At 40.3% G+C, this 144,179-nt stretch overlaps 4 protein-coding genes across 5 annotated transcripts; all 4 read left to right on the top strand.

Moving 5' to 3' along the window:
* Positions 1-45,693: 45,693 nt before the first annotated feature.
* On the top strand, positions 45,694-47,009 carry foxl2l (forkhead box L2-like). The gene has a single exon (XM_012850438.3). It carries the CDS (start codon positions 45,769-45,771, stop codon positions 46,561-46,563), a length of 795 nt encoding a protein of 264 aa, XP_012705892.2. The 5' UTR covers positions 45,694-45,768; the 3' UTR covers positions 46,564-47,009.
* Positions 47,010-47,591: 582 nt separating this feature from the next.
* Positions 47,592-63,921, top strand: tmem201 (transmembrane protein 201). Its single transcript, XM_036136772.1, has 11 exons — positions 47,592-47,805; positions 50,029-50,149; positions 50,252-50,446; positions 50,547-50,726; positions 50,877-51,241; positions 51,335-51,535; positions 58,575-58,798; positions 59,408-59,470; positions 59,586-59,876; positions 60,050-60,178; positions 62,183-63,921. The coding sequence occupies exons 1-11, from the start codon at positions 47,696-47,698 to the stop codon at positions 62,278-62,280; spliced, it is 1,977 nt and encodes a 658-aa protein (XP_035992665.1). The 5' UTR covers positions 47,592-47,695; the 3' UTR covers positions 62,281-63,921.
* A 9,524-nt stretch (positions 63,922-73,445) lies between these two features.
* Positions 73,446-107,384, top strand: pik3cd (phosphatidylinositol-4,5-bisphosphate 3-kinase, catalytic subunit delta). Of its 2 annotated transcripts, none has more exons than XM_036136762.1 (23): positions 73,446-73,652; positions 74,294-74,469; positions 75,594-75,822; positions 77,132-77,364; positions 77,657-77,833; positions 82,120-82,275; positions 85,945-86,034; positions 86,947-87,168; positions 92,677-92,773; positions 93,597-93,727; positions 94,056-94,106; positions 94,204-94,371; positions 96,733-96,854; positions 96,947-97,090; positions 97,194-97,293; positions 97,377-97,543; positions 97,861-97,970; positions 99,134-99,212; positions 99,297-99,464; positions 102,833-102,956; positions 103,440-103,585; positions 103,675-103,807; positions 105,297-107,384. In XM_036136762.1, the coding sequence occupies exons 2-23, from the start codon at positions 74,329-74,331 to the stop codon at positions 105,432-105,434; spliced, it is 3,126 nt and encodes a 1,041-aa protein (XP_035992655.1). In that variant the 5' UTR covers positions 73,446-73,652; positions 74,294-74,328; the 3' UTR covers positions 105,435-107,384. The 2 variants fall into 2 exon arrangements, with proteins under 2 accessions (XP_035992655.1, XP_035992657.1); XM_036136764.1 differs by having other exon boundaries at positions 74,291-74,469.
* A 734-nt stretch (positions 107,385-108,118) lies between these two features.
* Positions 108,119-143,031, top strand: ctnnbip1 (catenin, beta interacting protein 1). Its single transcript, XM_012850441.3, has 4 exons — positions 108,119-108,258; positions 125,320-125,434; positions 128,607-128,697; positions 140,412-143,031. Exons 2-4 carry the CDS (start codon positions 125,339-125,341, stop codon positions 140,468-140,470), a joined length of 246 nt encoding a protein of 81 aa, XP_012705895.1. The 5' UTR covers positions 108,119-108,258; positions 125,320-125,338; the 3' UTR covers positions 140,471-143,031.
* Positions 143,032-144,179: the final 1,148 nt, after the last annotated feature.

Genomic DNA, 144,179 nt, shown 5'->3' with positions numbered 1-144,179 from the left:
AGGCGTAATAATGTTCACTGCAGCTTCTCCAGACCCTGTCATGCCTGTCACAGGAGCTCAGAGCGAACCTGCTCTCATCTGTGAACAGAGCAGGGCGACAGGGCTGAACTCAGGCGTCCTCTGACAAATGCCAGTTGAGCACCTCGGTCCCAGGCAGTGAGGACAGGGCCTACTAGAGGACCTCGAGCCCTGAGGAAGTCTGTTTCTAATGGGCTGGTCATAGACATTCACGCCAGTGGCCCGCCGGAGGTCAGTGTGTAGGACGGCAACAGTACATATTGATGTGCCATCCTGGTGGAGATGGACAGCCTGAACAACCTCAATAGGGTCCAGGTAGCGACACTTAGCGACACCAGTAGAGACACTTAGCCTGATCAGCTACTGAAATACAGTAAAAAATTACAGTTGAAAAAGGCGAAAGGGGAAAAATGTCCATGGCCTCCACTTGCAACACCATTCCTGTTTTTTCCCCCGATTAGTTCACCTGTTGTTAATTTCATTTACACCAAAACAGTCGACACTGATGACCCCCCCCCCCCCCCCCCCCCCCCCCCCCCCCCCTCACTGAACTGAGTCCTTTTAGAAAGCTCCTATCGTAGCCCAGAAATTCCTACCAAGGTATCTTGGCTTCAGAGTGATTCAGATCGCTGCTAAGAGCGATTCTGAATAAGGAGACAACAGAAATGTGTGATGCTGTCTTTTAAGAGCTGTGATTGGTTGATAGTACAAAAAAACACACAAATTCCCTCATAGTGATCAAAGGACAGACATTAACAAATTAAACTGGATTAAGAAATGTGTAACATAATGATGAAACTTAACAAAATTAAATAATTGTCACACAGCATTAAAATGTGTGAGAGCACCTTACTTGCATCCTCATCATTATTTTGATTTGCTTGTTATGTTCACTCACCATACTGGTCGTTTTACTACTTCTTGTATTTGTTATTAATGTACGCACTGGTCAGCATTTTATTGGGATTGCCTGCTTGTGTAAAGGCAAAATTATCAACATAAAATTGAGAAAAAAAATATGGGGAGAAAATGAGAGGCGCAGCACCCCTGTACGCACAGCTCTGGGAGGACAATAAAGGCATGTTGAATGGGAAATCGGTCCCTGGATCACGGTGCAAATAGGCGGACTTTGAAGCACAAATCAATGCACCTTTTTCTCTGTGCTTTTACGCACCAGCCTGGAAAGTGAGAAGCGCTCTGTGCAGCAATCAGAAGCCACAGAGGAAAAGCCATCACACAAGCGAACTTCTCGATGACCATTTAGGCTACTGACATCATGTACGAAAATACTTTATCACCTCTTTTATCTTGTCTAAAGTGTGTAATTTTGTATTTTCTGTGACTTTTTCCATTTCTTCTAAAATTTTTATTATTGAGAGCATTTCTGTAATATAAAAAAAATCTTATGTACTATATTCTTTGTATATTTCTCCACTTTTTATTCATGATTATTCAACATTTTTTTAATTAATTTATCCTTGATAAAATGACATTATTAGAGCCGCACCTTTGACCCATCGGGCCGCTGAAACTAATTAATCTCCCCCTCCGGGGATGATTAAGTTTATCTTATCAACATATTAATAATTGTATGATTGTTAAATAAGTTTATGTGCTCATTTCCTCCAGTGTTTAGGTGGTGGATCAGCCAAGCAGCTCTTTCTGTTTCCACCATCTTCCCTGTTTAAGGCACTCACTAAAAGTCCTCCTCACTACTACTAACATTTTTCCACTTTAGGAGCTCTCTTAAGGCTGAGGGTGCTTTGTGAATAACTTTTAACTTGCTTAGGTAAAATTCAAGAAAAATCATACAATTCTGGAAAGATTTTTGCTAAAATGGCGTCACAAAGAGTTACTTTTGGTCTCAGGATTCTTTGTCATTACAAGCACTGAAGTTTTACTGACGTGATATTATACTGTTTAAAAGCACTAAAGCATCAAGATTAAGAAGAACTTGAGACAATTGTCATTGTGTGGCACAACAATTTTTACCCCGACAACCCAAAGCCACATGAGAATAAAAACAAATAACACACATTCAGTAAGAATAAAACTGTCACGACTCTTTTGACCTTGGAGTTCAGTTTGGTCTGAGTCGTGTCGTCAGTTTTTTTGTGTTTAGTTGTAGGTTGCGTTAATCCTCGTGTTTGCCCATAGCTGCTCTACATCCAGCTGTGTATGCTTCCTTGTTTTTTGAAAACAAGGAAGCATCACCTCGTGTCCCGCAGGTTCTTTTCCTCTTTACCCCTCCTTCTGTCAGCTTAGGTTTCTGCAGATCTGTTGGCCTTGTTCACCGTCAAACATCCAATTTGACATTATCTCACCTGACTCCTGCCTGTGTTTTGGGTCTAAATATGACAAAAACAGTTTAAAGTTAAACTTTGCTGCAAAATTTGCAACAATAGAGTGCAATTATTGACTTTATGTTATTCCACATGAACATTTGAGCATAATTAGTTTTTTTGTTTTATTATTTTACCTTACATGTTCACTGGGAACCAAATTCCATATTGAGCAAATTAAAGGCATTGGGGGTTGAGGGGTGGCATTTGTTTCTACAGATTTGGTTTGAGGTTAATGCTATTGCTGTCTTTTCATCTCGACAATAACTTGCCGTGTTTTCAGTTATAAATTGTTTAATTGTGAAGTTTTATACATTTCTGCAAACATTTTCCTTTAAATGGTACCCAGCAGTTTCATATCTGGACCCTATCGGGGTCAGTTGCAACCACTCAGTTAAAAGTTTGAACATTTACAGAAATGCCTTGGATTTGTGAGAATAGAAGAATGTTTTGTACAATAAATGCTGCTATATAATTTGTTACTCAGATGTGACTAATCTCTTAAATTGTTCAGCCTTAACTTTCACGTTCCACAATTTGAAATATAAATGAGCATGATTTAACATTTGACCAAAACCTTTAAAGTAAGCTTTTCACAACAATTTTGCTGCATAAAATGGCCGAGATGATAAAAAGCTATCTGGACATGCATACATCAGTCACTTTTGCTGTTTGTTGGTGTCTTTAACTGGTGCTTCAGATAGCTGTGCATCACTCTGCCTGCTGGAAAACCTGCTGTAGACAAAAGCATTCCAGTGTGGAGACAACCAGAGCTTCCGCTCCGTGAAAATGCACCACAACAAGCTCTCTCTGCTTGAAGGTGTCTCTTTCGACCTTATGCCAGACAGCCGACTGAAAATGCCAGGAATGCTAGACTGCCACTCGATAGGAGACCATGTTCGACTTATTGGCTACCGGTGCGCAAAGCCAGGGGGGGACAATGTCCGAGATGAGTTCCCACACAATGGGAACAAGACATTTATGACTTTTCGGTCAGGGCAAAAAATGAGAAGTTCACACCCAGGACACTTGGGGCTCTTGTACTCCCTTGGACACACTAGGAGAGAAGCCGCTCTCAGCTGAGACCTCTCACATTTTTGGGCTGTGTCTGGAATCCAGAAGAAAAGGTCTGCCCTGCGTCCAACCAGGCTGTCCTGTTTGAGGTGATTTAAATTGGCCGTTATTACATTTCTCAGCCGTTGTCTCTTAAACTGGTATGCCAGCCTGACAATGCTTTTAATTATTTGGAGGTTTTTTGTTGTTGCCCATGTTCATTACACAGGAGCCAGCGACAGTCTGGCCTGCTATTTTACTGGCGTGTTAAAAAAAGGCCAATCAGAGCTGGAATGATGAGATGTTTTTTTTTTTTTTTAAGTGGACGGAGGCAGATGTAGACAGGGTCTTGCAAAGTATTGATACCGCTAAACTTTTGTCACGTTACACCCACAAAACTCTCATGTGCTTTATTATTTTTATTTTTTTTATGCTAGACCAACAACAAAGTACATTGCAACTCTGAGGCAGAAATTCTATAAAATGCCTGCAAATTAAAATCTGAAAAGTGTGGCTAGAGTTTGTATTCTAACTTTTACGCTATATATCGATTTCATGTGGCCACTTTACAAAGCTTGTGATAAACTATCAATGGTGTGTGCCCCTTCCTAAAAATAAAGGCAATCATCCTGTCACTCTTCCATTAAGAGTAGATGTTCACTAATGTTCTTTAAGAAACACACTGGATTTATATTGAAAATACATGTGGACTCCATTCACTGATTCAATGACTTGCAAAGTATATTGGCTGCACTGAATTTTTATTTAGGGGTATCGGATTTGATGTGGTCCATTGCAAACACACGGCAAATATTTCAGGTTCGTTTTGTTTCACTATACCCAACATATTCTCTCCAAAATTGTTTCCATGTATGCCAAAACCATCATACCTAACCAGAAATACTCATAGATGTTCTTATTTTCACCCTTTAAATGTGTATTGTAGTGATTAAAGCATTCTGGGATTACCAAATGAGTTTCTCGGCCTTTTATCACATTTTTCTACTGTCCATTATGTCCACCCTGCCCACCCCCATTTAATTAATGCAAATCGGTATATTTAACATACATAAAATATATCTACATGCAGTGGAAAATAATTATGCATACAATTTTAAAGGGATTCTGACACTGGAGAGTGAAAAAAGACACAAATTGAGTCAATTGTACAAAAATGCTCTGTTGACTTTGAAAGGCATATTGAAGACATGAGAAACATGAAAACAATGAAATTCCCCTTAAAGTACACATGTATCCAGTGAGGGCATTAGCGACTATTTTAAATGACGTTGAAAGTGTTTACTCAAGATCTAGGACTGTATTGTTTCCTGAAATATAAATTTATTTTCTGACATATAAATTTGTTTTCCAAAATGCAAACTGTTTTTTCTGAAATGTACATTTGTTTCAAAACTTTTGAAAGTGCTTTATGCGTTGTTAAATTGTTTTCTGACATGTAAATTTGTTTCAGATTCAGACACCGTACCGTGTTACAAATGAAATTATCTTCGCAAAAGACAATTCTCACACATATTGTTTCATTAATCTATTCTCTGGGTCCTGTTTTGTTTTTTTTTTGTTTTTTTTGTAAAACTGGCACTGTTGTAAAGAGACAAACTCCCTGTTTGCGCCATGCAGCCTTCAGACCTGGAGGGCCACCTACTGGTGATTTAGTGTAAAAACAGTTGCTCAGTTGGTAAAGATGGGTTCAGGTTTTATGCCATAGAGTAAGTAACATTTGTGCTCTTATCTATTTTAGGAAAACATAAAATTGGGATGCAAGCATGTCTGTGTAAAAACGATTAGAGCAACATGTGCACAGTGTTTCCCATCAAACTGGTTCAAAACTTCTTTTTATATTCTTCTCTTCTAAAAAAAAAGAAATGCAATTACTTGTCCTCGGTTATCTGAGGTATTCCCAGGTTTTAGTGCCACTTAAAAGCAGAGGGACATCTCCTGGGTCTCACATCTCCTCACTGATATCCTTTGTCCTCTTCAACAGACCCGCTGCTATTTGAACCCGTTTCCAGACCTTTCCCAATTAGACCCACCTTCCACTTTGAGGTTTACTTACTCCAAGGCGAGGGAGAAAACAAAGTCTTTTAACAAGCGGGCCCCCTTCTTCTTGTTCACATGGGGAAGTTTACCCACATCTGTCTCAGCACCTAACCCCTGGAAGAGAGGGGGTCAGTGCCAAGGCCGGAGGTCACCACTTGTCCCATTGTGAGCTAGAACCAACATGAACCCCGGACCCAATGCGGCGGTCAGCGGGACGCGGTGCCCGGTTTGGTTTTTTTTTAGGACCACGGATGTGTGAACTGAACAGGACTTGTGCTTTCAAACGGAAGCGTTTGAAAAGGGACCCTTCAGGTTTCTTAACGAAGTAAAGAACAAATATCTGTCCTGCTTTGTCGCTTCTTTTCTGCGCCGTCAATGGCCTGAGCACAAAACAAGGGGGGAGAAAAAAATGGAGCCGCGGCTGGAGAATTCGCAGGTGTGCAAAGATGCGTGTGAAGTTACAGGAAGGAGGAAAAAGTTTACTCAAGGGGGAGGTCTGTGTGAGAACGGATCTAGTTAGGAGCGTCACAACAGGTCTGACAAAAACAGAGGTCGGGTCAGGCCGGTCTCGCAGCGCTGACCCAGCAGTGTTCGCCCCAAATTATATAATAAGGGGGGGGAAAAAAAAACAGCTGTCGGGTTCCATTCCCCTGCTACCGCCGCTTTCTCTCGCTAGATTTCTTTCACTCTTATCAGCAAGCCACCGTCCATAATTGACCTGATTCCCAGATTTCTGTTCCTTTGACCACCCCTGCCGCAGCATAAAAGTGGGCAGCATAGGTGGCAGAAGACTGGCCCGGCCGAGGGAACAAGCAAGGTGAAAGAAAGTATTCTTCTAACGTCTTGAAAGAAAAAAAAAAAAAAAAAAAAAGAAAATCAGCATAATGACCATGCTTCCCTGCCACATATTCACGCGAGGAGACCTCCTCCCACACCCATCCACATCCAAAATCTTGATTAACCTCCCTGCTCACTCCTTCTTTCCCACCCACTCACATTCTCACACACACACACGGACACAAAGTGGCTCGGAGGCCCCCTGACAGATGGGGAGAGGGGTTTCAGGGGGTTCCTTCTGAACAAATGGCACCCTGGTTTAGTGTGGTGTTGTCAGGGTTTGAATTGATCCCCAGGACTACAGAGACTTCTCTCTGCCAGCGTGTTACAATGGCAACAAGTGTGTGGAGCTGGGAGCAAGCTTGTACAGGCATGGGACCCATACCTCATGAATGATAGCTTAGCAAATGGCCCTCCTTTCACCGGCTTTCATTGTAGGGCCATCTCTTCTTTTTCTTTCATGGCCTACTCAAAAAACCTCGCCCAGCTTTGTTAGTTTTATTGGGTTTGATTGGTTTGGGATTCAGAAACGTGTTGGTTTTTGTCCGATTTTGTGTGTGTGAACTCTGGGGCACGAAGGAGGAGAATCTGTCGGTGGTGGCGTTTTGACGGGTGCCTATGTTTTATTTTTTTTTGTGGGTAGTTGGTGGTGGTGGGGGGGTTGTTAAATTGATGGGCGCCGTGGTCTCACGGTACGGTCCGAGGAATGATGTAAAGCTATCTGTCAGCGGTCAAAGCCCGTGAATGTGATTCAGTTTTATATGAATAGCGCTTCCTGGGAGGTCGGGAGTCCTTTCCACTCAATGAGTTAAATGCCATGTGTGCAATTTTCACAGCGTTTCCATAAATAAATTCAGATGCGCGGCAGCGAGACTTTCACACCGTTATAACACGATTAGATGTCCTCCCGTCAGCTCAGACCGACATGAACTGGGCCAAGGCTGAAATTGGTACCCAGTTAACCAGCGCTAGTTGATACGGGCAACCAGGATGGCATTAGGAAGGGAAGGGCACAAGCATCAGATCAAAAAAAATAAAAAAAATACAGCTTAATTGTCAGTTGCATATATATACACAGTGCAGGACACATTGTATATATATGATGCACCTCGTCCTACTGACACCCTCTTCCTATTATTACTGATTCTGAGCCGACGTGACACGTGAATTTCTCCAGTGTGAGATCAATAAAACCGATCTTATCTTATCTCATCTACAAGCTTTCTATTGGTTTTGTGCATGTGGAGCTAACGGAGTTAGCCGCTCACTAGCTGCTGAGAATGGAGACACTATGTTTGTTTGTTTTTTAGCTTTGTGCAGGACTACGTTGCATTTAATCTCTCCTCAGAATTTAGATAATTTTCTGCATATTTTTTGGTTGTGGAACAGTAGAAGGAGGGGCTTGGCCTGGGTGCCATATTTTTGCCTCCACAGTTAGCTCATTATCAGCCAATTTCTTAGCTCTTGATAAATATTGACCAGTTTATCGATGTAATGAGGTCTTGTCTCATCAAAACCTAAAATGTGACTGAAAATGTGACCTCTCTGCTGACCCTGGGCGGCAGCTTACAGCTCAGGAACAGCCGTGCCTCTGGTAGATAACAGCGGCATCATCCCTGCAGGCTCATTTCGTCACTGTCACTGCTCCTCCGGCTGGTTAATGTTTCACTGCTCCTCTGTGTTTTTGCTCCTCGGCTTGCAGGAGGGGGAGGGGGGTATCGGCAAAAGGAGGGTTGGTTAATGACAAAAAGGAAAATGGAAGCCGACCGATTGATAGGTAAACAAGTGGTGTCGACAGAGAAGGGACGATTGGAGGATCAGGATCTTTTTATCTCCCACAATGTGACATCTCCATCTATCATACCTCATTAGAAGGTGACTGGGCTGACTGGCTGCCTGCCATACAGTCTCTAACCTTTACCAAAGATGCAGCATTTTTATTTATAGCTTGCATTTAATTTTTCCTCATGTTGACACAGATGTCAATGTATTTTACTGGTATTTTTTTGTGACAGACCTTCACAAACTGGATTACATTTGTGACAACAAAGGAACAATTAGAATATATGTAAATATTGAAAGTATAAAGCAATTGAATCACAATCAGCCTTCCTATTGTTTTTCAAAGTAGATAAGTAATGTTTAAAAGCACATTTTAGCATAAAAAACTCTTTGTCTCATCTAAAAACAAGAGGTGACTTCCATGTTTGGATGATGAAAGAATAATCTGGATTCACAGCATAAGGTTCACTGTAGTTGTGCACTAGTCTGGTACTGTTTTCATGATTTAAAAAATATATATTTTAAGTGGATTGTGTAAAATAGATGTGTGATGACCCAATGGTAACAGGGAAAACTGATTTAGTGAGGTTCTTTAATAATAACGTAATAATACATTTTATTTAGAAGCGCTTTTCAAAACACTCAGGGTCACTTTACAAATGAAGTATGATAATACAATTATACAGCAAATAAAACATTGTCAATAAAAGTTAAATCACAGAGAATAAACAATCTCAAAACAAAGAGGTGTGTTTTGAGTCTGGATTTAAACAGGTGTAGAGTGTCAATATTACGGATGTCTGATGGGAGAGAATTCCAGTTTGGCAGCAGAGCGACATTTGTAGAAATGTTTTTTCTACAAAGATCATCGTTGCAGGAGATGTGGATCAGTCGTGGGAAGTAAACAGAAAAGTACAGCAAAAGCAATATGTTGGTAAAAAAAGTTGCTTTGTGCAGGATTATGAAACAAATTAAATCCTATATTTAAGGTAAGCAACGACCCTTACCTGAGAAAGGACACAACACAGTTCAAGCTGTGGCTGTAGTTTGTGACCTCAAAGATGAGGTCACAAACTGAGGTTTTTACTCTTTATGCGTAAAAAAAAAAAAAATACAACTGCTGATGTGCCCAAATCGTGTTAGATTATTAACTTCTCTCTCCAAGTGGTCATTTCACATGTTTAGCTACAATAAATGACTTCAGCTGTGATTTTTTTTTTTTTTTTTCATTTCTGATTCAAATAAATGACGGAGCGATTGGCTGCAGTTGTAGTTTAATGGCAGGCTTAGCTTTTAGGGCCAGAGAACGTATTGTTGTGGGTACGCTAACTGCACATCTGGCGTTTGGATGGTGTTACAGATGTTTTACTACTATGTCACCACAGTGGAGTTAAACCATCTGGATTGCAACATGGTGTTATTTTAGGGAGGAAAATTAGACTTTCCAATCGAGCCGTGGAGGGTTTCCTAATTTAAAATAGCTTGTTTTAGTCACACGATTGGTGGAAGGTGCTAATGGATGCCTGTGTACATCAGAATATTGGAGAAACATAATGCTATAAAGGGTAACCAGATTAGTTTTGTATCCGGATTAGGCTATAAAACAATTTCCAAAGCTTTACAAATCCTACAGAGCATTCTGCAATCCATCATCTGAAAATGGCTGGAAATTTAAAGTAAGGAAAACAGCCAGGAGGTTCATGGTAACTCTGGAGGAGCTGCAGAGACCTAAAGCTCAGCTGGGAGAATCAGTGAAAAAGACAAATATTAGTCATGTACCCCACAAATCTGTCCTTTCAGCAGCAAGAAGAATGTCATCACTAAAAAAATATAAAAAATAAATCCACTTTCTTTTTCTCGCCTACGTATAAAATGTAGGGGAAACGGCAAACGTGGAAGAAGGTGCTCTGGACCATCTCCATGGTGAAGCATAATGGCAGCAACATGCAGAAGGGATGCTTTTATTCAGCAGGAACAGGGAAGCTGGTCAGAGATGATGGAAAATGGATGTGGTTAAATGCAGGGCAACATTGGAAGAAGACCTGTTGGAGGCTTCAGAAGAGTTGAAACTGGTGTAGAGGTTCACCTTCCAGCAAGATGACCACCTTAAACATGCAGCCATGGCTAAAATCAAAGGGTTTATATCTACTTTAGAAAGACCCAATCAAAGTCAGGATCTCTGAGAATCTGTGGCAAGACTTTTTCGAGTAAGAAAATTTGTTTTAATCCAACCTGACAGAGTTACTAGAGTTTATATTATTTTCTTTAAAAAGGATGGCCCAAAATTTGATTGTGTAAAACCATTAATCAGGTCGAGACGCTCTGAAAAACTCACAACTTTAATGGCTTCTAAAGGTGGTTCTAGTATTGACCCAGGGGCAGAATACAGACTTTTATTTGCAAAACAAAAAAAGTCTCTCTTTTGATCAATAATATAAATCTCAGTTAAAATTAACAGAAGTTTAACGTTATAACTTCACAAAATGTGAAAATGTCCAATATGCAAGAATACCTCTCCAAGGCAATGAAAGCATCTTTATTTAGAAAGATCCTCCTTTCCTCCTTGTCAATCCTTTTCAAACTTGCCTGTCATTTAAGATGAAATCCAAGACGTGAAATGTTGTTGCTTCTTTGCAAAATCTCCCTAATATAGTTTATATACTAAATAAAGTAGGACTGTTGAGTGAATGTCCAAATTAAAACCCTTTCGCTGGATCCTAACAACGGCAGTGCGTACAGCCTTTATTGCAGGCTGTTTGAATTTAAACAAGTAGTTTCTCCAAGATGAATCTCTGTTTAACTCATCTGAAAGAGTTTGTTGTTAAAAGTTACAGATGTTCAGAGGTGAAACTTACAGGTCTCCTATTCCTGCAAGAAAGGACATTTTGTCTATGCTGCTAATTATGCATAAGGTTTTGGGTAAGAATTTGGCTGCACCGAGCTGTATTTAAAAGATAGATTAAGAAGACATAGTTAGCATAGTTAGTCCTAAAGTTTGTGGAACGTATCTGGCTCAGAAAAACTTAGTGTCCATCTCACAGGTGTAGATGTTGCCTCCCGGTCTTGTGTCATAGAAAAAAATACGATTTACATGCAACGATTGTCTTTAAAAAAACGAGCCGCATCCAGGCCTTTAGTTGGCGTCAGAGAACAAGAGTTCCCGTCTCATACAGAACCAGGTATTACCGCAACTTGCTCCCCTTTATTCACGTCTGGGGTGCACGACAATGGCAAGTACACTGCAATATGTTTGAATCGTTGGGGTGGAGTGGGTGTATCAAGAAAACACAGAGGGGGAACAGGCAACTGAAAAGGCCTTTGAATGAGAATCAATTAATTTTCATTTACCTCCATTAGCGCTGGGCAAGGATTTGCATTTGAGAACCTTTTACCAAACTGGCAGTGGGCTTTTTTTTTTTTTTTTTAGCTGAGGGAGAGGACCACATTAAGCTAATGATGGTAGGGGGGCAGACGGAGAAACAAAGCGCAGAATGCGTGGGAGGGCTGGCCGGGCCATCCTTTTCTCTCATTAGCAGCTCAGCACTGAGCTCCTGTCACAGCGCGAGCCCTCACAGGCCGGTCATTAACCGCTCCCTGGCCATGTGAAAATACCCAGAAAGTTGTGAAAATTTGCCTTCATAACATATGAGCGGGCAAATTGTAATTTTCAGGTACTGTTTGCTGTGGTCAGGGTGCAACGTGGCATGGTTTACTTTGATTACAGATGCTACGTTTTCACGGCCATGATTGTTTTTTAACAAAGAGCATGTATGGATTTATTTCTCAGAAATGTAGACTTTTTAAATATGTATAAACACAAAGAGCAAAGTTAACATTTAATGTTAACATGCAAAATCGGTTATAGTTTTAGAGTAGAGTCTGGGAAATAAAAGGATTTAAGGAGGGAATTTTAGATTTTACAGATTTTGAAAATTTTTCAAAACTTACGGTCTGATTTGTTGGGAATTGAAATATCTCGGGCACAATGCAAAAGGGCGCTAATGTAGATAAACCAACCTTATGTAAATAAATAAAATAAAACAGAAAATCCCAGATCAAACTAGACACGGATTTTTAAAATCACAGATTTCACCTTTCAGTTACAGTATCTATTAAAAACGCTAAATGTTGATGAAAAATTAACCCTTTGTCACGTTCGCCGGGTGTTTGTTTATTGATTCCGTTTTTATATTCTTGGTATTGTGCATCATTCAGTTTTGTATCCTTTAGTGTTTATTCTTATTAGTTAATAGATTATATTAGTTCATTGTATCTTGTTTGTGTTAGACGTCTCCGTCTGCCAGTCTCCAGTTTCCCTCTTCATGTCACTCCCCTGTTGCTTGTCTCGTTGATTACTTTCACCTGCCCTCCAGTCTTCCTCTCTGTTCTTCCCTCTCGATTCAAACTACTGGTTCCTTTCCCTTGTTGTCGGATCCTTCGTTGTGCCGCCCTCTTTTTGGTTCCCTGTTTATCATTCTTTGTAAGTTCGTTGAATTTTTCTTTCAACTTTATCGTCATCATGTCGGCTCCAGGTTCCTGTTCACCCTTCAATCCAGCAGCCACAACTTCACAAATCATGACATACCCTCGGCTGTAATTATGGCTATTTTTGTCCATTTTGCCTAACTCTATTCCTCTTATTCAGACCCTAACATCTTCTAGTATCCATGGTACAATATTTTGAAAGTAAGGCTCGATTTTGAATGTTTGCAGGTGAAATTTAAAGTATTGTTGCAAACCATTAGAGCAGAGGCCTATTTCACAAAAGCCGAATTTGGAAATCCAGGATAAGCTCTAAAACTAGGCTTGAACTAGCGTGATCAAAGCATCTCAATTTTACCTGTTTCACAAAGCCCAATTCAGGCTCAGGAAACGCAACTAAGTCAAGCCAGGTTTAAGTAACCCAGCTAAATGCGCGTCCCCAGCTGTCTACAAAAGACCATGAGGTCGATCCCAGATTCCCTGACGCTACAATGGATGTTTTGCGCAATGTTTTCATAGAGCCTTATGAGGAACTGAATCACATCAGTCTCAAGAAAGGAAACACTGCTGCTATTATAAAGGAAAACACATTTGTTTGGAGCCATTTATATTGCAAAAAAAAGTAAATTTTCTCTGATCTATCGGATTCTGACTCTAGAGGGCGCTGTTTCGCTGACCCATAACTCCTGAAGCAGTAGAGAGGGATGAAACTTTTTCCTTTTAGCAGCCTTTGCAAAACAATGTTCCCGTCATATCAGATTTTAATAGTGGCATTAATCATTAATACAAACATTGTCTGCATTAAAACTTTAAGCATCGACTCTAAAACAAGAAGTTAATGTGGGATATCTGTGTATATCAGAATAGTGGAGAAAAATAATGCAGAAGTGGTAACCAGTTTGAACCAGTATTAGGTTAAAACAATTTCCAAAGCTTTACAAATATTACAGAACATAATCCATCATCTGAAAATGGCTGGGAAATTAAAACAAGTAATACAGCCTTTCTGTCAAACTCAGAACAACATCAGTCTTCAAAAACACAGTTGAACAGTAACAATGCTACATGGATAATAATAAAGTTAACAAATGTTTAGGCTACCATCATAATTTTAAAATAATTATAGTAATTGACTGAATATTAATCATGTATTAAAGGCGTTTGAATGCAGGCTGATTAAAAAACTCTCAGACAAGGGAACAGAATCACTGACAAAACAAATTAATTGGTTTCTGATCAGTGTGACCAGTGACTGAACAGATAGGGCACCAGGATGAACTAAACCTGCCTGTTAGCTGGTCCAGAGCAGGCTTTTGTGAAACCAAGTCAAAGCTTAATTCAGCCAGGATATCTGGAAAATCCTGGCTTAAGCCTCTATCCTGGTTTTGTGAAATAGGCCTCTGATATGGATCAGACTGACTGGATGTGTAGATTTACAACCTGGATTTGGAATTATACAATTCTTATATGAAAAATATATCTGTTCATAAGTGATAAGTGGATATCTAAAACATGATCATGGAGCTACACAGGCTGGACAAGACAATTAACTGGATTATGGACAACATTTACTGGATATGGACTTGACTGACTAAGATTGATATTTGTATGAGTGACAATCAGTAGACAAAAATAATATGGTCACATGGAATTATCACTAGATGGTGAGGGAAATGTGAAACATATATTGTTGAAAGCTGTTTTTAATAACTGTTGGACCCCAGGAAAAACAGTGAAAGCATGACTGCACTAATGGGGATCCTATCAATAAAAAAATTTAGTAAAATAAAAACACTATGAAAAAATTGCTACCCTCTTGAGTCATTAAGGCCCCTTCCTGACAGAGATGAGATTAGGTGTATTCAGAAAGGTAATTTGTCACTTAGGCTGTGCGTCCGCCTGGATGCAGCTTTTTTGGGAGACCATAAACAACTATTTTTGAAACCGGGTCCCAGAGTGGATACATTTCAAAACGCTGGTTTCATTTTGGACAGATACATCAGTATCATGTGTACATGATTTATTTTTTAAAACCAGCCTTGTAAATGTAAGATTTCCCAAAACACCGACTTTACCACATTATTAGCTTTTGTGTGGCAGCCAGGTGAGAAATTGTACTACCCCATTGAGTCATTAAGGACAAAAATGTCAATTTTAACAAACTGCTATACACAGTAAGATAAATACTTTTTGTTTTTGGAGGTAAATCACTCCCACAAATCCCTAGATACAGCTAAGCACACTGTTGAGGGCCTTGAGGCCTTACACGGCTACTGCATAGTAGAGGTTCTCAGTTTTACACAGAGGGACAGTGGATTAATTTAAAAGGCAATTTAAATCATTTTTTATAGTCATTATTTTATAGCTTTGTCACAATTTTAAATCTATACCCTGTTCTTGAATGATTATGCATTTTATGAATACTAATATGTTTGCAATTATAATCCACATGTGTGAAATAGTTCTGTCATGATCTTTGGGTGTTTGTGTTGATTTTATGCTCCAGGATCCTGCCATCTTTTTTTATTCTCCAGAGCCAGTATTAATAAGTAAATGTCACTCACCTATGTTGGAGGCAATTTCCCTTGGTTCCCAGTTGTATTTAATATCCAGGTTTTTTGTTCCTCGCTTGTCATGTTGTCTGTTTTCCATCCCTGTTCCTGAGTTTGGTGTGATTCAGTTTCATTGTCTCCAATGCTGCCGCTTTGGTCCTTCACCATAAACAATGACAAGTTCAGTGTTTTGATGAGGAGTCTGGGATTTCATGTGAAAATAGCTCCATCCTTGATGTTGCTTAGGGAGGGTTTGTCAATCAAGGGTTTGACATCTGGGAAACTGGATCTCTGATATCTTGGCTCGTTTATTTTGAATTTCCTACGGTGTAACATAAGGAAGCAGAATGCTTGAGGTGTTGCGAGGCTTAACCTGTCATAACATCATCTAAGCTTTCGCAAATTGTTAAAAGGCTTAATAATCTTAGTGTAAACACACAACTTAGTTTGAATAAAGGAAACAATAAAATAGCAAAGTATATCCTTACTTTGGTATTAGGAGATTGCTATTTACAGGGGGGCGGGGTGTGATGTGTCTCCATTATATTTAAAGAGATAACACCAAAAGAGTTGCTCTCAGACGCTCCTCAGAACAGGGGCAAGAAGGGTGATGTGAGAGTAAATTAACGAGGAATTCAGACCAGAGCATTGCAGTTCCACCTTATATAGACCACAACTAAATTATTTCAATATGAAAAGAAAGAATTGTGAATTTAGATATATCTTCCACGTGTTTGCTGGGTCTCCTACACGCAGCAAAGCCATTGAGACTGGTTTAGTCTTTTTTTCTGCAAATAATGCTTAGTTTGTACCAGTCCCCCATACAGGTTTTGCTCGTCCAGAGTTACCATGGGCCTCTTGACTTCTCCTCTGATTTCCACTTTCCTCACTCAGTTTGTCAGTTTAGTTGACAGCATTGTCTTGGTATTTTTTACAGTTTTCTATATGCTTTCTATTTAGATGAATGGGTCAAAGCTCTGTGATTTACTATCCGCAACTTCCTCCCTGACCTGTCTGCAGTGTTTCTTGGTCTGTTTGTTCACAAATGTTCTCTAACAAACCCGTGAGGCCTTCATAGAACGGCTGGATTTACGGCGAGATAAAATCACACAGATAAAGTCTGCTAACCAATTAGTTGATTTATAAAGAGCTATATGAGCAAAAGTGGGCTTAATATAATTGCTAAACACTTTTCAGAATTGTATTTGTAATAATTGTTGAAAATCACATGTAGTTTTGTTCAACTTAACCCCTCTTCACTGCTTTTCGGTTGATTTATTTTACAAACACAATCATTTGATGTTTGTGGTTGTAATGTGACAAATGTGGAAAAGTTCAGTCTGCTTTTTATGCTTTCCTAAATCTTCTCTTTGAATATTGAGGAGGATCAAGTCACATCAGGATTTGAAATGAGGGTCTGACGGCTGATTTTAAGCACAGACTTGCCTCCACGCGCAGGGAGGGGCCGAGACAGTATGAAATTGAGCGGAAATTATGAGCAGAAAAGAGGATGAAAGGCAGGGTGGGAGCAGGGAGCAGACAGGGTCACAGATGTGACATTACATGAACAAAAGGAGTGGCTGGGCGTGAATGTGTGCAGACATCCCAAGCAAAGCTGTCCCCCAGCTGTTTACTTCACCTGTCTATTAAAAGGGAGACATTTCATGGTGAACACTGAGGAAGGGACATTTTTACTGGCCCTACAAGGATGAGGCCTTAAAGGAGTTTGAGTTTTACACAAAAGGTGTATAAATCACCGCTCCACGGTCTTACTGATGGATCAGAGCTTACATAATTATTGGTAACAAGAGTGATTTAATCTGCAAATTGTTTACAATAGGATGACAACTATTAAATACTGAGGAAAATTTTGGAGTCCTGCACAGGAACATGATGCAAGCCTCCCAGACAGATACTGATGTATCTGTCCTGTACTCGAGCAGCTCCAATTTAAAACAAACCACTAAAGAGGAGGAGAGGAATCAGATGGCTTAATTGTTCCTCGACAATTAGACCATCACTCAAGCAAACACAGAGAAAGCTGGAAAAAGTAGAAAAGGCAGCAGGCGGGTAAAGAATGGGATAAGAGCGGAGGGCTCTAAAACACCCACTGTGCGAGAGGGAGAGCAAGGAGAGGGTCTTTTGCCATTGAGGACCCGCCAGGGCAAAAAAAAAGGAGCAGAAAGCAGTTGACAATACTGTACAATGCTGTTCTGCACCATTAAGTGGCACGGAGGGCAGGGCTGGGACAATAGGCTTTCTGTCTCTAAAAAATAAAGGCCAGCAGCCCCAGAGGAGTCCTCCCATTCAGCCCATATGGCTGCAGCAGTCACAGGATGCTGTACTCCCTGTGGCCGCATGCTCAGCATCTGGACGCAGGAGGTCGCTCCTCCGTGAGCGCTCAAGCAATAGGGAGGATTACTGGATCTCCAGAGTAACAGCAATACGGTGGGGTGTGGGAAAGCAATCAAGGTATTAGGAATAGGAAGTACATCTGGATAGTTTTTTATTGGATTGGAAATAGCAAAAAATCAGGATTGACGTCTGGGGAAGATAATATACCCCCATTTAATTATGCGGTGGTTAATAAAGTTAACATGAAGGAAGCCTCTAGTAACCCAACAAATACTTTTCACAACGTTTATAGCACAGAAACAAGTCCAACACGTCTTTGGTCTATTTGTGAGGACTAAAATCCAGAACAGATGTCAGTTTTGTAACTCTTTTGTAAATTTAGAACAACAGAGAGCCTACATCATTCCAAAATTATTTCTATTTGTTTCTGCTGTTCCCTCATGCCCATTTTGGATAAATTGAACATAATAATACGACAGAACAGAGGGCCCTGTAGAGGATAGTGAGGGCAGTCAAGAAGATCCTTAAGGTGTCCCAAACCTAAGTCACAGATGTGTTTCAGAGCTGCTAGAGGACCAGGGCTCTGAGCGTAGTTAGAAACTTGTCAAAGAACCGTCTGAACTCCTGCGATTAGCCAAACAGTGCCACAACACCAGAAGCAGAGCCGATAGACTGTTACACAGCTTTCTGCTAACGGGTGGTGCATACTAGCCAGCAAGTGAAAACATTGTTCTCAGAAGGTTTTGAAGCAGGAAAAAAAACGTTGCAGAGTCAACATTCTGCAACTTGTAAATCACAGCTACGACCCAATGACAATATTACTTGTGTTACTCACCTCGGGATGGTGGATGCTTGAAGCTAAAAGAGCAACTTATTTTTATGGAAAATCCATATCAGGGGTCTCATTTGTAAAGCTTGCTTACACACAAAACGGGGCCTGAAACGTGAGTACACCACTTTCCGCGCAAACGTTGGGATCTATAGAAAAAAAAAAAAACTTGACGAGAAAATGTTCGGTCCTCACGGCAGCTCTGACCCAGGCGAGCACTCATTTAGAGATGAGGGAAATTGGCAACACAGATGGTAAAGTGGTGAACTGCAGCCAAACTGCGTGATGATTCCTCGCCAATATTCAGCTTCACCCCATATCAGACTTTAATCATGGATCGACTAGATCATAAGAGTTCAAAACCCTACTGTTGTTCAAGCTCGCGCTGGTGACACGTAAGTATACATATGGACCTTTCAAATAAATAAAAAAATGCCCATGAGCCATCTTAAATAAAAGTCAACATTTTATCGAGGTTTTCTACACATTCCTCTCCCCGATGATCACCAGGGTGACATCTTCCACAGATTAAAAGGTTATTGTGACAAAGTAGGCTGCATTTACTTTGATTGCTGTAAACAGTCAAACACACTCATGCGTTATGCTTTTAGTATGGATTCTACACAACATTTTAGAAATGAGACCCCAGACCACTTTGGGGCACGAAATGATAATTGAAATTTCACTCCTAGATTATTACCAAAAAACTATTTGAATTAAAAGATGTCGTCACAGAACAATCACACACAGTCTACAGCTATTCAGGATGAAATTGTGCATACAGCATTAAAGCCACTCTTCAATCATTTGTCAGGACAAAATCTCCTATTTCATCACATTTATACCCAGATAACGCAAATCTTTCTATACGTCTCCATAATGACGGCAGGAAACGTAGTTGCTTATAAGAGCCGATGTCACAAGTGAATTTCTCCATTGTGAGATCAATAAAGTTCTATCTAACCTAATCTAATCTAAACAGTATGACAGAAGTTGAAAGGTTGTTGTGGACCATGTACGGCGTTTCATAGAAGCAGTGTGCCTGCAAGTGTTGACAAGATGTCCAAATTTCTAAGATTTCAGTGCCAAGGATCATTTGTGGGATGAGTTCGACAAACAAAGCCAATCCATGGAATCCCCACCTCACATGCATCCTGACTTAAATGAAAAGGATTCACTGCCAACATATTGGTGGCAAACACCACACCTTAAAGAGTTTGGTGTCCAAATCTCTACAGGTCAGAGCAGAAAAGTGAGACCAACACACAATTTGGCAGGTAGTCATAATGCTTTGCTCGTTTTTTTAATTTAAAAATCTATTTAGTGTTGTTATTTATTTATGTTTTATCTATTTATTTAGTAACTATTGAAGATCCCAGAGAACAGCTGTCAAGTGGTGTTGTATACTGTTAGATGTACTCTGAAATAAATTAAATGTATTTCATTTAATTATATATTTGTGTTCCAGCTGAGTAGTTTGTAACACATTTATTCAACAAAAGCCTTACTATTAAGCATCCAAATGCTTCTGAACCGAAGCAGATGCATGTCCAAAGCATTTACATTACTTTAGCTAGTGAATGTTTCTCTGTACCCAGGATGACTCCTGTCTCCTTTGGACAGGCGACAAAGGACTGTCGGAATGATGGATTATGAAGCTGCTGCCTTAAAAATCCAAACAAGAGGCCTGTCTTTGCTTCTGTCCACCCTTAAACAGACCAAAAAAAAAAAAAACTCCTCGAAGGGAGAGAATGTATGCCAAGGGACCAACGCTGAAGAGAAGTTGGGGGGTTGTGTCTGGACAAGGAGAACCTTGACAAGTGTTTACCCTCTTTCTGTTGCCAAGCTGTGCAGCAATAACCCACCGTAGCTAAAGGCAGTGCCTGATCCAGTAAGAAAGGCCTCAGTCTGCTGGGCCAGAGGTCACTAACTCCACCATTGTCTCTGACAGGGCGAGCACACTCCAGCTTTCAAAGGCCACATGATGGGGGTGGAAAGAGAGGCTGAAAAACACTGGGTCAGGACCAGGGACTTTATGGGAGCTGGGGTGAAGGGGGGTGGGGGGGTTGGACCCCAAAGGTTAAATGAAGAGCGAAAGCCCCCTTCTGTCCAATTACCGAGGGACAAACGCTCTCTGTGACCCGGCGAGGTCAGAGCTCAGCAGAACCATTGGTAGCGGCACACTCTGGGGTTTTGTGGAGCAGATGAGATGAACCTCCGCCGTGTTTATCTAAGTGACACCCCGAGCAATGGAAAAAGTATAAATAATTAGGGGGATTGTGAACTGCCACTTAGAATTAATTTACAGGCTGGTTCTTTGGTAAATGAAGTTTGAACACACTCGGGAGCACCTATAGCGAAAAGCCTGAACCTCCACACTGTTAGTTGCAAAGTACGTTATGGTGTTCTAAGGAGTCTGAATGCAGCGTTTTGGAAATACCCCCTTCAGCATTTGCACACCCTGCATCATCACAACAACAAAGGAAACAAATACATGAATTACTTTACTTTTACATTCATGCACTAGTGTTTGTCTATGACATACAATCCCAATGAAAGAAAATTGAAGTTTGCTGTTGTCATGTGGCAGGATGTGCAAACTCTGAAGGGGTATTTCCAAAATGCTACATAGGTTGCATCCAAACCCCCTTATTTGTGTTAAAGTTCTAAAAAAGTGACATATTAGTTTTACCTCCCTTTACTTTGACTCCCTTAAATAAAATCAGGTGCAGCCACCTTTGTTCAGTAGAATCCCAGCATAAATCCAGCTGTTCTGCAAAGGCCTCAGAAAATTAGTGAACAAACACCTTCAGGGAGACCAAGGAACACAGCAGGCAGGTAAGGGAGAAAGATGCAGAGACGTTTAAAGCAGAGTTAGTTCAGAAAACAATATATTAAGCTTTGAACATCTCACGGAGCACTGGTCAACCTATCATCTGACATTATAGGGCACTACTGTCAACCTACCAAGACATACCATCCATGTAAGGTGAGATGGCAGGCAGGGGAAGCATGAATCAGATGGGGCAGCCGAGAGGTTCATGGTAACGCTGGAGGAGCTCCAGAGATCTACAGCTCAGGTGGGAGAATTATTTGACAGGGCAGCTTTTAATAATGCACTCTACAACCCTGGCCTTTATCAAAGAGTGACAAGGAGAAAATCACTGATGGAAAAAGACCAACAGAATATACGTTTACACATGTAGTACACCCAGCAGGCCTCTGCACAGATTAGACCAAAATATTTTTTTCCTACCAGCAAAACATTATGTTTGTCAATGACTGGCAAAGCATATCCCCTTAAACAGACACTCCCCACAATGAAAGGTGGCGGTGACGGCATCATGTTTTGGGGGCGCCTTTTACGAAGGGATGCTGACAAAGAAGATAAATGGATGCATAGATCATTTTCTTAATTCCCATGAAATGCCTCATCATTACTATTTTTCATTCTAACAATACTAAACGCTGATCAGGTTGATGGGAGGATGAATGTAGTTAAATACAGGGCAATCTTGTAAAACAACTGGTTAGAGGCTGCAAAAGACCTGACACCAGGGTAGAGGTTACCTTCCTGCAGGACAATGACCCTAAACATACAACCAGAGATACAATCAAATGGTTTAAGTCAAAATCTAATCATGTTTAAGACTGACTCAGTTAATCAGAGTAGAGGGGCCTAGATGTAAATGCATAGATTATCGTTTGTAAAAATAATGACAAGCCACATCTGTTTCTTTCAGTTTACCACTATGCACCTCTATATGTCGCTCTGTCTTTTAGTCAAGCCGACTTTACAGTAATTATAAGCACTTTAAAAACAGCACAGCTGACTAAATGCTGAACGAATATGAACAGCATACTTGGCACTCAACTAGACTAAAATACAATGTAAAACACGTAAGAATATTATAAGCAATTTGAGTACAACATAACATGAAACACTTAAAAGATGAAAGAAACTTGGATAAAATGAATAAGGTGAGCTTTGTCATGCAATGTGAAAAGCTAATGAGAATGAGGTTTATGGTAAGAATGGGACAAAATGAGAAAAAGTTTGAGTGATATGAAGATTTAAAGGTAAGGGTAGAAAAGTATTTTAGATGTTTTTAAAAAATAAATTCATAGTCTTAAGTCAGTCAAACTGAGTCTGCCTTTATTTGTCTTGAATGTTGAACTATCACAGAATTGTCAAAACTAGATTATTGAAGGTCCTTGATATGAAATGTGAACGTGATTACAAACCCTTAAGGTGCACAGAGATAAAATTAAGCAGAAAATTATAGCTTTTCCCTCTTTTGAACAAAATGTGGCATTTGGTTGATGATCCATCGCCAAAAATGTAAAAACAAGTTACATTTAATATAAATACCTAGGTTTTGATCAGTTTTACAGTCTCTTAAGGAGTTTACAATCTGAAAGTTGCAAAAAGGTTTTGCATTGAGGAATAAAATTTCCCCTGCTTATGGCCCTCAGACAAGCTAGTCAGCAGTTCTTTAATAATGTGGGCATCTCAGTCTTGGGCGGCACTTGTGGCGTTAATACCCCCCGACACAAAGGCACAGGAACTGAGCGACGAGAGTGTCCTGCATCCGGAGATGACTGGATTAAAGTGCTCCTGAAGTCCCGGGGCCTCCGAGGATTAAGGTTTAATCATCTACACTTGTTAGGTTAATAAGCACAATGCAATCATGTTACAAGACTCATCTAGAGGCCTTTCTAATTCCATCTTGTTAAACCTTAAACAAACTTGTTTGACCTTTTATCGTTAAAGGAAACTTAATTTACAGGTGAACATCTATTAAAACATTGTTGGTGTTTTTGAATTTTGCGACTGAGTCTGAGATTATCAAATTGTGAAACCGAGTCAAAACGTCCCCGAGAACATTAAAAAAACGGCCAAGACCACGGTCACCTTAAAATTTGAGATTAAACCTGTGTTTTTTAAACTTCAGTGTACATCAATGACTATTCCAAAATCTCCAAGAAAATCCTAAAATGAACCTGAGAACAATCCATCAAAGCCCCAAGATGCAGCCGCCTGGAACACACTAAGCACTGTGAAAGCTTTAAATCTCTTCCTCTGCACAATCCATTTAGCACGGCTTTGCCACACTCCACCAGGGGGGTGCCTGTGCTGGATCCCAGGGGTGGTACCACCAGGATGAATTATGCAGCCACTGTTTGTGTATGCAGCTCCCTGGCCTGTGTTTTTTTGTGTTTGTGTGAATGCAAGTGGAGGTGGAGGATTTTCTCCTCTCCGCAGGTCCTCTCCACCCATCACGGGCAACATAAGCCTGTTGGACACACATCGGAGTGGAGAAGGGGTGTCACTATGACTGAGCCGGGCTCCCAGGGTCTTACAGGCCCCCAGAAGAAGCGGGATGACCTTTAATCAGGGATCAGGAGCCTGAGCTGCAGCTGGAGGCCCTCAGGAGCCCTGACCGTAGCCGAGCCCTCAGGTCAGGCTCCCAGCAGGTCGCCCCACCTTGAGGCAGAGCACAGATTCAACTGTAGGCTGGATGAAGCGCTCCACTGGCAATGAGGTGCACATTTATGGTGCAACGATAGTGTTTCTCCTTCAAGTCAGCTCACACATCAGTATGAACTTTTTTAAGACTTCTCATTCTGTTTTTCCTGATTTAATGTGTCCGATAAATGCTGTTTGTGCACAAACCTTCAGGCACACTTGCTTTATGGCTCTGAATACACGCAACAGCAAACACAACATGATGAGAAACCTTAGATTTCTTTTCCCCCCTAAAATTCCCCAAAGTTTTGAAATAATTTACTTCTTTTTTATTTATCATCTCATGTATCTTCCATCCATTTACATGCAAAGGGGGGCCACCAATATAATTGTTAAATGTAATGCACCTGTATTTAGTGATTGTTCTGACTAATTTACGAAACACAGAAAACAGGATAGAGGTTAAACTTCTTAGGGGCCACCTTAGAAAAGGGAAAGGCTCAAATACATGCACTCTACGTGCACACTATCTTAGGTTTACCCGTTCAATTGCTTGTCAAAGCAATTCAGCACATCACATTGCAGCGACTCGAAGCATTTCGTGATTTAGACATGGTGAAGTTCAAAGGCATTTAAGTGACCTTCACCGGAGCACGGTTCTTGGCGTCAGACCCAAAAAAAATCCAAATATCTGGTAAGCCACAGTCGTGTGGGTGAAAGTACCTTGTGTTAGAGGTCAAAGCAGAATAGAAGAGTAATTAAAATAAACACTGGTTACAACCAAGAAATGAAGATTCTCATGTTTGAATGCACAACAGGCTGATCCTTGAAGCACATGGGCTACAGCAGCAGAAGGCCAAACCTGGTGCCTGTCATGTCAGCTACGAACAGGAAATTGAGGCGCCGGTTCACAAAAGCTCAAAAGATTGGGAAAAGATGTCTGGACCAATGAGTCTGAATTTAAGCTGCAGCGTTCAGATGCTAGAGTCAGAATTTGGCAAAAACAACATGCAAACATGGACCCAGCCTGCCTTGTACCAACGCTTTGTCTGATGGTGGTTATAAAGATGAGGTCGATGTTTATATGTTATATATATTCTTTTTTTGTCTCTATATTTATAAAGTCCCTTCTCCTATTTTTTTTTCTTTTACTATACTACGTTCAATAAACTCAAACCAAATGAAGCTGTAACAGTGGTGGTTACCTTCTAGTCATATGCTACCCTCAATTACTTTATTAGGCTAAACAAATCTTCCTGTTACATCAACTTTTACTCAGTTCTGCAAATTAATTTGAAATCTTGTCTGTTCATTTGGGTCTATTTATATTGTTTAAAAACAATACCTTGCAGGGAGCTATGCTGAGAAAACCATCTGGTTCAAATACAGATATATGGTCCATCCATTCAGTTCTCCTCACCAGGTCATAGAAGAGCTGGTGCCCATCTCCAGCTGAAAATAGATGAGAGAGTTGGGCTTCATTGTTCACAGAGCAGAATACCTGGACAGAACCCATACATGCAAAGTCCACACAAAAAGGTCCTGGCAATAGTCCCACTCTTGCTGCAAGGCAGGAGTCTAGTTTGTTTAAATTAAATAGTCGCATTAAGTAGTTGGATCTCTTTTTCCTTACTTATATCATGGCTGCAACATTTTGGCTAAACCTAGGTGTATACAGTGAATCCAGAAAGTGTTCACAGCAATTCACTTGCTCCATATTTTGCTGTGTTATAGCCTCATACCAAAATGGATTCAATTCATCAGTCCCATCAATACGGCAACACTTAATATCATCATAATGACAAATGTCAACAGCATCAAACATGAGAATCATATGTACATTCATAGCTTTAGCTCAAAACTTTGTTAAAGCACCATTCTTGTTGCAGTTTCTCTCGTTCATCTTGACATCACCTCTCAAGCTTCTTCAAGCTGGACGAGGCAGCGTTGGAGCACAGCCATTTTCAGATCTGTCCAGAGATGTTCGATCAGAGTCAAGACTGTGTGCTGTGTGCTTTCAGTCATTGTCCTGTTGGACGATGAACCTTCGTCCCGGTCTATGGTCCTGCATGCTCTGGAACAGGTTACCATCAAGGATGTCCTGCACATTGCGGCAGACATACCACCTGTAAAACTTACATTCTCCAACAGAGGGTAGAAGACACAACAGAATGTGATAAAGCAGTTTTTTTTAGAGACGTATCCAGAGTCATATCAAGAAATGGATTAATTACGTTTTATTAATTCATATTTCCGAGACCTCTACCTCCTCCAAAGTAATGGTTTGCTGCTTAGATTACAGGACATGGTACGAAAAAAACCTGGATCACAAGAGCGCAGTCGTCCCTTATAACTTTTGATGCAACAAAGATAAAAAGAACAAGTAATCTCAAACAGACCTTCCCTTTGTGCGGGATGCAGCATTAACCTGCCAATCAATCACACACCCACAAATTATACTTAACCCTCAGACACCAACCCACAGACACGTTACAACACTCTTGTCTTACCCCCCCCCCCCCCCCCACCCATCCCACTTCCATCAAGCACCCCGAGGATTAGCCCCCTACCCCCACATCTCTGCACACTACCTCTTGCCCTATTATCACATTTGATCCACACCTACCCCCCACCTCTGCCCCTTTGCTTATTCCTCCCTCCCACATGCACCACCAGCAAGGCATGCCCCCTTTTCTTTCGCCACTCTCATGGAGAAGAAGAGGAGGATGAAGAGCCGGGGGCTTTCACAGGGAACAATCTGCCAGGGAGACGAAGAATGAGCGGGCACTCAATTAAGGGCTGCCCATTGAGCCTGCGGGGTGAGCTTGAATGTGGGCCCCTCCAAAGGAATGGAGTCCTATGAATAGATTGTGGGCCTTCATGAAATATTAAAGAGCGGACGGATTTCCCACAATATTTGTACACCTCGCTTTGTGGGGATTTCTCCCTCCATTGAGCCTGAAACTGTTAACACATCCGCTCTGAAGCACAGCCCTCAGACTGAAGCAGGGAGCGCACGGTCCAGGCATCAAACGGTCCTCAGCCTCTGCCTGCTCTCCGCGATGCCCCTTCTATCTCTTTTCCTTTTGTCATCCGCTTTCTTCTCTGGCCTTCCTGCCCCTCGCATTGTCACGGAGGGCTCTGCAGCAGTTTTAATGACCACCTGTTCATCCTCCAGCTCTATCTGTTACGCCATTCCAGGCCAAGCTCCGGTGTTACTGGGTTAGATCGGTAGCTGCTGAGCCTTGTCTCCACCCGCATCAGCCTGGAAACTTAGATAATTGTCAAGTCCAGTCACACAATGTGAAATTTACAGACAACTAGAATCCTTCTAGAGCTCGGCTGAGTTAATAGCCCAAAATATAATAGATATTTAAAAGTGAAAAATGCAAAACAGTTACACTTAATTATATTATCATTTTATTTATTGATTAAGACTTAAATGCAAATTATACATGTTTTTTTTTCTTGTACAGCAAAAGCAAAGCCCCATGTACTGTCTTGCAGATCTACTTTACTCAACCATAATATCTAATGTGAAAGGCATGCCAATACTTTTCCTGTCTTCTCCGTCTGCTCAAGATAAAATACTTGCACAAATACAAAAATACAGTAGCAGTATGCTATGCAGCTGCTTTATTTAATAGTTTTACAAAGAAAGGAGAGAATAAAGGAAAGCTGCGTGCCAAAAATCTGGCACATTTTCTGCTCTTAGTTGTCAGATAGTTTTCTGAGATCTCATCCGTCACGAAAGGTTTAGGTTACTGCACTGCTCTTTGTACTACAGTTGAACAAATGTGGATGGGATTAATTGGTTGCTTGCTTGCTTGACTGATTGATTTAAATGGGACAGTGCATATTAATGAACGAACAATGTTGTCATAAATATAGCGTATTTAGCAAAATGCTAATTTCCATCCGTGGTCCCATAAAACAAACAAGACACAAACATTCATATAGTTTTATACATTACAATAAGAAATACAATACAAAATTAAAGCTATATATAAAATCGTAAAAATATATATATATATATATATATTTAAGAGGCTAATATCAAATGCGAAATGCTGGAGATAGGCACCAGCACCCCCTCGCAACCCCATGAGGGACAAAGCGAGTAAGAAGATGGATGGATGGATGCATGCATGGATGGATATCAAATGCAATTTTTTTAATTTAATATGTTTGATTATGTCACAAAAATAACCAAAAACGCTAAACTTCTCAAGGGTACCTAACAATCAGTGATGAAAGTGCAGATTACTGACCAACCTTAAAGGAGAAATAGTTGGAGCGCTACCTAATGGTAAAAGGCTCTTGCATCCTTCAATAGAAAGGACATTCTGGGAGAGGAGTGCCTTGCAAAAGAATTTGCACACCTTTAACCTTTCCATATTTCTTTAACATGTTTTGTTAAATTATAACCGCACACCTCGTTTAATTCTGGGGTTTATAATTTGTGATAAACCAACAATGTCTGAGTAATAAATAGAGTCTGTTGCACTGTGAAGGCATCAGAGGTTTGTTGGAGAACCTTAGTGACACATATTAGTCCTGCCGGCTACAAAAATGGCCTTTTATAAGGCAAGAAGAAAGCAACCATTCAAAAAAAGACAGAGGAAGTCCTGTTTCAAACAAACTTGCAAGCATATTATCTGGCCAGAGGAGACCAAAGCTGAGCTTTTTGATATATTTGCAAAATGGTATGTGTGGCAGAAATGTACCTGAGTGCATCACCCTGAAAACACCATCCACCAGGGGAAACATGGAGGTAGTGGTGTCATGCTGTGGGGATGCTGTTCCTCAGCAGGGACAGGGAAGCGGGTTGAAGTTGATGGGAAGACTGATGAAGCTAAATCCTGGAAGAAAACATTTAATATGCCCCAAAAGTCCTGAACCCCGTATACATGTTCAAGAATGGCCTAGTCAAAGTACAGATCTAAATCACCTTGAACAACTGTGGTGAGATTAGAAAGTTGAAACTAGTGACGTCTGCTAAACTTTTGGACTTAAGCTTGAGATATTTTGCAAGAACAAATGGCCACAAAATTTTAAAAATGTTTCAGTTTTGTACTACATTACAAAGGTGCACTACTTTGTGTTGACCTGTAAGATAAAACCCCATTAAACTTTATTGAACTTTGTTGTTATGACAATATGTGCAAAGGTTTAAGGGGAATGAGCACTTTGTCGATTTAGCATAAAATCCAGGAAGCCGCGCTCAAAGATGACAACATCTTGTAAATAAACTATTTCTTCTTATGAAACAGAATAAAGGCTTCTTGCATCCTTTCAGTGCTCTGTTCATTTATGGGTCAGGTGTGCTCATGTACTATCCAGTGTGTTCAGCTCATGGGGATTTCTTTATGTTAGTTTGCCCTTCACCAGCTTTGGATGTGGGAGTGGATAGTTGTTATCCATTTGTTTTTTCACTTTTCACTGTGACTTGCTCCCAAAGATGCAAAATCAATCACATAATTACTGTCCTTCCTTGAATTGCTGAGCATATTGACAGGATCAATGACCTCGTGTCATCGAAAACAACACAGCTGCTCTCTGTTTTGGAGGGGATTTAAATCCCATAAAGCAGATTTTCTGGCTTGTTTTTGCTCATTCTGAAAGTTGAGCTGGGAGTCAGCAGAGAGCACGAGGTAGCAGGAGGCTCAGTGAGTGGCTCCAGTTGGCTTCCAGCTGGGAGACACATTGGAGAGCAGGTCACTTGGCCTGGCCTCCGTATGCTGTGGTCTGGGGTCCAGACTGCCTGTGCAGCCCCGGCACATGGAGGGCAGCAGGTGGTGTTGGGGGAGGGGGGGGGGGGGTCTCCTGGGCTGAACACCGCAGGAGGAGCAGGGGGAGATTCTCTCCAGAGAAATCCACTTTTCTCAGGGCTTTCTGGCCTGGGCTGCATCTCCTCCTCACGCCGATCATCCTCCCTCCCCTCTCCTGTCCCTGTCAGACTGATACGCCATCTGAATTCTTCTTTTAATTGTAACCGTGGCATCTATGTCCCGCCCGCTCGTTTCACCGTAACCTATTTTCTATTGGAACTCGATCGAGACACGCCGCTTTGTTTTTCCGTCATCTTCTCCCCATCAAGAGTCTCTGGTGAAGAAGCTGGATAAAAAGGGAAGAAGAGGCCGGGGACGAGACAAATCTGTTTGGCTTTTACCTCACACGGCGCTTCTCATTTGAATTCCCCCATATATTGCTGGTCACCAGTCTGAATGGTGCCCCTGATGAAGTGTTGTTCACATGAATCCCAAAGACGCCTCGGTGACATTTTCCTCCCGTCTCTCGACTTCAAAGCTGCGTGCTATAGGGGGACGTGATGGGACGGAGGGACCGAGGTGTTACCAGGTCCACCGCTGGATGTTGTTTACCAAACCTGTCACCCCCACATTTAGGAGCATTTAAACTATGTAGTCCCCACAGCGCCAAACACAAAACATTTTTTTTTTCAAGCGCCACGGTGCTTTCAGGGTAAGAAGACCCCTTTGTTTTGACGATCTTTATGATGGGATGCTCCCTGCAGGGCATCAACACATAAAGGATCATTTTTAGTCATTGTGCTGGGTGTCTGAGGTCACGGTAGAAGGTCATGATCGGCATAAATCTACTCCAATTCCACATGAATGACAGTCTCGCTTATTGCTTACATGCCTTCACCGAGCAACAACATGAAACACATCTAAAAAAACAAACAAAAAAAGAGAAGGATTAACTTTGGGCTTTGGGTTCTATATGTAAAATAATTGAATCAGTCATTATGTTACATTGGATTTTAGATTTAATAAAAAAAAAAAAAACTAAAGTCATAACTAAATAAAAATTCCTTCAAGTAGCACAAAAAGTGAAGGCATCCATGCCTCAAGTGGTGGTGTTGAGTTACACTGTGGCGCCCCCATCTGGCAGAAAATATAAAAACACCGTGATAGAAATGTGCTTCATTATTGAAGACTTTTTGTAGATAAAGGAGATTAGGGTGCATTACAATAAAAGCAAGCTGTTGTCACCAGGGACACTAAATGCTAAATGCTGCATGACAAGTCTTGATTATAGGATTCAATGCTATTTGACTTAAAACATCTAAATATATAGCTTTGAAATTCCGAAAGCCAAAATTGTGATTTTTATGCTTCATAAATCATGACACCGAATGTCACAAATATGACTGTATATGTGGCACAATTACTGAACAAATTAAGCAGTGGATTTGTTGTTATTTTCTCCTTATTTAATTGCATTTTCATTGAATTTGACACAGTAAGTTCAGTGTTGATGATGAGCAGACATGCACACTTGTGATCCTGAACATCCTTCCGGTGCTGCGGTCCTGACTTCTCAACCCACCCGAGAGCATCTTCTCGACGGCTGGGAACTTTAGGCGTATTGGCGCCACCTAGCGGGTTAGAGGGTATGCATCAAAATTAGCGGTGTGGCTGCCGTAGTTCCTGACATTAGTTAATTAAAGTCCCATCCCCACGCTGATCAGGCATAACATTATGACCAGCATGGACCCCCTAAATGCTCCAAGGCTTCTCGGATCCACATGCAACAAAGCAGTATGGACTTCCAGAACAATTTGGAACTACAGTAGCTCCCCGATACCCCATGTGCATCAGGAAGGAGTGGCTCCCTCAGATATATACACTTGCCTGTTCCTCTTCTAACATATTGTGGATGCAGCAGATGAGAGAACCCACGACTAATTTTCCAAAGGTGCATGTTACATTGTTACATGTGTCAGAAAATTGAAAGACAGAGAACTATCAAAAGTACTGAACGCCTGAAGACAGGGAGGTACAAAAAGGAAAGGCATGACACCAGCTGAAAGATAAAAAAAATAAACCCTACCTTTAAACCCTAAATTAATATCAACTGCTTCAGTCTCAACCGATGGCCCGTAAAAAGGTGTCTCATTACCGAGGTGTCAAAGAAGAGACGTCCCATGATGGGCAAAACCTTCGAGCCCTCTCGTACAACAGTAGCAGCTTTTTTGTTGCAAAACGTACAGATGGTTGCAGAAGAATCTCTAAACTACTCACGGTTGAAGCGATCATTTTGGGGGTCTTAATCTGAGAGTGGAAAGAAACGCATTACACCACAAACCAGCCATGACCAGGTGCTCCTCTCACCTGGTCATGGCTTTTCAATCAATTCAGGATTGAAAAGATTTATCAGGTGAGCTTCAGAAAGACCTGGAATAAGCAGGAACAATTGTTTCAAAGAAAACAATAGCTAATGCTCTCTTGGAGGGCCTTGGGCCTTAAGTCTCTGTGATGTGTTCAACGGCATTTAAAACCTTGAAATTGCTTAGCTTTCAGTCTAATGGAGTTCACTTTCATGACAGAAGGCTGTGTGGGTAGAGCACAACACCAAAGCTGGCTCTGGCTCATGCCCAGGGGCTCACATCCTTCCTAAATCTGTCTCTGGATGCAGCACTTGATGAGGATAATGCTGCAGCGTGGAATGTGTTCCCTTTTTTACTCTCTCTCCACAAGATGGCGTAAGAGAGCAAGATATGTTAACCATTAATTTAGGATAAGCCAATGACGTCGGGCAACAAGTAGGGGGATTATGTAATATTTTAACAGTGTTCTGATACAGCACATAATTTATATAGAAGATAGGGTAAATATTTAAGTGTTAATCTAGATTATATTTGTGTATATAAGGTATAACCTGCTTTTCTTGTGCTGTCTTCTTTTTTTTTTTTTGCAATACAGAAGGTTTACCCGAGTTAGAAACTCAGTGCTTACTCGTTTTTCAAAGCTGTATCAAACGTCGTCTTTTAGCCCGAGGGAAGATCAAATGACTTCCAAGTAAAATAGAATACAAAATCCTGCAGCAGCATGCATTTGTTTATGGTTGGACTGTGTCTTTTGGCAGTGTTCTTATCATATAAAGCTGATCTCAGTTCAGTTGCACGTCTCCTGACAGCTGGGGGAGACTCTGAGTTAGATAGAAATCATTTGTCAGTGAGATGTCACAAACACCGTTGCCGTCTTAGGCCGGCCTCTGTATTCTCAGCTGTTCCGTGGAAAAAGAGGTGAGAACTGAGAAGTAATGATGCAGCAAACCTTTGGATACACAAGCTTCAAGCAAAAAGGCCACACATGTGGCTGCAGGTTGAACCTGCAAGACAAAGCAAGACTGAGCGGGAACCGGGTCCAAGGCCCAGATCAGAAAAGAGATCTAGCAGGAGGTGCATGCTGCAAAAGTTACTGGTGTGTCAGAGAGAAGATTTTGACTGCCACAGAGATTATTTTATCTTATACGGAAATATTGCTAAATATTGTTTTCACAACGTTTGTGGAAAGACAAAATGTGATCTTGGCAATCCATTACTCAGGAATCCGTGTTGATGTTATCTTGGCAGAAGTATTATTTTAACAGAAGATGACACATTGTTATTTTCGCTATTAACCTGAAGGTGAGGGCTTTTTTTCCCCCCGGCTCAGATATAGAGGCGAGACAGACAGAAAACAACTTGCAGATGAAACGCATTGAATGTATTTACAGAGAACCATGAAATTAACGAGAGTTAAAAGTTTTCATTTCACTTGAACGTTTCCACACTTTGTCAAGTTACAACCAAACGCTTTAATGCACTTTACTGGGATGTATATGATATACCAGGCAGCAAAAGTGGTGCAAATTAAAAATAACAAATTCATCTAACATATATTTCACAAATAGAAATGCAAACAACATTGTATGCAGCCAGGCTGATATCCCTAGATAAACGTGCACGCAAACAACAGCATGTATACATGTATACAGTGTGTATAATTTAACCTCAGTGTAAATTATTTGAGGATTTTCAGTCTGGCTTTTATGCAAGCGTGGAAAGAAGATAACTCTTAAAAAAAAGAGCCAGTAGAAGTTCTGTCTGAAGTCCTCTGACGCAATAAATATGTGCAAGAATGTGGGGACCCCCGTTTGTCCTTTTTGGCCGACATGCAAGGAGCCATGTGTGGAGGAAAACTAACATTACACATCACTAAGACACAATATGGTGCTGGCAGCAGCATGCTGTGGGATTACTTTTTCTGCAGCAGGGCAAACCTGAAGAAAACCAGTTAGAGCAGTTGTCTTAAACTCCAGTTCTGGAGGGCAAATGTCCTGCAACTTTTAGATGCATCTCTGCAGATCTACTTTTAGATGCGAGTGACGCCTGACTCAAATATTATCTCCTTAGCAGAGCTCTCTAGAGCTGGACTGCATCCTGGTGCAGCAGTTTACCCATTTGATTCAGGCGCCAGAGAATTAGTGTTTAAAGGCCTAAAATGACTTGAGACTGGTTGGAGATTCACCTTCCAGCAGGGCAAACATGCAACCAGAGCAATAACTGGGACTCTGGGGCAAGACTTAATATTTGATTTTCATTTAGGCCCCCCATTTAACCTAACTAAGCTTGAGCAATCTGCAAAGAAGAATAGGCAAAAGATAAGGTACCTATAAGGTATAGGGTATGTCCCGTCACCTTAAGATAAGGTGACGGGACATACCCCCATAAGACTTGCAGCTGTAATTGCAGAAAAACGGCAGTCCTATAAAACACAATGTGTTGTTCTAATGCACAAAATCCCCATTAAACACTTTGACGTTTGTGGCTGTAAACAAACTACTGATAAAGTATATATATATATATATATATATATATATATATATATATATATATATATATATTTAGTATAAGCGAACAGGGATAAAGATACCTGAACATGCATTTACATTACCTGAACATGCATTTAAATTAAGATTTCGGAAGTTTGCAGTTAAAAGTATTTTCCTAATGAAGGCGTACGGGCAGGACAGGACTGGTACGAGACTGGTTGGCAGTCAGTCACCTAGAACGCTGCAGAATGAATGATGACTTCCTCAGAGGATGAACAGGTCCACTGGATTGTGATTTAAACACAAAACTCACATTTTCATCGCATGAGAGACAGCCACACCTCAAGTGGGCCTTAAGCCAAAAACCAGTGGCAGAGGCGAGAAAGAAATATTTACCTTGTATAAGTTAAGTCCAGCTCACTGTTAGGTTTATATGTTGTTGATCTTCAGTTTGACTTGGCGACAGGCCTGTTTGGCTTGTCCCTGTTTTTTTTTTTCTAAATCTGTGGATTAGGGAAGTCTGCTTCTTGAGCCTAAAATTATTATGTCGGCTGAGATCTACAGAACATGCTGCTGTGCAGAACGAACCCTCATCGCCTGGCTGTTGTTCCCTTTCATCACCGATGCAGCTTTGCAGGTGTCCTGGAAACGACTCAAGTTTCAGTATGTGTTCATCCAAGAGCTGTAAGACGCGGGTCTAAGCTTTCTTCGTATGTCATTAAGAGATCGGCTTGTAGTAAGGTTCTGAAAGGCCACGGGAGGGAGATGATTAGGATCCTGTGGAAGCAAAAATCATGATTCTACTTGGAACATGAGCTCCTTTTAAAACAGTCAAGACTCAGTGAGTTGTTCAAGTATGCTATCTGAACCTTATCGATACCTGAGCAAATCTTAAAATGTCATGTGATGGGTTAGTTATTATAATCGACACAAACCAACCAGACTCCCAACAGATGGCCTGGATGGTTTTACCCTATTATACTTTAAGACATAGAGGAATATATAGAGGTATATATATATATACGTTTTGCAAAACTCATTCTGTTTTGCAGGATGCTATTTGAAAAGAGAACTGTCTCTCCGGGTAACTCATCAACGCAAACTACTCTTGTTGTTTGTTTTTCTAATTTTACCGACATCTGCTTAGTATATAAATTACAATTTGAGCTCTCCACGGTTGGAGAGGGACAGGACTTCTTTGTTTTTGTTCACAGTTTCACAAAATGCTGGCAGTGACCTCAGGGTGAACCGGGAAGAGAAAACTATGGAGGGCTGCCAGCTGTTTTGAATGTTCATTTATATTCCTGAACACGGTTTCTTTCTTTCTTATTGGGATTGTTTATGCTTTATTTGATTGGTTGTTGGTGACTTGCCATTATTTTTATTTATTTTTATGATTATTTAGCTAAAGGCAGGTCAGTACTTTACCACTGAGATCTGCTATAGGATAAATTGTTCATACCTAGATAGTAATAGTGACCACAGACCTGGGAAAATGGAAACAGTTACACCTACCTTACAGGTTTATAGTATTTGAGCGTTTTGAGCCTTTATAAATCTGTTTTTCAGATGTTCCTTCCAAGTCACCTGGTCTGTTTAAGGGAGCTGATGTTCTGGACTGCTGCAAATCTGTAGCCATCTGTGCATAAAAGGCATTCTTGGAATGACGACAGGATATTTCCTGGTTGAAACAAGTGTTTTTCTTCTCAGGAGCACCTCGGAGAACTGGACTGACAAAGGAGCTCATTGTTAACATCTCAGTTACAAAGAAAGCTAAAGTTTTCATGGCCTTTGAACTTTTATGCATTTTTATGTTGTAAACTTTACTGCATTTTACTGGGATTTTATAAAATATATTTACACAAAGTAGTGAAGTGAAAAGAAAACTGTGCAGTTTTCATTTTATCTATTTATTTGACAAATAAAAAAGAACGGGTGCGGTGTGTTTTTGCGTAACACATGACTCAACACTTGCTAAAATCACCTTTTGCTGCCTTTGCAACTGCTATTGGGGGTGTGCCTCCACCAGCTTTGCATATCTGAAGTACCTTTTTTTCCTCCATCCCTCTTTTTAAAGGATCTTTTATATTGGATTAAGAACATCTATAAAATACATTTTTAAGTCATGCCAGAAATTCTCAGTTAGATTTAGGCCTGGACTTTGACTGAGTCATTCTTAAAGTATGAATATGCAGGTAGATTGGGTTCTATGTTTAGGGTTACAATCCTGTTGAAAGGTTAACCTTCAACACTGCGGCCTCTAACAGGGTTTCTTCCAGGATTGTCTTCTGTTTAGCTCCATCCATCCATCTTAACCCTGACCAGTCACCACCCACCATCTCCATGCTAAGGAACAGCATTCCCAAGGCGTGATGTTACCGCCATCATCATATTTCACCAGGTGTGTGGTTTTTTAGGATGTTGCGTAGACTCAGCATCTTGCCACACACTGAATAGCATTTGGCAAATAGGGAAAAAGCTTAACTTTAGTCTCGTCTGACCAGACCATCGCTGAGTATCGCTGTCTCCCCTATATGGCTCGTTTCAGAATTTAAACATAAATTCTCCAGGCTTTTTGTAATTAACATTTTTTTTTTTTTGTTATACCGAATCCTTTGGAGCCCCTAAAGGGACTATCAAGGGAAATATAATACATTTTACTTTCTGGTGCGCACCAGAAATTTCATTTAAATTGTTTTTAATTTCACTTTAATGTCCCTTTTGGGGCTCCATAGAATCCAATTTGTAGAGCGCACAACCATTAATTGTCCTGTTTCTCCCAACTTAGCTGTGGTTCTCTGCAGCTCCTCAAGTTAACACGCGCCTTTTGATTGCTTCTGTGCTTGATGTAAAAAATACTATTTCCATATTTGGATGATTTTTTTTTTTATGATGACTGAACAGTGATGAGATTGGTTTATAACCTGTCTGCTGTGTTCCTCAGTCTTCACGATGCTGTTCACTGATGTCCTCTAGCAAACCTCTGGGGGTGGAGACAGAATACCTGGATTTATGTTGAGAATAAAATGCACATTGTTAGACTCTATCTAGTAAGTGACTTCTGAAGAAAATAGGTTGCACTGGGTTTTTATAGGGGTGTCAGCGGAAATGAGGCTCAGTAGCATTACATGCCACGATATTTTTTGGTGAAAACAAAACATATTCCTTTCACTTCATAACCATGCACTACTTTGTGTTGTTACATCGCCAATACAATTTATTAAAGTCTGTAGTTGTAATGTGACAAGGTGTGGAAAAAATCCCATTAGGGCAATTAAGAGAAACCAATTAACCTAACAGTCACACACACGAAATGTTGTTCAGAAATAAAATGCACAATTCCTTCGTTATCCATGACAGCTTCTAAACTTGTTTTGGCAACACTAAGTGGGTGAAGTGGTTAAACTGATAAACTGAGACCGCCTCTGTACAGACTGCTTATCAGTTACAAAACGATTGATTGAACCAGTTGTTTCCCTCTTTCTTTTCTTGGTTTAGTAGGTGCTTACGTTTGAAGTTACTTTTTCTGGAAAGTGAAACTGAATAGCTACATATTTTCATTATTTCTACTTTCCAAATTTATCAACAAATTTGCCTAAATAAGTTACTTGTGCTCTCCCGCTCTTTTTCTGACTTATGAATCAAACTGCGGTCAATGCTAATGATCCATTTTAAGTCTTAGGTTCTTAATGATGATATAAAATTATGTTTTAATAGCTTGAAATTGTTGTCTCCCTACTTGAGTTTTAAGCTTTCAGAGCTCAAATATTGATCTTTTTATGCATACAAACTACATCACCAAAAATTTTCTGCAACCACCTTGCAATAATAACTCCACCCACAACGAGGTGGTACCAATTGTAATTGAAAACAACCCAAACGAGTCAAGTCAAGCCGAGCAGCTACTAATAGAAAAGGATAAAATCTGGGCTGCAAATATCACCCAGATCCTTAACTTTGATGAAGAACCATTCTTATGAAATCACTTCAAACTGGGACGGAGCTTGAATTAGTGGACAAGCAGGCGACCTATATGTGGAGGTCCTCAATACAGCTGTCTAAGGTTCTATTCCCAGAGACTGTTGCAGCATGTCTTTGCTCTTTATCCATTTCATGTATGGTAACTTAAAAATGTCACCAGCAACACAATTATATAGATTTCAGAACGTCTTACTTCACAGACTGGAATATTGGCAAACATAGTTCCAAAATTAAAATGGTCATGAGATCCTTGTTGTTTTCAGTTCAAAAAAGTCCCCACAGGCTACTTTAATCAACAGACTTTAGGCTTGTAGTTTTAGTTTTGCTTCTTTGAAGCTTTCTTTTAAAACTGTTGGTTGCAGCCCTGCTGCAAATGGGTTACAGTCCTAATTCTGAATTACAGCACTTCCTCTGATCTTTTGATTCCGCACAATTTACTGTTTGTTTTAAGAAACATTATGACTGTCATAAATTTGTTTGCTTTATTAAGAGAAAAAAAACACAAATTTTGCCCTTTAATCCGCATAAGGGACGCTTTTGTTTCTCACCTGGGTGCTCCCCTTTTGATCAGTTTAAAGAGACAGGCTGTCTGGGCAGAGCAGGTGATCATTATCTGCTGCCCTCACCGGATTGACAGGCCTGCTGTTCATACCTCACCGTATGTGGGTGGGAAGCTGGGTGCTGATAAGCTCAAAGCTTTCAAAATTACTTCTCAACAACGTCCACAGAAAATTCCAGCCACTTGCAATGCTGCAATAGTTTATTTAAAGGAAAAGCGTCTATGTTGTGAAGAGTAAAAAGAGTTGTGTCTGTGTGTTTGAATTGGTCACATTCATGATTACTTTTAGACTTCCAGTTAGATTAAAAGAAAATTAAGGACAACTTGCAAATAGGTAACATAAGAATAATATATGAGCCAGTTGCAGAGCCAGCCCCATGCATAAGCGAACTAAGCCACTGTTAAGGTCAGCAGGGCGCCCCCAAGAACCCTTCAGTTCCCACACAGTATTCATCTTGTACTTGTTTTATTGTTTGTAGTTCATGTTACCAATGGTGGGCCAGTTTTCACATTATCTCTTTTGTTTTCAAAGTAAAAGATTTTAAACAGGTTAGTTATTAAATCAATTTAAAGAATTAATGCAGAATTTAATCATTTAAGATTTAAAAGAACTAGCAAATGGTCAGCAAACTAGCAAAAAGTAAAAAAAATAACATTTGTGTCCGCTACCATATTGGTAGAGTCAGATATAAATGCTGCCACTATTTTTTCTTTTTATTATTATTATTCTTTGGCTTGTTTTAGAAGTTAGGTCACATTTCACACTGGCTGGTCTGTTTGATTTAAAAAAAAAAAAAAGCCAACAATTGACCGTTTTACATATGTGCTCGTAAACACAAACGGTTAAATTTGCATTTGCCTTCCTACCTTTACTGAGTTTTTATTGCAGAACTCTAAACTTGAATGAGTCAGAGAAATACCACAATCTCTACATTATTTACTGCTTTCACCTTCTAAAATACTTTATGTCAAAGTTTAATAAATAATGTATGACATAATTGTCAAATTGTCCCAGTTTAGGGAATTAATTGGCGACTGAAAAGTTTATGGCTGATGGTCTGCAAGTAAGCTTCCAAATCAGATTCTGTATAGGGCCACATTTAACCGTGGCTCGGCCCTGGTAAATAAATAAAACTTCATTGTTTTAAAAGGGGACTAATGTCATAGACTGATAAAAACCATAACTTCTAAATTGCGATCCATAGCCTTTGTTAACCAAGGAACACATTTTTTGTACATCTAAAATTAGTAAATATTAACTTCTTTCTTTTAACGTGCTTTGAAGTCTTGTTATAAGTGAAGCTGGTGTTTTCCTTACAATTAGGACAAATAACATGAGTGTAAAATTCAAGCTGAGGTGGAAATCACGGGGGAAGGGGTCCAATCTGGCAGCAGGTAAATTCCCTTCAATCTAGGCAAAACGCTGCATTTTCACCTTGACCCCCCCGCATCCCCATTTTTAGTACAATGGTCCAAACTAACAGCCAACTCCAGCAAATCTTGCATCTGAGGAGCAATGGAGCTGTCCAGGGTTGCCAGATCTGACTGACAGTTTCCACCCCAAACACAACGTAAAAACCTGCCCATCTCAGTTACATGCATAGGACGAGATTAAAAGCAAAGAACGCACTAAAGCAAAGAAAGAAGGTTACGCAGACAGACTCCCCACAAATATGTAATCAGGCCATCAAATAGCCAACAAACTGAGATTTGTTTCCCAATCATACCATCATAGCAACGATAAAAAAAATGTTATCCAATATCACCACACAGTGTAGATCACTTACATTTCTCTTTCACACATGGCTATGAAGCATTTTATTAAATTGATCAGCCGAAAATGAATTGGCCATAACAACTGGGTCAGTCACACACACAGCATGGAAACAATAAAGTGATCTTATCTTCTTGTAGTATTTTAATAAGGTTCTCTTAAATTGAGGAATATTGGCCTTTTTGTTGTTTTTTGTTTGTATTACATTACTTGCAACAAACTCTGGAGTCATTATCTGGGACATGGGCAATACACTATTGGAGTCATTTGTTTGGTGCTGTGACTTTGACCACGTTACCCGCCCCATCCCTTTTGGTGGCATTTTAGTCAAGTATCACACTTGGTTCCTGGTCATCTGTTGTATTAATGTCAGCATATTTTGTCCACAGTGCTCATGAGCACAATATTTTACCCCTTTTTAGGGCATTACGAGACCAGGGCTATTAGGGCAAACTTGGAAGACTGAGGGGCCCTGCACTTTGTTACCAGACACTCAGCAAGGCGTTCAACTCTGCTCCTTTGGACCGTTCCAGTCATCGTGAGCTTTCTCGTTGGAAGTTCATGACCAAAGCTGTGGCTTGTAAAAAAAACTGTAACAGGTTATGTCGTGTCACCTGAGACCCTTTACCATATCTGGCACAATCCTCGTAGCCTGACTCTTCTCCGGAGCTCCTCAAGCTGGCTCTCCAGTGTAAACCTGCATGTTTGTTCAAATCAATGAGCGTGTAACCTTCCACACAAGTACACTATAAGGTGTATTTTTTAATTGGATATAATATTATGCTTTATGATATTAGAAAATATATTTAAAAATCCAAAAAGCAAAATGGATCCTTTGCTGAAAATTATTAAGTGTGCATTAAAGACATGCTATGTTATTCCATTTTCAGCAGTAAAATGTGGATTGTTTACTTTGTCATGTACTTCCATCAATCAGAAACTAAGCTTCATATCTGCAGAATGTGCCAATTTTGTATCCGACAGGTTATAATAATGGACAGATTACTTGATAACCGCGTAGCTGCAGCCATAGTCCTAACAGCTGCATTTTTGTCTGTTTCCCGTTTGTCTCTCTATTATCAAATTGGATTATTGGAGAAAATATGGAAAGTCTCCAGAGATATCGCGGCACAAAATATTGCCCTGCCTGTCTCTGCGTCCCATATAAACCGGCTGCTGATCCATCCTTTGACTTATAGACTCCAGCCAGAATGACGACACCACCCCTCCAATAGGCATGTAAATGTATTTCAACCAGAACCTTCTACTTCTCCCCAAAGACACTCCTAGCTGGAGATAGGTACCAGCACCTCTCGCAACCCCACAAGGGATAGACATGTTAGAAAATGGATGGATGGATGGATGGATGGATGGATGGATGGATGGATGGATGGATGGATGGATGGATGGATGGATGGATGGATGGATGGATGGATGGATGGATGGATGGATGGATGGATGGATGGATGGATGGATTTTCTGTACTGAGTTGGACATGAGTAGTAGCACAAAAGCTGATTTGATTTCTGGCACACGCATTATTACCATCCTCACAGGCCCTGGTATTGTCTTTATTATATTTTCTGCACACAGTTTTCCTTATTGTTTATTTTGAGATGATGAAGACCACTGCTGTTCACCAGTTGTTGGCACGATTGTCTTGCTTGAGGCATTGTGCCTTGCCCTTTCATCATTTGGTTTATAATCAGGATAATCAAACTCATAAAGAACCTGAACACTGTCTTCAGCGTTAGAAAGATCCTCCTCTATTTCACTATTATGGTCGAAGATAAGTTTCAGCGCCTCCAGGACTGTCACCTGTTTATTGCTGTGGCTCATTTTTTTAAAGATCTGACAGTGACTGGATTGTGTAACTCACATGGGTCATGCAGCTGCAAATAGTTCTAAAAAGCGATAGTTACAGCCATAGACATTATATAACTATATAATGTCTATGGCTGCAGCATAGACTGCAGTTCATTCTCAGTGCTTCAGAGTCATTTTCTTCTGTAAGTGAATGAAATTACAACATTTGTTGCCATTGTGAACCTTTAGCTGACTGCTCCATACTAAAATAGGTCAATGGTGACATTTCATGTAGCCAGTTTTAGTTAATTAATCACATTAACCAGGTGGTTGTTGTTCTACTGCAGCAAGCTAACTGTATGCAGGATGGGTCTGGGTCTAAATGGGTTTATTTCAGTCAGTCTAATTCAGCTTTTTAAAATATTTGGTGCTGTTTAAAATATAAAAGTTTATAATTTTCTTATTTTTTGAGATGTCTGAGCTTAAAATTTATTCCAGCAAGACTGAATGTGTGTAGAGCAGAGGCTCAAACTGACTGAGTAGAGGACAAAATTCTCCACTTGTTGCTGGGTCCACAATCTTTAAATAATTTTAGTTCAAGTTAATAAATGATCTCAACTAAAAAAAACATGTTTAGCTTTTGTTACATGACATTGAAATGGTTAATTTTGTTTGATTTATAGATTGTTTTACAGACAATCCATCAGTGATGGCAGCATACATGAGGATATTAACAGTAGAGAAAACTGATTGGGAAGATTAGTAATTAATTCCTATTTTTCAGTTAAACCACACAAGGTTGTTATTGATGATGATGATGATGATGATGATGATGATGATGATGATGATGATGATGATGATGATGATGATGATGATGATGATGATGATGAAGGAATTTATTTCAGACAATTTACAAATTTAACACATTTAACAAATATTAAATAAATCAATTTCAGAAATTAATAAATAATAATAATAATAAAAAAATATCAATTTAAGAAATTCTTCAACCAAGTACCACATAAAAAAGTAATTGGTAAACATTAAATTACATTTTCTGTTCCAATTCAATTAAATCATTTGAACATAAATAGAAATGAGATAAACTTCTCATTAAAGGTTGACTTCAATTTCTTCATTTGTTTTATGTTTTTTAGCATTTTTATAAAGCTGGTTATTTTTTATTGCACATCCTGGCATGAAGGGAGCCTGCATTCTAACAGACTTGCGTCTTTCTCTCAAGTAGCCGTGGCATTCGAGAGCTCGCTGAAGTATGCACTAGACCTCGTTTGGAAAAACTTCTCAGTTTTCTGGACTAGACTGAAGGCTTTCACGTGATGCTCAACATTTTGTCAACATTTTTACAGCCTTTTATTTGGCCTTGCTGGTTGTTGGACATGTATTTTCTTGTGGCCCACTCCAAAAGCCGCCACATAGCTAGATTTGGACTGCCCATGTCGGCGGTGATGTTTACCACAAAAAGTCCTATGGAAGCTGATGTCTAATGACTGAAATGATAAGCCACCGCTTGCTTCCATCTTGTTGTGCTTCCCGCCATCATAAAAACACATGCATGCCTCACATTTCCTCCAGAGTTCAGACACCTGGTTCCAGCTCAGTGTGTTGCAGTCTTCTTTGCTCTCTCTGGTGTCATGGAGAGGAAGACTCATGTCCTGAAGAAGCTTCTAGCCTGTGGAGCACACAGAAAAACATACTGTCTGTTTTTATGTGCATTTGCTCCATCTAATTTTTATACCAGTGGCCTTCATCTGATCTTTGGTAAAAATATGACCAAATAATTTTTCCATAGTCAAAACTTTTTTATTCATAGGACTGGATATTTATTTCTGTGTTAAGTTCTTCTTTTATGCTTTTTAATGTGATCTTTTTTTTTTTTTTTTTTTGCTTACTAATTCCTCACTCAGTTTTTTCACCTCAGGTCTATGCTTTGCATAATATAATACCTTGTATAATAAACTGGTTATTTGTTTTTGCACAATTGACACACGTTTGTTTTATCATGTAATATGATTTTAACCAGAAACAGTTTAATTTAAATTAACATTTTAATGAATTACAAATACACAATAATTGTAAGGTTAAATGCACAATCAACTGGGTTATACACGCAGTACTCAGTTCACATAAAAAAAATGAAATATACAATAATTATGTCTTCCTCAGAAAATAATTAATCCAGGGTCATCAGTCAAAAATCAACAGCCCCATATTTTCCTCCAAGTTATTTAACACTTTTTGTTTTGTTGTTTTATAATTTAGATCAGTTCTATCACTCAGCTCATTTTCCATCTGATAAGCCTACCAGATAAAACAGAATGACATCAGCTAAATATGGGGGCTTTGGAGATATAGGAGTAAGTCCTGACGTGATATTCCTGCTTTGTTGAAGGATGTAGAACTGGAGGTGAGCTGGAGCAGGATAAAGCTGGAGGACATGGCAGCCCACTGCTCCCCAAGGGTGATGGGTTAAAAGCAGAGAATAAATTTCGTTGTGATGTATGTTTCAGTGACAATAAAGATGATATTACTATTATTATTACTATTACTAATATTACTTTGTTTAGTTTGCTTTACGTGCAAAACACATTATAAACCATTATAGACATTTTATATTGATCAGTGTATTGAATAAACACCTTTTTTTTAATCAAATATGATCTGTAGCCCCAATGTATTCTACAATGTGTGAGGAATGTAATTTCCACTCTAATATTTAGAACACAGATAAATAATCCCTGGGACCCTAAAAAAAAGAAGGAAAAAAAAGAAAAATATATATTAATAAAATGCAGTCTGAAGTAATCAGAGAACGTTACAGGTCAATATTTACGAGGTGGAAAGATAAATTAGTTATTTGTGAACGTCTGTTGCCGCTCAAACTGACTGGCAGCGCAGAGATTTCTTTGAAAGTATTGACGGCTCCATGAACCACCTGCGTGTATCAGAGTCAGTGGTAACTTTCTATAAATATATACGTGTGTGTGGGAAAATGGAGATGTTTTCATAGCGCGCTCTTCTGACCCAGGCTTCAACTCAAAACAACCTCCCAGCGCTCAAACGCCGTGGCCTTAGCGTGGGACTGCGTGACATGAAAGAAGTCGTTTGATACTTTCATTTACAACATGTGGGCGGAGTTTCTGCACCTGTCCACGCGTTTAAGGCAACTAAAACGCTCGTTTTTCCAACACCGGGGACGCACAAGCGCACCGTCCAGCTGACCTGAGCCATGGCTGCAGAGGAGAAAGCCGTCGGGGGCCAGAGGATGCAGCTCCTGGAGATCAGCTCCGGCTCTCCCCGACCGGAGGCCAGAGGCGCGGAGGAGAAGCAGGATGACGAGGGGAGCGTCCAGCCGGAGAAGCCGCCGTACTCATACGTGGCTCTGATTGCCATGGCCATCAAGGAGAGCCGGGACAAGAGGGAAACCCTGAGCGGGATTTACAAGTACATCGTCTCCAAGTTCCCGTACTACGAGAACAACAAGAAGGGGTGGCAGAACAGCATACGGCACAACTTGTCTCTCAACGAGTGCTTCGTCAAGGTGCCGCGGGACAGCGGAGGGGACAGGAAGGGCAACTTCTGGATGCTGGACCCGTCGTTCGACGACATGTTCGAGAAGGGGAACTACCGGCGCCGGAGGAGGGTGCGGAGACCCAGACCCCCCTGCCTGCCGTACCTGGCGGGGAAACCCGCGGAGTATCCCGAGTCGCTCTACCTCCAGCCGTACGTGAGCGGCCCCTGGGGGCTGCCGCACGCGAGCGGGTACCCGGCGCAACAGGTGGTCTCCGCGTCCAGCGGCGGGGGCTCCTACTGCGCGCCCTCACACTTCCACCACGCCGTGTACGGGACCTACCAGCACCCCCACGCGTCCGTCCTGGTTCCCCACAGCGGACACCCGTACGGAGGAGTGACCCAGCCCGTGAGCCCGGACGGAGCCACCGTCTCCGTGGCTTGCAGCTACCCGCAGTTCTCCACCTATGGCCGGCAAGCGGAGGCGCGGCTGGTTTATTTCCCGGACCAGTGAGAGGACTCGGAGCAGGCAGAGACGCTTCACCATTTCAGGCCGGCTGGCTGTCGGGCGTTCGGCAACTTCGTTGTTCAAGTTCATTGTTCGATGGTTGGATTCCTAAGATCTACCCTGTTTTCCCTTAAACACGTTCTCTCTGTTTTTAGGCGCATCAGCTATTGTTTCAGAAACCTAAACTGTACAGAGTAAACTGCAGTTATTCCGACATTAAAACCGAAGCACCCAGAACTGACACGACTTAATTTGTCATTTTTTCCTCCCCTGTTGAGTCAGGAAATGTTTTCTAATGTCAGCCTGAATATTTAATTTTTTTTAGCTTATATTTTTTTGCATTTAAAATGTTGAGCATAGGCTGTATATGTGTTATTTATTTTTATTTCTTATTTTTGAGCTGCTACATGATACTGAAGCACTGACTCCTTTATATGTTATATATGTTGTTTTATAATGAAAAAATGTTTGTTAATAATGTTTGTTTAAATAAAAAAAAAGTTTTTGCATAAGAAGATGTCTGAATCCTTTATCACATTGTACAAACATTTCTTATTTATGGTTTAGTAATAGAAGACCTCTATATTCCTTGGAATTAAAGGGAAGCATCTTTGACTTTAAAGAAGAAATATTATTAAATGATGTCACTGATAATATAAAAATGACGTAAAAATAATTTTTTTAACTAGAGCAGGATTCATTAAATAATTATTTATTTTGTACAAAATGTAATAACACTTTGTGACTGCATTTACTTTTAGGGTGTACCTTAATGGAAATGGGATAAAATACATAATTTATAGTGTTGAAATTCACTAAAAATGAAGATTGAACTAATTCTCAGATTTTGTGTATATAATTTAAAGCATATAGTTGTCATTGGCCATCAAATGCATCATTTAACAAAGCAAGGGGTCATTTTCACCTCAACCAACATTATTATATTGCAAAAGTCAAATGTTTCACTAAATGGTACACGGGAGGCAGGAGGGTACGCTGAATGGAACGCGTCCTAGCGTTTTAGGCACTTCCGCTTCCGGTACAGGGGCGTCAACAAAAGGAACCGCTTTACCGCGTGCGCCCTCGCGCCGTGTTTTGCGCTCCAGTTGAGACACTACAATACCATTTCAGGTTAAAAATGGAGACATTTAACACGCTGCTATTTGAATACCCGCAGTTAATGTACGGTGGAGTTGGAGCTACGGCGTTTATGGTGGGCGGAGCGCTGCTCTACAAAATTGCCACAAGGTAACTGCTTCGTTTTTTCCCCTCAAATAAACCGAAGCGGCAAATGCTCGCTAGCTCTTTTAGCTTAATGTGTTACGTTTGGGTTTACGTCTTTTTAGTTTCATTTGGTTTAGAAAGAACTGTTTTAACATTTAGTGCGTGTGTTCTTTGGTCAAGAAACTATTAGTCAGTGCATTTTGCCTCGAGTTCTGTTGTAACTGTCTGCTAACACACGGCAGCCTGTGTGCTAATGATGCTAACAGCTGTGTTGCCAAACATTTTCGTGAAGCTACCTTTTCGTTTTGCTTCAGGTTTCTGAAGTCTAAAGCAGTCACTTGTTAGCACAGAGATAATAGGGTGTCGTCTAATTACCATAAATATTTGGCACATCCCTCATTGGCTATTATTTGCTTGAATCAATCTGTTTAATGACCTGATGCAAAATCCCTAAAAGACAGAGTAAGGGGAGCGTTAAGTCTCTCAAATGCCGACAACAGAGAATCTGTTTTTGTTGTTTACTGTTAAAAACTACAAGTAACCAATTTGACCTTTTTTTTTTTTTTTTTGATTATGTTTTTAATCAATGCCCTATTTTACATGGAGATCGACATTTCCAGCTTTTATTGTGGCCCATCTGGACCTCTTTTGGAACTCTGAAATACTGATTATTTTGTTTACTCTGTCCATTTTTTATTTCTGTTGTGGCTTTTTAAATGTAGTGTAGCATTCAAAATCGGGCAAGAAGCGCTGCCGGTTCTTTGATTTAGGTGGTAGTTTTAAATTCCCAAAAGCTAATGAAGGAATTGTAACATCCCAGTTTATGCATCAACACATGTGTCCTTCAACTTGTTATGATTTTTATTCAACTAAAAACATTGGCTTACAGAACATGCAACACTTGTATGGATCTATCAATTGAAAATGGTGGGAGTTGTTAGTTTTGATCAATTCAATTTACAGGAATTTTCTTTTTTAAGTTTCTAACGTTTGACCTGCCAATCACAGATGAGAGATGTCTAAATGGAAAACTGTTCATTAAAAACTCGCCTTTTTCAATCTAAACATGGAACATGATTTCTCAACAGAATCACACATACTAGTTAAATAAGTGTGCAAATAAATGCTCCATAAATAACCCAAATTAACACATGCCCAGTAGCTTACTAGCCACAGCTAATCACGCAGACAACTGGTCACACTTACGGCTTAATGTATTAAATTAAATTTTCATTTAATAAACTGTAGGAATTCATCATGTAGGTCAGGGTGTTGCTCCTTGAGATGTTTGTTGTGCTGCTTGACTTCGCTGGCACCACTTTAAAACAATGCTTGCACATAGGCTTTTCAAGATCTTTGGGTTTCCGTTTTCCTTTTGCCTTGTATGCTAAAATATTTAGTATCAACACCATGCCAAATCAGTATTGTATCCGGATACAGCGTTTGAGATATTTTTGACAACCCTATTCACTCCGTCACGTTTCTCTGGCATCTGATTTAAATTGCCTTTTAAACTGTAGGTTTTTTATGACAAAAACATTACAGGTTTTGTATAGGGGTGCACAATTAATCACATTTCCAATATAATCACAATAAAAAAATTTGCAATTTTTGGCTATGTAATATTAAATGGATCAGACGCCTCCTTTAGGAGTCGTAATATCTTTAAAGTGGGTTTGCCTCCACATGAAAGGGAAGAGAGTAATTTTATTTTATTTGTTTTAGAGTTTATATAATCATACTTTTACCAGAAACTTTCAGGAATTTCACTATAGCATTAAGTACCGGTTAAACTGTTTAGTACATAGACTTGTTTGTTTGTTGCACTTTATGTTCAACAAGGTTGAAGCCCAACTCAATTAAAAGCTATTCTCATGAATAATAATATTCTGATTAATAAAAAACAGTTACATTTCTTGTTTTAAATGGTCCTTGTTTACAAACATCTTTAGAGGCCATTTCCGTTGCTTGTGGTTAATGCAGAGAAAAGTTTAAATTAAATCACAATTGCAATTATGGTTGAAATATATCGCAATTTTGATTTTTGGCAAAATCGTACAGCCCTAGTTTTGTAACCGTAACTTTTTCAAACCTTTTTAAAAACAGCATGACCGGTAACCTATGAGATAACAAATCTTCCATACATTAACCTTTTTTACATGCTGCCTGTGAGACCTAACGTAGGGGGATGTGAATCGTCTGGTTCATGAATGATGGAATCAAATGAAACTAGCTTCTTACTTGCAGGAAGAAGCCCGCTCATGCAAATGTAAACTGCTGGTTCTGCAATCAGGACACAGTGGTGCCTTATGGAAACAGGAACTGCTGGGATTGTCCCAACTGCGACCAATACAATGGCTTCCAAGAGGTGATTTCCCAAAAATGTTATTTATTTTTTGGGTGTACAGACTGTTTGCTGTCAAAAAGCTATTTTTATGCTTATACTCTGTTTTTTGTTTATCTTTCTAAGAATGGGGATTACAACAAACCCATCCCCGCTCAGTACATGGAGCATCTTAATCATGGCGTATCTGGAAGCCTTCCTTCATCAGAGACACCCAAGACTCTGCAGTGGGTTAACTGTCAAATTCTGCTGTGCAGGAAGTGCAATAATAACCAGACTGTAAAAATCAAGCAGTTGGCATCATATATTCCCAGGGATGATGTAAGTACTCTGTTTCTATGTTTGTTTGTTTTTTTTTATCATATAAAAGCACCAAATATTAAAGGACTTAATTCCAAATCTCCCTGTTTTGCTTTTGTAGGACAATTATGATGAGGAAATTGAAGCCTATAAGTATCACCTGGAGCAGACATATAAGTTATGCAGACCTTGCCAGACAGCGGTGGAATATTACATAAAATATCAAAACCGTCAGCTCCGTACAAGGCTCCTAAACCATCAGCATCAGCGCTCCCGAGAATTGGACTCGGGCTTCGTGAAGGTCAGAGCTAACAAAAGTCTAAATAGTTCAGTAAAGTCTGTGATTAAATTATTCATTTTAGCTATAATCTCCTAATGATGCACTGTTACTTGCTTTTCTTCAATGAAAGGATTAAAAATAGAGGCGTGTTTTCTTTTCTCTCTCCTGCAGAGCTCCCATTCTCTGTCCTCGCCTACAGGAGTCATACTGTTGCGGGTCCTTGCCTTCTTGATTTGTGCTGTCCTACTCGCTACATTCGCCTACAAGTTGCCAGAACCGCCTCTCCCTCCAAATGGGCCACAGACCTTAAGTGGGGGCGTCATTCCTCCAAAGCCAAAATCCATCAACGAATCAGCCGCCAACAATGATAGCGCCACAGATTTGCCGGCGTGGCGGAGTCTGCTGGACTTTATCCCAGACAAGGCCGTTGAAAATGCCAAGTTAGTCTGGCAGCGTGGCAGGGACAACCAGCTGGCCATCGTGTCTGTGGGCCTCATGACTTGTCTTACAGCTATTTTCTTAGCGGGACCTCTGCGGTAAGTTTCCACCACATCCTTTTCTGTTCAGTAACACATTTTAAACCTATAATTCGTTACATAAAGCATCTGGATGTGTTTTGAATTTTCTAGGTTAAGAAGAATTGATGCCATCTCCTCCGTCCTGTGGTTTGTCATCCTGTGCCTCTACCTGGCTGAGAGCTACTTGGCCGACACGCCGAGCTGGATGGACACGGTAAAGCTTGTTAGCATCTCCCTCTGCTGCATCGTCGGCCTCGCTGCTGCCGCTGCGACTCGCAAGCCACCGGGTCAGCGAAGAGCCAGATACCGAAGGTCAGAATCTGAGCAGTAGTGTATGTTCAGTGTGTTTGAATGTTGAGTCTACAAAGTTGTCTCCTCTGGTTGGTTTGTGTAACCAGCTCAAACATCGATGTTGTCAGATTTTCCTCAAATAAATGCCTTTGCCTTTTTTTTATTTACTAGAAATACGCCTAATTTTAAATCCATTGTGGTGAGAATAAGTTGTCCTGTTGGCAATAACCTTCTTCAAATTCAAATCAGGATGGTTAAGGAGCAGCCCTTTTTCGACATAAGGTTGGATTGAAAACTTTAATCCGGCCATAGACTTTTAAAATCCAGGTAGTCTGCAAATTATGTGCAACTTGTTGTCCATCTGTAATTAGCCTTAAGTGCTTTTGAAAATATTTTATTTTTAAGGTGGTTTTAGGAGAGCCAAACAATACTAGAGCTGAACCAATCAGGCTCTTCTTGGCCTGTACAGATTTCAGGTTCTTTGTGGTTTGATTATCTGACATTAACTATTTACTTTTGTTGTTATTGACAATAATGCAGAGAAGAACTTTGCTCCAGGTAATTTTACAGAAATGATAGTTTTTTTTTTTTTTTTTTTTTTTTTTTTTTATAAAAGCTGCACGATATAAGGAAACTGTTTAATTGCAATACTATTGCTGCTAATTGTGGAGGAAAAGCGACAAACGTTAATCCACTTCCAAATATCTGACTGTTATGAAGAACCTGGATGCCCGACACTGACATCTTTTTATTGACCAAAAATAGTGAGAGATATTAGTTTTTGATCCATTCAAAGAACAGAAACAAAAATTCTGATTTGTTTTCAGTTTTTGACGTGTTGATAACCAGTCAGCTCTGATCGAGGGCATCTGTGCATCTTTAGACCACAAAATGTTCCTGGACCTTTATAGGATCGAGTCTGAAAAGCTACGCATCCTCCTGCATTAAACATGGGATTATGTTTGAGGAAATAATGATTCCTCTGTTCTAAGATAGACTTTACATTGAAAGAGACGACTTCATTATTATTTGCAGCAGCACAGCAGACGGCCCTCGGAACAAATTATGCATATAGCTCCATTAAGGGATAATGTTAACACGAACTCAGTCGGGTACAAAAGCCTTTTTAAATAACCGCTTTTATTTGAGGAAATCTGCTATCTTGTCATTTCTTTTATTTCACTGTCCATTTCTATTCTGTCCCCTGTTATACTGTGGTGAGGATAGCTATTTACATGTGGGTGTAATAATTGACAGTAAACATGTGGTTTTGCATAATAACCAAATCAATGAGATGCAAAAACCAGTTGAGATCAATTTCAATCAATGTGTGACACTTAGAAAATATTCTGCATATTTTCTCAAAACATTTTTAACATTCTTTGTGTGAAAATTCTTTTTTACTAGTTTATTATTAACTATAACAGTGACTGAGCTTTATAGAATCACCTTTAAGGTTAAATAAAGTATTGAGGGATTGTAATTACTTTTCAGTCCAGTTTTAGCTACTGTATGCTTCTATAGGATGAGAATGTCTGTTTGAAAGTGTCTTGAATGTACTAATTTATTTAATAACACTACCTAGGTCGTATTGCATGAATTACTCTCAAAATGTGGCCAAAAGTCTGGCCTTTATCCCTACAAATCATCTGCAGCTGCACAAAGGCTGCAAGGTTGGATGTTTTAAAAGAAACTTCATCACGAATGTCTAAAGCAGCAGCTCTTAAGACTGAATGGTGGTTATTTTTCACACAAATGGTCGGTTTACCTATGTTACTTTTTATAGACAGTGTTAGTATGGGGAAAAGTTACACATGTGGTGTTAGGTTAGCTGAAAAATCATTTTTTCTTCTGATAAATCTCAGCTATTACTAAATTGAGAAATTAGCAGGTAATTTTTTTTAAGCTGGCTGAATTTATACATTTAGCTTTTTAAAGAGGTGCATGCAGCTATGTAGGCAGAATACTATGTTGACAAAGCCGGTTTGAGGAAAACCCTGTTATATTTTAGTTTTCTATAACGAAATACCTAGGAGATCATTGCGGTTATGCTGATCTCTAGCTTTTATTTTCAAACTGTTGTCAAACCTAAAAGCCTCAGTATTTAGAAATCTAAATCTTAACTTTTTTGCCAAGGTATTTCTTTAGCTATAAGCTATTTTTTGTTTTTTTATTGTTAGCTGTGCATGGTCATGGTCTCTGTCTGGTTTGCATGTGAACATTCTCACATTTTTAGAAGGATCCTCAGTCTTCACCTATAAGCCTGTGATCATTGAAAATGATTTACTCTGTACAGTATAGTGCCAAAATGTTAAATACTAAAAACTAATGAATCTGGAAATGAGTAACCCTGGCTTTATGTTCCTAATAATTAAGTGCAATGTATATAAATGTAAAACGGTATTAAAATAGTAACATTTTTCACATGTTATAAGCGCTTCTTCGTTGCTTTCACAGGGTTCCTTCTCTGCCTTAAATAGTCTAGAAAAGTATAGAAGCTAGCTTCAGCTATGTTTCATGATTTGTTGGAGAGAAAAATTCTAAAACATAGGTGCCTGTTTTTCAAGCGTCCATAAGCGGATGAAAAATGAGATGGAAAAATCTAGAAAATTGGATCTGGAATGTAAAATTTGCTCACATACACACTATATTGCCAAAAGTATTTGTGTCTTGACTCACTCATGAACTTGCCATGTGTAACAGATGCAGATAATCTGTATAAATTGGGCCTAAGGGTGCTACTTTAATGTTACTATGCATTTTCTTTTTTTTTTTTTTTTTTACATTTTTATGTGCACTTGTTTAGTTCTGCAATATCTACCTTAAAATCATCTTAGTGCTGCCCTCTTAGGGTTGAACGGTGGCTATTGCAGTTAAATTTTCCTATTGGTTTAAATGGTACATGCTTCTGTCAGACAGTTCTCTGGCAAAACCACCAGATGTCGCCTTGGTCACTCCATTTTTTTCAACAGGTCACTTTCCCTCGTCCTGGCCGCTGCAGCAACGAGCCCTGCTTAAAACTCCCACCGCTCTTCAGGGTTCTGCCTTTACATCGGCATCCCATTTATTTTTAATCCTTAGGGTTCAATATGACGTTGGTCCACCCTTTGCAGCTATAACAACTTCTTCCCAACTGTGTTTATGGGAATTTCTCACCATTCTTCCAGAGTGGCTCTCAGTCACCATCCTTAATTCATCCCAAAGGGGATTTATGGGGTTGAGGCCAGTCAAGGTCAGCCACACCAAACTCTCATCCATGTCTTTATGGACCTTCATTTCTCCGCTGGTGCACAGTTATGTTGGAAGAGGAAGGATCCATCCTCCAAACTGATCCAACAAATTTGGGAGCATGTAGTCGGGGCCCCCTGCTGCAACTTTCAGAGTTTCTTTCACTGGAAATAAGGGGCTCAGCTCCTGGAAAAACAATCCCACACCAGAATGTACGCCAGCATCCATTTGGCCATGCTCCCTTAGTTTATGTGCCCTACAACTTATTGGCTGAGTTGCTGTTGTCTCCAGTCGCTTCCACTTTGTTATAATACCACTTATAGTTTACTGGAATATTAAGGAGCGAGGAAATCTCACTACCAAACTTGTTGCACAGGGGGCATCCTGTCACAGAACCATGCTGGATTTCACTGCCGACATTTACAGTCCCCTTCCCACGTGTCCATGTGCCCCAGGGCAAGGCACTTAACCCCCTATTGCCTACCGAGCTGCGTCTCGGTGTATGGGGAGTGGTGGCCCGAGTGGTTAGAGCAGCGCGCTTGCACTCTGAGAAGGATGTAAGTACCTGGTTCCATCCCCGGTGCCTGCACTCTGGGTCCCTGAGCAAGACCTTAACCCCAGATTGCTCCCTGGGTGCTGAACAGTGGCAGCTCACTGCTCCCCAAGGGTGATGGGTTAAAACGGAGAACAAATTTCATTGTAATGTATGTTTCAGTGACAATAAAGATGATATTACTATTACTACACAGACAAAAGTAATCGGAATAAAGTGCCGATCAGGATAAAAATGCGTCATGTAAACAAGCCAGCCAGATTATTATAATCGTGTTAAGCTCAATTGGAACGAATTGGTATTCCGAATGAGACGGTGGTTTATGTCGATTGATAATCCGGCCGACATGCATGTAAATGCTTAAGTTATTCCAAATGTGGCAAACTGACCCGAGTGCTCATGTGCAGCTGACATAAACGTGGCGGAAATACGTTGGGAAGCAAAAGTACACCTGTGGCTGTGAAAGTGACTGGAAGACCAGATTTCAATCATTTAGATGGGTGAGCAAATACTTTTGGCAGCATACTGTGTTTCACATTTGGCTCTCAAATCTGCTGCAACACCACTGTTGCAAATGGCTTTTTCATCTCTTTGTTTAATTTGGGTTAATGGTGGTGATGTAGATAAAAGTAGGACAACAAACTCGCCACCAAACATCATAGCTCTTTGAGTCTTGGATTATATTAACAATATCCCCCTGGGATTATTAAAGTATATCTGATTCTGATTATTACCATGGGTGGATTCATCAAATGGCAGAAACATCTCAAACGCCTACATTTTTGCACAATACTGTTTGTCGTTATCTATGTTTTACGTAATAATACTCTGATGGACGAATGCCTGACAGGTGAAAGGCTTGTTTAAGTGTATTTAAAAGCTAAACATATGATTAGTGAACAAACAGTTAGTAGATTCTTTGCATCTTTTCCTCAACTGATTAGAAATATTTAAAGTGATTATATAGGCCAATATTTTGAGGTTTTATGGAAACAAAAGTTGCCTGAAAAATCTATGTATTAGGATTTCAAACTAAAATTACTACATTGGTGTAACTTTTGTACAATACTGAGGATCCTTTAATCATAAATCTAATTTGTTGAAATATTAGAAATACTAACGTTGCATGAACTTAACGCATCACTAATTTTCAGTTTTACTTTGTTGGACATCACTAAATGAAAATGGATAATAACTGTTTTAAGTGTTTTACTAACTGCACAGTTTGTCTTTGTTAGAGAGGAATTAACTGTAGGGTTAGAAGGAGCTTCAGAGTTTGATAGGCTGTGAATATTGTTAGATTACAAATGTAGTTTGTACTTTGAATGATTTGAACCATTTAGTGTTATTTTTCTATATCTATTGCTGTGAATTTATTTTTTTTGTCCAGATTTCTGGAGCTCGCTGATTCTTTGAGGTACTTATTAATTGTAGAGCAATGGGTTTACTGACACTTCCTGCCACATCTTTTGATTTGCATTCCAAAAGTATTCACGCCCCTTGATGTTTTTCTAAGTTATGTCATGTTATACCAACAAACATCAGGTTTATTACAGAGCAACACAAATCAGTCAATATGTGTGATGAAGGGGGGAAAAAATCCCATTTTCAATTCTTTTTATTTGTTTACAAAAACAAAATCTTAAAAATTAGCAGCGTTTGCTGTATTTAGCCTCTTACTCTAATTAAAACAAAACAGCTGGATTCAAAGTCCCGTAATTTTCCCCGCGGGTACTCTTTGTTTAGAGGTATCTGAGTAAACGGGGCTGAACTCAAACGCTTCTCAGATTTTTCTGTCTGATTATTTTTCCCCTTCACGTTAAGTGGTTGTGTTGCACTCTAACATCAGATCCTAGGGGAACACATTGAAGCTTTTAACAAGGCAGAATGTGTAAAAAGGTTAAGTGCATCTTACAGTCGTAATAGAACAAAAATCTAAATTTTAAACTTTTCATACAGTAAATATTTCAGCGCTGCAGGAAGGGGTTTTTCCTTTTGCATAACCCATCAGGCTATAAAACCTTATTTGTTTGTCCAAATGCACAATAGAAACTTCAGTAATGGTATATACTACTTAATTGTTTTATGTAAAACTAGAACTTGCCAAAGTTTTACATGCTGTACCCAAATTTAGTTATTGATATTTAGTCTGCATGTTATGCTGTGATATTCATAGTACCTGGTAGCCTCGGTGTTAATCTTTCTGCATTTTTAAGTACATTTCTGTATCAGTATAATAAGCTTTGTGAATGTTAGGTGAGTAAAGCATTAAGCTATAAAAGCACTGTATTAAAACCGTTGTGGTAACTTTCCTATTTTAACTACTATTTATGAAAACCACAACCATATTTAGTGGTGTTTGAATATTGATTGCTACTTTTAACTGCATAACGTTGATATTTTCACTGCTCTGTGTTATTGTGAACGTGAAGGACGTAGCTACTAAGTGGTGTTTTGATCTTAAATGTGTGGGTGAAACACTAAAGCAAAGACCCCATGGATATAAAGGATGGTTTGTTTTGGTTTTCAACAGATTGTGTCGTCTGTTACACATTTCAAACATTTTGTCTCGGTTTGAGCTGTGTCACGTTTCCCATCAGGAACCGACCTACATGGACTGGAACAGTGATAATTTTTTTTTTTAGTATTGTTTCTGATGGGTTTAGTGTGTTATGGATGCTTCCATAATCTTGATGTCTGGCTTTACTTTTTTTGTAGGACTTTCTATCTGTTGTTGGCTTAAATAAACAAATAAATAAAACCTTGGCTTCGGGTATTTATTTATTTTCTCGTCATGTTAAATCATTCCTCTTTCTCCAGGTCTTTTCTCTGTGGATGTTGCACTCATAACACCAGCTGTAGTGTTTTATACCACTTCTTCACCTCGTTGCTGAGGCGCAACCTTGGTGTTTTTCTTTATGTTTTTTCCTCATAAAGCTAAAGCTGAGTTGTTTCTATTGCATGTGTTTTATTTTTTTCTGTAGGCACTTTAAGCATTAATACACCTGCAGTTCCAACCTTGGTTTCGACTGCCACCAGTAGTAATTTTTCCGTTTACGGTAGTTTCACTCCACTGTTGTCCATAATGAAGTTTTCTTTCTCAGACTAAATATTTTCTCATTATAAAAAAAACCCCAATGATCTTGAACTCTGGTGTTGTTGCCCCTCTGGTTTTCCACTGATGCTTGACGCTGCTCAGAATATGTTCTCCGTAACAGAACAGTTCGGTCCTGCTCACGTTTTCAGCTAGTAGACCATCACGTTGCCTTTGTGTTGCAGATACCTTGCAGGCAGCTCTGCAGTCCCACCCTTCAGCAGCCAGCCTCCTCCCTTCCACCCTCCCGACATGGCGGACTCCTTCATCCTCGCCCCGCCCCCTAACATTTCAGAGCTGATCAGCCGCCGGCGCAGCCCTCGGGAGCGCAAAGCTTCCCCCTCCACCCTGCCTGGACGCCTCAGCCGGGCCCTCTGCCTCGGAACGGTCCCCTCCCTCACCAGGACAGGTAAAACATTTAAAACCTATATAGTTATTTTTGTTCAGGTTAAGATTCACACGGGCCCAATCCAAGTAGCTTCGTGCGAGGTTCAGTCGGTTGTAGGAAAGATCCGTTATCTAATTTAAAGTTGTTCTTTTCTCTTTAGTCTGCACAAAATTTTAAATGTAAAACAGATTAAAGTGTTTAAAAAAATGGATAAAAAAAATGTAGGATAATGAATAACTGCAGTAAATCTTTCCAGAGCCTTAAGAGGTGATGAGGACAGTTCAGTCAGACAGCAACAAACTGGGCTTTAACATCGAGTTCACTTCAGGGCAGGTGTTTGTTTTTTCGTGGTTTTATGCAGGTTTTCTTTCATTGCACTGAGCTTTAAGATAAGATATTCTTTATTGATCTCACATTGGAGAAATTCAATAGTCAGGAGTAGGAAAGGGTGCATCAGTTATATACAGTGTATCTTCCTATATACAGTGGATCAAAAAGAAAATGAGAAAAAATAAGAATAAAAAATCCAAAAGGAATCGGAGTAGGCAGATGATGTCATGTCATTTACAGACAGTTGCTCACCGTGGCTGTAAGAAAAACTTTCATATTTTGTATTTTTCTCATTTTCAGGTTCTGGTTACCTGTTTAGTGGTAGTAGACCTGCCTCACAATATAAAGACTCGCCACCATCAGGTATCAAAATTCTGTGATTTGTCTGTGACGTTTCTGGGACATCACAGTATGGAATGACTATGTTCACCTGTTACATGATTCATTTTATTTGTACTTTTTTTTTTTTTTTCCCCAGATTACTTTTCTTTGAAGTCAGGGAGCCGCCCATCATCCCCAGGTCCTTCTCCTACTCCTTCATTGGCCGGGTCAGTCACATCCAGTTCTGGCTCTGCCAGGCAGCGCCGTCCCCTCATCAGTCCGGCCCGCCTCAACATCACCGGCCAGAAGCTCCGCCTTTTTTCCTGCGAACCAGACCCAAAGCTCGTTTCTCCACCCTTTTCCTCATTTCCTTTCTACGTCGAACCGACGCCTTCGATTTACAGTGGCTGCTTCTCGCCAGACGTATCTCCTTTCCAAAGTCAACACGGTAAGTAGGTTGACCTGGACTGAATGGTGTTTGTTGTAGGGTGTGTGTGCTACCACTAGATGGCAGCGCTCAACACTGTCAAGCCTGAGTGTCTCTGTACCCTAATGGTTTTAAGACGTGATGAGGTTTCTTAGTTTGTTGGCTTTGGGTAATTTGATGGGATTGCTTTCCAGATTTGAGTTCCTTGATGAAAGATGGAAGCGTGATAGAGGAAGAGGAGAAACGAAGCAACTCTTCAGGGTCCTCTGCCTGCCAAGTTGGCACAACAACACTAAGTCCTGAGAGCTTCACAGCCCCAAAAGGTAGGCAGTCAGTTTGTAAGTAGGGGGAACTGACATGATGATGCACATAAACAAAAGTTTGTCATTAAATCCATAATTGATGCTGAAACATTTCATCATGCAATAAACTGCCATCATTGGTCATTAAAAGGCATATTTCATCATTTTTTTTGTCATACTACAGGTGTTGAGTCTAGAAGCATAACCTCTTACTATAGTTTTTACTGTTGACGGGCCTGCTAGTCTGTACAGAACAACTGATGTCCAAGGTTCACATTTAATTAAGTCCCCACTTTGTAAACTCTACCCCTGCATGGATTTACCCACAAAAACACTGCTTCTGTAATCTGATTATCTATCCGTATTAAATTAGTGTATGTTACGGAGTGACTGTGGCGAGTAAGAAAACTAGTTATCCAACCGTTTAATGCAGCTTACTCAAGAAGATATGGATTGTTTATAGAAAAGGGAGATTTTCAGCTGCTTCCATTAAATGCTGCAATGTTTTACACAACCAGCACAGGGAGTGCTATTATAAAGTATGCTAGTCACCAGTTGTTTGATGCATATATTGATGATAATCATAAAGGCAGTCACAATTCAAGGAGAAATTACAATGTGTAACCAAATGGTCCAACAGTTTTAGATCTATGAATTGCTTCCTTTATTATTTTTTTTTTAAACAAGCGGCCATATATCAGGGTGGTAAGCTACAGGCAGCCTGGCCACAGAATGCTTTTTAAATTCTTTATATGGGGTTTGTTTGTTAGGTCTCTAAGCTGCTGTCAGGCAGCATTTCTCCTGACTTTTTCCTCCGCACTAGAAATCTTCCTTGTAAAGCTCACAATTGCCCTTGTGTTTAGCAATAAAGCGAGTTTTGTGATCTGTACATAACGTCACACTAATGCATCTTTTGGCTGCATTGTCATTGTGCTCAGTTTGTTTTTATTTCCACGCATTTTTCATCTTTTAGGATGGCGATTCAATTCAATTTTATTTATATAGCTCCATTTCACAACACGAGTCATGTCAAGGCAATTTCCAAAGTCAAATTCAGTTAAATGATACAAACTGGTCAAAAAGGTTATATCTAAGGAAACCCAGTAGATTGCATCAAGTCTTGACAAGCAGCATTCACTCCTCCTTAAGGAGCGTAGAGCCACAAGGAGAGTCGTCTGCATTGTCCATGGCTTTGCAGCAATCCCTCATACTGAGCATGCATAAAGTGACAGTGGAAAGAAAAACTCTCCTTTTAAAAGGGAGGAAAGCCTCCAGCAGAGATCAGGTGACCTATCACGAAGAAAAAAAATACAGAAGTAAAAGTTGAAATGACACCAAATTGGAGAACAGTAGGAGAACTCAGCAGAGTGAGAAAAATAGACCCTGATGTCCTCCAGCAGCCTAAGCCTATAGCAGCATAACTATAGAGGTAGGTCAGGGTAACATGAGCTGCTCTAACTATAAGCTTTGTCAAAAAGGAAAGTTTTAAGTCCAGTCTTAAAAGTAGACAGGGTGTCTGATTGTAACTATTGTGAACTTGAACATAATTCATTGTAAAAGTTTAGAAAATCCTGAAATAGGTCCTTTTAAAGTGTTTGTGCACCTAAGTGACTGAATTTATCTCCAGTCACAAATAGTTTTTGTGAAACCTTATCAATATTTCACAAAGCACAACTACAGTGTATACTGGGAGCTGTCCAGTCTATGCTGACTGTCCCGCCGTCCAAAAGCATCTAACTCCACGCTTAATTAATCTTTGCTTATTTGCACAGATCACAGCATCTCAAGATGCTATTTGGATTTAATGGTAGACGGGATCACAGCACATGTTAAATATCAGTGTTTTTAACTTCAGTCTTAAAGAGGCCCATATCCATGTTATTGAACATTGTAAACACTGACAACAAGCAGAAAAGCCCCTGTTAGCTTAAGTCACAAGATTTTAAAGTGTGCTATACAGATAAATGTATTATTATTTTATTACTACATAATTAACATTCTTCTTCTTTTTTTCCCCCCCATCAGGTTGTGTGAAACGTTTTATCCTACCCGGGCTTTTATTGACCAGCCTGACCACCAACCTGCTGCTCGGCTGCTTCTATCTCTACCACAACTGGGGGTGAAGCCTCAGCGAGTGCGCCGCTGGTTTTCCCATGAACTGATCAGAGGGACGGGGCCTCTGGGCGTCCTCAGACATTCAGCCGTGTCAGAAAAACCAGGCCGTGACTGTTTGCCGGCGCTTGAAGTAAAAATACACAGATTCCAGCAGACACATGTCTATTGGAGAAACGACCTCCGATTTGGCTTAGTTTACAATAGAAGGGTGTGACAGGATGCCGTCCTTCACTCATGGCTAATGCTGTATCAGAACCCACACCTGTGCACCAGGTGTGGGTTTGAGCTGATGGACCCCACTGGCACTGATTGTGATGAGTGGGCTCCTTTCATTATCAAATCATTTCTGGGGTTTTGTCAAAACGAAGGCCACTTTTTGTTCATAAAATAGAAATGTAAGTTTTGAAATGTAAAGACAACTGGTGTTAGTGTGTGTGTGTGTGTGTGTGTGTGTGTGTGTGTGTGTGTGTGTGTGTGTGTGTGTGTGTGTGTGTGTGTGTGTGTGTGTATTCAGTTGCAAAATGAATCTCTGGTGCTCTGTTGTTGTTTCCCAGTTTAGAGTTCATCTAATGCAAAGGTTTCACTACTGAAAAGGTTCTCCTAAACCAAACCGTCCGTTATATTTATTTATCCAGTCACCCTTTAGTATCTCCAGATATTAAAAGGAATATTTCCTTTTATTTAGGAGCTGCAGTTTAAACACATTTTTTTTTTTTTTTACGAGGCTTCTCGTATAACGTCTGATGTTTGCACTGGTTTTCTGTCATTTGTGTGGTTCTTTGAACACGTGGGTTTAAAAGTGTGTAATGAGTGTAGCCGTTTGGCTACTCTGAGTGTGAATGTTGACGTGATTTATAAAAAGATGTTACACCTTGGAAGTTTGAATAGAAATGTTTAATCACTGTAATCTTTTTATGTAAAATTAGACTATTTTGTTTTGTGAGGTTACGGTTTTCTTTTCTTAATGATGCTAATTTGAATTTTTTGAATTCATACTTGTTTTTTTTTTTTTTTGAGTGATTTTTACCAATGTAAAAGAACACAAAAATGCTGCTGTTGGGTCTCTGACAGACTGTTTAATGACTGTCAGAAGTTTTCATTAAACAGTCTTATAAGTTCGTCATTGTGCTGTACGCTGAACGTACCCATGTATTCATACTTTTGAAATCATGTCGTGTTTGAACAGAAATTATCTTTTTTACTCCAACAACGTTGACCCCAGTCAGACAAAACTGCTTTTCATTTGTTTCAAAATGAAGTAATTTTTTCCATATTGGTTACATGATTACAGTATTGTCTTCTTTTTTTTTTTTCTTTCTCTGGTTTTCACACCCCCACTTGTGTAAAAACAGAGGCTGTCCCCAGATGATGAGATGAAGTTGTCTCTGTGTGATCTCCATCAGTTGTTTGAAGGTTTGCGGTGGTGCTGTTCTGCTGAGTGTTATGGTTTGGTATAATAACTTCATCTGTACCAGTGCTTTTTTAAAATAAATGTATTTTTTTGTAACTCATTTTGTATATTCTGCTTCAGGAAAAACTTCACTTTTCACAGGAAAACCAACCGATAAGGGTTTATGGTTCGATGTTTTTGCCAGATGTGTCTCAATTACACTGAATTTTAATAAACATTTGTTTTGTTCATTGTGAAATACATTGTTTATTCAAAGGGGGTTGGTACGGTCCTAATTGTCCCTGGTAAAGTGGAAATCTGCTGAGTCAAATCCTGACCTGTAAAGACCCGTTCCTGCTTTATTGGTGCTTTTTGAGGTTAGACCACTGGCTCTCGTTGGGGAAACTTTCTAGCTAAGGACCCAAAGTTTCAATGTTTTGTTCTCTGGACGACTTTGGGAGGAAAAACATCGCTCCAAGATTAAGTAAAGCTGCTTTTTTTAGTGTTTTAGTTTTGATACTGTTCCTGAGGCTACCTGTACACCTCACATATTCAGCTTCTCAAGATGCTTTCCTGTACCTATGACCATCTCAAGGTTTCCTTCACCTGTTTTCAAACATCTGCAGTCAAACCTCGTTGCCCTTCTTAACACGTCTCTCTAAATGTCTCCGCCTCTCTGCATCTCTGCCTGCTGCCATTACTGATCAAGCTCTGCACTGGTGCCCACATATCACACTCATTGCTCTTGTTGGATTTTCTTCATTGATATGATGCTAATGGATCTTTTTGTGCCACTGCTAAAACTCAAAAGGAGTTTTTCCTGACTGAATCTTTCAGTAACTTTCATTCTCTTTTGTAATCATTTACACTTCCTCTAATCACTTATTAGGAAACTAGACTTAATGCAAACAGCCACCATCAAATCTAAGGAAAGGAAGTCTGACAAAAGCAAGACTTCTGCCTTTCTTAAAGGAGACGTATGCAAAATCCACTTTTTAGCCCTTTAATACTTTTGTTGTTTTAATATTTTTGTTTTAATACTTTGTTGTGTACTTGGAATCTCTAGTAGTGCAGAAAGTTTTAATTTAGACTGTCCAGGTGTTGCATAGATGTATTTATATCCTGTTTGGGTCATATTTTTCAGTTTTCTCTAAAGTTTAATTTATTTTTTACAATTAGGTCGCATCATTTGCTGCGGAACTGTTAAACAAGTTCATGGATTTTCAGTTTACCAATTTCTTGAGTCAGCCATTTTTATTTCCCTGAGCAATCATGTAGTCCAAGCTCAGGTGCCGAAGCTCTACATGTAAATGAGTCCTCCAGCATACTTCAAACAGGGTGGAGTGGAATGCTCTACGACCTGAAGGAGGGCAGGGTGTGAATGGCTCCATTAGATTTAAAGAGACGACACCAAAATGAGTTGCTCTCAGAGCCACTTCTCAACTGGGGTAAAAAGGGGGGATTGTGGGGGTAAACTAACAAGGAAGTCAGACCAAAGAATTACAGTTCCACTTTATATAGACCACAACTGAATGATTTCAATGTGAAAAGGAAGAACTGAAAACCATGATGTGTCCCCTTTAAAGCTGCCAGCCATAATTTTAATTATTGTGCTAATACAGTAACTATTTTATGATGGCTGTTTAACTATGTTAGATGGTTGTAAAATGTCTTAGGCTGCCCCGTTGTGGCCTTTGAAAGTACATTGTCCCTGCATTCATGAGGGGTTTTGGTTAGCAGGACCCTCCTTAATGTGGTAGCATCTCAGCTTTCCAGCTGCCACTGGAGCCTCTGTGAAAGTGGGAGTAAAATGCTACCAGAATATCAGACTGTTGTGGCAATGGCTCAGAAAATCTCAATCAGATCTGAATTGCGAAGACAAAAATCATACTAAAATGTTGGCTGCATCTGGTTAAAAAAACTATACAACTGCCTTTACAAACACAAATTTCCTCCCAGATGCCACAATATTTCTGAATAAAACTATCTGCCAGCAGAGGGATCAATATTTGTCAGCAATAAACCACTGTTTTAATCACATTTGTTTATTCTGTGCTTTTTTTGTAGTTCCTTGCTGCAATGGATATTTTAATTGCCTCACATGGTTGGAATCTGAGACCCCTACACTCAAAATAAAAAAGTGAACCAGTTCATTTGTCCACTATAACATTTCATTTCCAGTTAAAGGTGTTTACTGGGTTAAAACAAATATAAATTATGTAATGTGTACTAGAAAAAAAATCCATTTAACCCAACAAACAGCTTCTTTTTGTTTAACCTTTTTAACTGGAAATGAAATGTTGACATAAAGTGGACAACTGGCCCTGGTTCACTTTTTTGAGTGTGCTGGTATTTGCCATGTCACAGGTTAGTCGTGTCAAATACCACATTTCCTTCATTTCTAAATATTGCTCTCTATGGCTGCTTTGTGCATTCACTTAGTTCTGTGCTTTTGTCCTGAATTAGCAGCGGCGTACGTGTTTTGCTTCCCTTTTTACTTGTTTGATTTGGGCCCCCTTCTCTGTAACTCTCAGAATAGCTTTTTCTCGGAACTGCTCCTCTTATTTAAACTTTCTTAACGACTGCCCTCAAAAGAGGAAGCAGCGCCTTAAAGCGTTATGGTTACTCTAAGCTGCAGCAGAGTTAAAAAAACAAAAAAAAAACACTATTGGTGTTTGTAATCAAAATGTATATTTTGTGATTTACAATGTCTGGCAGGGAGGTTCCTGTCAAGCTTTAATAGCCAAATAGCTGTTTTCACAGCTTTAGGAGGCCTAAGTAATCTTATAATAACTCCCAGGCAAAGTTAGGTTGGTATGTAGCATGTTAAAAACAAATTTTAACATGAAACTAAATACTGTTTTTTATATGACGATTTCAACTCTTCAAAAGCTATCCAAATCAACCTGGTCTTATGTGAAAAAGTAATTCAGAGGAGATCGTCGTGGCTTTCTTTAGATCGTTTTAGAAATGGCTGTTTTAACCTTTTCCAAACTTATAGATATCAGTGACCGTTTCCTCTCTTCTTTAATTTCTTTAGATCAGGGCATGATGTGTTGCTTTTTGTTATCTTTTTAGATGTCAAAAAGCAACTTCTCTCTGACAAGTTGTCAGACAGGTTCTGTTAAAGGGGCCCAGTCACATATTTTGTCCACATGCAAAACACATATTCATGTTCAAATAAAACAATATGCATCAAGCGTTCGTCCTGATGGTGTTTACTTACTCCTTTTTGAGCCTGAGCCGGGCGCGTTCAGCAGACATAAACATAAACATTGTTGTCCATCTGCTAACAGTACCACGGAGCTATCAGAAACCAAGATGGCGACCACTGACGTCCCTACTGTCAGCCAGTAAACCGTCCTGCAACGCCTCGCAGTAAAGCGACAGCTCAGCGTGGTCAAAGACCAACCAGATCTACAGGGTTAGGGTTACTTAACCTCTTTCTATTCACACCTTTACTGACTCACTTGGCTCCACCACACAAATGTATATGTAGACACCTAAATGAGTGCTGAACAACCCGTCGCCGCCATATTGGAAGTGGCATGGTGGGCGATTCGGAGAAGATGACTCATTCATGTGCTGCGTGGATCTGTACCAACCGATTCCCACAAAAACCAGATCTATTGTCATTACCTTTTACAATCACAGGTAGGACTGAACATATACTGATGATTGTATTTATTCATTATAATGTCGTTATAACCATAGACAAAATATAAAGAGTAGACCCCGCATCGACTGCTGTCACCTAAGGCCGCTGATGAGATTTGGTGGCGCCATCTTGGGGCGGTCGACAGCTTTGCTCAGTGTAATGTTTTGACCAGGTGCAGAATCAAATTTAATCAACTATAACTCGCTGAATATTGAACTAAGTTCCACATTTATTTTGCTGAAAACTATAGCTATTATAACAAATGGTTCAGTCCATTTAAATATTCTTAGTGGGGTAAAAGTAATAGAATATTCTGATAGGATGTATGGTGCAAAACACTGCCACTCATACGTTTTTATAATTTTTTTATTACTATATACACAAACACATTTATACACACACACACACACACACACACACACACACATATATATATATATATATATATATATATATGTGTGTGTGTGTCTTTGGGCTCGGTTGTTTACTCATGTTGTCATGTGCAATATCGTACAATATCACACAATATCGTACATCTGGTCATGTGATGTTGTTAATCTAAATGTACCCAAAAGCTCCTTATTTACCAACAAATATAGCAAAAACAAAATGTAAAACACTGAATAAAACACAAGTCAACAGGGTGTTATAACTTAGTAAGAAAACCTTTGTATGCCACCAGAGTGAGCTACTGCCGTAGACATTTGTAAGGTCATACTACATGATCTTTATTGGGTCATTCTATCCAATAAATAGAAATATATTTTATTTGGATTCTAAACTATATGTCGGCCATGCATCTCTGCAGCTCCTCCAGAGTCCTCAGGTTTGTCCATGCTGAGGAAAGGCATTTCCACAGAATTAGACTCAGACTATTGTCATTTAGCTGCTCATTCACAGTGTACATGTGAGCGAAGCATCGTTACAAGGCTCTGAGTAAAAACAAGGCAAAAGAGAAACATTATAAACATGTATGTTTATAATGTTATATAATGTAAAGTGTGTGCAATATAGAATAATGAAAAGTATAAAATAAAAATACAGAAACTAAGAAGAATATTGTGACATTAGTCGGGAATGTAGCAGCAAACCCAATAAACAATGTAATATATATTGTTGCTGTGCCCGCTATGTTTAACCATGAGGAAGGTGCATTTAGGACAATGTGCAGTGTTTTAGTGTTTTGAATTTAGGCCAAAAAGTACAGTTTGGGGCTTATCTGAATAGAGCATCTTTTTCCACACGTTCGCTGCATACCATACATGGCCTGTTGCAAACAGCAAACAGGCAGTTGTTATGGCTAACAACTGCTTTCCTCTTCCCCCCTGTCATAAATACCATTTTTTTTTTTTGTTGTTTTTTGCATTCACTACTAATTTGTCCTTTCAGCATATTGTCCAAACTCGGCCATGCATCTCTGCAGCTCCTCCAGAGTTGCCATGGGCCTCGCGGCAGCTTCTCTGATGGCACCAAACTCTTTCTGTTTTTTGGATGATGGATTAAACGGTGCACCGTGAGCTGTTCAGAGTTTAAGATAATGTTTTTTATTAACAAATCCCTCTCCTTAGATTTTTCTCTGACCTGTCTGCTGCAATCCTCGGTCTCCATGAAGCTGTTCGTTAAGGAACCTGTGAGATTTATACAGAGGTTAAGTGGCATTCAGGCAGACTTTATTTAACAAACTTGTTTCTTCTAATATCCGTGGCTCCTGTAGGTTTTTTGTTTAAGGTTATCAGAGTAAAAGGGGCTAAATTAAGATGCATGCTATATGATTCAGATTTTTATTTCTGAAATAATTGGGTAAGTATTGCCGTGCTTCTTCCACTGCACAACTGAAAACTACACATTTTCCCTTCTCACTAAATCTGAAAAAGAAAACTAAGTTTTCAGTTGTCATCTGGAAAAAATATGTGGGAAGGTTTGATGTGAATATTCTTGCAAGACACTATGAGCACGCTACAAATTACTTCCGAACACACCATATTCATTTATATATATTTTATTTATTAAATTGCTGTTGTTAATATCACATTTTTTTTTTGTTCAGTTGAAAAAAAGAATATGCATCAACATGTACTAACTATATGTTTTGCAGTTCACCTCCAGGAAGTGAAAGACCCTCTCTCGTCTCCACCACAGTGCTGCGGGTCGCTGAGCAGACAGACAGGAAACGGGTCACCTAGCCGAACATCAGATGGTCCAAGCTATTATTACGGGTTTGTTTATTGTGCCAGCTCATCTGTGGGAGAAAGTTGTTGCTGTCCGATTCCTCTGGAGAATCATGGCAAAGCGGGAACACGGTGTGTTGAAGCGACGGCCTCCAGACGTTTTAATCAAGCTGCTGGTTCACACTCACAGTCGACGCAGACTTGCTTCCTGCTAAAGAAAGCAAAATTGAGCAATAAGCCGGGAACAGCTTGACCAGAGTTTCAGATCTTTACATAGTTTACTGACAGGGCTGTCTCTTTTTTTTTTCTTTTTTTTTTTTTTTCTTTTCGCAGGCTTGCTGTAGAAAATAGCTCACCAACGCTGTAGGGGGGAAAGGATGGGAAGCACGTTCACGCTTTCAATCTGCCGATCTGGCCCAAAAGTTTCTCTTCTGCACAGTCGCTTCCTGTTTTTCTGTTGTTGTTTTTTTTCACCTGCTGGGCTCAATTGAACTCACAAGTTCATGTTACTTTTTTTTGTTTTGTTTTTTTACCCAGTTTGATAAGATCTTCAAAGGCAGGTCTTATGTTGTCAGGGGAGCGTTCTGAAATTCAACGGTAAAACAGGGGGGGCTTTTCACAAGAGGTAGACCACAGAGAGTGTGAACCAAACTGGATAATTGCAACCAACAAAAAACATAAAAAAAAGAGAAATAAATTACATTCTGTTTTTGTGAACTTTCCGTTCAATGTTCATATGTTTAAGTCAGGGAAAAAAAGTCTAAATTTCAATGTAAAAAGAAGCCCTTTCGGTGCAGAGCGCTGCATTGTCACGCTGCTGACGGTGGTCCCCTATATTTCCTCTTTCTCACAGTATGGTTGTAGCTACTACTGTGGTTTATGTTGCAGTTCCATAAACTCACGGTTCACCCTGCTGCAGAGCTGAAATCTAACAGTTCTGTTGTCACAAGCAGAAAAAAAAAAAAAAACAGGGAGATTCCCATACATTGTGCTTAAAGAGACGGCTTTGTGACTTGAAATTAATGGCACGAATGTGTGTATTTATTCACATTTACATCTGAGGTGTTGCGGTCTTGTGTGAAATGACAGGGAAGCGTGCAGACAGAAATTTATAGACACTGGTACGCTGCTCTGGATCATAATGCATCAGATTTAGGATACCTGCAGCGATAGAGTGAAAGTCGATGCTTAAAGCATGTGTGATGCTAATAAAGTCCCAGATATACAATTAGTCATAAATACAGGTTCCTCTTTTTAGAGCTGGAGGTAGTGAATATGAAGATATTGAGGTTTTCTTTGGCAGTAAGTACGGATAGGATAAGGAATGAGTACATTAGAGGGACAGCTCATGTTAGATGTTTGGAGATGAAGCCAGAAAAGGCCAGAGTGATGGTTTGGACACGCACAGAGGAGCCACAGTGAGGACTTCTGTAGAAGGATGCTGAGGCTGGAGTTGCCAGGTAAGAGGCCCAGAGGAAGACCAAAGAGGAGATGAAGTTGGTTGGTGTGAGAGAAGAAGATAGAGACGGACGACTTCACTGTGGCGACCCCAGAAAGGGAAAAGCAGAAAGAAGAAGATTCCTCTTGTCAGACGATAACACCAGTGGCTCCGTTGAGCAGGTTTAGAAGCAGGTTTTAAAGAAATTATTGATTTGTTTAATTATAATTGCACCATCATCATTTACTTTTAGATTTAATACACGAGTCTGTGAATATTGCAATTAATAAATACAGAATGGAAATTGTAGCGAATTAGCACATCATGTAATGTCAGTGTGTTTTTAGATGGTTGGACAGGGTTAAACAAAACAGGATTTTAGATGCAGTAATCTGAAAATATGACTTATCAGACTATTGGCTTGCTTCCCCATTGAGGATTTGTGGTTCAAAATATATTTAAACATTGTCTAAATTGTCCATAGATATATTGGCTAAAATTTGTATGAATATGGTCTAAAGATTCACAATTTTTCTATGTGTTAAATTATTTTTCTTTCTTTTTTTAATGTTCATTAGAAATGCAGGCCTATTGTATTCAAGTTGGTGACAAACAGAAAAATGGGGATATAGGCTCAAACTCAGGACCACTCAGTTTCTGACCTGGTGAGCTACAATTAAATAATATCTGTCCTAGTTGAAGAGTACTAAAGTCCAGGGCTCTTAACGTGGAACAGTGAACTAGTTTTACAAAACAAAACAAAACACGAGTTTAACTCTGTTCCTCATTAACCATTTTCTGGCAGTACTGGATCATCTGTGTGTGAGCAACTTGTCCACCGTGGTACAGTGGCTGTATGAAAGTGTGGGGATTTAAGATTTGTGCTGAACATCTGACATTTCTCCTGAAAACAAATTGAACGGCTTTTCCCAGCACAGCTCGACTGTTTGACGACACAACATAAAAATACGTGTTGGTTGTGTCCAACAGTCATGGTGGTACAAACATGTAAACATGTCATTGTGCTTCTTTTTCAACGCATTGATGTCATGACCTCATCTGAAACGAGGATGAAATGGCTTCATACAAAGCAATCTGAGTCATGGTTATTGCTTTCTGGCACTGTATACTTTTTATAACCTTTATTCAAAATTGCATTCCAATAAAATGTGTCCTCTGCATTATACCCATGCCTTGAATGGGGATGGACTGCCGCTTTACACCGCCCATGGAGCTTTCCATGGGACCAGAGTGGGATATTGTGGGATTCTAACCTGGGAACTTGCTGCCTCTCCAGTGGGGCTGTGAGATTTTGCCAAAGTTTAAAATTGCGATTTACTTCAACCAAAATTGCGACTGTTTTCTCTCCATTAACCACAAGCAGCAAAAATGGCCTGTAGACAAAGATGTTTGTAAACAAGGACCATTTAAAACAAGATATATATCTATATATCTATATATATAGATATATATCTATATATATATATATATATAGATATATATATTATTAATCAGAATATTCTTATTCGAAAGAATAGCGTTGTGCGTTGGACATCAATCCTTGCTGAACATAAAATGCAAAGTGAAACCAACGAACAAGTCTTAAACAGTTTGAGCGGCACATAATGCTACGGTGAGATTTCTGGAATTTTCTGGTAAAAAAAACAAAAACAAAAGTATTGATCATATTAACTCTAAAACAAGTAATACATTTACATTATTTCACTGCTGCAACTCTCTTCCCTACCACATAGAGGCAAACCCACTTTAACCAACACCTAAAGGATGTGTCTGATCCATTAATTGTTATATAGCCAAAAATTGCAGACCTCTTCAATTTGGAAATGTTGTTGTTTTTTAATTGTGATCAATTGCAATTAATGGTCCAGCCCTACTCTCCAGTTCGCTAGCACCCTGTTCTGACTACTAGGCCACCACTTGTATGGACCTCATGAAGATATACTTCATAAATTCACGCTTAAATCTCTCTTTTGGCGAATAAATACATAAGTCTGAATCTGGGCTACATGCACATACCGATGTGTGTTTGTAGCCTTTACTCAGAGATATTACTCAGTTTGTGAAAAGATCCGATAAGGAGGAAGAAGATGTTTTATTTTTTTTGCAGAATCCAAATTTCACGCTCGTTCACATCGACATATCAGATTAAACCGCTTCACCTTCTATTAAGGCGTTTGGTTTTGATGTGGAGCTCCTTTCCCCCGAGCCGTGGCCCCCATTTTGCCCCCTTTTACTAAACTTTTTTACAAGCGTCCCTGTTTAGCTTCGGTAAAGGAGGGGGGAGAAAAAAAAGTCTTCAGCTCCTTCAAACACTAACGCACTTTTAATTATGCCGAACGGACGGGGGGGGTTATCTTCAAGCGTGATCTCCAGCAGCAGCAGGAGGAGGAGGAGGAGGAGGAGGAGGAGGAGGAGGAGGCGGTTCTGCGCCGTCTCTTTGCGGACGGTCCCTTGGCCCCGCCGCCGCAGAGAAGCGCAGCAGCGTCACCGCATGAATGACAGCGCAGCGCAGCGCGTCGCGTCAAAGGCAGGGAGACACTTCACCGCCGCCTCGCAGTCGCCGCGCAGGAAGCCGCCAGTCCGGCCGAGCAGGTGGATTTCTGAGCAGCGGCACGTCCGTCGGACAGCGGGATGCTCCAGCCTCCACGTTCGCCGCGCAGATGACCGGGCTGCGGCGCTGACGGGCGAAGCGTGTGCGCCAACAGGTTGGCAAAAAGCTTTTCGCCATCATGTCAACTAGATGCGAGTTGCAGAGATCCCCCCTTTCTTTTTTTTTTTTTTTTTTCTGGTCGGCGTCTGCCTCCTTCTCTCGTAGAACGTCTCCGCTCCTCGGCGGCGCAGTAAATATGTTCATACTGGCTCGTTTAGGACGATTTGAGACGCGTTTTAGGAGCCAGCGCTGGTCTGCGGGGAGAGCAGCACGTTTCCTTCTTGAATAAACATGGTAGTTTTACTGCAAGGCAAAGCGTCAAACTGTCTTCCGTGGGTTTATGGGGAGCAGAAGCTGATTTTTTTTTTTTTTTTTTTTTTTTGTTAAAACCGTGTGTGCTTTTTGGTTTAATTCAGTTCAACTTGTGTTTTCCTCCCCTTATTTGACCCCTGAAAGCAGCATGCACAGAAAGATGGGTAATTTTTTTTCTCCCAACTTCACCAGAAAGTAGCTACCATCCACTCTATCAACCTGATCAGAATACCCCAGAGCACAGACCCGCTTATTGCCATCTTTCATGTCACCCGCTGATTTTACGCATGCACCTACTTGGTTGGTAATGTTGTGTGTTCCTGGTGGACCTGTGTTAACCCCGGAGGTGGCTTCCTCTCACTGGGCTTGTGTTCCGGCCAGCAGCAGGGTGAGCTGACGGTAAATGAGAGGCCATCACCATGCCCCCGGGGAAGTATGGGATGCAGGAGGAGTGGGGGAAGGAGGGGGACCAGGAGATCGTCATGGACTTCCTGCTGCCTACCGGGATCTTCCTGAAATTCCCCGTGTCTCAGAACGACACCATCAGAAACATCAAGAAAGTACGTCTCCTCACACCGCAGTTCACCTCTCCTCTAAGTTCAATTGCATTGTTGTTGTTGTTGTTGTTGTTTTTTTAAAACTGTAAAGCATAATTTCTGTTGTTATCACCAGTGGCGGTTCTAGACCAAATTCACCAGGGGGGCCAAGGTGGGGCCAGTGTTTTTTCACAGGGGCACAGAACAAAAAAAAAATAAACAAAAAATAAATAAAATGGCAATATTTAACTGTGTAATAATATTAAGTGAGCCCATTTGTGGCTCTGGAACGGCAGATTTCAGACCCCTGATCTAGCAGTTGAAAACTTTGCCCCCCTGCTCAATACGGCTAAAGCTAAACAAAAACATCTTAAGTTTTAATATTCTTTTTAGAGTAAAACTGTATAGGTAAAAAATAATATTGGTCAAAGTGACCAATCAGTTATGGTTTCTTTGCTATTGCAAACAATTATGAGAAGTTTATTTAACATCATGCTTTTAGTACAGGGGCCATAACAGGGTGAAGGGCCATTTCTACAGGGGCATGGGCCCCTGTTGGCCCCTGTCTAGAACCGCCCCTGGGTTATCACACATCGCCCATGTATCATAAGATAACCCTGTGTTACAGGCTTTAATTGATCGGCTGCAGACACGCTCTGCGGCTCAGATGACCGCACGGCCACATATAACCGTTTGTTGTCACCCACAATACTTTCTTTTAAAGTAAGCCGCTGGCTTGAGAGCTCCTGAGAAAAAAAAAAAAAAAAAAACATTAAGCTAATGAAAACGGGGCCCGGCTCAGACGGTGCTCCCGGGTTTTCACTCGGCTATTAGAGACGAGGCTGCAGAAATGCTTCCAAGAAGCGAAGGCGGCCGGCTCACAGATCTGAGCGTGCCAACGGTTCTGCCCCTTCCTGCTGTTCCATTCAGCCGCGTTAGGTAATGATTCTCTAGGAAGATTATTCAATCCCTCCCTGGTCAATGGGAGGAAACAACCAGAGAGGTTTTAGTTGACAGTTTTCTCAGTCTTCATTTAGATGTGATTCAGCATATTTTGCCTAACCCTTGCTACTTTCTGCAGAGAGAGAGAGAGAGAGAGAGAGAGTGCGCTCTGAGCTTTGCGCGTTGCTTTCTTCTGTCTGTGCCAGATGGTTTGGAAAAACGCCAGCCGCGAGGCCCTGTTCTGCGCGCTGGGTGATCCCGACCTGTACGTCTTCACCTGCATCAACCAGACGGCGGAGCGGGAGGAGCTGGAGGAAGAGTCGAGGCGGATCAGCGACGTGCGGCCTTTTATGTGCGTTCTGAGGCTGGTGGCGAGGGAGGGCGACCGTGGCGAGAAGCTGACCAACGCCCAGATCAGTCTGCTCATCGGCAAAGGTGAGCCGCATCCATCCCAGGCTGCTGTGGCTCGGCAGCAAGGCTTAGTCACTGGTGGTCGCCTCGTTTTTTCTGTTAAAAGGTTACGAGCTGTCAGTATCTTACCTGAACTGAAGAGCTCTCTTCATTTAATATAATGGTGCGTTCGCTTTGTACTTAGAGGTTGGATTGTCTGAGTTCCCGTCTGGAAATCCAACAATAAACTCCCTCTGAAATCTGGGAATGCTGGAGGTTGCAGAGAGTTCAGTATCCAATATGGCTGCCGCACGTATAAAGGATTCTGAAAGACGCCGATGTTTATTACATCTAACAATTTGAAGAACCAGTGGCACAGATGATGCCCTGCAGCCTCTATTTGCCAGCATGCTCCTCTACTGTTTAAACCTCATCTTAAAAACTCCAAAAGGGTCCCTGCAGGTTCTTACTGTCCTAATTGGAGCTTTAGCTTGACGCTCATCAGGATCCCTCGGCTTGAAGCCACAAAAAAATAATTTCTTAGAAAATAAATCCACGAGTCCACTTCTTGCTTTTAACAGTTTACTAAAAAAGCGTAACGCAACACTACAAAAAACCCAAAATATATCCACAAAATTAAGTATTTCAAGGTCCAACGGAACCTGGGAAGGGCGAGGACAAAAAACTAATCTCCGTCTCATTCCCCAACTGCCCCGCTCCCCTCGCTAGCAGGAAATCCCTCCTATCAGGTTTTTAAACTTCACAATAAAAGTCCTATTCACCCAATATCAATATACTGTACGTATGTAAATATCAATTTTCAATCCTTTGAAATCCCTTTAAATATGTTCCAACTAAAATGAACTGCATTTAGGCTCCTACAGTCCCTTTAAAGCCTAGGATTGTGTGCACATCGCTGCATTTGGGAAGAAAAACAAACTTATTAGTCCCACCTTAAAAAAAAAAAAAAAAAAAAAAAAAGAACTGTTGTGCTTGTTTGTTAAATAGGGGAAATAAGAACCTCAAAAAGTGCTGTGGCAGACTTGCATGAGTAAGTTAAGGCAGTGGCTAAGAAAGGACGTAGTTAGCAGTTTTTTGTTAACTGAAGGAGTTTTTAGACGTCTTTTTTTCCCACCACCCGAGTAAAAATAATAAACTGTTGTAGTTCTTTGATTCCCGATCGCGTCAGGAAGGTTATCCAGGGTAAAAACTCTGCCAAGTCTGTGTAAAAGTTGGGAGCAGCTGCGAGGACACTCACACGAAGCATCTCTGTACTTGGGTACGGTTAGGGAAGGCTAACTCGCTCCAGGGAGGTTTAATCCCACGTGTCTGAAGCATCTCCCCTTACTGTCAGGTCTGCACGAGTTCGAAGCCCAGAAGAACCACGAGGTGGACGAGTTTCGCTCCAGGATGCGCATGTTTTGCGAAGAGAAGGCCCTGGAGCGGCAGAGTTTGCCGTGGCAGCGCTGGATGGAGTACAGCTTCCCGTGCGAGCTGGAGCCCTGCAGCTCCCCGGCGGCCGGCAGGAGCTCCAAGTCCAAGCACGGCAAGAAGCTCTTCATCAACGTCAAGTTTGAGTCGAGCGACGTGAGTGGTTCTGCACTTTTACTTGCTTATGAGTCAAACAGTCGACTTGTTGATCTCACAGAGAGCGCAGTCGCTTTGATTGGAAAAAAAAAACACACTGGTTCCATCTTGAGTAGATTTATTGTGGAGGATGATCTTAGGCAGCAATCAGAAACTTTGGAAATCCCCCACCCACTGCATTAAACCAACCTTCAAAACATCTTTCAAGAAAACAGGCTCCACGGCTACTTTCTTTAAGACTGCCGCCTGAATTTGTCGCCTTTTTTTTTTTTTTTACACATGGCTCTCGCAGGAGAGCTTCATGCTGCAGCAGGACTCTCAGGACCTCCCTTTGGCTCTGATGAAGAGCGCCCTGAAGAAGAAGGCCACGGTCTTCCGCTCGGTACGGCAGGAGCCCGAGGATTACACCCTGCAGGTCAACGGCAGGTGGGAGTTCATCTACGGGAACCACCCGCTGTGCCAGTTCAAGGTGAGCCACCGCGGAATAACACATCCGGCCGACATTAACATACGAATCTTCATAAATATGCAATAAATGACGTCATTCGAAAGGTTGAGACCTTTGGAAACGAGTCCGTCGTGACCCGGAGACGGGAATTGTCTGGATGCTAAAACGCGAGGGGTTCAGTCTGGAAATGCCCATTTCGCCTGACAGCCGCGTCGTTGTTAGTATTTGAAGTATTTGTTGCACCAAGGCGTTCTACAGAAGCAAACACAAGTTACATGAATACCTGGTTTGGTTTTAAAAGGTTCCAGGTCTCAGCGGGATTGAAAACTCTGTGGAGGAATACCAAACTTGACCCAGAGAACACTGTCACATGCCAAACTGGGTGCTGCTGGGAAAAAAAAAAAAGCCGCTTTTATTTCACCCATGTTTCAGCTTCTGTTTATGGAAATATGTCAGAGGAGAGATCAGAATCGGCACAACCGACAGATCACCGTTTTCTTTTTTCTGTATATTAATTACATCAAAACTGAGAACTCTCGCTCTTTTCAGTCTATAAACACGTCTTGCGCTCTTATTCTCTTTTTTAGTTTCATTAAAAAAAAAACTGAAAAAACTACTTCTATCAAAAGAAGCAACGCTGCACTTTTTTTTTTTCTTTTTATTTGTCACAGGCCTTAGAAAACCAAAAAGGAGTCATCAGGTCAGACCTCAAAGAAAACCTACAGTCGGTATTGGCCAGAAAAGGGCTGATTGGTGCATCTGGAGTTTTAACCTGTAACAGACTAGCGCTAACTATCCACGCTATAGTCAGCTTTTCTTCACCTGGGCCAAACATTATGTTGACCCTTTGACCTTGTCCTGTTTCATGTTACAAAAAACTAAAAAGGGCATTTTGTAAAATGACGTTTTTAATGTTTAAGGCCCAACCTTTGCTGTTTGCTCAGCTTGACAGATGGATCCGTGTCGAGTTCTCAAAGCATGCAGTTATCATTTTGTAGAGAGATACCTTATCTTAGTGGGCTATTTTTAGGTTTTTCTAGCTATCATTTTCCATAAATCGGCTTTACCAGTAAGCGATAAGTGATCGCATCAACACTGCACAACTACACTGATTTTAATTGATGAGGCAGTTTGATCGCTGGGCGAGGATGAAAGGACGCCCACTCTGCTGCTGCTGCAGCTCCGCCAACCTCTCCTTAACCTGCATGTCTTTGAAATATCCCTCTAATTACAAATATCCGTCTAATTTCATGGCAAACCATTCAGGATCCAAAACTGACATTGCACAACGCACGCCTGACCTACAAAGCTCAGACAAAGCGGTGGCCTAAACGGCGTGAATGAGGCAGAAGCTGAACTATAAGCTCCAAGTATTTTAAACAGTAAACATAATTTCTTTCTAGGGATAATTCAAGTTTTTTTTTCCCTCAGAGCATAACAGAGTTCAGGTTTTATTTGAGCTTCAGATATGAACCGACTCAACTTTTTTTCCCCCTATGGAATATAACGCACAAAAATAGAGCAAAAAAAAAACGTGCCGCAGGTTCGGGCCAGAAGTTTTGAATCGTTCATAATAAGAAAGGAATTACAAGATCATTCAAGGAGCGAAAGTCATCTTGCTATCAGAACGTTGTAGGTTTAATTAACCTCAAGTTGGCTGCCGTTCTGTTTATGGGTGTGCACATGTTGAGGGTGCTAAATGCCTCTCCGGTGGCCTGTCTGACATGTCTTGAACAAATAGTCATTGTTTTTTCTTATTATTATTATTTATATATATATTTGTTTTTTTGTTTTTTTTGCATCAAGCATTTTTTTCAGCAAATCCACAGATCAATTCGAGTTGAGTGTATTTTTGGTGAGAGGCAGCCTTAAAGAGACAGCAACAAAAACAGATTACAAGGGCCTGGTCCAAATACTTACACTATGCCCTCTATGAAGTGTGTACCTGGTGGAAGTGCACTTAAGTGTTCGAGTGCGCAGCTTTACAAGCGTGCAAAATTGGAGAATTGGGACACTACGGCAGTTTATGTCATCGACTCTGTGTCGTAGTTGCGGCATCAGAAATGACGAGCCGTTGACGTTTTTGCAATCTTTACTGCTATAAATGATTACAATTGTAACAAGCAAACGGTTCGAGGAGAGTAAAATGCAGGAACCAAAATATGAGAGGATTGGGCCTAACAGAGCAGGTATCGCCATAAATAAAAAAATTTATGGAAATTAATATTGTTAAAACGCATACCTAAAATAAATCTAAAATAACTAACACATATATGTTGTGTGCCTTCAGTTAATAGTAGCATGTTGTTGAGACATTGCTTTCTTGTGCTACAGAAAAAAATAAGAAAGAGATTTGATATTTTTTATATATATTTGTTCATTGTATCTTTTACAACTTCATCAACAGCAGCTGTGGGGTAAAAAAAACAACAACAGAACAGACTTGAAGCATAACTGGTTGCTTACTTTTTTCGAAAATAGCCACTTTTAGACAAAATAAACACAACAAATAGACATGCAGAACGTTACTTGCTGCTTTAGTTATTTTTAAAAATCAAATAAAATCAACAAAGCAGATAGAATAAAACTAAACTGGCTGCTACTATTCAGGGAAAACATTTGACTTGGTAGGGTGGTGAAAAAGTCTCGTGAACAGATCTAGGACCTTTTGTACCTCTGAGAACCGTTCAGCTCCATGTTCCCACACCATTCCCTAAGGCCCTCTTCTGCACTCTCATCACTCCTTCTCTTCCTTTCCCCCTCAATTCCATAACTTTTATTATTTCACTGCAAGACAAATACATATATTAGATATATATTCGAAATGCATTGCTTCATGTTTACTTGAAATATGTTTAAATTGTTGACTCACTCATAAGCCTTGGTGGAAGCATTCTGTGCCCAGTGAACAGACGTTCATTTTCAGCTCTAAATTGGGGAACATTAAAAGTAATTTCATCCCTCCCGTAAGATAAAAAAAAAAAAAGTTAAATTGTTACAATAAAAATAACTACCATATTCCTTTTAGGAAACATAAATTGGTGATTAGTCATTTATTGAAGGTGGCTGCATGATTTGAAGCGTAGAGTATCGGTCTTTTTATGCTCAAAACTAAAATACGGTGTTTTTTTTGCTCAAAACGTCACATGCAGCAATGAATTGTGGGTAAAACACAGCGGAAACGTGTAATTGAGAGGCACATGGGTAGAAGTGCTCGCACTGGAACTGGGCCAATGTGCTGTGTTGGGAAATTATGTGTCTGGTGAAACTTAAATGTTGTATTTAGGTAAATCTCCAAAACGATACGTGTACTCATATTCATCTGAATTAAGATTACTCCCATTATTCTTCATATGGATGCTCATGTTAGGTGCCTAAATGAGGAACTGGGTGTAAAAATCTTTGACGGTCCCTTCAGAACATAACTATTGCTCACTAGAAGCAATCCTGGTAGCTTTCTCTTTCGGTGTCTGGGATTGGAATCGCTCTGAAGCTTCCCTTTCTCAAAATTCAGTTTCATTCAGACCAAATCTGGTATTTTTGCAGTTCCCTGCGTTTGTTCCTCGGCTCTCAAGCCTTCTGGACCTGCTGTAGAGAGGCACTTTGCACAGATGTCACAGTAATTTCTTCAACAGACGCACTCCCTCTCTCTCTCTCTCTCTCTCTCTCCATGAAGAAATGTCTTCCAGAAATGCCAGTAACCTCCCATCATTTTAGGCCTTCTTCTGCGCTATTCAATTATACACATTCTTGTTGCAAATTTTGAGCTGTATCATTTTAAAAAAAGCACACATTTATGCAGACATCTGCGACAAAATGCTGAAAATGTTTACAACAAACTGGTTTCGGTTTAAATCGGCAGTCTGGGTTTCAGCGAAAAAAAAAAAAAAAAACCTGTTACATCAGGAAAAAGCAACTGAAAGTGTGTTTATTCGCTTGGCTGCGTGCGGCGCCGCTAGTCGGGACCCCGTGCAGGTGGTCCGACAAAAAAGCCGGGGCAGCTGCCACATCAGAAGCGTGTCGAGTGGTAATCTTTGGTGGGACGACACTCCCCTGTTGATTTTGAAACCCCAGCTACCTGCTGGAGTGACTCATATCTGTCCGGCAGCGCTGCGCGGAGGAACTGCCTCCATCCACACTTAATGAGATTTTCACTGCATTAACTTACAGCAAATGAACAGCCTTCAGGAGTTTAACCCGCGCTATCAGGGCGCTGGGAAATATCTGCGGCTGAGCTGACCGACGGCGTTACCAGTAAACAAAATGAACCCGACTCCTCCTGTTGTCTCCCTTGTTTGTTCCCGCAGTACGTTTTCTCCTGTTTAAGGAACGGTCAGAACCCCCATCTCATCATGGTGCACCACAGCACCATCAGCAAGTACCAGGAGGATCAAGGCAGAGTGTGCAGCCAGATGTTCAAGACCCGCTCCCTGTCCAGGCCTCCTCCTCTGCCCCTGAAGAAGGTAAAGAGGGCGTCTTCCGTTAACCGAGCAATGCTGTCTGTTAATCCTCAACCAGCCGGTGGACTTTAGCATGCTTAGCACTGCCGGGCAATATTATGCAGATCAGAGGTAGCGTCTCCGTAAAGACATGTTTCCCAATTGTTGTTCAACAAGACTTGAACTTTTTCAGTTTTTTAAAGTCATTAAACAGAAATGGGGGGGCAAAAAGATGAAAAATACATTCTTGTTCATTGGCACTTAAATTTAATGATCAGGCGGAAATGCTAAAAGCTTCTGAACACTTTTATTTACTAGCTCTGACTCATTTAAAGGCTAAAAGATCACTCAGATGCTGAAAAATCCAAGTGTGAAGATGGAAGAAATTAACAGAACGTTGTAATCATTTCACAGATTTGGTAACCTGATAATCCAACATGGCTGCCCTCGCTCATAATTCTTAGCAACTGTTATATCCATCCGTCCATATATACATCCATCCATCCATCCATCCAGCCATCCATCCATTTTCCGACATGCTTATCCCTGTTGGGGTCGCGAGGGGTGCTGGTGCCTATATCCAGCTGTCAATGGGCGAGAGGCGCAACAGTTATTTATATTTATATATATATATATATATAATATAAAAATTGCATACATATACACTTCTGACAGTATGTCTCACTCCATCTTTCACACACACAACATGGATTCTTTTACAAAAGAGGTTGTCATAAAGTGGGGAAGTGAAAAATGCAGAGAAATGCATGATTTATCAGTCAATCATCAATCAATCAAATTTTATTGTCAATTACAATTTGCATTGCAATTGAAATTTATATTGCAAACCATAGCTAGCTCGATCACTGAGCCTATTATTTGGCAAAGCCCACTGCTTTTTGAACTTAGAACTGAAACATGGTTAAGTCGGGTTAGTTGACGTTCTAAGATCTAAGCTCCAAGAGAAGGAAAAAAAGAAAACAAATTAAAAAAAAAGCGAAAAGCTGATTAAATATTTTTATTCATTATCAGTCCAGGACTGATTGAAGGATACTTATCCAGTAAATATTTTCACATTGAAAGCTGAAAAAGTTCACTGAAAGGTCCGTAGAAGTCATAATTTGGTGTAGGAAATTTTGAAGGATCAACCCTAAAAACCAATATGGCTGCCTTACGTTTAGAAAACTTGGTGTTCAGCTACAGGAAAAGCAGTTTATCTGCTCTTCACACAAGTTGCATATCATTAATACCGGACGCTGTACCATCCAATCTCCTTTAAGAAACGTGTTGCTACAATGTTTTAAAGTAGAAGAAACGGCACACATTGCTGGCTTGTATGGCTAGTCGTGGTTATGTCATCACTATGTATACCAGTTAGAAAAGGCTACTGTTTTTTAAAACTTGTAGCTGGACCTCAAATAAATTGGTTCAGATTTCATTGTAAATGGAGCACCAGCCTCCATCACTGGCTTCTCGCTCACTGTCGTTAACTTTATCACGGCTAGTGTGTTCAAAAGAGATGTTTAGAGATAATTTTTTCCAAGTCAAGTCTCAAGTCTTTTGCCCAAGTCAGAGTTAAACCTCAATTTTTTTTCAATTATGTTTGCAGCTGCCCACACACAGGCATGTTTTTTTAAAAAAAAATATTTTTCTTTTACTCCTTAATTTCCTCTTATATATCTGATTTACTAGCTCAGATGTGGAGACTGAACCCCATTCTTAGCGCTGCATTGATTTGATGTAATAAAGGGAGAAACAGATACAGGAATTTCCCTTTTATTATAATGACAGAGGGCTATTTTAACCAACGAGTCCCTATAGGTCTCTCAACACAAAGTACTCTTATTCACATCTGAATTTTTTTTTTTTTTTTAAAGACTAGACCCCCTTAACACGTGTAATGTGTTCGACTCATATCTAACAGAGGTTTAGTCAAGTGCATAGATAAATAACACGGAGTTGGAAGTTTTGAGAAAAGTTTTAACAGACCCACCCATTGCTGTGTGGATGCAAATGCAGCTTATTCAAAATAAGTAATTTCCCCCTTCGATCATTAAAGTATGTCTGATTCTGATGAGGAAAAGTTTTTAATTTTAGAAAGAAAAAAAAATTCTGATCACTTGTATGACATCTAGATCACTTTTGATTGTTCGTCTCTGTAGGACAGCAGTCCAAGCCTGTACTGTTTGTCCTTAGGCCTAAAATTATATGAAAATTTGATAGATATCTTTATATCTTTTAATATTTGTCAACAGCTATCTTATGTACATTTAACTTTTATTCACAATCCAAATCTACTAAACACTGACATATATATATATATATATATATATATATATATATATATATATATATATATATATATATATATATATATATATATATATATTTTAAATAGATAAAAAAATAAATGCTGGTATATATATATATTTTTTAAAATGTTTCGAATTTAATATTTACCTTATTAGATACATTAGATAAATAGGTTTTTATGCTATAAAAAATAAGTGAATGCGATTAAAACCTGTTAATGTTGAATTTCTGAATGAATCAGACCAAGAGCTTTTTTTTGTCTTTGTTATAAATAAGTTAACACCAGTTCATCCCTGTCTTTATGCTGTCTGCTCCTTCAATATATATCGCACAAGTTATGATTTGGAGGGTTTCTTCTCCTTACTCTGATCTGGAAATGTTTTGAAATTTTTGTTAAGCAATTTCCTAAATCCACACACATTTGTTCTCAGTTCTAAGTAATAAAGATTTTCCAAATTAAGGGAAAATCGGCAACACAATCATCTAGGCAAAATGATGGTAAGGTAGATGTAAAATGAGTGTTGAACTTATGAATGAACAGAACAGGAAGTGCTTTTATTTTAACAAAATCAGAGGGTGGCGGTAAGTTACATATATTTTCTTCTGAAATTATCCAAAGTTATTTAATACAGCTATCATGGACAGACAGTTAGGAGTAACTGGCTACTCAGCCTCATCATTTCACATTAAAACATTAAGCCGCAGCTGCAGTCTGAAGCTGGTGACTTCCTTTCACGCTTCATACATGTTAATAAGACTTGAGTCTTAAACCTGGAGTCTAAGTCAAGCCTCAAGTCTTTAGGGTGCAGGTCTAAGTTATGTTTGAAGTTTTCTGTTCTTGCAATTTAAGTGTGACTAAAGGTGGAGTCTCAAACTCGAGTCATCGTCTCTGGTTCATATTCGCCTGGTAAATAATTATTAACATTTTCTTCTGAGGTCTGTGTGTCAAGCATGACCGATGATGCATGCCCCACAGTTTGAAGAAACATTTTACTGCAGCAAGTAGAAGTAGAAAGCTTTCTTTCATTTGCTGACCATAAATATAAAGCAATGCAAATGTTTTTCAAACTAAAGCAAATCAACTGAGGCGTGCATTTGTAGTTTTTTTTTTTTGTTCTCTTTTTTTTTTCTGTCAGCTTAAAGCTCCAGTGGTGTTTTGTTTGCCTGCTTTTGAAAGAGTAAGCTGTTGTGCACTTTTTTTTCTTTTTTTTCTTCTTTTTTTTTTTGAACATGTTGCCAAACAGGAAGCTACACCTAGAGCTTCAAGGCTTATATGACACCGAAAGCAACCGAATGCAGGTTAATATTCAGGTGACAAAATAAAAATAAGTAAACAAATACTACAAAAAAAATGTTCTCTCCCCGTCTCTGTCCTTGCAGCAGAACACCTCCTCCCTCTGGTCCATAAATGAGCCCTTCTACATTCACCTCCTTCAGGGCAGCAGAGTCAACGCAGACGAGGGAATGAAGGTTGGTGTGGTTTCGCGTAGGTTCTTCTCTCACTTCGCTGCTCAATGAAGTCTGGCGCTTGTTTACCAATATCTCAATTTCAGTTGTAGGAACAGTGAGGTTGACATGTAAATGACAGAGGGGGGGTGTATGGGGTCTGGAGGTGGTAGGAGGGGTCACATGTCCAAACCGCATGTTTCCCATAATTCATCAAGTCGGTTGGTTAAAACTTCAAAACAGGAAGTGGGGAGGGCCTATCTGCCTTTTTAAGTCTCACTCTGAGGCCTAGATTCTAAGAAAAAAGGCGGGCTTCGTGCTCTTTCCCCTTCTCTAGCTCTCAGATGCACTTCTTTTTTTGGTTGTTCGTTGCATGCGTTTTTGTTACCTTTTGCATCTTGGTCCCTGACATGATCTGCGTGTCTGCACGCTGCAACTATATTTTTTCCCCTCCCTGTGTTCGTGGTTTGTTATTCTATTCCACGACAAAAAGTGTGTGGCTGTTCAGCACGGTTATATGGCCAAGCGTGTGAGCTTCATGACTCATGCTCTGTTGCCATGTCACACCGTACGTTGGGTCCCCTCTGCAGCCTACACCTGCTTATTTGTTATAAAAAACATAGATTTAGATTCCCATAATGTATTTCTTGCGAGCTGTTTGATCAAGATGCTTTTCCACGGTCTCGTCACGCTTCATTGACTTACTTTGAGAGTCACAACAACCTGTTTACATCGAACCCAATAGACGCTTTGACTCATAGCTCGAGTGACAGGAAGCTCTGAATCATCTCTCGCCAATTCTGTGAATCTTCCAGAACCGATCACCCTCACGCAAACTGCTAAACGCTTCGGCTTCCGAACACCCCGAGCGCAGGCCTTGTTCTAATCACCCCATCATGTGTAAATGTGTGTTTGTGTGTGTTTGCTTCAATGCAGCTCGTGGTGCAAGCCGGTCTCTTCCACGGCAACGAGCTCCTCTGCAAGATGATGACGAGCTCTGAGGTGACGGTGCGCTCCGAGCCGCTCTGGGACCAGAGGCTGGAGTTTGACATAAACGTGTCCGACCTGCCGCGCATGAGCCGCCTGTGCTTTGCGCTCTACGCCGTCATCGAGAAGGCCAAGAAACCCCGGGGCACTAAAAAGAAGAACAAGAAAGCAGTAAGCAGGGGGTGGGTGGGTTTGGGGGTTGTGGCAGAGCAGGCTGATGCTGAGCCTGATAGGCAGGTAGTGCATCCTCTGCCATGTTGGCTGCGTAGTGTCAGTGTGTGCTCTGTGGTGGAGTGTTTTGCTGCTGCCTTTGGTTGTGCAAGTGTGTTCAGCGGCAGGGCTGCGGTTAGCATTTCATCCGTTTTAGCTCTTTTATCTGCACTTTAGTCCAAGGAAGGAAGGAATTCTAAATACAAACTCAACAGTTGACACACTCGCCCACACACTTAAGACTTTACCTTTTTTTATTTATTGCCAAACATTACCCGTAGGTCTAGGTGGGTCTGAAACATTAAGCACATTGTTCTCACTCTGGAAACCTTTTTTTTAGACTTCCATCTAAACCTGTGAGTTATTTATTTACATTTTTTTGCTGCAACTTCTAGATTGCTGGATAGCGAGATAATATTAATTATTTCAGTCAGTAAAGTTTTTCGCTTATGTAACTTTCATTGTTTTTTTCTTCTTTTTTTTTTCTTTCTAGTTGTTTCTATTTCAGATTTTAGCCAGGTAAAACCTTCCCAGCGCACCTGATAGCATCCACAGACCGACGTGAACATCAAATAATATACAGGGCCTTGAATACGTCTTCATTCTCTTTGAACTTTCTCGCATTTCGTCACGTTTCGACCACAAACCTCAATGTCTTTTGTTAGGATTTTATGAGAGAGACCAGCGTAAAGTGGTGCATGATTGTGAATGCATTTTAAAAGGTTTTCACCAGTAAAAAAGTAAAAATGTCTAGATTGTATTTGTATTTTTATTGTGGCCCCTTTTCCTTGGCAAAATCGCTGGATGGAGAAATTGGTGGAGCATGTCTGTGGGACTTAAGGCCTCTTATTCTCAGTTGGGCTTAAGTCTGGATTTTGATTGGACCTGTCTTGTTGGGGTCTAAACTTTTCTATGGGAGCTATGGTGGTATGTTTTGTGTTGTCATCCTAATTTTCCTTGTTTGAACTCGTTTGCGGTCTCTAAAAGCTTTTCTTCCTGGATTTCCCTGAATTTACTATCATCCATCCATCCTTCCTTCAACTCCGACGAGCTTTACCGTTCATGATGAAGAATAGAAACCCCGCAGCATGATTCTGCCACGACCATGTTTCCTTATGTGGATGCTGTGTTAAGGTTGATGTGGAGTTTTGGCTTTCCACCACCCAGAGCACTTTGCATGTATGCCCACGATGTTTAATTTTGGTGTCACCTTCTTCTCCATGGTTGCTGTGCCTCCTACATGACTTGAGACAACCTGCAAACAGGGCGATTGATGGCTTCCTTTCAACAATGGCTTCCTTCTTGCCCTTCTACCAAGAGGGCCCCGTTTGTTGAGGGCTTTAAGCTTTTCTGCATCTGTATCCCTGACCTATCTGGTTTGTTCCTCACTAACGTTTTCTAACAAACATTTGTTAGAGAACTGAGAACATTAGAGCTGTATTTATACTGACATTCAATTACACACAGATGGACTCTAGACTTATATATTTGATAAGGAAGGCAATTTGGTTGCACTGCATTTTATTCATCAGAGTAAATTGGAGCTGAATCCAAATGGACACAGCACTTTTTAGGTTTTTATTTTGAAAACATAATGACAACCATAATGATTTTAAAACAGCCTACTTCGTGCCACTGTTATATAAAGGCCACGTTTGTGGAGCGCAGGACTATTGGTTGTCGTCCCAAAGGATTCCCCCTCCTGAGCAGCACATAGCTGTAGCTCCTCTAGAGTTACCATGAGCCTCTTAGTTGTCTTTGTAAAACATTTCGACAAACATATATTCTTTTTGTTCTACTTCAAATTGATGCACTATTTTGTTTTGGTCTATCACATAGGTTTGAAATAAAATACATTCAACTTTCTGGATGGAACAGGAAAAAAAAGGGATGAGAACTTCAGAAAAGCACCGTTGGCAGCGATTTATTATGCAGCAAGTAACTATTGTAGAGAGGGTGTTAAAAAGATGAGGAAAAACAAATAGTAGTTCATGTTTCAGATATTAAATACAGTAGCAACATTAGCAAAAAGAGAAATGCAGTGTTTAACAAACGTGGGTAAAGTGTGTTATATTTTATCAGACAATAAAAAAAATCTGACAGTTCTATAAATTGAACACAATAATGAATTAAGCATATTATTTCTTAATTTAATCAGCAGCTTATAAAGATGTTATAAATTAATGTGTGTGTGTATATGTATGTTTATTTATATATATATATATATATATATATATATATAAACATGAGAGATTAAAAGCTACTGAAAAATGTAGAAGAAATTGATTCAAACGCTACTCTTGAGGGTTTCCCATATATGGTCATGCCAGAAAAGGACAGAGAGCAAATAATGAACAAATCAAAAGGAGTCAAATACAAATGGTTGAATTTATATTCAAAAAGTAACGCTTATTTTCAGAAATTTGTAAGAATGAATTTATTTTATGTATTTTATAACTAAAGGAAGCTTTTTTGAAAGAAGGCTTTTTCTTAATTTTCTTTAACTTTTTGGTGTCAGACTGAATTTATTTAAATATATAAGTACAACACAAATTAAACACAACAGACAAACATATTAAATATATTCAAAGTAAATGGGGGTAGCGCACACAACCCATGTTGGAGGTCCCAGACCTTGATGCTGCCGTCCCGGTTTGAGTGGCAGCCAGAGGATCATTGCCATGCCCCCCCCCCCCCCCCCCCCCAACGCCTCCTCCACCTCCCTCACCCCCATTTCCTGTCAGCTTACTGTCAAATAAAGGCCCCAGTACCAAAATAACTAAAGATAAGACTATTAATTAAAGCTGGGAAGTGCCGATATTGATTTGAAACTTTTTGACAAACTTAGAGACAGACTCAGAGAGGTGGCTGCTTCGAGCAATTGTGACTCGTTAGAAACATTTTTTTTTAAGTAACATAAGTACAAATTAGAAACATAATCAGCAGAATAATATGAAGAAAATAATTATGTCGTTTATGGTTGCAAACTAATTTAAAAACAAAGAATTAATAGAAAACAAGTTGGAAAACTTTTTTTTATTTGATTTCATTTAGATAATTTTTAAGACACAATGACACCATTAAAAATAAAAGTAATAATTGAACTAATCTTTATATTTTAAAAGGGACACGATTCATTCTTTGCGCCTAAAAAAATCTAAAGAACATTTAACGGGAATAAAAGATGACTCAGAAAACGACAGCGTAAGCTTTGATTGTTTCGGGTCCTCTCCCAGAAACGGCGGCGTCATGAGGTGCTGCCTGTGTGTGGGACGCCGTCTCATTTGTGTGAGGACACATGGAGGTGTTTAATTGAAGCGAGAGCACACTTCCTGAAACTGCTCGTCTGACAGCTTCAGCGTAGGGGTGGACAGTTATTCACTATCAATATACATCGCAGTACAACTTCATTCAACAACGGCGATATCACATTTCTGATATTTCAATATACATTTGCCACTGACTGATGTTCCAGGTTTTATGTAGTTTTATGTGTTTTATTTTTTTAAACAAACATTTCTAAAATGTTATATTGGAGGAGTTTTATAAACACGTCAAAATAATTGTCATAAGTTTGTACAGGCATCTGTCGTGGCCATTGTTGGCAGTCGTTCTGAGGCGATTATTCTGTTTATATCGATATCGTAATTGTATTGAATCGACCGAAATTAAGAAATATATCATGATATATTTATATTTATTATGCTTCAGTGTAATGAAAATGGATTAAAATCGTTGGGATCAAATAATCAGACAAAACTGCCTGCCTGAAGACCTGCGACCTCTATCTTCATAATTAATGAATAATCACCCTCCAACCCTAGTTTATGTCACGGCGTGAAGCGTTTGCGCCTCTGTCCATTCCTTAAGGCGATAGTTTCAGCCCCACACCGTACAACCACTGTGAAAAGTAAAGAAGCTCCCTACGCCCACTCGGCGAACAACAAATTCCCCCTTTTTTTTTTCTGCAGCTGTGGTCTGAGCATCTTTTGTTATGACATGGCTGCAGCGGCTGTGGGCAGCATGTTTGGGTGCGCCTCCCCTGAACCTGCTGCCCAGGTGTGTTTCCAGGGCATGGAGGCCACTTCCTCTTTCTTAAGCCACTTCCCTCTTCGGATGCCCCGAAGAGAAGTCCTGCAGCCAGACAACAGAGCGGCAGGCGGAAGTCGGACTATTTTAGCTCGTCTTGTTTGTGCCACTGCTTTTATCTGCTCGCATCTCGACTCCGATATGTTTGTGTTGTTTTCAAAATGATGAAGTAGCGGCAGTTGTTTTTTTTTTTTCTAGGAGCCTTAGTTCCTTTTATACAACGTGACACAAATAAGCAAAAAGAAAATGTTTTTGTTAAAGCTGCAAAGGTCGTATAATTAGCATAACCTGCACAGGCTTCAGCGTTATAGTGTCTTTGAATTAAAATTAAGCCTGGTTTTTATAATAGTAAGGTATGTTCTAACATGGATTAATTCAGTATTACGAAAACGTATTCAGCTCCTGCCTGATTTCTTCTGTTTGTGCTTTTTCATGATTGGTTCATCAAACTAATTTTGAAAACAAAGATAATGAGTTCATACGAACCCAGTGTTCAAGAGATCTTTTTTTCTTCTTCTTCTAATTAATGGAAATTAAGCTTTCCTGGAATCAGTTATAGCAAAATGGTCCAGAAGCAGCAAAGCAGGGCCAGAGCATCGCACATCCCACTTCTAGAAAGTTCTGCTTTTTTCCTCATGAACGTTTGCTGAACTTCTTCTTGGGGATCATCAAGATCCATGTTTTTGGCAAATGTGACACAGCTTTTGTTTTCTCCTTTGAACACTGACCTTGACCGAGGCAAGTGAGGCCTGCAGCGCTTTAGATGTTCTTCTTTGATCTCCTGGATGAGTCGTCAACGTTCTGAGGAAGTTTGCTAGGCCCTGGAGGCCCGAACACTTAGAAATGACTCTGTGACCCTTTTCACACTGATAGACATCAGTGTGTCTTTAGATGGGAGCATTATACGTTGCTTTTTGACTAATTTTATCCTACTTGATGTTGTCAGAAAGATGCTTTTTAAATTATGCCTTGAATCCATAAGTCGGGCAGTAATTAGGCCTGGGGTGATTCGTGAAATTGAACTCAGCTTTCCAAAAACGTTATTAATCACAGTTTTGATGATTTAACATGGAGGCCAGTTACATTTTATCATGAGGCCAGGTTTGTTTAAATAGGATGTGTGCCTTAATAAAAAAAAAATACATGTTTACTCAGGGTATTGCTCTTTTATTTTAGAATTAGAGTATGACCACAGTAAATATATTTGACTGTACTGTATTGATAAAAAGGAGGTTTTTACATTACCTGAAAAGGTTTTAAATGTGTGAAAAAAGTCAAAAGCCTTTGTTAAAAAAATGTTTAGCGCGTATGTTTGTTGTGTTTGTTACACTGCTCTGACTACAAATTGAACCGGTGCTGTCGCTGTCTGCGTGTTTCCAGGACTGTCCGATCGCCTGGGTGAACACCATGGTGTTCGACTACAAGGACCAGCTGAAGACCGGGGAGTTCCTTTTATCCATGTGGCCATCTGTACCCGGTACTTCCTGCCTGATATTACGTTTCTTTCACTCTATAAACCACTCGATGTGTTTAAAGCACCGTTCACAAACACCTGGGAGCAAATGAGGCCGTCAGAAACTCCCAGAGTGGCGAGTGGTGCAAACTAAACTCCACACACCTGGTAGTGCACAAATTTCTTTTTAGCTATTGATTGTTTGGTCCAGACGTGTATCTGTAAAGTACAGTTGCTGAATCTTACTTCACTTGTTTATACACTATTTATGTATAAATAGTGCTTGGTCTGAAAGAGCAATATGTGTGACATGGGTTGATGTGGAGCTCAAAGGGAAATGTCTTTCTTGTCACATGTTTACAACCAATCCAAAAGTATTTTAAGTAGAGTTGGAAGATCTAGAATAAAAGCATATTGATAAAATATAAATCATATTGATTGATATCGATAATTATCAAAACAATTAAAAATATACATTTTAAGTGCAGCCCTAGCCATTTTATGCTGTTGCTTAATGACCTATTTTTTAATAAATGGATTCAAACACAGCCCTTTATTCAACCAACTTTTTATGAAAACTGCAAATGTTAAAAATGACAAAAAGAACATGTGCTCTCTGAACTCTCTGAAGGCTGATGGAGCTTTCCTGCGTTTGTGATTGGCTGGAAAGATGTAATTACTGTAGTATTAACCTACATGATAGGTTAGACTGCACTGTTCTTTTATTGAACTTTTTATTGACCCGTGTTTTTTTATATTGAACCATACGTTTATCGATCGATATATATTGTTATTGAATTATCGTCCGGCCCTAATTTTAAGTACAATTTTTTTTTTTCCACCACAGATGACAAAAGTGAGCTGTTGAACCCAATGGGAACGGTGGAGAAGAACCCAAATGTGGACAGCGCTGCCGGGCTCCTCATTCGCTTCCCGAACATCCGGCCTCACCCGCTCTATTATCCACCGCTTGACAAGGTATGACATCCTAACCGTATATGTGTGGGCAGAATCATTATTCTTATTAATTTTTGGGCCAGCAGGTATTTTCTTGTAGCAATTTCCAGATTTATGAGTCAGCAGACGTTTGACATACGAGGATGGCACACACTCATTTGTCTTTCCTGTTCTGAAGAGTGATGAAGATGTGCCATCATATTTATATCCCAGGAAAACAGAAAGTAGTGGATAACAAGTAGAAATAAATGAATCATTTTGTAGCATGATTCATTCCACGAAATGAAAGAAAAATGAATGTCAATCAGTCATTAAAATCTATTGTTTGCTTGTTCCCGACACGTTTCAGCTTATCAATCCAGAAAGGAACGGCGAAACAGTTTTCCCCCCTAAAGATGAGGTAAGATGATGAAATCAGAAAACACATGAATAAAAATAAAACTGAACACAGATTTTCATTACTGATTTACGCCCTGCTTATTTTTCCTTTTTTGTAGTACATGAAACTCAAAGAAATAATGGACAACAAAAATTACACCGAGTTTTTTGAGGATGAGAAAGAGCTCCTGTGGAAGCTCCGCGCGGAGGTGCGCGACTATTTCCCCGAGTGCCTGTCCAAGCTGCTCCTCATCACTAAGTGGAATAAACATGAGGACGTAGTTCAGGTATGGAGATATTTATATTCGCTTTTTATTTCCTTATTCGGTGTATAGTCTCAACTCAAGCGTCATTTACACATATTTCACCTTCTGCATCACTTGAAATAGCATGTTCTCTTGTCTTTCCCTTTATGAAGAATGACTAGAAATAGTTTTTTTTTTTTTTTAACCTTTTGATTTCACTCGTGGGGAGCTTGTCCATACTCTGCTTTAATTGAAGTTACATGTTCTCTTGTCTTTCTCATTTTTAAGAGTGACCCAGAAAAGTTGGACTTTCCATCCTCTTCTTTTTTTTTGTCTTTTGAATTTAACTCCTGGGTATCTTAAATATGATTTCATACCCTTCACTAATTGAGATAACATGTTCTTGTGCCTTTTCCATTTTGAAGACTACTGGAAGTCCTCTTTCCATAAATGTATTTGTTTCTTTCAGCTTGAGTATGAGTATCCTAAAAATATTACACAGTTTGAAGTACTTTGTGTGGTTTTACTTAAAAGTTAGCTTTGATTTTTCTATACATTTATTTACTCCCTTACCACTGTGCCAACTGTGCGTGGCAACACGATAAACTGAGATTCTTGTTTTTCACATTTCTAGCTGTTTTAACTTAAGTAGTGAACAATAAAATCTAACAATAATAACAAATAACCATAATCAAAATAAATACTTGCATTGTTATTAATAATGAACACATGTTGAAATCCACCCTAACATTCTGGCTTTTGACCATATGAAGATTTGATCGTCATTTCAATATGGTGTTTATGTGGAACAATAAATACGTTTTTATTTATACCTATGTAAGTACAGAGATTTTCAGTTTATTGATAAGGGATCTTCCAACTACTGTTGGATTTTAAAGTAACTATACCTGATTCAGCACAAATTTGAACTGTGAGTGAGAACAGTTTAGTTTGAACTGTAAGCCCCGCCCCCAAAAGTTTTTTCCCAATGAGAAACCCTCGAAATGCACGAGATTAAATACATGCCTTAAGCTCGTGCAAAATCCTCCAGAGGAAACCAAGCTTCATCGGAGGACTTTCCTTTGTTTTCTTTTACATAAATGGCTACGCCTCGGTAAATTATATTTTCCTAAATGGTCAATCCTTACATGTATGCCATGCTGTTCTTAGCAACGGCTCCGCACCTCGTTATCCCATTGGCAGAGAAAAGTCGTCCCATGTGTACCCAGTTTGCTGCAAATTCCTCCTACAAGAAAAGCCTGGACTCGCCCGATCTCGGAGTCAATTAGTAAAGTGTTATTATCAAATTATGTCTTTTAACTCATAATACATTCTGTAAAAACAAAAAATTCTTAATAGGACAAAAATCTATTTAGGTATACTGTAGTTCCTTTAGGATGTAGCATTGCAGGTTTTCCAAAACGAGACTTCAACTTTATCAAGTTTCTTAAAGCAGGGTGATGTATATTTAATAACACATAAAATAAATTGAAAGCAGAGCTGCAGAAGTCAAGCAGCCACAGATTGAAGTTGGCCAATTTTACCTTTATTGGCTTTAATCAATTACTGAAAAGTGAGATTTGTTTTGCTACTTAATAAATGCATAAACTGAGAAGTCCAATGAATATCAGTCTGTAAAAAAATCTGAAAAATGCATGTACTTTGATGCCCGATTTGTTAAATGTTATTAATAAAAATCTGATTAACATTAGGGATAAATGCAATGATGCTTGTATGAGGATAATCTTGCAATTTCTTGATTTTCAGTAGGAATCTAAACTACAGCATCTATCAAGGAACCTGTGGCTCTTTTCTTATTTTTTTATTTTTTTATTATTATTTCATGGTCAGAAATCAGCAGATCAGATCTTATACAAAACCAGAAATTATTATTGGCCAAGGAAAAACCTGAATGGCTAAAAAGTTTGTTTCTGAAATGAAATCATGGCCAGTTCATCAACAAATTTATTGCATAGGAGTCCTGTTGGTCTGCAATATCAACGCTGCTGAGTTTTATTAAATGACTAACATCCAGCTTTTTCAGCAAATCTTGTTTTGGGAGACAAGTTTTTCTCTGTTTAAGAATTCTTCAAACTTCTCAAAGTTCTTGTCCTTACTTTTACCATTTTTTCTTACTTTAGAAGTGTTAGAAAGGCTGATGAGCTGTTTGCTCTTAAGATTAAATACTTGGAAAATTTAAAAAATGTCTTTGATATTTCTTTTTCATTTTGCAACTTGGGATAACCTGCACCAGCAAGCAGGACGAAAAAATAAAAATAAAAATATTTTCATTAGTTTAGATAGAATGTTTTTGTGAAAGGAACAAAATTGAAAAAGATAGATAGAAGGAGGCAAATTTGCAGTTCTTATTAACATTAGAAATTGTCTTCTTGTGCTTGTTAGATGGTGAGTTTACTGAAACACTGGCCCGACCTTCCTGCCATTCATGCCTTGGAGCTCTTGGACTACAGTTTTCCTGACCCAGCGGTCCGGTCCTTCACTATTAGGTGCCTCAAGAAGCTCAGGTACATACAAAATGAATCTGCTAGCAGAAAGCTTCCTTGAATGCACTTTTTTTTTTTTATGTCGGCTCTAATGAAATGTTTTCCTTCCACAGTGATGATGAGCTGCTGCAGTATTTGATCCAGCTGGTCCAGGTGCTGAAGTACGAGTCCTACCTGGACTGTGATCTCACCACCTTCCTGCTGGAGAGGGCGCTGTCCAACAGGAGGATAGGACACTTTCTGTTTTGGCATCTTAAGTGAGATGCAGTCTGATCTAATAATAGTGTTTTCAAAACCCACAAGATCATGTTTTTGTGCAGGACTTTGCTTTTTCCTGACATTTTGTTGTGCCTGTTGTAGATCGGAGATTCACGTGGCGTCGGTGAGTTTGCGTTTTGGTCTGATTCTGGAAGCTTACTGCAGGGGAAACGTCCACCACATCAAGCTTTTATCCAGACAGGTAACAGCCTTTTTATTCACGCTGATGTTAAGGTTCCATAATAAATGTGTTTGCTGTTCTAAAACTCAACTCGTGCCACCCAGAACGAGGCTCTGGGTAAAATGAAGGCCCTGAGCGACATCGTCAAGAGCGGCTCCCAGAAAATGACCGTGGACGACTTGAAGCTGTGCATCAGACAGGAGTCTTACATGGAGGCGCTGTCGGACCTGCTGTCGCCGCTCAACCCCAGCGTCATCCTGTTTGAGATCTGGTTAGCATTACACACACATAAACACAGCAGGGTTTGCGCTGAAATCAATTATTGTGCCCATTTTGGGTATAATATAACCTAAATGCCCCACAAAGCAAAGCTTTCACCCTCATTTACTCTCGATCATATTCTAATTATTTTTTTTTTTACATAATAGTTGATTGTTTTTGCCTTTGTATAGAATGCCTCACAATAAATAACCAGCAATATTGAACAAGTTTTTTTGAAAAGATAAATTTATAGTTGCAATCTGCATTTTGCGAACATTTAGTGTTTAAAAAGGGGCCGTGATTGAAATGAGTGTTGTTCATTCACAGCGCTGATAAGTGCAGATTTATGGACTCGAAGATGAAGCCCCTCTGGCTGATGTACAAGAACCCCTTGGAACATGGAGACATGGTGGGCATCATCTTCAAGAATGGAGACGGTGAGGAACGAGGCGGTCACACATGAAAACTTAAACATTGTTAACTTAGTAAGTCAAATGGACTTTCAGTTTAGCAAAAGGTGAAAAAAGGTCCAACCAGAAAATATTCTGAAAAGATATACTTACCCTCTGGTTTTGAAAGACTGCATCTGCAAGCTCATATTCCAGAAAAATTAAACAAGCAAAAGAAAAATGACATTATGGAGTAAAATTTGTGTTTTTATTATTCAATAAAAATGTCACTTAGATCAAAAATATTTTTCATATTGAAGTTATTTAATCAAACAAAAAGTAATTTAAATTGAAAAAAATATGTTCATCATAAACTGCAATTAAATAATTAATTTCTTAAATTAAAGTTCACTGTTAACTGAATAAGAAAAATGTTGATCAAAAATCTATATTTTTTTGGTTGAAGTAACTTTTATGATTGAAAAGACTAAATTCCCTCTATACTACGTCGTCTTACAAAAGTATTCACACATATTGAACTTTCACACATTTCTCAAATTATTTCATTTAGACTTTTTGTGATAGACCAACACAAAACAGCACATAAGTAGAAGGACAATTATGACAAATTCATTCTAGAATCTGTAGTAAAGTTTTATAAGTGATGTTCAAAGGTGTTCCACATCCAGTTTGACTTAGCTGTTTTGCTAAGAAGGACAGAAGAAACTGCTTCCTCAAAATGTGTAAAAACTATAAAAGACAAACTCAAAATTACTTCTTTGTAACAAATACTGGTTGTAAAAAAGGATTTACTCAGGGGAGCCCAATTTAAATACATAGTTTACAGCTCCATCCACACTGAGATTACAAACATACAGATTGTCTTTACTAGTTATGCTACTTTAGGTAATTGTTTCCACTTTGTTATATTTGGAGGCATCAGAGTAAAGAGGTTCATTAGATATGGCACATTTTCTATATTTTATTCGTGAAAAAGAGCTTGATCGTGTATTCCTTATATTACACTTAACAATTATACCCTAGCTTGTGTTGGTCTATACCCTAAAAAAATACACCGAAGTTTGTGGTTGAAATATGGCAAAATGTGTCACGGTTCAAAGGATATGAATACTTTTTCAACGTTCTGCAAATTTTAGGATAAGATTGGCTTACTTCTTTTCTCTTTCTCTGATTCTTTTGTTTTTATTTAGACCTCCGGCAGGACATGTTGACGCTGCAGATGATCCGACTCATGGAGAATCTGTGGAAAAAAGAAGGCCTGGATCTCAGGTGGGATCTGCAATTCTTGCTGAGCTTGGTGCTTCTGAAAATAAGGAAGAGCTTAAACTAATTTCAGCCAACTCCCCCTCCCAGGATGATCCCTTACTGCTGCCTGTCCACCGGCAACAAAATGGGGCTCATCGAGGTCGTGAAGAACGCCGACACGATTGCCAACATCCAGAGGAACAGCAGCAACAGCGCGGCCACTGCTGCCTTCAACAAGGACGCCTTGCTCAACTGGCTCAAATCTAAGAACCCAGGGTGAGCAGCATCAGCTTTAACCCAACAGTAACAATCTAAAAGGTCTTTTTATACCATGTAGATACAGTTTTAGTCTAGCTGGAAGTCATAATTGCCTTTTAATCAAAAAAAAACTAACAACTGGGTGCGTTATGTCTGCACCGAAGGACTATTTCCAGTATCTCAGAAATCATGCAGGATCAGCGGGTTTTGTTTAGTCCATCCATACAGATTGCAAATGTGAAAGCAGATCATGCCATGATTTTTTTATTAGTTGTTTTGTCATGAATTGTTGCGTGTTCACCTCCAAACAATAATTCAAATCCGGAGGATCTACAAAGGATATTATTTCTTTTTTTTTTAACGTGTTAAATCGGTATGACATAAAAAGACTAATAAAATTTTACTAAAAACGACAAATATGACGTGAGTCTAAAAACAGTTAAAAATGTGGCGTTACAGTCTAACTTCCTGTCAGCCTAAAAGGGAACTAATAGGATTTCACTGTGTGCAGCCTTACTGCTGAGTGCATGAAAATGCCAAAAAAAAATCACATAAGATGTTTGTCACAAAATATTTACATCAGTCAGATCAACTCTAATGCACTTTGCATTCCTCACGACAAACTAATGGTCTTCAGTTTGCTACAGCACTTGAACAATAGATTATGTCAAATTCATCTCAAATGAAAAAAAATGGTGCACCAAAACTGGAACAATGGAAAAATTATTATAAAAGTCCTAAAATAAAATAAAAACTCCAAGAGAATTAAAGACAAGTTGATCTTGTGACATTAAGGCATAGAAATCAACATGTATTGCTACATCAGAGAGCTTCCTTAATTCTTACAGTGGAAAATTAATATGTAAATTTTTAACTATAATAAGCTTATTTTTTCCGGTTACTGACTATTTGAAATGGCAGATCTTAATTTGTCTGGTTTCCCCTTGCTAAAAATGGCCCCCAAAGGCTGGTTTCTGCTCGGCGGACCTATGTGGGCACCTTCTGGTGGAACCAAGAAGTCTGATGCAGTTTTGATTGATTGGAGAAAAAGTGGACCAACTTAAGCAGGTTTACAAAAATATCAAACAACACATTAATCGGCAAAGATATGATAATGATTGCAGCGACTCATGCAGGGTATTGCAATCTCTATGGAATAGACTTGAACGGCGACGTTTACCCCTTCAGGCCCGCAAAGACTCAGCTGGATCGTTTTAGCCATATTATAATTTTTAACAATCAAGAGATTTGCAACATTAATGGTTTGGAACAAAGGTGAAAAATTGTCACCTCACTTCTTATCATACCTTATCATTTAAAACTTAGGTGTACACTGACTGCACACATGGGGGCTTTCAACCATATAGGTTTATTTAGGCTTCATTTTTATGCATTATTGTATGTTATTGCACAACAAGTCCCAGGAATTTTAACTCTGAACCCAACCCAAGTCCATATGTACAGTCATATACAATAAATTAGAATATTATCAAAAAGTCAGTTTGTTTCTTTTCCCATTTAACTGAGGTAAACACGTTATATTGATCAATTCCTAACAAACTGGTGTTTTAAAGCCCTTATCTGTTATCTGTTGATAACAATGCTTCTTTGGCTTACATGTAAAGAAAACACAACATTTAAGATTAGAATATTACATAAAAAAATAATTATACATATATGTGGGCTTAATGAAAAGTATGTTTAATACTTGTTTAAAGGTAGTTGTTATTTAAATTATTCTTTTAATCTGTCAAAAGAGCCTCATTGGAACCCATATTCTGACTTAATAAGTATGACTTTAGGGCTGGGCTCTGATTTTATTATAGCAAATTGATTTGTTTCCCTCTTTTTTGTTTTACAAAAAGAAATGAAAGAAACTGTGTTAAAAACTTGCTTTTAGGTCAAGCATCTCGGCCGGGCGTAGACCTTAATTCAAGGGGCAACAGAATACAAGCTGTGAAACATGCTTGAAAAACAAGACGGTGGCCCTGCCGTCAAGCTAACTTAAAAAAAAGTAAATGAGTAAATTAAAGTGCCTTGAATTCTGGTTATAAAAGGTTCCTGTTTGTTCCTGGGCTGTATTTTAGGAACAATATATGTTCCTAAACATACAGCCCAATGATTGCATTGGCAAAGTAAAATCCAGATTTTCCAAAAACGTAATCTTAAAAAAAATGTAATTTGAATTAATCAATTAAATGAATTCCTATTGCATACAATCAAAAGTCTTTAAAATTGTTAAGATCTGTCCATCTGTTCAGGACTAAAGCTGAAGAACGACTTGAGCTTTAAAAGTGCACTAAATTACACTTTAGTTTTTTGCAGGGACCCATTTAGTGCCCAAGGGCTCTTAGTGGGAATTTAATAGTGACTGTTGCACTAAAGGGCAATCAGGATCTGTTTTTACACTCTGATCTTCATTAAAACTCCGTATGAGTTTTTCACCAGTCTCCAGCTCTTTTCTGGACCTAAGCAGACGATGAACAGAGTTTTGAACCAAGCGCGGAACATTTTACTGTCAATTTAAACCTGATATGACAATGTTTTATTCAGGCATTCATTTAGAACTTGTGGGGTATGAAACCCATCATATATTTCTTCCTGAAGGTAAATCTGCTCAGTCATATGCTTCTTCTGCTTTGATGGGCTTCTCTTTTATTCTTAGTGACAACGGTGACCCAATCCTCACGGGTTCGAGATGTGTCCCTGCACTAATAAAGCTGATTCAAATGGCTGAATTGCCTCTTTGGTATTTCATCATGTTCCGCAGAGGCACACAGCAAAAGCCCAGCTCTTAGTGGTGCCCACTCTTATTTTGTGACCATATTTCATACACGACCCCTGCGCGGCTGCTGCTGCTGCACCTAAAGCTGAATGATGGCGTGTTGTACGGTAGGTGGATTTACGCAGATCCTGTGTGGTCTGTGCTGCTCCGTCTCTGAGCTGTAGCAGGATGGGACAAAGTGTGCAGGCAACCTCTGGAACAATACACGAGAGCAGATTTTTATTTGGACCGTCTGTAGGGCTCGTGTTCCCTAAAAGAAAGAAGGTCGTAGGATAAAAAGGCTTTGGACGTCACTTGGCACAGAACAGAAGGGTAATTTGCTTGAAATGCGGCAGAGCCTGAATCGGAGCGGGGAGAATTAGTAAAAGCTTAACACGGCGGACTTCATGCTCATCCAGACTGAAAGGATGTGACGGTCAATCATTGATCTGCCACAGGATCTCCTCTGTGAATATTTCATAAAGTATGCAGCACCAGCAGCAGCCTTAAGGCTGTCTGGGTGTTACTAAATGATGGCGATAAGGAAAAGAGGAAATGTGTTGTAGGAATAAAACCAACTCATGCCTTGCTTCCTTGTTTCTCTGCCTTTATGTTTCCTCAGGGACAAACTTGATCAAGCGATAGAGGAGTTCACGCTCTCCTGTGCTGGCTACTGTGTAGCTACTTACGTGCTGGGGATTGGAGATCGGCACAACGACAACATCATGATCAGGGAAACTGGACAGGTGAGGTTTAACACATGTTTATGTGACTTCGTACATTTTCACTTTCACATCATGGTTCCAAACAATTCTGGCCCGATTAAAAGGCCCGTACGGATTCTCCAAGAACACAGGAAGTAGTTATTTCTCTGAAGATGGCAAGATGGAGGAGCAAAGTTCTTTCTGGCTTAATTGTTCATCGCCCCCAAACCCTGGAAATATCCACAGGGTCCTTCAGCGCAGTAGCCACGCTTACTTACATTTATGACCGATTACAGACCACTGAAGAAAAATGAGTGAAGAACTCGGCAACCAGGGCTGCAAGACCAGAGTGACTTCATTTTTTTTCTTGCGGCCGTGGGAGAGAAAGCTAATTTACGAGTACAATCAGGCCATATGAGTACAGTGAGAAGTCTAGTTAAATTGTTTGGCGCAGAAAGTAGAATATTCATGAAGCACTCTGAATCGTAAATCTTCCTAACAGAGACATTGTTCTTTGATATTTAGCTGTTTCACATCGACTTCGGACACTTCCTGGGAAACTTCAAGCGGAAACTTGGGATCAACAGGGAGCGTGTGCCGTTTATCCTGACGTATGACTTTGTCCATGTGATCCAGCAAGGAAAGACAAACAACAGCGAGAAGTTTGAAAGGTACTATAAAGAGTGGTACGTTACTAAGGGTTTGGAGGGTCGTGTTGGATACTTAAAGCTGATGGCTCCTCTTGTATCCTTTTCGTTAGATTCAGGGAATACTGTGAGCACGCCTACAAGATCCTGTGTCGAAACGGGTCGCTGTTCGTCAACCTCTTCGCCATGATGAAGGCAGCAGGCCTGCCGGAGCTCACATCCTCCAAAGATATCCAGTATTTAAAGGTACTAAACCCAGATCATTTGACACAAGCCTGATCTTCACCAAGAATACCATCTGGAGTGTTTGCAACCGAAAACCTTTGCCTTAGTCTCGTCTGACCAAAGCAGACTGTTCAAGTTAAAGATTCGAGGCAAAGCAATGCTAATTTATTTGTATAGCACATTTCAGTACAAGGGCAACGCCAAATGCTTTATATGATTAAAACATAAGAAATAAAAACAGAATATAGAGTCAGTAGAGTTTAGCAAAGTCCACATGTTTACATCGGTCATGGTATGACCGAAAGGCTTTGTCCCTGCCTCTCATATGACAGGTCAGCATGTAGATGGCATATAATGGGCCTATGGGTCATGTCATTTTGAAATCCCAGAAATATATTATATTAAAAATGCTTCCTGTAACATTTTAAAAGATCGTTAGTGATTGAAATAACTGCAAATCCTCTGTTTATGGTAAAAACGTATCTTTTTTCTCCCCTCTTCATCGAATGATGATGGGATGATCAGATTTAAAAAAAACAAAGTCAGTGTGAGTTTGTGCTATAGCAATAAAAGATGAATTTATTTCTAGCCATTTTACACTTCTTAAACAAGGATGCCAATGAATGCGGGTGGCATGGAAATCTCCGACTGCTGGAGGAATGAAGGAACTTCCCAGTTGCTCATTAGAGCACCGAGGCATCACTAATTGAGCCTCTAAGTTTGCCAATAACACTGTGTACTGGATGGTCCTTAAAAAGCAGAAACATTGTAGTTATGATCTTTGGACAAGGGGGATATTTCAGGAGTGGCCTAGTGGTTAGAGCAGGGCGCTTGCATCCAGAAAAATCTTCCCTGGTTCTAATCCAATAGACTGCCCCTGTGGGTCCCTGAGCAAGACCCAGAATGCTCCCTGGGTGCCGCACAGAGGCAGCTCCCTAAGAGATGAGATGTAAAACTCTATTTACCCCCACATCTTGAAACCAGTGTTGTAGGACTCGAGTCCGAGACTCGAACTCGAGTCCGAGTCATTAGCTAAATTTAGAGACTCGTGACTTGACTTGGACTTAAGCACTGATGACTCGAACTTGGACTCGGACTCCTACATTCAGACCATTCTGACTCGGAAATTGAGAAAAAGACTTGACTTTTTTTTATATCATTAGGCTATAATTTTAATATGTCATTAGAATATTATTTGGTGTATGATCTAAATTATTAGTGCGATGTGGTGGAGTGTGGATTTTGTTTTTTAGTTTAAAAACATGTAGGCTATGCTTACTTTAGTGCGGAACTTGGACTCGACGTGGATCAATAGTGACTTGACTCAGATTTTTTTTAATGACTTGGACTTGACTTGGACTTGAACACTGGAGACTCAAACCTGGACTCGGACTCGAGGCATAGTGACTTGACGACAACACTGCTTGAAACCAAAAACAGGGTTGTGCCTCTTATAGTGATGACGAGAATCATGCTAAGGTTGCTTCCATTTGTTTCTCGTTATCAACAGGATTCCTTAGCTCTGGGCAAACCAGAGGACGAAGCGCTGAAGAATTTCAAAGTGAAGTTCAACGAAGCGTTGCGGGAGAGCTGGAAGACGAAAGTCAACTGGATGATGCACTCCTTGGCCAAAGATAACAGACCGTGAGGAGCGGCGCGCCGGTGAAGCCTGCCAAAAATGATAACTTTTAACTTATAGACAGAAAAACAAAGAAGAAAAAGATAAAGATTTATTTGACATGCGGCATTCAAACACAGACATCGGCAAATGTTTACATGCCAGCGGCTGAGAATCAACTAAATAGAGTCATCCAAAGACAATGAGCCATTTCAGCACGGACATTTTCAAAGTAAAGGACATCTATTTGTGTTATGTTTCCATCTATGAATGAACTGTCTCTACCAACCCAGACCATCAAATGCAACGTGGATATTGTGAAAGTTGCTACTTGAAGACCATATGCTCCTGCAAAGTGCATCGCCCGAAACAAAAAGCTCGTCTCAGCAAATGCATTTCCCAGCAGGGAGCGACTTCTAGAGACTTTTTCGCCCAGTCACAGCAGCGGATGGCAATGACTCTGTCACGTACTGTTTGAATTGCGTCTCGCCAACAGTGTTGCATATTTTTATACCGTGCTTTATTTAATTAGATTGTTGTGGAGAACTTGTAAAGTCATTATGTTTATTTTAAATTAATTTACTGTCGCTGTGTCATTTGGCCTTGAAGCTTATTGAGTGCCAGTACAAATGAAGCATTGTGCACATTTAATGTAAGGCAAGATGTTTCTGATTTAATTTTTTTTATTATTTTCATTTTATGATGAACACACCAGAGGACCATGCTTTGTTGCCCAGCAGAATCTTGCTAGAGTCATTTTGCATTAAAGCCTTTAATGTAATTAATGCTATTTTTTTTCTCTGTCAAAAGAAAAGATCAGTTTATGTTCGATGAGTTTGAAATACGAGGCGGCAACATGTTGCTTTGCACAAATGCTGGGAACAGGCCAGAAGGCTCACCTTGCATCTGGCTATGTACAACTCTAAATTTCACGATCTGTTTTGTGCGGAGCATGAGAGTTGTTCATGGAAAGAAACACAGTCAGACTCATTGTTTACCTCACATTTTTCTTCCTACAAAAGTAAGCAACTAATGTCTGTAGTGTTTATCGCAATGAACTGTCCTAAAAGGGTGTTTCTTGTAAAAAACCTTGATGGATTTTATTTAAAATGCCTTAAACTCAGCTTTTAAGGACAGATCCCTACCAGCAGCTGGAGAAAGAATACTCAAGATGCTGTACAGCGAAGATAGCATGTGATGAAAGGAAATGCTGGGGGTTGGTACTTGATACGATCTGTGGACACAGAAAAGCCATTTACTCGTGGATGTACTTCTCAGTCTGTGATTTTGGTCACACTGTAAATGTCAGAGGTCAGTGTGCATAATGTGCACTCTCTAAGAGTATAAACTGGTTGTGCATGTGTGTGCGCGTGTGTTGTGATATTTAAGGTTTGCACTTCCATTGCAGTACTTGCCGAATGTGCCAGGTAACATGAAACATATTCATGCTTTTAGGGTCAATCACTGTAATGAAAATAACTGCCGCACAAAGTGCTTATTGTCAGTTTAAGTGAGACTGTGCACTGTTTGATTTCATTTCTAGGTGTTTTTCTGGATTACTTTACATGCTGTATTACCCCACTGTATGTCCTGAAAGGACTCCTTGCCTTTTTGCCTTTTTTTTTTTTTAAATATATATTGTTAAACAGTCTCTTCTTATGTGAGTCTCTGTGCAATGATGACAAGAAGAGGAGCAAGTGTAGCTGTAGATTGTGCAGCAACAAGGTGATGATACTTATAATTTCTGTCCCTTTACAGGGGCTTCACTAAATACTGCTTTTGATTGAAATCAATTGGTCCTTTTGCTAATCGTTAAGTATGATATTGTTGTTTTATAGGCTGATCATAATTTTTAAATGGTTAGAATACGGTACAGCTCCCTTAAGTTCCAGGCCAGGTTTTCAGTTGTGCAGCTAAAGCAAATAAATTATCTTCTGAATGTCAGTTTGATGTCACGTTTTTGCATCTCTCTCTCCCTTTTTTTTTTTTTTTTTTTACATTGCCACACTTGCTGTTGGGAGTAAAACATAATACTGAATAAAAAGGAAACCACCAAGGCTTTCAAGAATACTTTTGTCATTTCTTCTTTTTTCTGTTTCTTTTCCCTTTCTTAGAAAATATCCTAGATTTTCAGGCAGTGTTCCCCTGTTCAGGTCTGTTGATAGTGCACATTTCTGGCAGCTGCTTTGGAACTTGTAATAAAATGTAAAAAGGATCTACCTTTCTTGTTTTTAGAACAGGAATTCTCTGAATAGGACATCTCTCTAGTTTGCATCACTTTGGCTGTAAAAATGAAAAGAACAGGCCAAAAAAAGGCAACAAAATTATATTTCATCGGAAAGTGTGCCACGTAAAAGTAGGGGAAAAAAATTCCAAACCATCAAGAATTGTTCCAATTTTTTTATTTTTATTTTTTCAACTAAATGCATGTAATGACTCTCAAATGTAGCCTAATGAACTTTCAGACTGGAGACGTAAAAGGTGAGACAACGATCAATAATATTCAAACTTTTTTTAATATATTCTCCATATCCTCTCTTATTTGTCTGAAAACTAAACCTGTTATGAGGAAAGTGAATATCTTTGAGAAAAAAAAAGTTTAAACACCCTTCCGAGTTATTCAGCATTGCGTTTTTCTTCGGACAAAACCCTGGGATCCTCAGTAGATCTGTAGCGCCCCCGGCGGCACGCCGCGGTACTGCAGCTCCAGCAGCGTAGGGAGCCTGCTGGTCGACTCAGTCCCCCGTAGCTCTGCCGACTGGAGGGATGTGACCTCGGAAAGGGACGCCCTGCTCACACAACAACACCCCCATTCAAACAGCTCACACACGAAAGTAAAGCTGGACCAGGAGGGGTAAGCGTGTATCTATCGTTTAAACTGACGGGCAGTAGTTTTGTCAGAGGGTCTTTTTATTATTATTATTATTATTATTTTCTTCCGCTAGAACCGCAGCGCTCAGACTTGTGGCGGCGCAGCGGCACCTGGATGCTGTTTGCAGCCGCTGGAACTTCATTCAGGCTTTTGTCTGGGGCATGCTAGGCGAGCTAGCTCGGCGGGTTAGCTCCGCGGCTCGGCTGTCGTTCCTCACCAACGAAACGCCAGCCGACACCGAAACAGTGTAGAGGACTGGTAGCTGACCAGGGCTGCTGCTGCTGCTGCTATGTGTATATGTGTGTTACCCGGGCGGATAAACGCCGTAAAGCCGCTGGAGGGAGAGCGGCGAGCGGGCTGGCTGCTGGCTAGCACCGCTACGGTGAAAACTGCATGATGACAAGAGCCGCTCAGTCGTCTCTGAGCATTACCGAGACGTTTAAACCCCCATGTTTAATTTTCTGTCAACAACGGGAAATATATTTTTTATTTATAAAAAAAAATAAAATAAAAAAAAGTATTTTTTTTTATTTCACATGACAATAGCTGCGCTTTAATAGTGCTTACATGTTAATACAGGCATCCACAAGACAGCCACATCACCCAGGATGCTGTGTGTGCATATAGCTTCATATTTTATGTTTTTTTTTTTCCTTTTTAAATTATTATTTAATCCTGAACTTAACTCCACGCATACCTCCCTCTTCTATTTTTGAATCCAAGCAGGTCCATTATGCCAGCTTGCCTTTTACAGTGCCTGCTGCTGCTGCTGCTCCCCCCTCTACATGCCCAGGGTCTGACAGCCCTTTTAGTGGCAAAGCTGGCTCCCTGTTGGCAGCAGGACACTGATGAGAGCTGCAGCCAGCAGGTGTCGTGGGCCCTGGTCACGGGCAAAAACACACAGTATCCCCCCTGGCAACTGGCACACTTAGTCGTGTACCACAGCGCGTTAAGCCTCTCTTAGTTTGCACATTCTCCTAGCTGTTTGGATTTTTGGGCAAAGATTAGGACCCCTTGTCTCATTACGCTCCCTGAGGGGGGAACGCACGCCGTCAGCTGCCTGGAAAGCAGCAGATACCAGGAGGGGTGAGGCCGCTTAATCCCGCAGCGGCTCCTGACCTTGTTGCCCGGTCGGCATAAACCCACTGGGATGTCATCGTCTCACATTTTTGACGTTTTCACAGTGTCTCCGAATCACTTCCAAGCCTTTTTTTTTTACTAGTTATAATGATTCATACTCATGTTTATTGTTTTCCTTTTCTCAGTCCCAGATAACCTTGTTTTATTGTCTCTTATTCACAGCCTCCCATATTATGTTGTTCAACGAACGTGGAGCGTATATAGCCGTTTGGTAATCTGAATTTTATGCCTCCGCTTTGATGGTGGTGCTTTTGAAAAATCCTGCTGCCACACCCCCAAGGGACCAGCTTAAGGCTGCAGCTTCTGTTTTTTTGGTCCTTTGAGGGACCCCGAGGAGTGAGCATAGATGCTCTGTGATCATAGACCAGATGAGATGGGTTTGTTTTCTTCACAGGGCTTCTATGGAGCCTGGAGAAGTATGAAGTCGTCCATACTTTTAATTAAGTACTGAGTATTTTTCTAGGTCTAGATGAGTATGCAAAAATAGTTTGAAGTATGGAAAATGATATAGGGCTTTTCCAGACTTTATTCACAGTTAAGTGACCCGTTCATCCCGTCTCTCTGTCCCTGTGATTATCTGTCTGTCTAATATCTCCTCTGCCTATCTGTTTGGGCATCTTTCCATAGATTGTTACATTTATATCTATCCAATTATCCATCTATCTAGCCCCCCCCCCCCCCCCCTATTCAATACATCCTATTTGTTTTGCCATCAATCCCATCATTTGTCATTTATTTTTTTCCAGGCTCTAAATTACAGGACTGTCTCAGAAAATTAGAATATTGTGATACAGTTCTTTATTTTCTGTAATGCAATTAGAAAACATGAAATGTCATACATTCTGGATTCATTACAAATCAACTGAAATATCGCAATTGTTTTAATATCGCTGATTATGGCTTACAGCTTAAGAAACCCAAATATCCTATCTCAAAATATTAGAATATCGTGAAAAAGTATACTAGTAGGCTGTTCAACTAATCACTTGAATTAACTCGAAATTGAGTGTTTTTCAAGGCTCAGGAAACCCTGCAGTGTTTCGAGTTAATTAGACGATTCAAGTGATTAGTTGAATAGCCTACTAGTATACTTTTTCACGATATTCTAATATTTTGAGATAGGATTTTTGAGTTTTCTTCAGCTGTACGCCATAATCAGCGATATTAAAACAATAAAAGGCTTGCGATATTTCAGTTGATTTGTAATGAATCCAGAATGTATGACATTTCATGTTTTTTAATTGCATTACAGAAAATAAAGAACTTTATCACAATACTCTAATTTTCTGAGACAGTCCTGAATATCCATTCAGCTGTGTTCCATTGATTCATCCATTCTGAGTATTTTCATCTATATTTAAAGCCTGACCATGATGGAATTTGCCATATATTGATAGTAAATTCCTTCATTTATACTTTAGAAAATGACCAATAAAAGACAGAGAACCCCGGGGAATCAGAATCTTAACATGAGAAAATGTTTTTTTATTTGAAATGGAGAAACTTTTGCTTTAAAAGTAAGTAAGGTACCTTTTATCTATTGACAGCGGTATGACAAGCTCTAAAGGAAAGAAGGTGTGCTTATCCTGAACTGACTGTAAACAAATGCGTGGTCTCTCCACATTGGCTGGGAGAGTTGGTGTAAAACACCTGAACTCTTTTACCTTTGCAACTCAACGTATTGAAGTAGGTGTTTAAAAAAAAAACTAGCAAAAAGCGTCTAAACCAACTCTGTTTCTAACGTACCATGTATGCTTTTACTTTGAAGTCTCGATGCAGAGGTGAAGACAGGAAACGCAGTGTGGTCGTGGCGGTGAATTAGTCCGGTCTACCATTCATTAGACGCATATTGTAAACAGTCAACACCAGCGTAAAAATCAGCAGCTCTCTGGTAGCGTTCGTTTATACTCCACAACGACGGTCGCACTTGTGACGTCGGCACCGCATTGCGTGGCACATACTTTGATGCGCCGGACCCTAAAGGTCCATTTTTACCACTTACACACGCAGACACAACAACTGAGCCTTCTCAAATCTGCACCTATAGGCCGGAGTTTTTTTTTAAAATAATAATTTCTAGTTATTTAAAACTGAGTTTTTATGCTGATGAAAGACAAAAGCGCACAGACATGTTTTCCCAGATATCTGGCTACGTCTGGACAAGGCCTGAGTTTACGCATCACACGGTGACTACAAAACATGACCCACTTATCAATGAGGTTTTCTACAATCTAGTTCATCACCATTGTCCCAAATACTGTCACTGTTGTTGTAGCACGCACACACACACACACACACACACACACACACACACACACACACACACACACACACACACACACACACACACACACACACACACACACACACACACACACACACACAAGTGATGGCTGCTAACAGACAGCAGGCAGGTCTCTTGGTCGCCCCGTGGTGCCTGCTTGGCTCGGACCAACACTGCTTTGACCTTCAGTAAGTCTGTGTGTCGATTGTCAGGTCGGGGATTCCTTACCTGAGCCTAATATGGGTTATTTTGACCTAATATGAATTGTTAAATGTGTATTTGATCAAAGAACGACTGAAGACGTGTTTCCATTGCTTCAGCTGGGCCCGTGTAGCTGCTGTGAAATAACCTGAAGATGTTTTTGTTTTCTGAATGTTACAATTAGGTATTGTCTGGGGAAAAGATATTTTATCTTTGCAGAAGCATTGTCCAAAGTTAATGTAGATTTTAAAAAATCTATTCACACACTTATTTGTGTCTTTGTCCCCTAATTGTTTTGGGAACTTTATCGAACACCCCTGTGCTCCTTCACAATCAGCTGGTTTCAGGAACACGACCTGTATTTAGAGAGAAGGCTTCTTGTCCGTTCATACTGAGCCCGGTTCTGCTGGAGGGTTTCCTCCCTGTTAAAGGGGAGTTTTTTCTTTCCACTGTCGCTTCATGCTTGCTCAGTATGAGGGATTGCTGCAAAGCCATGGACAATGCAGACGACTCTCCCTGTGGCTCTACGCTTCCCCAGGAGTGAATGCTGCTTGTCGGGACTTTGAAGCAATCACCTGGTTTCCTTATATAGGAAATTTTTGACCAATCTGTATAATATGATTGATTTTGACTTTGTAAAGTGCCTCGAGATGACATGCTTCATGAATTGGCACTATATAAAAAAAATTGAATTGAATTGAAATTGAATTGTCAAAGATTTGGTGGTGGTACACGTCCAGGTTCCCTTAAAGCAATGAAGTCCTCTTCCATCCTCAGTAGAGAAAAGCACTCAAAAGGAATGGCAATTCAAGCTCCATCCTCTGATGTGGGGTTGGTCTTCTTTGGTCTATTCTCACACGGGGTCGAGTCGAGTGGACACAAAAGAGCCTGAATTGGGTCTCCTCTGTGAACATATATTGTCCAAATACTCCTTACCTTCTTACCTGAAGACGAGGCACTTTAGGTTGTTCTTTTACTTCTTTTTTAAGTTGGTGTGAAGTTACACAAGTGAAGTGTTCTTAGATGTGTAATACAACTAGCAGCAAAAATGTTGTTATATTTTCATTATTTATCACTGCGGAGCTGACTTGTTTTATAAGCATGTTTTAAAGCTCATAAATTGCACTTTTACTCCAATAATCTCATGTCGTTGACCTGAAATTTAAGTAAAGTTTTACAATTAATTTCAGCAATGTGAGTTTATGAAACAAAGGGGAAGAAAGTATATTAATCGGATTTTGTTTAAAAAAAAAGGGAGATTTTATTTTTAAGCCATATCGCCCAACCCTAAGGACAATCAATTCACTTGTTTTTCATTAAAATGCATGTTAATTTTCTTGTCCACTGGGAAAACTTGCACAAAAACTAAACCAATGGTTACTCATGACATAGATTTTTTTTTATTTATTTTTTAAATTTTTAAATGTTGGCTTTTTAAAGAGTGACGTTTATAAATAGGGTTGGGAATTGAAAAGATTTTCACGATTCCGATTCCCTTATCGATTCTGTGAAACGATTCGATTCCTTTTCGATTCCTTTTCGATTCTCTTTTCGATTCCAATTTGGGGAAAAAAGGAGAACAAACAAGTTTGTTGATGAGCATCAACTTTGTTCACTTAACTATCACACGACCTTACAAACTAACAAGGTCAAGATGTCCACAGCAAATGTACAACTGGAGTAACATTTATCTTTGTTTAAATAAAAAAAAAGGAATATGAGAACAAACCTAAATGCAGTAGACGAGTTGCTTAGAATACAAGAAAATGTAAGTTTGTTGTGACAGTTGCATATTAATCTCTCTTTAGATAACCTCAGTCATCTAAATCTAACGGAGAATGCATCCGTTTAATGAAAAAGCATTACTGTACGAGTTTGGGAAATAAACTCGTCTCCCACTGATTTAAATAAACGAGCGTCACCTTTCTCTCTTTCCCTGAACTGCGGAGCAACTTCATAGCATGTTTCGTTACATCCACTGCAATAGCTAGAATCATGTAAGAATTCCAGCTACCAGTAGTTCTAATTAAACATGCTACCAATGAAGGGCTGGATTAACGAGAAAGGCTCACTCCCTTAATAACCCCAAAGAGAGGTAGGAAATTGGTTTACTTCCAGAAATGGCATATGATTTATTTATAGGAACCACATTAAGCACAGCCACTGATGTAAAACTAGCTACTTACCACCAGAGTTGCCTTCCATGCTGGTCGTAACTTTAGCTTCTGTCCGGTAAGAATCAAAAACACGGCATTCATTAAAATGTATGCCATGTTGTGTGCGCAGGAATTTCTGCCTGTTGGATCTATTTCCTCCCGCGGATGTAAATGTCACTTTGCAATGATTGCAAAGTGCCTCGTTGCCATCTTTCTCTTCCTTAAAATGAAACCAAACTTTCGACCGCGCCATTTGTTTTGTTTTGCTTGGTCACGGCGTACTTGCTTACTGAATGCCGTGTGCGTAACTTGCGTAAAAACGTGACTTAACTTGCGTAAATTGCGTAACTTGCGTAAAAACGTGACGTAATTTACGTAAATTGCTGCTCAGAGCCGGAGCACGACGGAATCGAAAAGAGAATCGTTAAGCTAGCTGCCAAACGGTTCCATGGAATTGGAAACCACGGAACCGGTTCTGAACAGGAACCGGTTTTGGATTCCCATCCCTATTTATAAATTAGCTTCAGACAGACGCCTATACTGGTTGGGCTCAAATTGAGCTGCTGCTTTAAAACCAAGACCAACGAGTGACGAGGATTCGTGTTGCTAACAAACTTTATTCTACCGCTGTTCTGAACCAGAAACGAACAAAACAAGATCAGCAACACGAACATAGCACACGCCCGTCTCTGACTCTCCACATTCTACCAGGGATTTGTCATCATCTTGTGATGGTAAAAACTACGAGGCGGAGATGAGTTCATCTACACAACTTGAGTGAGTTTTGTTTTGTTTCAGGCACACCAGGGTTGCGAAGCGTTCCAGGGTCTGCGTTTGTGATTGGTTGGGAGGATGTCATGACTGTAATATTAATCTACACGATAGGCTAGAATGCAAAAGGAATGAAAACTGTTCTATAGAACTTTTTATTTACTTTTTCTCTATCATCGATATATGTCTATCGATCGATATATATTGTTATTGAATTATCGTCCAACCCTGACCTCAGGCATCGCTGTGGTCCTCTCCTGGATCCCCCTCCCAGTAGCTGGGCTCCCTCACAGCAAAAAGCAAACTAAAAGTAAGTAAACATTTCTTGAAATTAGCGTATTTTCCTTGGTTTGAGGAGCTTAGTAAGACTATTTGCCAATGGAATGAGTATTTTATCCCTAAAATAAGATCATTTGATGTACTGCACTTGAAATAAGATGATTGAGATGACTTGTTCCTATTTTAATCTTATTCCATTGGCAAATAGTCTTATTTAGCTGCTCTAATCAAGGAAAAATACACAGATTTCAAGAAAATTTCACTTAGTTTTAGTTCCCTTTTTGCAGTGCTGGCATGTGCCATCTATGTTGCGGATGTTGTACCACAAAAGCCTTTCCCCGGTCCTCTAGGAAGATTTGCATCTTTGACACGGTTCGCTCGGGAAAGCTTTCCGTCCAAATTACAAATGCGTTGCGGACGGATACATTAATCATGTTGTGAAAGATGACCGCGGGCATCATTGGCCTGGTGCTGTAAGACCCTAGTCCAAGTTGGAAGACCCTGACCCAGGTTGAGGCTTGCAAAGAAATTGTCAAGTTTCATTCACAAACAAAGCTTTCAACCATTTTTGTTGGATTTAAAAAAAAATTTTTTTAAATGGGTCAATTTGACCCAGAACAAAGCAGCAGGTTAAACTAGATGTGATGGCGTAACACAAGTCAGACCAGGCTTTCGGGTAATAAATCTCATTAAACCTGTACGTGGAGGATGATTGCTTGTTTCACTCAAGGACGTGTAAAACGTGTTTTATCTTGAGGTGCCGTGCGTTTTCCTAACCTGACTAGCCAGATGTATTTCGCTCCGCCTAGCTTCACTCACATCCATCTGGGACATCTCCACAGGAATTGCCTTTATTGAAGGCAGGGCCTTATCAAAAATCCTTGCATATGACTGGATAAGCCACTTGTCTGTCATCTTTATCGACGTGCTATTTCAACCACTCACACTGAAGCTAACCCGTGACGCTGTGAGAGCGACACAGGAAAAAACTAAACTTTTTTTTATTTTTTTTATGTGTTTGCGGCTCTAGTGGCACGCGTTTTATTGACAGTGAGCTGACAGGAAGAGAGAGGAAGACAGGCGGGAAAGCGCCGGAGATCGGAGTCGATCCCGGGCCGACCGCGTCGAGGACTAAAGGCCTCCTAACATGGTTCACGCTAACCGCTGGACGCGCCCCGGAAAACAAAAGTTGCCAAATCCGGTCGGGAGAAGGACGAAAACATCGTTTCCACCAACAAAAGCCTTCAGAGCCGTTCTCTGATGTTCTTTTAATGAAACAATATCAGGTAGATTGGACAACACTGAAGAAATAGCAGCATCAATGTTAACGCTTGCTTCCTCGATGCGAGCCGCCATTGTTGTTTGAATCAGTCTCCCGTCACGGTCGCTTCTCCACTACGTCACATCTATGAAACTCCAGCCCTGCGTCCTGATTGGCTAGACAATAAAATTGGTTGGAGAAATCACTCTCTATGAGAGAGGTCCCAGATGGACGTGAGTGGAGCTAGGCGGAGCGACATCCATCTGGCTAGAGTCAGGTTAGCGTTTTCTGGCTTTGCGGTTGAAAACAAAGCTACTGAAATTATTCGAGACAGTTGTTATTATTCCAAAACATCGAACTTACAAAACCCCCTTGGAGTCAACCAATATTTACCCATTGTTCATGTGGAAGCAGTGAGAGTGACACGAATCAGTATCAGAAGCAATCAGTTTTTGTTGTTTAGCGTTTGTTGGTGTTGATGGAGTAATGACAGACCTTTCTTTTTTCAACAAAACCTTTATTGTTAAAATCGTTGACTTAAAATGGGGAAAATATCTAAAAAAAATTATTTTTAGAAATGTGTGTGTAGGAAATTTATTTTGCTGATTTTACTAGTAAGTGAAGATTTGATGTGGTCTAGGGGTTAGGTTTAGGTCTGAGGTGTCAATTAAGTTTAGGTTAGGGTTAGGTATAAACCCGTGGAGGTCAGGGTTAGGCCATAACATTATGTGTGTGTGTGTGTGTGTGTGTGTGTGTGTGTGTGTGTGTGTGTGTGTGTGTGTGTGTGTGTGTGTGTGTGTGTGTGTGTGTGTGCCTGCGGTGGCCCAGCTGCTCGGCAGAACCAGGCTGGGCCGATCAGCTGGCAGCCTCGCCAGCCTTCTGGCCTACTAATGTTTCTCGCACATTTGCTCGGGACGTTGGAGCAGCTCGTGATCGAATTCAAGTCATTTTTTCGCTCTCGGGTTTTCCTATCTGCTGAAGCCATCAAACCCGTTCGAGTCACATTGCAGGACCGCGGTGCTCGCTGCAGGAATGTGATTTGAAAACCGGATGTTGTGCGTCGTACGAGCGCCTCGCAACCAGTTGCTGCGGTAGCGGCGTGCGCGCGCCTAACGGTCTGCGTGCTCTCCAGCGGCCTCTGGCCTTCTTGACCTGCTGTAAATGTGCGTATCACGTTGCATAATGTCTGCCCTGAAAGGAAACCCTTGTTGCACTTGGTGGCCTATCTGGAATCTGAAACGTTTTTTGAGAGGTGGTCTTCGGTTTTCATGGTCAGGGATGAGCCCATTAATTGGCCGGTGAGCGGAGAATCAAAAACCACGTTTCTTTATTTTTTGCTCGGTGAACACTTGGTGTTAGGAAGAAGCTCATCTTTACTGTTAAACCCAACATGCCTGTGCAAAGTCTCAGTTATCCAAGCCAAATTCCGATTTAAGCCCATTTGCTCCTTACTGTAAAAAGGTTTCTAAGTCAGGATTAGGGATGGCCCACTTACAGTTTACTTATATTTATTGCTACAACAGTAAATGTGGTGATGAAAAGTATTTTTAAAAACTCGTCTTTATTATTTTAAACTAATCATAGGTCTTATCAAGTTTTTTTTTTCCCCATTAATGAGAAATGTAAGTTAGTTTTCTCTCTGGGTGACTCTAAGGCAGCTACTTTTCAGTTAGATGTTTTTAGGAGAACCTCAGAGGAGGCAAAAACTACCAAGAATGCTGTTTTCTCCAGTCTCCTATTCATACAGGAAGCCACCAAGCTCTCTGAAGCTGCGTTCAGACCAAACGCCTTTTGACCATCGAGGGCATTGAATTTACGTGCAAAGGGTATGGCGGTCGCGCTTCAGGGGGCTCCTGCGGCTCGTCACGCAAATCTTGCGCTGTACGTTTTGAAGCTTTCTGTCTTTCGTGCTGCAAATTTGGTTTGACGTGCGTTAAGCGCCACTAGAGTTGGAAAATCTGAACTTTTGCATCTGGACGCGGGACCTCGACCAATCAGAGACTCCTCTATGTGACGTAGTGGGGGATTTTCAGACAGGAAAAATATTTTTACTTGAGATCACGGATAAATGTTAATATAGAGATGCCCACCAACCTGAGACGGGTGGACAGATGCTGTTCAGCTGAAATGGGGCGCCTGTAGTTGGTGTCCTGGCGGCAGATGTGGGCACCGATGCCGGTCAGCAGGATTAGGGGTGGGTATTGCCAAAGAAGTCACGATTTGATTTGAATCACGATTCACATGCCACGATCCGATTCTATCACGATGCAACACGATATTTCAAGTATTACGATGTATCGCGATGCATTGTGATACTTTCACTGAACACTGTTAGAAAAAAATACAGCGATTACCAGTGACTGACTGGCTGTGTATGATCTGGATAGTGTCTTAAATTGATACATATCTGAAAGAGACTGAATTCATACATAGCTGTATTTATTGAAACGACTTTTGGAGGGATTGCCATGAAAATAAATATTACTGTTACTGGAGTGGACACACTGACAAAAAGTGTTTAGGATTTATAAAAGTTAAAATACCAAAATAAGGATAATCAGTGCCGTTTACATGGACTCAGTGGTCCTTTAAACCAATGAAGTTGTATTCCACTTGTTTTTGGCTGATGTTCGCCAACCATTCATGCAACTTTATTTATTAATTTTTTTAATTAATAATCGATACTTGGCATCAAGAATCGATGCAGTAGATCGCGAAAATTAGAATCGCGATGCATCGTCATGACGATTATTTTGCACACCCCTAAGCAGGATGTCAAACTGGCTGGGTGAGCATAAACGGCAAACTCAAAACGCCTCTGAATTATGTGGTGAATTCAGACACGGCGCAGATTATATTAGATTATTCCGTAAATAAAGCCACGCCACTCTCTCGATTTCATCCGCAATTATCCAGACCCCAGCAGAGGAGAAGAAGAGGGTGGCTCCTATCAATGGGCGCCGCCCTGGACAGCGCGTCGGACATTTATGTGCACAAGCGTCCAAGTCGGTGGACGTCTTTTTGACGCTGAAAAGACGTTTGGTCTGGACGCAGCATAAATAACCGCTGGGATTGGGTTTGGGCTCTCAGCGGGGCGTGGGCCGGGTACCTGTACCACGATATAGTTAGGTTTGAAAAGAACCGCTGTCATTTTCTTTCATGGTGTTCTTTTGATTTGAAGTTGTTGTTTTTTTTAATCTATGCCAGAGAAACTCCTGGAGTGACTAGGAATTGTTTCTTAGCGGCACGGAGCAGCATTGTGCTGCCCCTCCCCCGCCTGTTGTTGCATACTGCAAGTCGGTTTGCTGAAAGAACGGTAACATTGTTTGCCTTCGCTTAAAGGAAAGTAGGTCTGTGCAATTAATCAGATTTATTATTTAATTACTATCGGCTCCAAACGATCAAAAAACATTTTCCAAAGCCCGGTTATTTGTATTTATATAATTTTGACCTCTTCAGTTTTGTCATCTATGCTCTTGTTGACTTGTTTAGCAATGTCTGCCATCATACGTACGCTTCCACCACTTTCAGCAGCTGGACCCTTGTGTTTATGACGGTTGTGTTTTTGGATGGTGGGTGTGAGTAAATGCTGCTGTAAAGATGGCAGAAAGACGAGAGGAGCAGCTGCAGTGTGACCCTGTCAGGTCAGTACCAAACATACCCTGCGTAGGCATAAAGTCAGCAACACAACGACCAACACGGCAGAGCTGCTGAAGTTTGTGTGCCAACACTCTGGATTCTTATACGGCCACAGATCAATAACACGTTATGTGCCAGATCTGGTTCTCCGCTGTGTCGGCAGCGCCCTGCAACAAAAATAATCTGTTCAATCTGATCTAATCTGGAGTGAAACTCTGAATGATCTGCGCCCCGCTAATCTAGGAATGGCTGGATTTGATGGAATAGAATAAGATCAATTTAGATAACACGATTTAGGTTATTTCAGTCAATTTGGCCATTTGCAAATATTGTCTGCCCCAAAAATAGGGCTGAACAATTAATCGCATTTTCAATATAATCGCGATTTTAAAAAAACGCAATTTCCAAATCGCAGAGTCTGCAATTTTTGGCTATGTAACAATTAGGGAATCAGACACGTCCATTAGGTGTTGGTAAAATGTTTAAAGTGGGTTTGCCTCCACATGGAAGGAAGACAGTTGCAGCAGTGAGATAATCTAATTTTATTGTTTTAGAGTTTATATAATCATACATAGCATTAAGTACAGGTCAATCAGTTTAATACATAGACTTCCTTGTTGGTTTCACATTATGTTCAACAAGGATTGATTTCCAAATCAATTAAAAGCTGTTCTCTTGAATAATATTCTGATTAATAGAAACATTAAAAATTCTTGTTTAAAATAGTCCTTGTTTACAAACATCTTTATTTAGAGGGCATTTTTGTTGCTTGTGGTTAATGCGGAGAAAAGTCAAAATTGCAATTTTGGTTGAAATATATTGTAGTCAGAACGCAATAATTTCTGCTCTGAGTTTAGATGCTGCGGGTCTTTTAGCAACTAATTTGCACAGCGAGGAAACAAGTTGATTTATTGTTTGTATATGTTTAAAAAGACATGATAAATTAAACTGGAAAAAAAATCGCATTAAATCGCAATATTAAGAAAAAAAATCGCAATTAGATTATTTTCCAAAATCGTTCAGCTCTACCCAAAAACCACGGCAGGTCATAATGTGGTGTGTTGAACTCAAAATAGCTGTTAACCAACATTCACGTGACTGACGTGAGGGTTTATTATCTTAGCAGCTGTAGGAACGTGGATGTAGTCTTATATGCAAAAATTGAAAAACAAGCTATTTAATTATCTGTTTTATTTTAATTTTTGTGAGAAAAAAAAAATCCACATTTAGCATTGTTTCTCTGGCTTAACATACTGAAAAGATTTAATACAGGCCGAGGCCTCTGCCTGCCATAGAGCCTGATGGATTTGGAAACGTTTGCAGCCCGTTGGAAAACTTTGAGCCAAGGTAGACTATATTTAGCATCTGAAAGAAGAGTCTTTAATTAAAAGTCAGCGAGGTCCTCTCTCACTTTTACATGTATGAATAGTTAAATCAAACTGTATAGTTGGGTCAAAACAAACGAATAGACGATTGGAATCAGCAGACTTTCCTTTTACTGGAATGACCAGCAGGCAACGCGCAAATCGGATGTTTTAACATCAAATTTAGAAAACCATTATAATGAGGGGAAAAAAGAAGACGTTTTATTATTAATTAATGTCCCAAAAAAATAAAAAATAGAGAGAAATTAAAACTGACCAAAATATTGTTGGCTCAAACAAAGAAAAAAGAAATTTATTCAGCCAGAAAACTGCAATTGTTCCACCCATAAAGACTGAAATTACATTAAAAAATCTACGCTGTATCATTACATAATATATATATATATATATATATATATATATATATATATATATATATATATATATATATATACATATAGCTTGGTTTATCAGCCCCTGATTCCTGAACTGATCGACATGAGGGCTCGGTCCGACATCACAACGCTGAGGGAGCGGCGTGTCTCACAGGGATTGGACCTGGATCAGCGTTAAAGAAAGCCTTTGATTATGTCTGGAATATTACCCCGCTTGAGTCGAGGCTGGCTGAGTGTCCCTCGGGGGAATAATGCGGAGCCCAGCCCACTTCTACACGCTAACCCGGGAACACACAAAGGAGTCCGACAGGATCCTGATTGGGGTCCTTGAAGGATGTAAGACATGAAATATAGTAACAAGCTCCTGGTAGGCTACATGTAGCTTGTTTTGAAACACTGCCTGGCTAAAATGTTTAAATCTGCATTTAATTTTATTTTGCATACATCTCAGTTTGGATCTTCTGCATTTAGTGCATACTTTTTTTTCTTTTTTTTTATTAATTAATCTTTCCTTGTTTTACCGTCATCAAACCAACATCTCTCGTCAATTAGGGCCATGTCAGACCCGAGATTTAAAGTAGCTGCGGTGAAAAAGCAGGCTTTGATGCTCATTTGCAGGGATTCTGTCCCAAGGTTATCTATAGGGGAGCGCCTCTTTCAAGGGATTAGCAAACGCTGCCAATCCACAGCTCATTAGCATCTTTGCACCAGAGTGTTGTCGGTGGCTCAGACGAGGATGTCATGTATAGAACAAACCTCAGGAGCTTATTTTCCATCACATCAGGGGAGGAGACGGGTTTTTATTTTTTTGTTTTTTTGTCTCTGCAACGTGTCCAACAATAGACACATTTGTGATGATACCGCGCCACAATCATGCAGCATTTCTATTTTGAGTAAACATTCTCACTCTTGGTTCTTGACGCCCATTTTTTATTTAATTTTTATTTACAGAAGATATTGCCGTGAAAGGATGGCACTTTGTAGGGTTGGTTAAAAATAAAACCCGCAGCACTCAAAGCAGAGGCTGGGGGTGGACATGATGCTAAATATGGATTTTCAAGCTTCAAAGGTAAACTTCTGTAGATTCGTCTTTGTTCTTTATCGTAAAAGCACTATGTTTATTTACTCGCTCAAAGTAACATGGAAAACATTGTTGGGATAAAAAAAATAGATTTTGGGTGTATAGAGTCCTTCACTGTTATTGCCACTCTTAAATAATATGTGCAATAATCCTTAAATTTATTTGTGTTGTTATTGCTGCAGCAGAATATAATACAGACAAATTTGGAAATATTAAGAGTTAGTAAGAGGCCATTCATTCAATCTAAAGAAATTCAATGTTAAATAATCTTTAGCCCCCCGGGAGCTTCTACCCTGCAGCCTTTGATGCATCGTGTATTTAACATGTGCTGTCTCTCAGGAGGAGAGACGGACCCACAGCATCACAGATCCTTCACCGTACATATAATTAAGTTGTGATGACGTGTTTACCGTTGTGACGGTGGAACAGAGACGGATTTTCCTGGCAGGCCTCCAAAGAAACAACCGGCTTGGCCTGTAGATGTTGTTCGATGAGTGACGCGCAGGGTTTGTGACTCTTTGCTGCATTTCTCTAACCTTTTTAGCTTTGGCTGCAGCTGTAAAAAATCACCTTTCTAAAGACCTGGACACAAGGCTGATCCTTTAGCTGAGTAATTACACTCTTCACTCATCTTCCTCATCCTCTGCCTGCTATCCTGTAATCTAGGGCGGCCGTCTGACACTGTGCTCCTGAGCAAGGCCTGTTGATGATGAGTTTCTGAGCCTGTGCGTGGAAGACGAGCTCTCCAGTTTGTCTGGAGCTCAGAGAGGTGATCAAAGAGTCACCGGGGCTGATCTAAAGACACCAACCCCCTTTCCCCACAGCATCCAGCAGCACCGTCCCTTCATCTCCACCCCCCCCCTCCCCCAAAACTCACCCACCGCCGCCACCAATCCCCTGAAGCTTTACTGAGCAGCTGAACCGACGGCAGAGAGCTCTCATTCTTTTCATGTCTTTCCTCCTGTTGCCTTTTCAGCGGCTCTCCGGTGTTGAGGGGAAGAACGGAGCCGTTCTCGCTCCGGTTGTACGGTCGAGTCTGCTGCGGTGATGGACGGCGTAACCGGAGGCGTGATCTCCAGCCGCTCTGATCACCGACGCGCTTTGACAACCAAACAGCAGCCGGCAGGAACCGCCGTTCTTCCCTCTCTTGTGGGTTCTGCGAAAGAGGGATGATGAGCCAGCTCCTCAATTAAATATAACCCTACATCAAACAGCCTGTCGGCATGCGTTAGTGGCCCTTTGTACGGATAAGAGGCCGAAATAAATTGCCAGAATTATCATCATTCTCTGAGTTTCTCAGGCTTTTTTTTTTTTTTTTTTTGTGTGTGTGTGTGTGAAATATTCTTAGAGGAGAAAAGTATCCTGACATGCATACAGATATTCTGTCTTTCTGCACTGTGTTTCTGATTTAACGGGTGCGTTTGGGTGTTTTTTCTATTAGCAGATTTAAGCCGGATACCCAGCAGCCCTCAGTGCTTTCTCACGTTCGCGTGTCGTGGGATTTAATGCGACAGCGGCCGACCTTGAAGCGTACGCGCGCGATCACAGCGTAACCTTTCCCTTTTCTATCACCCGCATTAGCATTGGCAGCTCCTTTTATCGCCTGCTTCAGCCTCCTCCCTATGTGTGTGTGTGTTTTTTTTTCTTCCTCCTCCCGTTTCGCCTGTGTTCTGCTTAAACTGCAGACTGGCAGTGAAAATAGGTCAGAGGCAGCAGTGAGACCTGCGTGAAAACTACCGCGCAATATTAATGAAGTGGTGAGGCGCCAAGCCGGCGCTGCACTGAAACAGGACCACCGATAAGAGCATGCATCCATGTGCAAAAGTTTTAAACCACACTTTCTTGTGACTATTTTAAAAGGGTCTTGATCAAAGTTTTTTTTTTTTTTTTTTTTTGCAATTTGGCTGCTTTTTTAAATCTTTTTTTTTGCATCCTGTCCTTTTAAATCAGCTCGGCATGTTTAGAACATAATGTCAGCTAAAGTACCAGACCTGAAATGTTATCTACAGCATATGAGCAGTAGCTGAAAGTTGTGACCTGAACTGCAAAAAGAGATCTAAAAGTAAGTGAAATTTTCTTGAAATAATTGTATTTTTCCTTGATTAGAGTAGGTAAATAAGACTATTTGCCAATGGAATAAGATTTTTGCATTTAAAATAGGAACAATTCATCTCCATCGTCTTATTCAAGTGCAGGATATCTAATTATCTTATTTTCGAGATGAATTGTTCCTATTTTAAGTGCAAAAATCTTATTCCATTGGCAAATAGTCTTATTTTTCTCCTCAAATCAAGGAAAAATACACTAATTTCAAGAAATTTTTTACTTACTTTTAGTTCCCTTTTTGCAGTGTGACCTAATCTGGCCTGACCCGGCGTTTAGCTCTTAGTTTGCGCCGTCAATGTTGACCAGGTCTGCAGCAGGGTTTGTGTGACGCTGATGGCTTTTATTCGTCTCTCCCCCTCCCTGCAGAGCCACAGGAGCAGAGGGGATGAACCGCGAAGAGGCGCCGGGGAAGTCTCCTGACGACGTCTACATCCAACAGAAAGTGCGGGTCCTGCTCATGCTTAAAAAGATGGGTTCCAATGTGAGTACGCCGACCGCACCGACAAGCTGGTTTTCACGTTTTAGACTTGCAGTAAGATCAAATAAGGCCGCCTATTCCTCTGCCACATTCTTGCATACAGGATCCTAAAAAGTATTTACACCCTTTTTGACTTGTCACATCCCATTGACAAACTTTGATGCATATTATTGGGTTTTTATGTGCTTGACCAACACAAAATGGTGTATTATTGTGTAATGTAAGAGAAAATGATAGCTGGTTTTCACAATTATTTATAAATAAAAAAAAGTGAAGGATTCAGCCCCCTTTATTCTGATACTATTAAAGAGACAATTAGTAATAATGACATCTAGTGGTTAAAATTGGAACAACACATCCACAATGCTTTTCAATGAGACCCTCCATTTATTTAATGGTCCATTGATGCTGTGAAACTCCACTGAATTTCTACTTCCACTGGACAGGTCTATGGTGATGTATTTAGTTCTGTTCCTGGTCCACTTCTCTTACTGGCTTCCATGTCTGCAGGCTGATGCTCTTTGCCAAAATAAAATACCAAATGCTGCGCTCTGTTTTGGGAACCCTGGGAACTCTCATATGATTGGCTCAGGAACCAGGAAGTAAACACAGGCTACACTCTGAAGTGTAGTTTCGGACCGTACCTCTAGGTTTGAAGGGAGAAAACCTTGACCAAGACATTGTAGATGGAGAGGAACGATTGTTTATTGGGAATGTTACTTCCATCCTGGGGGCAAATGAGAATGATTTTACAGTAAACAAGTTACTTATTGCTCCTTTAAATAAAGGCCAGCTGAGTGCAGAAAGTGTCATGAAGACCCAGGATCACAGCAGGTCTCTCTCAAAGCACCATTCAATCCATGAAAGGGAAAGAACAGAGTATGCTGTTCAATGCAAACCTACCAAGACATGGCAGTCTACCTGAAATTACAGGCCGGGCAAGCAGAGCGTTAGCCTGAAAAGCAGCCAAAGACAAAGTCTGCAGGAGCTTCAGAGACCTAACCTGGCCATTCAGACACCATGTGTGTTCAATATACGGCTCGTCGGTCTGGGCAGGCTCAGACTCTCTGGTCTAAAACTTACCGGACAAATCACAGAGGCGGGAGTTTACGATGCGTCAATCTGTACCCACAATGCAGCAGCCCTTTTCTGTAACCATAACTGTCAAGATGGCAGCGGCAACAAAGCGATGTTTTAATGATGCCTTTTCTAAAGTCCTGAATGAGCTGGACATGTCTTTAAAAGCCCAACCACTGGCTGCTGTAACGGCTAAAACAGAGCGTGCTGCTTGTAGTTTACTTCACATCCGCGGTTCTCTGATTGGTTCTAAGCTTTTAGTCCCGCCTTCAAAATCCGGCTCTACCAGCGGCGTTCCAGACTTGTAGGTCAGTCTGGCTGGCCAGGCTAGCAGAGACCCGCAGTTCAGGTGGGAAAATGATCAATTATCAATCGTGCACTTCACAAATCTGGTTGTTATGGGTTATAGCAGCAGCAATGAAGCCATTGATGAAAAACATGAGAAAACCCTTGCACATCACGCCTAACACACAATCGCACCATAACGCACGGTGGTGGCAGCATGATGTGGGATCTGCTTTTCTTCAAGGACAGGGAAGCTGGTCATAATACATGGAAGCATGTCTGGGACTAAAAACTGGACACCCTTGGGAAATAAGTTGCTGGAGTTGGGTTGGGAATTGAAAAGATTTTCACGATTCCGATTCCCTTATCGATTCTGTGAAACGATTCGATTCCTTTTCGATTCTCTTTTCGATTCCAATTTGGGGGAAAAAGGAGAACAAACAGTTTGATGATGAACATCAACTTTGTTTACTTAACTTTCACACAACCTTACAAACTAACAAGATCAAGATGTCCACAGCAAATGTACAACTGGAGTAACATTTATATTTGTTTAAATAAAAAAGGAATATGAGAACAAACTTAAATACAGTAGATGAGTTGTTTAGAATACAAGAAAATGTAAGTTTGTTGTGACAGTTGCTTATTAATCTCTCTTTAGATATCCTCTAACGGAGAAGGCATCTGTTTAATGAAAAAGCATTACTGTACAATTTTGGGAAATAAACTCATCTCCCCCTGATTTAAATAAACGAGCGTCACCTTTCTCTCGGTCCCTGAACTGCGGAGCAAATTTGTAGCATGTTTCGTTACATCCATTGCAATGCCTAGAATCATGTAATAATTCCAGCTACCAGTAGTTCTAATTAAACATGCTACCAATGAATGGCTGGATTAACAAGAAAGGCACACTCCCTTAATAACCCCAAAGAGAGGTAGGAAACTGGTTTATTTCCAGAAATGGCTTATGATTTACTAGGAACCAGCCAGTGATGTAAAACTAGCTACTTACCACCACAGTTGCCTTCCATGCTGGTCGTAACTTTAGCTTCTGTCCAGTAAGAATCAAAAACACAGCATTCATTAAAATGTATGCCATGTTGTGCGCGCAGGAATTTCTGCCTGTTGGATCTATTTCCTCCCGCGGATGTAAATGTCACTTTGCAATGATTGCAAAGCGCCTCGTTGCCATCTTTCTCTTCCTTAAAATGAAGCTAAACTTTCGACCGCGCCATTTGTTTTATTTTGCTTTAAGCCTGGTCACGCCGTACTTGCTTACTGAATGCCGTGTGCGTAGCTTGCGTAATAAACGTGACGTAATTTACGTAACTTACTGCTCAGAGCCGCAGCGCGTCGGAATCGAAAAGAGAATCGTTTAGCGCGCTGCCAAACGGTTCCATGAAAAACACGGAACCGGTAATTATGCCGTATTTTGAGTTGGACTATCAGATATGAGCTCATCATAATACAGTAAATTGTGTGATTGTAAGGTGAGACAATGTGAAAAGGTTGCAAAGGTCTGAATCCTTTTGCAAGTCACTGAAGCAGTTAACAGAAAGCGTTCCTACTCATGACTGCAGAGTCAAAACGCATACAGATATTTCTGTGACCATAAAATATGCAAAGAAAAGAAGTGGACCAGAAGGTAGCAAAGAGGCCGAGCAAAGTACTCCGCTTGAGAAAACCAATGTGCAGACTTACTCCAGATTTATTATGGCGCACGGTAAGCGGGGTAGCTGTCATTGGACCAGAGTTTCTGCATTCTTGTTCTTGTTTTAGGCTCCATCAAACATCTCTGTTTATTCTCTCTCAGGTTACGCCGACCGAGGAAGCTTTTCTCCGGAATTACGCAGGTGTGGTCCACAGTCAGATGAGCCAGCTACCACAGCACAGTATTGACCAGGGTAAGGCTGGAGCCCACACACCTCGGAGAGTCGGCGATAAATCCATTAGGAAGTAACCGTTTCATTGCATTATTGCTTTTTAAAAAATAAATAAATGTGTAAATGTATGCAGTTTTTTTATCCGTATGCGTAATGAAAACTTACAGCAACGTTACCACGCCCATGTGCTGCTGAGCTGCTGCTCTGGCTGATCTGGAAACGAGGGACATTTCCTCATCTTTCATTCTCATATAGTGCGCAGCTATGCAGGCCGACGGGTTCCCTAAAGTGCCCACCAGCATTTTGGGATTATTCACCCAGCAAACGGTGAGAAACAAGTGACTCAGCCTGAGGAGGAGAACACCGTGCGTCACCGTCATTCCTCTCTTTCTCTGTCAGAGCATACTGTCATGCTTTACACTGTAAACCAAGTCACCATCCAGCTCCTGTTCCTGGAGTCATGAACGCTCATTCTCTTTTCAAAGTCGTCCCCCAGAGGGCGCTGTTGAGCTTTTCCCTCTCGTCTCCTGCCCCGGCAAGGTGAAACCACTAGATGGCGCTGCATTAAAGCGCTACTACAGTAGAAGTGCAGAGGCACTGCAGTCGTCTGAGAAGCCAGCGGATGATTGTAGATATTTTTGTTTTGGTGTGTTAGAGAGAGTCCTGCTGCGGTAAACCCGCCGTGGCTCTGCTCCTGCCTTCCTCTGTGTGATGCTCACCCTTCAGGGGGGCATTAGAAACAGAAAATTGCCTATAATGTCCTGAAGTGTTTGGTCGGTGTCCTTGTCTGCGCCCTTTCTCTGTGCGGAGACAATCGGTGGCAGTGAAATGTAGAGATCATCTCTCTTTGTCATCTTATAGGAGACACGGTTAAGGCTGCGCAGGTTGCCCTATGGCCTCCCGTTTGTTCATAAACTAACAGAACACGACGCACGGCATCGTTTAAGGTGGTTTTACGGCGTCTATAAAGCCCTCGTCAGCGATGAGTTGACAGATGTTCTGGTGCAGAACTGTGTGTCAATACACCCAGAGCGGTTCTTACAAGTAATGAAGTGACACAAGCGGCGAAAGGTGCTGTGTTCTTCACACATTAGAGAGCAGACACGCCGAACGTCCTCTGTGTGCCCATGAATTATTCGTCATCCAGAGCTTGTCCGAGGTATTGTGATTAGGTATTACGAACACGCCGGAGAGCTAATCCGCTGTTGAATATTCAAGGTGGCACAAAGGACAAGGGTTTGGTAGAGTCCAGGACGTGATTTGATGACATTTAGTGTAAGGAAGTTTTTCACTTAGAACTGATAATAATGGGACATTAAAATGCAACGAGCATGATAAACCTTAAACAGTAGTTTACTGATGATTCTAATAATAAAATGATGTGTTTTCTAAGTCGTCGTGTGCAGCAGCTGGTCCATCTGTGTCGGTCCGGCAGCAGGGTGTTTAGCTCTGACGGCGCGTCGGCGGTCTGTCAGAAAATAATCAGGCTGTTAGCAGCAGAGGGAACAGATGTTTTCCAGTGTTGTACATAAAATCGTTCTAATTAGTTATTCTTGTTGGGTGTTAAAATAAACTTATTCGTTTTGTCCTAAACTGCTTTGGTTTTTTTTCCCCTGAGAAACTCAAACCCTGCGTGGCTCATTCTGACGGGATTAATGGTCGTTCTTTCTGCGAGGAAACTGCAACAGCTGTGTTTATTTTTATTTATTTCACTCTTAGATGTAATCATTGTTGAACTACCAGGACAGGTATCCTATGTTTCACTGAGTGGTTAGACAAAATCCATATTCCGTTTAAAAAGCATAAAAACTTCACGGTGCTTTTAAGGTCAATGCGTTTCACAGGTTATTCTTTATGGGTTGCATTTGAGTTCAAAAACCCAAGGATCCCAAGGTGTTCCCAGAGCAGAAGAGAAGTTCCTCCAGCAGGTTTTGGGTCTCCTCCATGTGGGAGAAAACCTCCACAGGGAGGCGCCTCAACCTTATCCTGACCAAGATGGAGTCTATCAACGCAGACGAGCAGCGGCGCTACTTCCAGTCGAGCTACGCAGGAGGATGCTTGTATCCAGGATGCTATATTTTATTTTTCGTCCTTAGCCATATCTTAATCCCAAACAACAAGAGATGAAAAATCATTATTGGAAAATTAAGAGAGAGTAAGTGAGGATTAAACACTTGCAAGATGGCTAGGACCAGATTGCAGTATTATGTGATGGTGCTATTAATATTCTCATCAGTGAGTTAGCAACCCTTCCCAACGTTTTAAAGAAGACTATCAGAGCGGCGCAGTAGATCGAATGGCAATATTCAATTGCAAAATCCTGCAATATTTGGTAGGATATTGGATGCAGAGTTTCATGTAGCGTCACTCTGCAAATAATTATGTTTTACCAGTTGGACGGACTCCCGTCTGCCCTAATGTTCATAACTTGTGCATATTTTTAGTGACTCAGGCGCTAAAGCTCATAGACATTGGTGGGAACGTTGTGTTATAGTAACAAAATAATCTCATCAAAGGCGATTGTCTGTACCAGTATTGAAAAGCCCTTTTTCCCCCTGATATTATGCAGACTTAATTGCTGCATTACGTCCAGTCGTTATATTCAACAACCTTGTTTAAAGAAACAAAACGAATATATTTTTCTTTTTTTTGCACACATCTTACATCAGTAGAGTCCGCCGTCGCTGGTTGGTCGGCTCCGTCCTGCGCTGTCAAAGCCATCATGGTGGATAAAGCTTCTGCTGTAGTGCTGCTTTTAAACTTTTAGAAGTGAACGTCAGACACGGCTGATGATCACAAAGTTACCGTTAATTTATTTTAAGCTGCTGAATGCGGTTTGTAAAAATAAACACATCTGTTTGCCACATTTTTCTCTGAATAAATGTTGGAGGAAGTCTGGGCTCATGGTTAAATTGACTCTTTGCAGATTTGTGCTAACGTGCAAGAGACTGTATCAGTTTTCCAGCTCCTTGTTTTAAGCATATTAAACTATAGATAAAGTTAATCTAACAATGAATAATACTGAACTCCGATAAACTCATACTTAATACATTTTATAAGAGGATTATTTTTGTTTAACTCGGATTCGGCGTTGTTTTCACTCATTTTTTTTTATGTTCGCAACGCGCTGAATATTCAACTGTATTTTAATGTCTCAAGTCTTTCATTTCATTTTTATTTTTTGTTTGTGGGATGCAGTAAAGGCCAATGTTGGCTGTTTAAAGATTAAGAAAAATAAAGTTTTTCTGGTTTTTGGAGAAAAGTAGCCAAAAAATGAGCAGGTAGTTGATGTCAATTATCAGCCCTGATGTGGATAAATCAACCTAAACGAGTTCACGTCGGTTCCTTTCAGCGCTGAGGAGCTGCAGCTCCCTGTTAGTTCACGGCGGAGAGATGCAGAGTCAATTAGAGAAAAACATGTTGAGGCAGGACGCGCTCTTACCACCATAGTCTGGGGCTCTGAGGAATGAGACGGGCTGTTGGTTGATGCCCTGTATGTGCAGCATGCTTCTTTCTGTCAGTTCAAGGAAATTTTGATGAGAAAATTAGTTTGTACTATCTTAGTCTATGCAGAAATGTAATTTTCTCACCCGTTCAGCTTTCAGTCCCTCAAACTGGTTAAAAGTCGGCTGTCATTCTGTCTACGGGTCACTGAATTTGCATCTCAGATTATTCTAATTGGCTCATTAGCATAGATGCAAAAACAAAACAAAAAAACATGTTTAGCAGTTTTAATTATGCCAAGGAGGATTTATCAGCCGAGGCGCTGCCTGGGACTGAGACTTTCTTTATTCAGCTGTCTAGTTGTGAATGTTTAATGCTTCAGCCTAGCGGGACCCTCTATTCGTTTTTATGAACACTGTCATTATGTTGGGAAGGCCATGAACTCATTAAGTGAGGCTTGTTTTAGTGTAAATTAGTCCGTTCTCGACTTATACGACTGTGTTGGTTTTTCTAAGTGGATTAAGACACAGAGAAAAAGAAAATGCTGCTGCTGCTGCGCTGTGGTGACAGTGTTTTCTTTGTAATCTGGCTGCTGGTGTTTTTAATTAACTGTTTTAATCGCCGCTCTGTGGGTTGCTTTTCATTTACACACGCGTTTGTGGAATCGGTATTGTCTAGCAGAACGAGGCAACCAACAGCTCTCTGGAGGATGTTGGAGGGCTTCGAACCAATGAGGGGAGAAGAGGAAACCGTGCAGAAGCAACGTTTTTTATCCCTGGAATAGCTTAAGCAGTCTCCTTAAAGGCTTCGGGGTTGTTGTGCTGTATCCTCCGATCGGAGCGCGATAAATCGTGAGAATGCTTATTAGAAAAGCCAGAGTGTCGTCGTTCATTATAAAGATATGTTCAGAGCAATTTCAGACCACGCTCCAGTTCCAGTTGTGTTTCTTTTAGTCGTATTAAAGCTCTGGCCTTAAAGTGAAAGGCATTTCACACAGACGTCTCCTCTTGTTTGACTACCCTGCTAAATCACAAGAGATGATTTCACTTCCTTTAATCAAGCATTTGAATTGCAGATTAAAATGATCACTAATACAAACATGAATGCATGCATACATTTGCACGTTTATAATAAACTTGTGTATGATTAATTATGTAACACACAGGTCAGGTAAAAAGATCTCAGCAGAAGGTTCAGTTTAACGGTTTTATTTAAATGGGGCCAAATTTACAACAAATGTTGTTTCAAGGTCTTTTTTTCAAAACAAATAAAATGAAATGTCTTCCATTAATGGGAAAACATGGCATAATAAATCAGTTTGAGTCAATATAATTAATATTCAAGAAGCTCAAAGACCTAAACTAAAGTGTGTGTGTAGTTTCTAAAAATGGAAATACATTTGTGGATTTTTTTATTCCATCTTTGGACAGTAAGCAATAGGACAAAATAGGTTATTCAGGTTATGGTTCACAAGAGAACGTCCCAAATTCTCTTTTCTCTTACAGATTTTTGTCTTTGCTTTTTTGTCAAACTTAAAGGAGCTATAAGTAAGATATTTACTGTAAACTCAACCTAAATCATTCTGATTTCTCACCTGGGATGGAAGCAACATTCCCTATAAACAATCGGTCCTCTCCATCTACAACGTCTTAGTCACGTTTTTCTCCTTTCAAACCTAGTGGTACAATCTGGAACTACGTCGGTTCAGAGTGTAGCACGTGTTTACTTCCTGGTTCCTGAGCCAATCATATGACAGTTCCCAGGGTTCCAAAACAGAGCGCAGCAGGGGGGTTCACACCGTTTAAAAACGTCTTATTAGATTGTTGTGATTGGCAAGCTGTTGTACCGATTTGAGCCACAAGGTGTCAGTAGTATTACTTATAGCTCCTTTAAATGTTTAAGATCATCAAAGAAATGTTGATGTCAGAGATGAAGTGCATAAAAAACAGATGATTCATCTGTTTCAGGGATCAAATAATGATTTCAAGTTTTGATCTGAACCAACCAGGCTTACCAAAATTACTCCAAGAGTGCATCATCGGGTCACATAGCAACCCAGAACGACATCTAAAGCTCTGTAGGCCTGCCTTACCTTAGTCACAGTCTGAGGTCAGTTAAGGTTTGTGGTTCCACAATAATGAACAGACTGGTTAATATTCTGTGGAGGAACGAGACAAACGTGGAACTGTCTGGTCGGTGGGGATCTCAGCACTTCTGGTGAAAACTAGCTCTGCATTTGAGAAAGTTTTGATGATCAACAGGACAACAGGAGGTCAAAATCTGAATGGCTGGGGGGAAAAAATAAGCTTTTAAATTGGCCCAGTCAGTTCTACATTAAAATCTGATTATGACATGACCTTTAAAAAGGCCTTTCATGCTTAAATGCCCTGTAATGCAGCTGAATTAGAAATGTTTTGCAACTAATAGTAGGGCCTAAACTCCTCCACGGGGCTTTAAAAGCCTCATCGGCGGTCATCACTGACTCTCAATAGTTGTGGTCACCAAGCCTGGCACAACCTATTTGTCTTAGGGGGTATTTGACTTTTTTTCAACACTCAGATTATTATTTGTTTAATGATCTGAAACATAAAAGAAAAACAGACTCTGTAAAGAGGCGAGAGCTTTCTGGCTGTTTCCTTATACTCCACTGGTAACATGGAGCCAGTCTGTGCCACCTTGGTGGTAGAAAGCATGGCAGCGGGGTCTTCTGTCTCCTGCGTGTCGTTATCACCAGCCCTCCTTGCATTAGTTTGGTGTGGAGTGCTGGTGTGAGGTCGTCTGAATACACAGAGCAGTTTGGCCCTGTGAGATATCACATCTGTGCAGGTAAAGCTGTGTGAGGTATGGCTCAGGCTTCCTGGCCCTGTTTAGCAGACCCGCTGTGAGGGTGGAACCTCCCAACCTGCTGTGCTCAGCATCTTGACCCCCTCAGCTGACCCTGCACAGATTGTGACCTTAAAGGCTGCTGGTGCAACACCGGAGTCATCCTCCAGATGCTTCTCCGCCCCCCCGGTCTAGAAAGACAGGCAGGATGAGCTTGGTTCCTCTCACTTCAAACAGGCTCCCTTTGAGCTTATTAAAAGATTTCGTCTCCTCCGAGGTTTCGCTGAAGCCTCTATGTTGCTTTGTTCATTTCAAGCAAACCACATATTGTTTTAAGCTGCCTCAGAAGTGTAAAGAAGGACTGCATGTTGGCGTTGTTACTGGTGTCGACACCCTGAAGCCAGGAGAGCAGCGAGGATCACAAACTCTTTGATCTTTCATACATTCTGCAATATTTAGAAAATGTAATGTTTTACTATAATTGTTTAAATATTTAACAAGAATGTTTAGCTATAGGTCCTGTAAGACGTTTGCCTCATTATTGCTGTAAATCAAATAGGTAATTTTCCATCTCTAATTCTTTAAGGTCATTTTTTTAATTTCTAGAGGACATCAGATAAAAGCCTATTCTTGGGATTTTTATTTTTTTTTGTTTTTTTTTAGCTAGTCCAGGTCTTAATGTCCAGCAGATGGGGAGGTGAGAGAAGGACCGGAAGCAGAGCTGCATCAAAGCTCGCCAAAAGCCGCCTGCTCGTACGCTGCGGCGCCGGAGCAGCCTGATTTTTATCTGCTGCTAGGCAACAGCGTTGAGGGACCTGATGTCTCCATCTTGTTGGCTAGAGCTTGTTGTTATGTGTCTCTGTGTGTGTGTGTGTTCTCTGAGAGCGTGCGTTCATATCAGGGCGAGGTCCGAACATGACTCCCTGGTGCTGTGTTCACATTTAGCTCGGCCTCTGGAGGTATTTTCAGAGAATATCTGTTGGTTTCTGGCTCAAGTTGCTCTGTGCCCTTGGCCTGAACCGTCCTTTACCGAGAGGAGGGAAGGTTTTTCTTTTTTTTTTTTTTTACACAAGCGCTGCACAATTCACACACAAGCTTTTTTTATTTTTTTTATTCTGTCAAACAGAGAAGCTCCTGCGGACTCTGGAAAAGTCTGGAACGTGTTTCCAGTGTTTTCCAGGTCTGGATGAGTTTGGAAAAAGAAAACAAGGGTCTAGGGGGGGGAAAATTGTATTTCTAGACTTTATTACCTTTTCCCATCATTAAAATGTCCTTCCTTTCATCTATCCTCTGTTTTCTTTTGCCCATCCTTGTGTCTTCCCTCATGTCCTTCTTTCTTTCTGTAACCCCTCCCTACCTCCTTCTATTCCTTCCTTTCTTCATTGTCTCTCCTTTCTTCCTTGCCTGTGTCCTTGCTTCCTCACTCCTTTTCTTCTTTCCTTCCATCCCTCCTTGCTTACTTGTGCCCTACTTCTTTAACTATTTGTCCGTTCTTCCTTTATTCTGTCCCTCCTTGTGTCCTGCCTCCCTAGCTGCTGTCCTAACGTGTTTAATTTTGTTCTTGCCTCCCATCCTTCCTTGTGTCCTCTTCTTCCCTCCTTCCACCTTGGAGAAGTCTGTAATCTTTCCTCTGGTGAAACGTGCTGAAACTCTGGAGTCGACCCTTATATTGGCTGCTGTGCCGCAACATGACCTTAGAGGCAGCTGCTTTTAGCCGTGCAGCCGTGAAGGTGACTGATGTGTGCAGGTGCAAAATTGCCTCCTTTTTTTTTAGGTTTTTAGTTCTTGTTGTGTCTTGTAGCAGGCAATGCTCTTTCGAAAGAAAAATTTATAATTTCTTTTGGGTGGGTAAGATGTGTGGCTTTCCCTTCTCTTATTTCTGTCATTTTTCAAAGCCAGCATTGTTCCCATTGAAAAGAGAAAAAGAGACTCCATCGTGCTGGATTTGAAAATGTACCAAATGTGTCCCAGAATAAACGTTCCCTGAGAGTGAAAGCGAAAAGGGTCCGTTATGTCGAGTGAAGATGGTCCACTCTTTGTGCCAAACACGTGCCGAGGCCCACCGTCTCCTGGCCTACTTTCATATCTAATAATTTAATCCAGACAAAAACACTTCAAAGCTGCGCTGAAAGCGTTTTTTTAAGCAACCAAAAAGAGGAAAGCTGTCAGAAATGCTTCTCAGTTGTTTATAGAGGTGTGGGTCTTGGTGTTGAGCATATTTGAGACTGTAAGGTTGTTTTTTTGTGTTTTTTTTTTAAATCGGTACAGAATGGTGTCGACAGTAGGGTTTCACACTCAAGCATCATTTCCCCTTTATGGACCAGAACCACATACTTACACTGCAAAAAGGGATCTAAAAGTAAGTGAAATGTTCTTGAAATCATTGTATTTTTCCTTGATTAGAGCAGGTAAATAAGACTATTTGCCAATAGAATAAGATTTTTGCATTTAAAATAGGAACAATTCATCTCCATCGTCTTATTTCAAGTGCAGGATATCTATTTATCTTATTTTCGAGATGAATTGTTCCTACTTTAAGTGCAAAAATCTTATTCCATTGGCAAATAGTCTTATTTTCCTCCTCAAATCAAGGAAAAATATACTAATTTCAAGAAATCTTTACTTACTTTTAGTTCTCTTTTTGCAGTATATCTGTCTACTTTTTATTCTGATAAAAGGTCTCTGTTAGCTTCTTTTCCATCCGGATTCTGAGTATTAAAACAATTCTCTATTATTCTCTCATTTCTTCCTACTAATGTCTAGATAGTGAGGAGCTGGAATTGAGTGTTATTTCGTTCTAAGGTGAAAGCACAGCTGCACGTTTCGCTGCTGATTTAATGTTGTGTGTTTTATATTTAATGCGACTCAAACGCCGTGGAGAGGAAAGCGGTTTTGGCAGGTGCTCTTAACTCCATGTAACTTGTTTAATTCGTCGACAAACAACAAATGAATCACTTCTTTCTCAGAAGAAGCCAGCGGACAGGTTTTCATTGTGCGACTGACGGGACTCACAAGCCGAGTAAACACCAAGGAGGCTGTAATTATAGTCTGGTGTAGCACAAAAAGGAACGGGAGACGAATACGATCATGTGACACCTGAGAGCGCACTCTCTAAATGTTGCTTAGTGGCGATATTATCGGCGAGGCCTGTTCAGTATCAGACAGGCTTACACCTCCGGCGGCCACGGTGGAGGAGATTGAATGGCAGTGAAGCTTCAGCTCTGTGCGTTATCAGGACAGAGTCAGGATGCTGCTGTCAGCAGCCCCCCTCAGCGTGTCGCCACGTCCCGGTCAGAGGAGGGACCGCGTGGCTGCGGGCCGCCGCTTCACGCTACAGGTGCAGCCAGAGATGGGCTGTGTGGTGTGTGGCTGTCAGAAAAGAAGATGATATCCGCTCGAGCTTTTTCTCACGTCGTTATGAGTAAACATCGCTAACGTACGACCACTCGGTTCAGTTTGCTGCCCTCCACTTTTTCTTTTACCAAATAAAATAAAGTTCATGTACAGTTCAGGTTATAGGGCTGGTCGACATCGCTTAAAAATAATATCTCAGATTTTGTTAAATCGTATCCAATTATTTGTCTTTTTTTCCTCCCATTTGTTTCGTAAAAACAAATTATAGAAATTATGAAAGAACCCAAAATTTTTGCTGCTAGTAGCGTGTCATGTGGACAATCATTAAGTAACCAATTAGAGAGCAGCATAAAGTCCCAAGGAAGCCAAATGTTTAAGGACCTACTCACATGTCCGGCCTCCCAGGGCATTGAAACATAAAAACTACGAGGCCTAAAACTCTAAAGTCAGACACGCGACAGAACATATTTGATCATTACTTTTTATTTATATAACCTATTGTTGCACTTTTACACTTCCATTATTTTAGAGAAAAAGAACTAAGCTAACACTTTATTTGAAGGGGTGTACATAAGACTGACATTACACCGTCATAAACATGACATAACACCTGTTATGAACATAAATGACTCTTTATGAATGTTTAGGACTGTTGTCATTAATTGTCATTCGGTAAATTATGACGCTATTATAACAAAGTTGACATTGTTTAAAATGTCTTTGTTATGACAAGCCCTTAACTTAACAAAAACCCCAAGTCAAGCCGTTAATTTAACCTCATCTCTGTTAATGTCAAGTTGTCATAACAAAGACATTTTAAACAATGTCAACTTTGCTTTAATACTGTCATAATTTATGTACACCCCTTCAAATAAAGTGTAACCATAACGAAAAATGGTTTTGTGAAGAACCAAAGGTAGCTTTTTAGATGTACTATGGTTAAACACCACACTCCATCTCTGGGTTGTTCTCCAGTCTCTCGTTTACTAGGCGGGCCGGCGGCATGTGAGCAGCTGCCACTCCCCCCGTTCATAAAATGCCACTGCCGGGCTACAAAATGGCGGAGAGCACGCCCGTCAGATCAAAACGTTCTCTTGCTAACAGCATTATAAAGTTATGAGTTGCTTTCTTCTTCACTAGACATGTTCCTCTGAGAGGTGATGCTGTTCTGATGTGTTTTTATCCTTTGTAAATATGCGCATAGGAGCGGATGGGTAAGCAGCAGTGTTGTAGTACTCAAGTCCGAGTCATTAGCTAAATTTAGAGACTCGTGACTCGAACTTGGACTCGGACTCCTACATTCAGATCATTCTGACTCGGAAATTGAGAAAAAGACTTGACTTCTTTTTATATCATTAGGCTATAATTTTAATATGTCATTAGAATATTATTTGGTGTATGATTTTAATATCTAAATTATTAGTGCAATGTGGTGGAGTGTGGATTTTTTTTTTTAGTTTAAAAACATGTAGGCTATGCTTACTTTAGTGCGGAACTTGGACTCGACTTGATCAATAAGGACTCTACTCGGACTTGACTCGGATGAGTAGTGGACTTTTTTTTTAATGACCTGGACTTGACTCGGGACTTGAACACCGGAGACTCGAACCTGGACTCGGACTCGAGGCATAGTGACTTGACTACAACACTGGTAAGCAGGGGAAATGGCTGTGGAGTGCTGCAGCGAGGTAGAGAGAGGCGTGGCTTCGTACACATCTTGTTTTGGTCTACAGACAATGCTAAAGCACCGTCTAGTGGTGAAATATCGCTTATTGCTCCTTTAAAAGAAAATCTAAGATATGCCAGTTTGGACTAGAGCAAGATGAACATCAGTTGTCGCATTTTACAGACGCTTATTTTAATTTAGAAACTCTGTTTCAACAATCAGCTGTTATCTCATCGTCTGACACCAGCTTTGAAGGCCAAAGAAACGGACGGACACACTGGAAAATGAGACAAGGAGAACAGTCAGAGCTGAAGCTGAATGAGTTACTGTCCTCATCATTTCTCTCTTGTAACAAAAACAAACTCTCCAGCCTGTCCGTAAGGCGTTTTGTCATCAGAATCACTGGTGCGTTTTGTTGCTGAAGTCTCTTATTTCCTTTCTATCTTAGGTCCAGAGGACGTGGTGATGGCGTTCTCGCGGTCAGAGACAGAAGACCGGCGACAGTGACCCAGGCCCCTACACCCCTCTCCACACAAACACCCGCTACCCCGCCCTGCACATGATCCATCACCACATCCAACTCCAAAAAAACACAACACTGATGAGCTCAGGAGACAAAGGGCCAGAGGAGGAGGAGGAGACGCATTACACGTCGCCGTCGCCCTCTCCACCCGGCCTCTTACATCCTGCCCCTTCCTCACGTTAAGATGGCACAACGTCACCTGAGACGTACTCGAGCGGGTCACTGTGGGCTGCAAGCCTTGGCAATAAGGCCGTCTGTGAAGACACTCACTAATTGGATCATTGTTAGTTTTGGGTTTTTTTTGTGGGACGGGGACATAGAGGGTTGATTTTGTAACGTTCTGTTCGTGTCGAGGTGTTGAGCAGCGTTTGGCGTCATGTCTGCTGCGGTCCGTCATGTCAACAGCCCGATTCCAGGCAAAGGAGATTCTGGTTAAGTTCGAGCAGCAGGCACGACGATGAAACGCGTTAGAAGAGAGATTTTAAAAATTTTCCCGCTTTTAAATGAGCTGCAGTTAGTTTTGGGTTTAGCTGTTGCGTGTTTTGTTAAAGAGGAGCCTCCCGCATTAAAACCTTTTTGAACAAGCGGCAGATTTTCGAGACGCAGACGTTACAGCGGCGTCTCAGGATCCAGGATGTTTACTACTTTTATCAGCTCCTGTAGTCGCTCATAAGTTGAAGCCGGTTTGTAAAAACATGAAACTTTTTGCGATGATGATCCAGGAATAATTACTTAAAGAACGGCTGCGTATAACAACATCAGTGTTTGTAGACATGATGCAACTTGTCTAAAGTGGATTTGCTATCTCCACATATCCGATTACGGCCTCTTTACGAGGCTCGCTTTTTAGTTGCAGAATCCAGATAAGCTCATCCAGCGAGGCTTCGATCCCGGACCGCCATCCATGCCCCGGTCTGCAGCGCCGGTCTGCAGTTGGATTAACGCTTTGCTGCGGTTTGCTTCCTAATCAGACGCTAAACTGAATCATGGTGTGATCTGTAGGGTTTCCTGTGAGCCGTCGGCAGGCTGATTGATCAGCTTTGCAGGATCAGTCTGTCGCGTTCGGCTGACAGCGCGGGGCGACGGAGCGTCCGGGATTCATCACAATCACCAGGCCCCGTTTATCATACGTCTTTCTGCTGCTGCTCTCTTTTATTTCTGTCAGTGTTTTTTGTTTTGTTTTTAATCATGAGGGATTGATCAGAAATTGGAGACACTACCAGACGTATTCTAATCAAACGTGATAAAAAGCTGTAAGCATCTTCGCCGTTCTGTTTGTTTTTTAACTCACTGTGACGAGTAAAACTTTAACTTAAACGTTTTTTTTTTGTTTTTTTTTACTATTGTACGCATAGCTGGAAATGTAGGAAGAATGAACTCCATGTGCCAATCGTGTTTTCTTAAAACAAGCTGTGGATGTAATTTATTGTTTCCTGAATTGACTGAGGTCTATTTTCACTAAATCAGGAGTCGCTCTTTAATTTAAACCAGCGAGCGGCGGCTCTCTGTTCACACTAAATTCACACCAACTCTAACGTTGAACTGTCTGTAATCACCCCCCATGACGCCAAACATTAGAACCGTGTGCTGTTTTTAACCGTACTGTATCTCTTGCACTATTATCAGCGGGATATTTGTTTGAGAAAAAAAACAAAAAAACTTTTAATATCTAGCACAATTATTCGTTTGATTCACTGCGGGGTGGAAAAATACGTTTGTAAATGTTTTTATTTCTTTGTCATTTACAAAAAAAACAACAAAAAAAACAATGTCTTTAATTGATGCAGCTGGACTTTGAAAAGATGACTATTTGTGTAACAACAGGCGTATTTCCTAACGACGTGCTGAATTATTTAATTTGTTTGAAAATGTTTTGAAGCCAAGCGTGTCTGCCTCGTGGTTTCTCATGTTTATTCAGCCTTGTCTCCATGACCATTGTTTGTACATTGCTGGTATTTTGTGGAAGCTAGCGGCTTCTTAGAAATGTTTTTTTTTTTTTTTGTTAATGTGTGAGTGTTGTTGGCAATAAGTTCAAACTGAATGTCCTCAACAATCATCGCAATGTAAACAGCCAACAGGTCTGTGTCTGTACTTCATGTTTACTTTGTTATAAATCATTCTTTTTTTTGCCTCTATGCATTTTTTTTCTAAGGTTTCTTACCTCGATCCAAGGTTGTACTCTGTGTGTGTGTGTGTGTGTGTGTGTGTGTGTGTGTGTGTGTGTGTGTGTGTGTGTGTGTGTGTGTGTGTGTGTGTGCGTGTTATCCTCATTGAACTTAAACCCCCCCGTTTTGATTTTCAGCATGCTGTTAAGTTGAAGGCAGGATTGTTTCTTCTTACTGTGACCCGATGTTGCTTACTTGTCTCTCTTTTGGTTTATTTCGTCTTCCCAACCTTGTATTTTATTCTTCTTCCCGGTCTACGTTGATTGGTTGGTTTATTTTTTATTTTTTTTGTCTTTTTGGGGATTGTATGGCTGCTGACTATACTGCCCTAATGCTTCCAAATCCAGCTGAACCATTAAATAACTAAAAAAGCAAAAAAACTTCTTTTGTTTTCTTCATTTTTTTCCCCCACCAACAAAACTTTTTACTTCTTCGTACAGAAAAAATATGGATAAAAGTGCCCTGGAAACGTATTTATATCTAAAGTTTTTCAGCGTCTCATACTATAAACCCCACATATCAGTGGATTTCATCAGGACTTAGTGGAGCGTTAATGTGAATCGAAAGGAAAAAGATGTGGCTTTCAATTCTGCACTGCTTAAATAGAACTAAAAATAAGTAAAATATTCTTAAAATTAGTTTTTCCTTGATTTGAGCAGGGAAATAAGATGATTTGCCAATGGAATAAGGTTTTTGCACTTAAAATAGGAACTATCCATTATCTTATTTCGAGTGGAGTGTGTCTTGTTATCTTATATTAGAGGTCAAAATACTCATTCCCTTAGCAGATAATATTATTTACCTGCTCAAATCAAGGACAAATACAATAACTTTAAGAACATTTTACTTATTTTTAGATCCATTTTTGCAGTGTGGTTTTTACAAATAACATTCTGAAAAGTGGCCCCTATTCAACACTGAAGACTTTTCAAAAATGTAATCGGCAAACCAGAGGAAAAATAATGCTAATGTCAGATAAGACCAAAGATGTAGGTTTTAGGCCTTAATGCAAAAACACTACTTGGTGAAAGACTAACGCTGCACCATCCCTAGTGAAACATAGTGGGGGCAGCGTCATGCTGTGGGAATGGCTTCCTTCTTTCAGGGGTACAGTGGCACAAGGAGCTAGGGAGTATATAGCAGTCTTGCTTCTGTCAGTCCCAAATGTAGCTTACTCAGCATGTGACTGAATGTAGTGGGAAGCACCCTAGACTAGGGGTGGGCGATATGAAGAAATCTAATATCCCCATATCTTTGGGCTATATCACAATACACGATATATATCGCGATATGTTCAAATAACCTTGAATAACAAATGTTTTTTAGCCAAATAGTGCCTGAAGTTGCACTGGTATATCTCATATTAACGTGTCAATTTATTTATTTTTTGTTTGAAAAATTGATTGCAAAAATAAAAATTAATTTAAAATGTTTTATTTTAGCCATTTTTTTCCACCACAGCTGCACATAGAAGCTTTTCACAAATTACAATATTGTCACATTAAAGCTCTTTCATGGTCAACACTGG

This window comes from Fundulus heteroclitus, chromosome 1 (genome assembly GCF_011125445.2).
Source record: "Fundulus heteroclitus isolate FHET01 chromosome 1, MU-UCD_Fhet_4.1, whole genome shotgun sequence".
Classification (NCBI taxonomy): domain Eukaryota; kingdom Metazoa; phylum Chordata; class Actinopteri; order Cyprinodontiformes; family Fundulidae; genus Fundulus; species Fundulus heteroclitus.
The sequence above is the reverse complement of the archived record's forward strand: the minus strand, read 5'-3'. Positions and strand labels throughout refer to the sequence as shown.

Excerpts from the sequence above, each read along its gene's own strand:
- foxl2l (XM_012850438.3), top strand. The coding sequence starts at position 45,769 with ATGGCTGCAGAGGAGAAAGCCGTCGGGGGCCAGAGGATGCAGCTCCTG.
- ctnnbip1 (XM_012850441.3), top strand. The coding sequence starts at position 125,339 with ATGAACCGCGAAGAGGCGCCGGGGAAGTCTCCTGACGACGTCTACATC. Across the intron at positions 125,435-128,606 it reads TTAAAAAGATGGGTTCCAAT|GTTACGCCGACCGAGGAAGC; the intron begins GTGAGTACGCCG and ends ATTCTCTCTCAG. Across the intron at positions 128,698-140,411 it reads ACAGCACAGTATTGACCAGG|GTCCAGAGGACGTGGTGATG; the intron begins GTAAGGCTGGAG and ends TTTCTATCTTAG.
- tmem201 (XM_036136772.1), top strand. The coding sequence starts at position 47,696 with ATGGAGACATTTAACACGCTGCTATTTGAATACCCGCAGTTAATGTAC. Across the intron at positions 47,806-50,028 it reads CTCTACAAAATTGCCACAAG|GAAGAAGCCCGCTCATGCAA; the intron begins GTAACTGCTTCG and ends TCTTACTTGCAG. Across the intron at positions 50,727-50,876 it reads TGGACTCGGGCTTCGTGAAG|AGCTCCCATTCTCTGTCCTC; the intron begins GTCAGAGCTAAC and ends TCTCTCCTGCAG.
- pik3cd (XM_036136762.1), top strand. The coding sequence starts at position 74,329 with ATGCCCCCGGGGAAGTATGGGATGCAGGAGGAGTGGGGGAAGGAGGGG. Across the intron at positions 74,470-75,593 it reads CCATCAGAAACATCAAGAAA|ATGGTTTGGAAAAACGCCAG; the intron begins GTACGTCTCCTC and ends TGTCTGTGCCAG. Across the intron at positions 93,728-94,055 it reads ATTATCCACCGCTTGACAAG|CTTATCAATCCAGAAAGGAA; the intron begins GTATGACATCCT and ends GACACGTTTCAG.